Raw genomic sequence first — 144,179 nt, forward strand, 5'->3', positions numbered from 1 at the left:
CTGTCTTGCCCCACTAAGATCTGAAATAGGTTCTTAGGTCAGCAGGTTCAGGCTCTCTGCCCTATTCTATTTAAAGCTCTGTAGAGGCGTTGTCAATGAAGCTGATGACTTCCTTAATTGCTGGACTCTGTTATCCAGCAAAGCCTCCATCTTCACCCTACGTTTATATTGTATGAACTTACACAAGACACAAAGGTGCTTCTATTTATATCTATAACACTAGGCCTAGACTGGGGTAGGGTTGAAGTAAAGCACCCATTAGTCTGTAGTGGGCTGAGACCATAAGCTTTTAAGTGCTGTTTTTCTTGGAAGGCTCACGGCCAAGAATGTGAAAATAATAAATGTTTTGTACGCTTTGTTTATGCTCGGTTCACTCGCTTTAAAATGATATTATTTGCCCACAGAATCCCCCACCCACCTTAATTAAATTCCAGTCATGAGAATTTGATTGAGGTTTAACTGCACTGACTTTATTGCTTAGTCTAAGCATGATTTGTAGCAGTAAGGACAATGGGGTATAAGCCTAAAGGAGAAACAGACCAAAAGGATGCTTGGTGATTCTGGTCCCTACTCCCTACCACTGATGTGTATTGTTCAATCTGATTCATTGGGCTTCGCCTATATCTGCGTGTGTCAGGATAAGCAGGACAGGTTATCCAATTAAAGGAAACCTGGAGAGCACTTTGTAGCCCAGTAGTTAGTTAGGAAGCCTTACTGGTTCGTGGAGACTTGATTCTGCGGTAATATGAATTCACAGGAGGTAGCCTAGTCTCAAGAGTCAGTATTCTAGCTACTCCATGTCTGAACAGTCATACTGAAGTCTGGACAATAGCCTCTCTGTCTACGAGAGTCAGTTAGACTGCAACCTTTCCTGCTCTGGATCTGCCCTTGGGAAAGGTGGTGAGAGGAGCCTAAGGACAGTGGTTTAGCTGTGGGCTTGAGTGCAGAAATCCCCCCCCATGCCCACTTCTTATACACACTCAGACCCTCAGCATTCAACACATTGGTTTCAGTCCGACACCTTCAGTATACAGAAGGCAGCGTCTCTCTGATTTGATTGTTGGACCTCATGTTTTTGTAAGTTGAAAATGACATGTCTGTGCAAATTGTGTTTTTTGGGCTATAAGGTAACAGTTGTACTAAGAGACTTAGTTCAGGCATTGAGGGGTGTATTTCAGTTAGGGCTGGCACAATCACTGTGTAATCGTGTACCTGATGAATATGGATGAAGACCATCATGAAAATAATTTAACAGTTTTATTTATAACAGCTGACTGAAGACGGGACTTTCGGGCGGTTGAGTCCCTGCTGAATCAAGCGAGGTGTTGCAGCAAACAAGGTGTTGTAGCAAACGCCTCCCTTTCAGCAGGAGCACATGCAGCCAGGAGCGGAGGAGAGGATACTTATTTTTATATATTTTTTTGGCTATTCAAACTATTATAATGGTGACCAGTCTTTTGTCTAACCAATAAGTCATCCAAAATTCAATGACCATCACAGCCCTAATTCAGTTGCTGACATGTAGGGAGTCTTTCAGAGCTCACCTTTTACTTTACCTTACCTGAAGAAGGGTTTGTGACCTGTTTGGGTATAAGGTGACTAGGGCTGACCCCATTTAGTCGACTAGTCGATTGTTTGATCGTTAGGCTGTTGGTCGACCGAGATATATATATTTTTAGTAGAGCATGGCACACATGGCACACATAGACACCTGTATGATTCGCGCCTGTCTCAGTGGACTAATCCATTGCGGAGGCTGTGGGGATGGCACAGTCCATGAAGAAGGGGAGTGTGGCTAAAATGCACAAGGCACATCTCTCTGCAGAATGCGCTCTCTCCCGCCAATTCTTGCACATTCATTGTTTATTTACTTAATTGTGTGAATTGTTTGCCCTTCGATTGTTAGTCTATCAATTCCCCATTACATATATCACCAGTAGTACATTTACTGTTAATTCCCATAATTTCTAATCTACAGTATTTGTTTGGTTACCACATGCCAATGATTTTGAGATACGAAGATGTTGTTATAAATTAAATGAATCTTCCATGGAAATGTGCATATGAAAATCATAACTGGCACGCAGATTGGTAGAAATGGTAAGATAAAATTGGCGCTCCACATGAAAAAGGTTGCCGACCCGGTAAGATAAATTGGCGCTCCACATGAAAAAGGTTGCCGTCCCCTGGTGTAGCCTATTACCGGCAACTTCAGAAGAGTAACTGCAGAATCTGCAAATGACAGCACGAGCGGGAGAAGTAGGGTCTGGTCGGGAACTTGTTATCTTGATCTCTGGCTCCCTCTTGAGTTATTTGTATGTCTTAATTATTTCATCAAACAGTAAGCTTAAAGCATCCGACAAGCTCAGTGCATATAGTTGATTTTATTAAAACACATGGGGTGTGTGTATATATGGAAAAAATACAAGTTTAAAATGTTTTCCAATCGATTGGTCGAAAGAACATACCACTCTCTAAAGCTGACACCTACAATATTTGGATTTTGCTACATACAGTGTATTCGAAAGTATTCAGACCTTTTGACTTTTCCACATTTTATTACGTTACAGCCTTATTCTAAAATGGATTAAATAGTTTTTTCCCTCATCAATCTACACACAATACCCCATGCTACGTTCACCTAATTTCGATAGGTTACAATGTCTGCATTAATGATATATGTTTTAGGGGTTAAGAGGCGGGAATTAGCCTTTCTCTCAAAAGGAAAACTCAACACGAAAATGGCTCAGTTGACGCTGCTGCCACAGGGAGGCGCCTCTCCCCCACTCAAATCGGACAGGTTATGACCAACTTTGGCAGCTCCATCATTCAGATTTGGACAACAAGATCAAGGTAAGATAGTATATAATTTGTTTTTATGTTGGTAATGATATTTTTTCCAATTGATAAGATCAGTCTGTGAAATTAACTTTTGACACTAGGTGAGCTTACTAGCTACCAAGCCCAGTAGACTTGAAAAGTAGAATCAGCTTGAAAGTGAGTTGACAATTTGTATCTGAGGAAAAAGTGTGTATTATCTGATCATGAAAAGCTTTATGAAGTGAATCAGCTAGCCACCTAGCTAACTATGATTGCTAGCTAGCCTGTGTTGGTCAAGTCAGTCACCCAAAACGGAGCAAGGTAGCCTACTTGATTTAGCTCTTGTCTTGTCTTTTTGATGTTAATGTTTTCTTTGATAACTGTACAAAATAAAATGCATTTGTCATTAGGTATTAGAGCTAAAAACAAACTGGCTAGTGATTTCTATTTTGTCCCTAACTAGCCAGCCAAAAGAGCGAGGGGTGCTGTGAAGGAAAATTGGATGGCTATATTTTACTAGCTAGTCCCCTGATGACTACATGGCTATATCTCATTAGGTATCTGTTTATCTGTTATATGATTCTTATAAAATATTAAGCCTTCTGGCTGTTGATTGCAATAATTAATGTTATGTTATAGCCTAAATCTTATGATAATAGCTTATAAATAATGACTTTGGTGGTCAGCTTGGTAACTAAATGTTGCTGGTCTAGCTGATTTGTGACTTTGCTACTTTTGGGTATTTGATACACTGCCGATTTTTGCAGGTTTTCCTACTTACAAAGCATGTAAAGGTCTGTAATTTTTATCATAGGTACACTTCAACTGTGAGAGACTGAATGTAAAACAAAAATCCAGAAACTCACATTGTATGATTTTTAAGTAATTAATTTGCATTTTATTGCATGACATAAGTATTTGATCACCTACCAACCAGTAAGAATTCCGGCTCTCACAGAACTGTTAGTTTTTCTTTAAGAAGCCCTCCTGTTCTCCACTCATTACCTGTATTAACTGCACCTGTTTGAACTCATTACCTGTATAAAAGACACCTGTCCACACACTCAATCAAACAGACTCCAACCTCTCCACAATGGCCAAGACCAGAGAGCTGTGTAAGGACATCAGGGATAGAATTGTAGACCTGCACAAGGCTGGGATGGGCTACAGGACAATAGGCAAGCAGCTTGGTGAGAAGGCAACAACTGTTGGCACAATTATTAGAAAATGGAAGAAGTTCAAGATGATGGTCAATCACCCTCGGTCTGGGGCTCCATGCAAGATCTCAACTCATGGGGCATCAATGATCATGAGGAAGGTGAGGGATCACAGTCTCAAAGCTGGGACCACAGTCTCAAAGAAAACCATTAGTAACACACTACGCCATCATGGATTAAAATCCTGCAGCGCACGCAAGGTCCCCCTGCTCAAGCAAGCGCATGTCCATGCCCATCTGAAGTTTGCCAATGACCATCTGGATGATCCAGAGGAGGAATTGGAGAAGGTCATGTGGTCTGATGAGACAAAAATATAGCTTTTTGGTCTAAACTCCACTCGCTGTGTTTGGAGGAAGAAGAAGGATGAGTACAACCCCAAGAACACCATCCCAACCGTGAAGCATGGAGGTGGAAACATCATTCTTTGGGGATGCTTTACTGCAAAGGGGACAGGACGACTGCACCGTATTGAGGGGAGGATGGATGGGGCCATGTATCGCGAGATCTTGGCCAACAACCTCCTTCCCTCAGTAAGAGCATTGAAGATGGGTCGTGGCTGGGTCTTCCAGCATGACAACGACCCGAAACACACAGCCAGGGCAACTAAGAGGTGGCTCCGTAAGAAGCATCTCAAGGTCCTGGAGTGGCCTAGCCAGTCTCCAGACCTGAACCCAATAGAAAATCTTTGGAGGGAGCTGAAAGTCCGTATTGCCCAGCGACAGCCCCGAAACCTGAAGGATCTGGAGAAGGTCTGTATGGAGGAGTGGGCCAAAATCCCTGCTGCAGTGTGTGCAAACCTGGTCAAGACCTACAGGAAACGTATAATCTCTGTAATTGCAAACAAAGGTTTCTGTACCAAATATTAAGTTCTGCTTTTCTGACGTATCAAATACTTATGTCATGCAATAAAATGCAAATGAATTACTTAAAAATCATACAATGTGATTTTCTGGATTTTTGTTTTACGTTCCGTCTCTCACAGTTGAAGTGTACCTATGATAAAAATTACAGACCTCTACATGCTTTGTAAGTAGGAAAACCTGCAAAATCGGCAGTGTATCAAATACTTGTTCTCCCCACTGTATATGCCATTTTTCTCATGTTATAGTGAAAACCTTTTGGATAATAAAATGTAACTTTGTCACCTTGCAATTGCGAACTTGTAGATACACTTCACTTTCATTGATTCCCTTTTTTATGAACCTGCACAAGGCCTGCACAACTTTTTGTCAGTCTTAGGCTGTCCTTTGGAGGGGTTGTCAATGATTAACATTTGAAATGTTCATTTTCATTGTTTTGTTTTTATGTCAAAGTTTTAGAAATGGATGGAGGAGACCAGTACCAGTGGATAATGCAGTCCATGAGGAGGAGGACTCTGGCGACAGATGAACAGCGGGTGATTGCTGCGGAAGGCCTGCAGGATGAGGAGGACCATGAAGGCTTTCTTAGAGGAAGATGCCCTTGATGCTGATCTACTCTGATAAGATGAGGATGAAGAGAAGGAGATCAAGGAGCCAGAGGAAGTTGAGGAGCCTCTCAGCCAAGCTCTTCAACTGGAAGGTAACTATAAATGATGTGTTATTGTTATTTATTATTAGGACTTATACAGTTGAAGCCGGAAGTTTACAAATACCTTAGCCAAATAGATTTAAACTCAGTTTTTCACAATTCCTGACATTTAATCCTAGTAAAAGTGCCCTGTCTTAGGTCAGTATGAAAATGTATGCACTCACTAACTGTAAGTCGCTCTGGATAAGAGCGTCTGCTAAATGACTAAAATGTAAATGTAAAATGTCAGTTAGGATCACCACTTTATTTTAAGAATGTGAAATGTCAGAATAACAGTAGAGAGAATGATTTATTTCAGCTTTTATTTCTTTCATCACATTCCCAGTGGGTCAGAAGTTTACATACACTCAATTAGTATTTGGTAGCATTACCTTTAAATTGTTTAACTTGGGTCAAACGTTTCGGGTAGCCTTCCACAAGCTTCCCACAATAAGTTGGGTGAAATTTGGCCCATTCCTCCTGACAGAGCTGGTGTAACTGAGTCAGGTTTGTAGGCCTCCTTGCTCGCACACAATTCTTCAGTTTTGCCCACAAATGTTCAATAGGATTGAGGTCAGGGCTTTGTGATGGCCACTCCAATACCTTGACTTTGTTGTCATTAAGCCATTTTGCCACAACTTTGGAAGTATGCTTGGGGTCATTGTCCATTTGGAAGACCCATTTGCGACCAAGCTTTAACTTCCTGACTGATGTCTTGAGATGTTGCTTCAATATATCCACATCATTTTCCTTCCTCATGATGCCATCTATTTTGTGAAGTACACCAGTCCATCCTGCAGCAAAGCACCCCTACAGCATGATGCTGCCACCCCTGTGCTTCACGGTTGGGATGGTGTTCTTCGGCTTGCAAGCTACCCCCTTTTTCCTCCAAACATAACGATGGTCATTATGGCCCAACAGTTCTATTTTTGTTTCATCAGACCAGAGGACATTTCTCCAAAAAGTATGATCTTTGTCCCCATGTGCAGTTGCAAACCGTAGTCTGGCTTTTTTATGGCGGTTTTGGAGCAGTGGCTTCTTCCTTGCTGAGCGGCCTTTCAGGTTATGTCGATATAGGACTTGTTTTACTGTGGATGTAGATACTTTTGTACCTGTTTCCTCCAGCATCTTCACAAGGTCCTTTGCTGTTGTTCTGGGATTGATTTGCACTTTTCGCACCAAAGTATGTTCATCTCTAGGAGACAGAACGCGTCTCCTTCCTGAGCGGTATGATGGCTGCGTGGTCCCATGGTGTTTCTACTTGCGTACTATTGTTTGTACAGATGAACGTGGTACCTTCAAGAAGAATTGCTTGTTTCATGCACAAAGTAGATGTCCTAACCGACTTGCCAAAACTATAGTTTGTTAACAAGAAATTTGTGGAGTGGTTGAAAAACGAGTTTTAAAGACTCCAACCTAAGTGTATGTAAACTTCCGACTTGAACTGTATACACTGAACAAAAATATAAACGCAACATGCAACAATTTCAAAGATCTTTCATATAAGTAAATCAGTCAATTGAAATAAATTCATTGGGCCCTAATCTATGGATTTCACATGACTGGGAATACAGATATACATCTGTTGGTCACAGATACTGGACCTTAATAAAATTGAATGAATGAATTAGAAAACCAGTCAGTATCTGGTGTGACCACCATTTGCCTCATGCAGCGTGACACATCTCCTTCACATAGCGTTTATCAGGCTGTTGCTTGTGGAATGTTGTCCCACTCCTCTTCAATGGCTGTGCAAAGTTGCTGGATATTGGCGGGAACTGGAACACGCTGTCGTACACGTCGATCCAAAGCATCCCAAACTTGCTCAATGGGTGACATATCTAGTGAGTATGCAGGCCATGGAAGAACTGGGAAATGTTTTGCCTCCAGTAATTGTGTACAGATCCTTGCGACATGGGGCGGCTGTACATTATCATGCTGAAACATGAGGTGATGGCGGCGGATGAATGGCACGATAATGGGCCTCAGGATCTCGTCACAGTATATCTGTGCATTCAAATTGCCATCAATAAAATGCAATTGTGTTCGTTGTAAGTACCTTATGCCTGCCCATACCATAACCCCACCACCACCATGGGCCACTCTGTTCACAACGTTGACATCAGCAAACCGCTCCCCCACACAAAGCCATACACGCTGTCTGCCACCTGCCCGGAAGAGTTGAAACCGGGATTCATCCGTGAAGAGCACACTTCTCCAGCGTGGCAGTGGCCATCGAAGGTGAGCATTTGCCCACTGAAGTCGATCTGCAGTCAGGTCAAGACCCTGGTGAGGACGACGAGCACGCAGACAAGCTTCCCTGAGACAGTTTCTGACAAATTGTGCAGAAATTATTTGGTTGTTTAAACCCACAGTTTCATAAGCTGTAAGTCGCTCTGGATAAGAGCGTCTGCTAAATGACAAAAAAAAAAAAAAAAAAAAAAAAAAAAAAAAAAAAATAAGCTGTCCGGGTGACTGGTCTCAGACGATCCCGCAGGTTGGATGTGGAGGTCCTGGGCTGGCATGGTTACACGTGGTCTCCGGTTGTGAGGCCGGTTGGACTTACTGCCAGATTCTATAAAACAATGTTAGAGGCAGCTTATGGTAGATAAATTAACATTACATTTTCTGGCAAGAGCTCTGGTGGGCATTCCTGCAGTCAGCATGTCAATTGCTCGCTCCTTCAAGACTTGAGACATCTGTGGCATTGTGTGGTTTGACAAAACTGCACATTTTAGAATAGCCTTTTATTGTCTCCAGCACAAGGTGCACCTGTGTAATGATCATGCTGTTTAATCAGCTTCTTGATATGCCACACCTGTCAGGTGGATGGATTATCTTGGCAGTGGAGAAATGCTCACTAACAAGGATGTAAACAAATTTGTGCACAGAATTTGAGAGAAATTAGCTTGTTATATGTATGGAACATTTCTGGGATCTTTTTATTTCAGCTCATGAAACATGGGACCAACACTTTATATGTTGCGTTAAATTTTGTATATATACTGTGTATTCGGAAAGTATTCAGACCCCCTGACTTTTTCCACATTTTGTTACATTACAGCCTTATTCTAAAATTGATGAAATTGTTTTTTTCCCCTCATCAATCTACACACAATACCCCATAATGACAAAGCAAAAACAGGTTTTTAGAAATGTTTGCAAATGTATAAAAACAGACCCTTTACTCAGTACTTTGTTGAAGCACCTTTGGCAGTGATTACAGCCTGGAGTCTTCTTGGGGATGGCACTACAAGCTTGGCACACCTGTATTTGGAGTTTCTCCCATTCTTCTCTGCAGATCCTCTCAAGCTCTGTCAGGTTGGATGGGGAACGTCGCTGCACAGCTATTTTTAGGTCTCTCCAGGGATGTTCGATCGGGTTTAAGTCCGGGCTCTGGCTGGGCCACTCAAGGACATTCAGAGACTTGTCCCGAAGCCAGTCTTGCGTTGTCTTGGCTGTGTGCTTAGGGTCGTTGTCCTGTTGGAAGGTGAACCTTTGGCCCATTTTGAGGTCCTGAGCGCTCTGGAGCAGGTTGTCATCAAGAATCTCTCTGTACTTTGCTCCGTTCATCTTTCCCTCGATCCTGACTAGTCTCCGAGTCCCTGCCGCTGAAAAACATCCCCACAGCATGATTCTGCCACCACCATGGTGCCAGGTTTCCTCCAGACGTGACACTTGACATACAGGCCAAAGAGTTCAATCTTGGTTTCATCAGACCAGAGAATCTTGTTTCTCATGGTCAGAGTCCTTTAGGTGCCTTTTGGCAACCTTCAAATGAGCTGTCATGTGCCTTTTACTGAGGAGTGGCTTCCGTCTGGCCACTCTACCATAAAGGCCTGATTGGTGGAGTGCTGCCGAGATGGTTGTCCTTCTGGAAGGTTCTCCCATCTCCACAGAGGAACTCTGGAGCTCTGTCAGAGTGACCATCGGGTTCTTGGTCACCTCCCTGACCAAGGCCCTTCTCCCCCGATTGCTCAGTTTGGCCGTGCGGCCAACACTAAGAAGAGTCTAGGTGGTTCCAAACTTCTTCCATTTTAAGAATGATGGAGGCCACCGTGTTCTTGGGGACCTTCATTGCTGCAGAAATGTTTTGGTACCCTTCCCCACATCTGTGTCTCGACACAGTCCTGTCTTGGAGCTCTACGAACAATTCCTTCGACGTCATGACTTGGTTTTTGCTCTGACATGCACTGTCAACTGTGGGACCATATATAGACAGGTGTGTGCCTTTCCAAATCATGCCCAATCAAGTTGTAGAAACATCTCAAGGATGATCAATGGAAACAGGATGCATCTGAGCTCAATTTCAAGGGTCTGAATACTTATGTAAATAAGGTATTTTTTTAGTTTAATAAATATGCACACATTCCTAAAAACCTGTTTTCACTTTGTCATTATGGGTTATTGTGTGTAGATTAATGAGGATTTTTATTTATTTAATCAATTTTAGAATATCACTGTAACGTAACAAAATGTGGAAAAAGTAAAGGGATCTGAATACTTTCCGAATGCACTGTACTGTATATGCATTCGGAAAGTATTCAGACCCCTTGACTTTTTCCAATTATTTTTCAAATTCTACCGGTTTTCCCCCTTCTACATGTCCCCTCTCCCTTGCATGTTTTCCCTTTCTTATCCAAGACATCCTGCATGCCAGCCTCCCTTTATGTTTGATTCATGACTCTAATGGCCTTGAGGATATAATGACTGTAAAATAAAGTTGTGCTTTTGGAATTATACCCATTCTGTAATATATTAAATGCGAGTTGAATGTAGGAATTGATGTTGTAAAAGCTAATAATTGTTATATGCCTTATTTCTTTCATATTTTCTAATTCCAGTTCGATTTGAATGAAAGTAGCCCTGAAATGAATGTCGTATAATGTTATGATAGCGATTTTAAATGTCTTCATTTTCAGTTTTGAATGAGACGGTGTATTCCCCTAAGATAATTATTTCAGTAAAGTTCTTGTTTTATTAAAATTATATCACTTGTTTGTCTTTACTTATTATTTGTAAGACTAAATGCTATTTGTAATTTTTTGGGGTGCAGATACAGTATGTGTTTTAATTAGGGCTGTCAAATGATTAAAATTTTTAATCAAATTAATCAGAATTTTCAGTGGATTAATCATGATTAATCACTATTTGCAATTACACCTGAATCCTAACCATTTTTTTTCTGAAATGCATACCAAAAGATAAATAACAGGACACAGATACATAATTTTCATATTATGTCTGTTTATTAACACAGCCAAATAATGGTGTTTTAAATCAAGCTGAAACATACTACACACCATAATATTTGTCTTTGTAATGTTCCATCACTTCCTCTTTGGCATTCCTCTTAACCAGGATGTACAATTTACAGTATTCAATTGAACAGAAAGCAATAAATGTAGTCAAATCATAACAGTGACCTACCACATTTTTGCACAATTTGAGTCATCTGTGGAAAAAAACATTTTCAATAAAACTTTTAAATCAAACCAAAGAACAATCTTTTACCTTTTCCTCCATTCTTTAATCCAGTTGCTCAAAAATCCAGTTGCTAACTACTATAACATGTTGCACTGAAACTGGTCTTTTTGTTTGAACATCACCTTTCAAATCTACTGAGCTTCATCATCTTTCAGCCAGTTGCTGAGGCAAACTAACTTGTTCACATTTTCTGAAAGTAAAGCTGACCTTTTCTTGTTCACAATGTGACCTGCAACTGAGAAAAGTCGTTCACAGGGAACAGTGGTTGCAGGAGTGGCTAGATATCAAATTATCTGAGGTTGATTTTGTTAATTGCCTGCAAACATTCAGCGTGGTCTGGCGCAAACCACTTGCTGAATCTGACGGCCCAGCAAACGCATGTTTGGCGTTGACATGGTACTTCAAGCTTGAACAGCTCCGGTGAAATTGAAACTCCTTCTTACAAATCTTGCAAATAACCTTGTACTTGTTAACTGTACCATCATCATTCATTTTATATTTGAATCCGTCAATAGGCCCACTTTGCTCACCTTGCTCCATCTCGCCTCTAGCTCCCAACCACTTTCCTGACCTGAATAATTTGTCACACTGCGCATGCGTGAAATGCGTTAAAAAAATTGACGTAATTAACAGCAAACAACAAATTAACGTCGTTAACGCGCTATTTTTGACAGCCCTAGTTTTAATATACTATCCAGATAAGAAAGTGTCTGATCACAGAACATTCTATAGAATTTTTGAAAAATACAGTCTGTCACTAAAATATCTAACTCATTTACAGTAAAAGGTATTTCTATTCTGATTTCAGATGATCAATCCTTACAAAATAAGGAAGACTCAATATTCTCAACGTTTTTGGCAGAGAAGCATTGATTTTCGTATAAGATACACATTTTCACGTGTTTCTCAGCTTCAAAATATGTATCATGTTTTCATAGAAGGTTTGACACCATCAAATGATTCTCATTTATACACACGAGGTCATGGTCCACTAAAAAATTGACAGGAAAGGGTTAACGCTCAACATTCTTTAATTAACGCACACAGTAAGCAGTCAATACAACAATCTCAACCTTTTTATAAAACGTTTATTTCGGAGGCACAAAAAACGCTGATGGCGTGGGACTCAAGGTGTTAACTCCGCATGCTGACAAACGAACAAAGGGCATTGCATTTCTTCAAATATAAACAAACAAGGGGAGGGCATGGCCGGCAGGGATGTAGCTCAGTTGGTAGAGCATGGTGTTTGCAACGCCAGGGTAGTGGGTTCGATTCCCACGGGGGGCCAGTATGAAAAAAAAAAAAAATAATGTATGCACTCACTAACTGTAAGTCGCTCTGGATAAGAGTGTCTGCTAAATGACGTAAATGTAAATGAGTTTGAATAGGAAATATAGCAAAATGAATAGGAAATGTAGTCATTGACAAGGTTGGAAATAACAATTTTTAATATAAATAATAATTGTGTCCTTCAAACTTAGCTTTTGTCAAAGAATCCTCCATTTGCAGCAATTACAGCCTTGCAGACCTTTGGCATTCTAGTTGTAAATTTGTTGAGGTAATCTGAAGAGATTTCACCCCATGCTTCCTGAAGCACCTCTCACAAGTTGGATTGGCTTGATGGGCACTTCTGCTCCCACAACAGCTCAATAGGGTTGAGATCCAGTGACTGTGCTGGCCACTCCATTATAGACAGAATACAAGCTGACTGCTTCTTCCCTAAATAGTTATTGCATAGTTTGGAGCTGTGCTTTGGGTAATTGTCCTGTTGTAGGAGGAAATTGGCTCCAATCAAGCACCGTCCACAGGGTATGGCATTGCTTTGCAAAATGGAGTGATAGTCTTCCTTCTCAAGATCTCTTTTACCCTGTACAAATCTCCCACTTTACCACCACCAAAGCACCCCCAGACCATCACATTGCCTCCACCATGCTTGACAGATGGCAACAAGCACTCCTCCAGCATCTTTTAATTTGGTCTGCGTCTCACAAATGTTCTTCTTTGTGATCCGAACACCTCAAACTTCGATTAGTCTGTCCATAACACTTTTTTCTAATCTTCCTCTGTCCAGTGTCTGTGTTATTTTGCCCATCTTAATCTTTTCTTTTTATTGGCCAGTCTGAGATATGGCTTTTTCTTTGCAACTCTGCCTAGAAGGTCAGCATCCCGGAGTCGCCTCTTCACTGTTGACGTTGAGAATGGTGTTTTGCGGGTACTATTTAATGAAGCTGCCAGTTGAGGACCTGTGAAGCGTCTGTTTCTCAAACTAGTCACTAATGTATTTGTCCTCTTGCTCAGTTGTGCACCGGGGCCTCCCACTCCTCTTTCTATTCTGGTTAGAGCCAGTTTGCGCTGTTCTGTGAAGGGAGTAGTACACAGCGTTGTACGAGATCTTCAGTTTCTTGGCAATTTCTCGCATGGAATAGCCTTCATTTCTCAGAACAAGAATAGACTGACGAGTTTCAGAAGAAAGGTCTTTGTTTCTGGCCATTTTGATCCTGTAATCGAACCCACAATTGCTGATGCTCCAGGGACTCAACTAGTCTCAAGAAGGCCAGTTTTATTGCTTCTTTAATCAACACAACAGTTTTCAGCTCTGCTGACATAATTGCAAAATGGTTTTCTAATGATCAATTAGCCTTTTAAAATGATATACTTGAATTAGCAAACACAATGTGCCATTGGAACACAGGACTGATGGTTTCTGATAATGGGCCTATGTACGCCTATGTAGATATTCGATTAAAATCAGCCGTTTCCAGTTACAATAGCCATTTACAACATTAATAATGTCTACACTGTATTTCTGATCAATTTGATGTTATTTTAATGGACAACAAAATTGCTTTTCTTTCGTAAACAAGGACATTTCTAAGTGACCCCAAACTTTTGAACGGTAGTGTACATCCTCTTGTCGGACTCTGTAGAGGTCCGTAATTGCTGATTTTGAGCAGTATTTCATACTGGGGGTCTAATGTGTGGATCATGTCCTTGAAGGCCTTCTTTTCCACCACTTGGAACGACACCAGTTCTTTCGCTATGTATTTGCTAACGGCGTCGGTGCACTTCTTCCACTGTGTGCTGTGCTTTTTGTATTTTTGTTTTTGAAAAAGCCCCTATCGGCTGTGATGTAGATAGGGTTGGCGACGGCATTGAAGAGGGGCCCTGCCCCAACGCTCGTGGTCCCAAGCCTTGTATAGGTCAGAGGGTGGTGTACCTGAAGTGGGAGCGCAGATTTGATGTATTGCCTTTTGCTGATATTGCCTTCAGGCAAATCTAGCAAATTACCTCAGTTAAATCATTGGGTTCCCCTTTCCCGTTGGGTCTAAATCCAAAATGTATCCAAATGGGGGCAGTGGAGAATATTTTTTCACACCAGATCACTCCTTTTCTTCTCCGTCTCTCTTATCTAACTAAAAGGTGGAAGAGATCACGTGTTATCACCCCAAAAGTTAGTAAGCTATATGATCCTCATGCCAAGAGAAGTGTAATCTGATTTCCTCACTCACGTTGTTGTGATGTGATTTAGCAAAAATTGCCAATTTAAAAAAGTTTTAAAACAGTTTAGAACGCAAAAGAGTACAAACGGTTCTAAAAGGTATTGAAAAACCAGACCGGTACCGTCAAATATCTCGGTTTATAGTGTATACGGTGTCGTGACTTTCATTATTGTGATGACTTATTTATAGAATAATTACCTACTATGTTTAATTGTTACTAGATTAAATTAATCATGTAACAATTAACTCATTAGGAATTTGGGGCACCATTTCCCGAATTAACTCTAAAGATATCTAGATACAGTGAGGGAAAAAAGTTTTTGATCCCCTGCTGATTTTGTACGTTTGCCCACTGACAAAGACATGATCAGTCTATCATTTTAATGGTAGGTTTATATGAACAGTGAGAGACAGAATAACAACAAAAAAATCCAGAAAACCGCATGTCAAAAATGTTATACATTAATTTGCATTTTAATGAGGGAAATAAGTATTTGACCCCTCTGCAAAACATGACTTAGTACTTGGTGGCAAAACCCTTGTTGGCAATCACAGAGTTCAGACGTTTCTTGTAGTTGGCCACCAGGTTTGCACACATCTCAGGAGGGATTTTGTCCCACTCCTCTTTGCAGATCTTCTCCAAGTCATTAAGGTTTCGAGCGTGACGTTTGGCAACTCGAACCTTCAGCTCCCTCCACAGATTTTCTATGGGATTAAGGTCTGGAGACTGGCTAGGCCACTCCAGGACCTTAATGTGCTTCTTCTTGAGCCACTCCTTCGTTGCCTTGGCCGTGTGATTTGGGTCATTGTCATGCTGGAATACCCATCCACGACCCATTTTCAATGCCCTGGCTGAGGGAAGGAGGTTCTCACCCAAGATTTGACGGTACATGGCCCCGTCCATCGTCCCTTTGATGCGGTGAAGTTGTCCTGTCCCCTTAGCAGAAAAACACCCCCAAAGCATAATGTTTCCACCTCCATGTTTGACGGTGGAGATGGTGTTCTTTGGGTCATAGGCAGCATTCCTCCTCCTCCAAACACAGCGAGTTGAGTTGATGCCAAAGAGCTCGATTTTGGTCTCATCTGACCACAACACTTTCACCCAGTTCTCCTCTGAATCATTCAGATGTTCATTGGCAAACTTCAGACGGGCATGTATATGTGCTTTCTTGAGCAGGGGGACCTTGCGGGCGCTGCAGGATTTCAGTCCTTCACGGCGTAGTGTGTTACCAACTGTTTTCTTGGTGACTATGGTCCCAGCTGCCTTGAGATCATTGACAAGATCCTCCTGTGTAGTTCTGGGCTGATTCCTCACCGTTCTCATGATCATTGCAACTCCACGAGGTGAGATCTTGCATGGAGCCCCAGGCCGAGGGAGATTGACAGATCTTTTGTGTTTCTTCCATTTGCGAATAATCGCACCAACTGTTGTCACCTTCTCACCAAGCTGCTTGGCGATGGTCTTGTAGCCCATTCCAGCCTTGTGTAGTTCTACAATCTTATCCCTGACATCCTTGGAGAGCTCTTTGGTCTTGGCCATGGTGGAGAGTTTGGAATCTGATTGATTGCTTCTGTGGACAGGTGTCTTTCATACAGGTAACAAGCTGAGATTAGGAGCACTCCTAATCTCAGCTCGTTATCTGTATAAAAGACACCTGGGAGCCAGAAATCTTTCTGCTTGAGAGGGGGTCAAATACTTATTTCCCTCATTAAAATGCAAATCAATTTATAACATTTTTGACATGCGTTTTTCTGGATTTCTTTGGTGTTATTCTGTCTCTCACTGTTCAAATAAACCTACCATTAAAATTGTAGACTGATCATTTCTTTGTCAGTGGGCAAACGTACAAAATGAGCAGGGGATCAAAAACTTTTTTCCCTCACTGTATCTCTTATCATTTAACAGTAATTTATTACTCATTTACCTCATATCAGTCTCATTCTGAAAGTCGTAGACTCTAAGTCTGCACGAACCAGGGTCTTGCTGATCATTCCGTACCACACAAATTGATTTAATTATTTATTTACTAACTAATTAAAAATGATAACACAAGATACAAACAAGTACACGGTATAGGTAGGAATTAGAAACTTAATACAATGAAAACGGGTCCCTAGCGGACTAACACAATATGACACTTGTTACAAAAGATGGCGAGTTAAAGAGAGAGAGAGAGAGAAAAAACACTTGGATACACATGGACCTATGCTCACCGTAATCCTAATACTTTGCCCCGAACTGCCGCCCATTTGGGATGAAAAGCAGTGCATGTATTTACGTGTTGGAGGTCTTCGTCGTGTATCTCTGTTGGATCCAGGCCTTCGTGGGAAGGGGATGGTTGGGCCTTCTCTTTTAGATGTAAGGCTCAGATTCAGGTCACAATTTCCTTCTACTTAGATGTCTGTTTACTTTCACTCGTTCTGGAAGTGGTCTTCTGAGGACGGCTAATCAGCTGTGTCGATGATCCCCTGTGGGGTGATTAGAGCAGTGTAGTAGACGATGGCTTGAATAGAGTAACAGGATGGTCCCACTTAAATTCACCTTCTTAGATACAGTACTTAGAACAGCTACTCAGCCGTAAGGTAACTTTGTCGTCTTCACCTTGTGTTGATTTTCAGGGTCGGGACCAATATGGACAAAAGCTGCAGCTTTTTTTAATCTCAATCTTTTATGCACTCTGGTAAAGAGGGGCGTTTCCGTCATACTGACACACTCTCTGAGCTCCCTCGGGCGTGGCTAGTTACGAGGCAAAAGTATTATCATCAGTATGATTTTGTTAGAAAGCTAAAATCACATTCCTATCTTCACAAAAACATTGTCTTCCTCCTTGATATTTTCTACACAAAGTTAAAGGATGTAAACCTGATATACACAGTGTAAAAGCTCTTCAAGTCACAATGTTTTTGGTATAACGCCTTTGTACCATTTTTAATGACATCACAAAATAGACAGTAATTTTCCATATTCCATTTCTCATCATTCCCAACGTTTGGATATTGAAATATATTGTCATAATGTTCATTGTTGGATGTTGAAGTTTTTGGGCGGCAAAAAGTCTCTGAAACAAAGGCATCCCTTTCACCATACTAGAGTGCCAGAGATAGATTCTCCTCTCTAATTTATGGCAGTATTAAGGTGTCAAGACCGGCACAGCCCTCCTGTGTGTAAGAGGGTCTGGTTGTTGCCATTTGCCGAGCTGATGTGAGGCCTTTGAACCTCACCCAGGGAGAGTCATGACAACGGTATGCCACTCAAGCCTAGGTGGCATAGTGAAAACCTTCCTCTCTGTCTCACGCAAGGGGCATAGGCCTAATTGAATTGTTCAGTGAAATCAGCTTGGAGTAAAATGCTGCCCCAGGGGAGCACAGCACACCTCCAGCCCAGCCTTCTCACGGGTGACCCGGGGTTAATCTAGTTGATCATGGCTACAGGTAAATCCCACCTGTTTGCTTCAGGTCTCAGCTCTCCAGCCCTCTGTTCTGCTAATCTAATCTGGTTAATAATCTTCTCAGATTAAAAGACTGAGTAAATCTTTGCTGTGGGCCATGTGATCAGTCTCTCGCCATGGTGCTTACTAAGAAGAATAGACTGCCTGCTGCAGCCTATGTCCCAAATGGCACCCTATTCCCTATATACGGTACTGAACTACTTTTGACCAGGGCTCATACTGCACTGTCTTGCTGACAGTACACAATACAATAACATCATTGGGGAGCCTGACCTTCAAATCCTGTTTAAAATAAATTAGCAAGTTGGCCTTGCCTTGCTTTCTTATGAATTGTAGAAATGTACAATCCCCCATGTTTGTCTCAGTGTGTGTGTGTGTGTGTGTGTGTGTGTGTGTGTGTGTGTGTGTGTGTGTGTGTGTGTGTCTCAGCTGGCTTGCTTTGCCTCCGTGTGAGATTCAGAGTCGGCCATTAGGTGTCACCCTGCCCCTCAGTTTCCACGGAACTGTGTTTAATGCAAGGCATTGATCAGCTGTATGGCTTTGTCCTGTCTCTAGTCATTAATGACTTGTACCTTTCTGTGTTTGCGACTGAAATATTAAAATGGATTTGATTTAGGTGGTGTAGGTCTATTTGAAATACCCGTTTCCTCATGTTGTAGACCTAGTCTGAGTCCCAAGTGGCACCTGATTCCCTATATAGTGCACTACTTTTGACCAGGGCCCATGTAGGTAAAAGGGTGTCATTTGAGACACAGCCGCAGCTCTTGATTTACCCTTTTCTGTTTATTACCATTACTATTATTACCATTATTACCATTGTATAGTCTCCTGAGTGGCGCAGTGGTCTAAGGCACTGCATCACAGTGCTAACTGTGCCACTAGAGATCCTGGTTCGAATCCAGGCTCTGTCGCAGCCGGCCGTGACCGGGAGACTCATGGGCGGCGCACAATTGGCCCAGTGTCGTCCAGGGTAGGGGAGGGAATGGCCGGCAGGGATGTAGCTCAATTGATAGAGCATGGCGTTTGCAACACCAGGGTTGTGGGTTCGTTTCCCACGGGGGGGCAGTATAAAAAAAAAAATATATGTATTCACTAACTGTAAGTCGCTCTGGATAAGAGCGTCTGCTAAATGACTAAAATGTAAATGTAAAATAAGCATGATGTTACACTGACCACTTGAAAAAGAAAAGGAGAGCCGCACACTTTAGGAGCTCAGATGCAATAATTTAATAACCTAAAAACCAGCGTTTCGACAGACAATCTGTCTTCATCAGGGTATAATGACAAACACTGCGGGTCACTAGTTTATATAGTGTCAAAGGACACACACAGGTGTCTGTAATCATGGCCGGGTGTGGCCTGATATCATTGGTTAATTTACAGATAAACAGCTCATCCTCTCCATGACAGATGCAGGAGGGAGGCTGCTAACTTCTATCCACTCCCGTCTGACCAACGCTGTACAACCAGCGCCTCATCCGCTACCAGTGGCAGTTTTATATTCAACGAGAGACTGGGCCGACGGAAGCGTGGAGGTGGCTGCGGTCACGCGTACCGACGAGATGCCGTACACGAAGGTGTAAGAAGAAACGACTACCAGAGGCAGAGGGGACCTTTCACACGGTCCCAGAACCCACGGGACTGTGTCTTTAATTTATCAAGCAAGATATTGAGTCCTGCCCATGTCTCCTTGCTAAATAAAGGTTTATATTTTGTGCCTACAACTCAGTGCAACGATTTCGATGTTAAGGTAGACAAGTTTTTTAGAAACATCTGTTTAAGGGAATACTTTAGCTCCCCTAATCATGATATTTCAACTGAACATGTAGGTGGCTCACCTGCACATACTCCTAGTCCTTTCAGAAGTAAGTTATTTTGTACCTCCAGCCAATCACAATCACTCTATTGAGACATATTGCAGACTCGCTGAAAAAGATGTTGGTAATCTCCTTAAGAACAGGAGTACATATCTTTCCATAATTTACCTAAGGATGAAAAACAAGCTTTGCTTGATTTACAATCCGATACGTCAGTCCTTACCCACCCTGCTGATAAGGGTGGGTCGGTTGTACTCATGAGGACAGTTTATGTAAATGAGTGTCATAGACAACTGCTTGACAACTCCTTTTACAAGAAACTCATAAGTGACCCCACTTCCCAATTTCAGAACACTATCTTTACTGTCCTAGATGGGTATTTAAGTTCTGGTCATATCACCAAAAAAGAACACGACTTGTTGGCTATTCAACACCCTATAATTGCCACTTTCTATACTTTGCCGAAATTACACAAGAATGTTACAAAACCTCCAGGGCGCCCTAGCGGGCATTGATGCAGTAACAGCCCCTTTATCGACCTTTGTTTACTTTTTTATTAGACCTCTCGCAGAACATCTCCCCTCCTTTGTAAAGGACACCAGCAGTATGATCTCTATTGTTGAATCTCTTGATCCTCTCCCTGATATTACCTTGTTAGTTACTTTTGATGTTGAGTCGTTATACACAAACATTCCACACAAGGGCGGTATTGAGGCCATGGAACATTTTCTTCTGCAACGTGACCCAAATGAACTACCTTCCAGTGCATGCATTATAACATTGGCTGAAATAGTACTCACACACAACTACTTAATGTTTCTAAATGATTTCTTTATTCAGACGAAGGGTACTGCTATGGGATCCCCTATGGCTCCTAACTATGCTAATTTGTATGTGGGTTAAATGGAGAAACAGTCCATTTTCATTCCTCTCAAAAATGTTTTCTTGCCTAACATTATTATTTGGAAACGGTACATTGATGATATTTTTGTTCTATGGAGGGGTGATTCAATACAGCTCCAGGCATTCCATGCTTTTCTTAACTCTTGTTCTGAGCACCTGAGATTTACTATGCAATTTGACACACATCAAATCAGTTTCCTTGATCTTCTGATTTTGTGTGATGTTAAGTTGCGTCAATTCAAATCTGGTATTAGGAACAAAGGAGGTCAATACACGTCTTCTAAAATAGACTAGTAATTTAATTAATGCAAAACCTTCAATGGTAAATATGATGTCCATATATACGGGTCCACTGAAATACCACGCAGGGCACTCAGAGAACTGATCCATTGTTCTTCTTCAAATACTCTGACAGAGATAGTTCCCGCTCCTTGCTGGGCCTATCAGGGTAGAGACTGAGCGTGGTTTAGACTTACTCAGCCAATCGTTGGCGCACAGGCTGGTCCCAGACCCTTGGCGCTTCACTGTTGCACACTGTTGCCAGGCATAAGTTGTTATCGTCACAACTTGTAGAGTCAGCACCCATAGACACTGTTCCCCTGTACTCTTTGTACCTACGTCCTTGGACGGTTCACAGATCACAAAGAGGCAGTGTTCGTGTATGTGAGACACAAGTTCTTATCTCCCCCTACTCCCTAAAACAGCTCCTCACATTAATCACAGCTTGTTAGGTTAAACAATTTATATCAGTACAGAACAAACCTTTTATGTTTAATCATTAATGCATTCTTTCTAAGCTAGGCATCACATCTAGATCCCCACAGTGAGGAGAATGTTCTATACACTGATCTTTACAGGAAACCTACTGATGGTAACAGTTAGTTGAGGGCTGATAGTTGTCACCCACTTCCCTTGAAAAACAGTTTGCCCTACAGCCAATTCTGTCGAATCAAAAGAATTTGCAAAAACCTATTAGATTTTGGCAGAAATATGGCTGAGACGCAAAGAAAATTCAAGGAGAGGGGGTACAAAAATCGTCCGATTAATACTGCCGTTTAGAAAATTCTAAACAAATCGAGACCTGATCTCTTTCAAGGACAGTCTCACAAAAAGAAGCATTCTTGCGTTCTAACTACACGCGATTCAAAGTGCTCTGAACAAATTAAGGGAATCGTTCACAAACATTGGCACATTCTAAGATCCGATGACAGTATCGGTAATGTGTTTTCGGACCCTCCCTTGGTCGTATTCTCGCGGGCAGAAATCTCAGAGATCAATTGGTAAACTCTGATTTACCACCCCTAAACATCCCTGCACAACATCTATTTGCACCTCTACCGGATGGAAACTACAAGTGTAATGGCTGCGCTCAATGCAATGGCACTTACAAATGTAGATCCTTCAAACACCCCCAAACACAGGGAAACAGATCCCAATCAAAGGTGTTATTATGAGCTCCACTAAGGCATTTATTTATCTTATACAGTGAGGGAAAAAAGTATTTAGTCAGCCACCAATTGTGCAAGTTCTCCCACTTAAAAAGATGAGAGAGGCCTGTAATTTTCATCATAGGTACACGTCAACTATGACAGACAAATTGAGAATTTTTTTTCCAGAAAATCACATTGTAGGATTTTTAATGAATTTATTTGCAAATTATGGTGGAAAATAAGTATTTGGTCACCTAAAAACAAGCAAGATTTCTGGCTCTCACAGACCTGTAACTTCTTCTTTAAGAGGCTCCTCTGTCCTCCACTCGTTACCTGCATTTATGGCACCTGTTTGAACTTGTTATCAGTATAAAAGACACCTGTCCACAACCTCAAACAGTCACACTCCAAACTCCACTATGGCCAAGACCAAAGAGCTGTCAAAGGACACCAGAAACAAAATTGTAGACCTGCACCAGGCTGGGAAGACTGAATCTGCAATAGGTAAGCAGCTTGGTTTGAAGAAATCAACTGTGGGAGCAATTATTAGGAAATGGAAGACATACAAGACCACTGATAATCGCCCTCGATCTGGGGCTCCACGCAAGATCTCACCCCGTGGGGTCAAAATGATCACAAGAACGGTGAGCAAAAATCCCAGAACCACACGGGGGGACCTAGTGAATGACCTGCAGAGAGCTGGGACCAAAGTAACAAAGCCTACCATCAGTAACACACTACGCCGCCAGGGACTCAAATCCTGCAGTGCCAGACGTGTCCCCCTGCTTAAGCCAGTACATGTCCAGGCCCATCTGAAGTTTGCTAGAGTGCATTTGGATGATCCAGAAGAGGATTGGGAGAATGTCATATGGTCAGATGAAACCAAAATAGAACTTTTTGGTAAAAACTCAACTCGTCGTGTTTGGAGGACAAAGAATGCTGAGTTGCATCCAAAGAACACCATACCTACTGTGAAGCATGGGGGTGGAAACATCATGCTTTGGGGCTGTTTTTCTGCAAAGGGACCAGGACGACTGATCTGTGTAAAGGAAAGAATGAAATGGGGCCATGTATCGTGAGATTTTGAGTGAAAACCTCCTTCCATCAGCAAGGGCATTGAAGATGAAACGTGGCTGGGTCTTTCAGCATGACAATGATCCCAAACACACCGCCCGGGCAACGAAGGAGTGGCTTCGTAAGAAGCATTTCAAGGTCCTGGAGTGGCCTAGCCAGTCTCCAGATCTCAACCCCATAGAAAATCTTTGGAGGGAGTTGAAAGTCCGTGTTGCCCAGCGACAGCCCCAAAACATCACTGCTCTAGAGGAGATCTGCATGGAGGAATGGGCCAAAATACCAGCAACAGTGTGTGAAAACCTTGTGAAGACTTACAGAAAACGTTTGACCTGTGTCATTGCCAACAAAGGGTATATAACAAAGTATTGAGAAACTTTTGTTATTGACCAAATACTTATTTTCCACCATAATTTGCAAATAAATTCATTAAAAATCCTACAATGTGATTTTCTGGATTTTTTTTTCTCATTTTGTCTGTCATAGTTGACGTGTACCTATGATGAAAATTACAGGCCTCTCTCCCTTTTTCCCCACTCTAACTTGTCCTTGTGGTAAACATTATGTGGGTAAAACAAAGTGCGAATTAAAAGTATGAATCTCGGAGCGTCGTAGCACCATTAGGGTCAAAAACTCTGCATACCCAGTCGCGGCCCACTTTTTTGAAACGAACCACTCGATTTCGTCCCTACTTTATAATATCGGCATCGAACATGTCACCCTCCCTAGGAGAGGGGGTGACCTCGACAACTTATTATTAAAACGAGAGGCTGCCTGGATCTTTAATTTAAAGACCCTTGCTCCCTTCGGTCTCAACGTTGACTTTGATTTGAAGCCATTCTTGTGATTATTGTGATTTTCCTATTCATTGTAAATGTTTGTGGGCCTATGTAGCCAAGTTGTATCTATGATCGTATGCTATATATTCATGTTTTTTGTATGTTCTGTTTATCTGTGAATTAACCAATGATATCAGGCCACACCCGGCCATGATTACAGACACCTGTGTGTGTCCTTTGACACTATGTAAACTAGTGACCCGATGAAGACAGCTTGTCTGTCGAAACGTTGGTTATTAGGTTATTAAATGATTGCATCTGAGCTCCTAGATTGTGCGGCTCTCCTTTTCTTTTTAAGTGTTCTACTCCGTTAGCCAGCACTTCACCTAAATAGGTGTGCGTTTCTTTCGCCTTTATATTAATCTGTTACACTGACCACCCCATATCTTAGGCCTCACTCCCCCGTATCTGAGATACCTACTGCAGCCCTCCTCCTCCACATACAAGACCCGTTCTGCCAGTCACATTCTGTTAAAGGTCCCCAAAGCACACACATCCCTGGGTCGCTCCTCTTTCCAGTTCGCTGCAGCTAGCGACTGGAACGAGCTGCAAAAAACACTCAAACTGGACAGTTTTATCTCCATCTCTTCATTCAAAGACTCAATCATGGACACTTACTGACAGTTGTTGTCTCTACCTTCTTGCCCTTTGTGCTGTTGTCTGTGCCCAATAATGTTTGTACCATGTCTTGTGCTGCTACCATGTTGTGCTGCTGCCATGTTGTGTTGCTACCATGTTGTTTTCATGTTTGGTTGCTACCTTGCTGTGTTGTCGTGTGTTGCTGCCATGCTATGTTGTTGTCTTAGGTCTTTATGTAGTGTTGTGTTGTCTCTCTTGTTGTGATGTGTGTTTGATCATATATATATATATATATATATATATATATATATTAATTTTTTTATCCCAGCCCCCGTCCCCGCAGGAGGCCTTTTGCTTTTTGGTAGGCCGTCATTGTAAATAAGAATTTGTTCTTAACTGACTTGCCTAGTTAAATAAAGGTTAAATAAAAAGAAAAGTAATATGTCCTATGTTTTATGACCTTTATGTTTGTGGACGGGGTATTCTGAGCGCATGAGTCATGAGTCTCCATGGAATTAGAAGGTGCTGAAAGATGTGTACCTGACCTTGAGACTGTGATAAAGATCACAAATGTAGCAGAATCAAAGGAGGCGGAGAAACTTAATGAATACATCTCTGTCTGGCCTTTTCAATTCTCCACGCCCTCTGGGTAATGTCTGTGAGAAATGTTTGTGTGTGGGTGTGTGCCCTGAATGCCATTGTGGGTGTGTGTGTGTGTGTGGGGGGGGGGTGTATTTGTGTGTGTCCTCTGTGTGTGTCCTCTCTGTGTGTGCACGCCTGCGTGCGCTCTTGGCTGGGCAAATTAAATATTCATGGTGGCGGGGGATTGGCTGCTGAGAGAGGAGCGGGCTGTCGGAGAGGAGCAAGTCTGTTTTAAGGCAGGCAGTGCTCTGCTCTCTCACTCGGTATAAACACAGACGAGCAGGCAACAGTAGCCCAGTATTCCAGTGTCTCGGTCAGAGCTCAGACACACACAAGCCCACACTAACGCTCACAGAAACACACACACACACACACACACAGGGGAGATAACAGAGAGAAGAAACCGGCTAACGCCACAGCTGCCTCACCCAGATGGCGGGGAACCGTGAAGGGGAGCATGTGCTGACGGTAGGTCTACTCTGCTCTTATAACATGAGTGTGTTTGGTTTTGTGTGTGTGTGTCATCTCCATCTCTGACATTGTCTTGCTGTACCGTAGAATAGTGGTCGTGGTTGCAGAATAGAATAGAGGGTGTTCTATTGGATGTATCAGAGGGGAAGATAGAGGGCGATAATGTGGGAAGGGGAGAGTCCCTGCCTTCCTCTTAGAAAGGAAGTGATCCTTCCCGCTCTTCACTAGTACTAAGGAGCCGGAATGGAGAAAAGGAGACAGGAACAGATATGGCTGCTTTAAAGAGGAAGACCAGGAGAGAGAGAGGTGTAGAAGAGGAAAATGCAGACTAGAGAGAATTGAATCAAAACTAATCGGAGCATGCTCCTTTGATAAATATGTATCAATTTATGGATAAGATGTTTGTGTATCTATTGAATGGAAGTTGATGTCAGTCACATTGAGGGAAAGATCAAATGATAGGCTATTGAAATAGCCTAGATAAGGAGAGAATGACAGGGAAGGGGGAATATGTAGACACCTGTGGATACTAGGTTGTACATTCAAGGAGAGGAAAATGTGTTTTAGAGAGGAGTGGAAATGGTTTTCATTTCTGTGTAGCCTATGCTTTAGCCTATTTTCTGGGGGTGGGGGGCATGCAATTTGCTGCTGGCTCTGGTATTGCGTTTGGCCTGTGTGTGACAGTGGAGATACAACTCAGGGGACTGGCGTGTCTCTAGAGCTATGCAACTCCTCACTGACGTCACCCCCCTGCCTGGAACAAGGCCCAGTAACAACAGCCTGGGATAGAGGGAACCTGGCTGGCTCTGAAATCACTCCTACTATAAACCAGAATCACACACTGATTCATTTCACATTCACAGTGACAAGCACCAGGGTCCAATGCGCAGTGGATTTGATTTAAAATCGAAGTCCCCATGTTAACAGATAGGCTATACAGTAACTGACCCTTCACAAACACACACACACACAAATACTGTTCATTGGTCTGACATGATAAGCAAAATCAAAACCATATGGATGAAATTACGCCACACAAACTCAAATGTACACATAGCCTATAGACTACTATGCACGCACACACAGTCATGGATTTTTGGATTACGGTAATTGGCCAACCAAATGACCGTGGTCTCCTTAATATATTTTGGGGGGACGCAGATTTTCTCCTCTCTTTAGCTCCTGACTGCATGTGCTGCCACAGAAATAGAATGAATAGAACGGTCGTCCCCATTCAAGTCAATAATGGCATAATGGGTGGACTGGCGGCCATTGCGAGTGTACCCATAGGAGCAAAACAGGAAGTAAAAGCAGGAAGTGTACACATCAATATGTGCTGTGATTTGTTGATTAAACTCAACTGACATTACAAAAAATATGTTCCATTGCATGAGCCACATCAGTTAATATCATTTGAATGAACATTCTACATTACCATGGAAAGTATTGGGCAACACTTTACCTGACACCCCAGCGTCATAACATGTTATGACACGGTCATAACCATGTCATATATCATAACAGCTGACATAACAGGTCTAAATATATGTGTTATGACAGGTTGTGACATACACTACATGACCAAAAGTATGTGGACACCTGCTCGTCGAACACCTCATTCCAATATCATGGGCATGATATTGCAGCTATAACAGCCTCCACTCTTCTGGGAAGGCTTTCCACTAGATGTTGGAACATTGCTGCGGGGACTTGCTTACATTCAGCCACAAGAGCATTAGTGAAGTCGGGCACTGATGTTGGGCGATTAGGCCTGGCTCGCAGTCGGCGTTCCAATTCATCCCAAAGGTGTTCGATGGAGTTGAGGTCAGGGCTCTGTGCAGGCCAGTCAAGTTCTTCCACACCGATCTCGACAAACCATTTCTGTATGGACCTCACTTTGTGCAAGGGGGCATTATCATGCTGAAATAGGAAAGAGCCTTCCCCAAACTGTTGACACAAAGTTGGAAGCACAGAATCGTCTAGAATGTAATTGTATGCTGTAGCGTTAAGATTTCCCTTCACTGGAACTAAGAGGCCTAGCCCGAACTAGGGCTGGGTGATATGGCCAAAATATAATATCACGGTATAATTAAATAAAACGTCATTCTAAGTACATACATTCTAAGTAATCTTAAATGGGTCTTTCTCCATTCTGATTGTTTTATACTGTTCAATTCAACCAAAAATAATTTTCAGCATTTTCATCCATTTCTGCATTTCCTGCACTCATTTGAGATCATTTCCACATTGCCACATAGGGCTGCATGATATGGTCAATCAATCTAGGCCATATTTTTTACTAAATGTTGCAATTGCGATTTTACTTGTGATTTAGAGCAAAACACTTGGGTGAACTGTTGGAATCATGGCAATATAATTATTATTCAAATTCTATAGTTAGAATATAATAGTGGGCACTGTGAATACAGTGTTTGATATGACAACAAATGAAAATGCCAGGGAGGAGTTATTGTGACAGGGTAGGAACCAAAGTGTTGACAAGTGTTTCCTAATAATCTTTGGCTACATTGAATGTTTTCTCTTAGCTACTTAAAACAGCTAACATATTCTTGCTTTGAGTATTCCTCAATGTAGGTGTAGGTCTACACTATCACTGGTATTATCAGGCTGTATAGCTAGTTATGTTTGCTCTGACCCAGAACATTTATTAGGTAGCTAACAATTAGTATTAGCGGCAAACAAGATTTAGGCCCAACTTGCTAAGAAAAGACAAACTAGCTGTTTGCAGATGTAAGAAACACAAACTATTAGTGTAATTATAGAACGCTAGTGGATTTATATTAAGAAGCAAAGTGGAAACAGCATCATTGTCATCAACATTGTTGCATGTGCTGCATTGACCATGCAGACTGATCGCAAGTGTCTCATGGTCGAGCAACAACAAATGCGCTCCTTGAGTGACAGGGGGCGGGACTAGGTCGTGGGGTAAGCGGCATGGAAAGAGAGAGAGTGGAGAGATGACTCCAGTATCGAAGTAAACTATAAAAATTGACGTTACACACGGCGTATCACATTTAACAAACCAAACATTCAAATACCGTTATAGAAAGTAAAGTAAAAACGCAAACCGGTCCGTACCGCCCAGGCCTAGCCCGAACCATGAAAAACAGCCCCAGACCATTAGTCCTGCTCCACCAAACTTTACAGTTGGCACTATGCATTGGGGCCAGTAGAGTTCTCCTGACATCCGCCAAAACCAGATTCGTCCGTTGGACTGCCAGATTCATCACTCCAGAGAACGCGTTTTCACTGCTCCATAGTCCAACTGCAGCAAGCTTTACACCACTTCAGCCGACGCTTGGCATTGTGCATGGTAATCTTTGGCTTGTGTGAGGCTTTTCAGCCATGGAAACCCATTTCATGAAGTTCCCGACGAACAGTTATTGTGCTGACGTTGCTTCCAGAGATAGTTTGGAACTCGGTAGTGAGTGTTGCAACCGAGGACAGACGATTTTTACACACTTCGCGGCTGAGCCGGTGTTGCTCCTAGACATTTCCACTTCACAATAACAGCACTTACAGTTGACCGGGGCAGCTCTAGTAGGGCAGAAATTTGATAAGCTGACTTGTTGGAAAGGTGGCATCCTATGACGGTGCCACGGTTGAAAGTCACTGAGCTCTCCAGTAAGGCCATTCTACTGCCAATGTTTGTCAATGGCGATTGCATGGCTGTGTGCTCTATTTCATACACCTGTCAGCAACGGGTGTGGCTGAAATAGCCGAATCCAGTCATTTGAAGGGGTATCCATATACTTTTGTGTATATTGCGTTATTTTATGGCTGGTTATGACACCTACATAATAGTGTCGAAATCCACCACACAAGGCAAAACATTCCATTACACCAGTGGTTCCCAATCTTTTTTGGTTAATGTACCAACCTTTTTTGGTTAATGTACCAACCAGAACATTTTGCTCTGCCCGGAGTACCCCTGAAGTACCCCCTCATGAGCATTTGACCAGTAAGCCTATGGTCTCATGAGTATTCTCAAGTACCCCCTGTGGATAGGCCTAGTACCCCTGGTTGGGAAACACTGCATTACACCATAGGCTACGTGTCAACAGTATTTTTATGTTATACAGTGCATTCGGAAAGTATTCAGACCCCTTGACTTTTTCCACAGTTTGTTACGTTACAGTCTTATTCTAAAATTGATTAAATTGTTTTTCCCACTCATCAATCTACACCCAATACCCCATAATAACAAAATGAAAACAGGTTAAAAAAAAGCAGGTTTTTAGATTTTTTGCAAAAGTATTAAGAATAAAAAACTTAAATAACACATTTACATAAGTATTCAGACCCTTTACTCAGTACTTTGTTAAAGCACCTTTGGCAGCGATTACAGCCTCGAGTCTTCTTGGGTATGACGCTACAAGCTTGGCACATTCTTCTCTGCAGATCCTCTCAAGCTCTGTCAGGTTGGATGGGGAGCATTGCTGCACAGCTATTTTCAGGTCTCTCCAGAGATGTTCGATCCGGTTCAAGTCCGGGCTCTGGCTGGGCCACTCAAGGACATTCAGAGACTTGTCCCGAAGCCACTCCTGCATTGTCTTGGCTGTGTGCTTAGGGTCGTTGTCCTGTTGGAAGGTGAACCTTCGCCCCAGTCTGAGGTCCTGAGCGCTCTGGAGAAGGTTTTCATCAAGGATCTCTCTGTACTTTGCTCCGTTCATCTTTCCCTCGATCCTGACTAGTCTCCCAGTCCCTGCCGCTGAAGAACATCCCCACAGCATGATGCTTCCACCACCATCCTTCACCATATGGATGGTGCCTGGTTTCCTCCAGACATGACGCTTGGCATTCAGGCCAAAGAGTTCTTGGTTTCATTAGACCAGAGAATCTTGTTTCTCATGGTCTGAGAGTCCTTTAGGTGCCTTTTGGCAAACTCCAAGCGGGCTGTCATGTGCCTTTTAGTGAGGAGTGGCTTCCGTCTGGCCACTCTACCATTAAGGCCTGATTGGTGGAGTGCTGCAGAGATGGCTGTCCTTCTGGAAGGTTCTACCATCTCCACAGAGGAACTCTAGAGCTCTGTCAGAGTGACCATCAGGTTCTTGGTCACCTCCCTGACCAAGGCCCTTCTCCCACGATGGCTCAGTTTGGCTGGGCGGCCAGCTCTAGGAAGAGTCTTGGTGGTTCCAAACTTCTTCCATTTAAGAATGATGGAGGCCACTGTGTTCTTGGGGATCTTCAATGCTGCAGAACTGTTTTGGTACCCTTCCCCAGATCTGTGCCTCGACACAATTCTGTCTCCGAGCTCTAAGGACAATTCCTTCGACCTTCGGCTTGGTTTTTGCTCTGACATGCACTGTCAACCGTGGGATCTTATATAGACAGGTGTGTGCCTTTCCAAATCATGTCCAATCAATTGAATTTACCACAGGTGGACTCCAATCAAGTTGTAGAAACACCTCAATCAATGGAAACAGGATGCACCTGAGCTCAATTTCGAGTCTCATAGCAAAGGGTCTGAATACTTATGTAAATAAGGTATCAGTTTTTTATTTTGAATGAATTTGAAAACATTTAGAAAAACCTGTTTTCGCTTTGTCATTATGGGGTATTGTGTGTAGATTGCTGAGGAAAATGTTTTATTTAATCGATTTTAGAATAAGGCTGTAACGTAACAAAATGTGGAAAAAGTAAAGGGGTCTGAATACTTTCAGAAGTCACTGTAAAGTGTTACCAAGTATTGCATCACAATACCAGGCAGCCAATGCAAGTGTACCCATTGGTTTACCAGTCAAATTGCCAGGGTTAGAGGTTCCAAGCCCGTTCTATTCATTCTATTTAGTTGTGTGATGCTGCTGCATTGTGGGGGGCATTGCCTAGGTAACCGAAGTGTCCTTTGCTAGTTTCTTGTTTCAGCAAGGAGCAACAAAGCATCATCACGTTGTTAAGAGCATGTTACCGCAGAAACCGACTCAACTGCACGAATGGCCCCCATCCCGTCTTCAGTCAGCTGTTCGTTATTTTTTTTATTTTTTTTAATACGGTTATGATGGTTATTTAATTTTCATGGTGGTCTTCATCCGTAACCGTCAGTTACACTGATATATTGTAACACGCGCTGCTGTTGACAGTGACAGCTTTAGATCCCATGCTTCTTGTGTGTCATTGCCTTGAGAACAGACACATCATAGAGTATATGAATGATTTACATTTACATTTACATTTTAGTCATTTAGCAGACGCTCTTATCCAGAGCGACTTACAGGAGCAATTAGGGTTAAGTGCCTTGCTCAAGGGCACATTTACGTCATTTAGCAGACGCTCTTATCCAGAGCGACTTACAAATTGGTGCATTCACCCTATAGCCAGTGGGATAACCACTTTCCAATTTTATTTTATTTTATTTTATTATTTTTTTTGGGGGGGGGGGGGTAGAAGGATTACTTTATCCTATCCCAGGTATTCCTTAAAGAGGTGGGGTTTCAAATGTCTCCGGAAGGTGGTGAGTGACTCCGCTGTCCTGGCGTCGTGAGGGAGCTTGTTCCACCATTGGGGTGCCAGAGCAGCGAACAGTTTTGACTGGGCTGAGCGGGAACTATGCTTCCGCAGAGGAAGGGGAGCCAGCAGGCCAGAGGTGGATGAACGCAATGCCCTCGTTTGGGTGTAGGGACTGATCAGAGCCTGAAGGTATGGAGGTGCCGTTCCCCTCACTGCTCCATAGGCAAGCACCATGGTCTTGTAACGGATGCGAGCTTCAACTGGAAGCCAGTGGAGTGTGCGGAGGAGGGGGGTGACGTGAGAGAACTTGTGAAGGTTGAACACCAGACGGGCTGCGGCATTCTGGATGAGTTGTAGGGGTTTAATGGCACAGGCAGGGAGCCCAGCCAACAGCGAGTTGCAGTAATCCAGACGGGAGATGACAAGTGCCTGGATTAGGACCTGTGCCGCTTCCTGTGTAAGGCAGGGTCGTACTCTCCGAATGTTGTAGAGCATGAACCTGCAGGATCGGGTCACCGCCTTGATGTTAGCGGAGAACGACAGGGTGTTGTCCAGGGTCACGCCAAGGCTCTTCGCACTCTGGGAGGAGGACACAACGGAGTTGTCAACCGTGATGGCGAGATCATGGAACGGGCAGTCCTTCCCCGGGAGGAAGAGCAGCTCCGTCTTGCCAGGGTTCAGCTTGAGGTGGTGATCCGTCATCCATACTGATATGTCTGCCAGACATGCAGAGATGCGATTCGCCACCTGGTTATCAGAAGGGGGAAAGGAGAAGATTAGTTGTGTATCGTCAGCGTAGCAATGATAGGAGAGGCCATGTGAGGATATGACAGAGCCAAGTGACTTGGTGTATAGGGAGAAAAGGAGAGGGCCTAGAACTGAGCCCTGGGGGACACCAGTGGTGAGAGCACATGGTGCGGAGACAGCTTCTCGCCACGCCACTTGGTAGGAGCGACCGGTCAGGTAGGACGCAATCCAGGAGTGAGCCGCGCCGGAGATGCCCAGCTCGGAGAGGGTGGAGAGGAGGATCTGATGGTTCACAGTATCAAAGGCAGCAGACAGGTCTAGAAGGACAAGAGCAGAGGAGAGAGAGTTAGCTTTAGCAGTGCGGAGAGCCTCCGTGACACAGAGAAGAGCAGTCTCAGTTGAATGACCAGTCCTGAAACCTGACTGGTTTGGATCAAGAAGGTCATTCTGAGAGAGATAGCAAGAGAGTTGGCTAAAGACGGCACGCTCAATAGTTTTGTAAAGAAAAGAAAGAAGGGATACTGGTCTGTAGTTGTTGACATCAGTGGGGTCGAGTGTTGGTTTTTTGAGAAGGGGTGCAACTCTCGCTCTCTTTTTTTTTTTTACTCTAGTCTTCTCTGGGATGAGTGCACACAGAAACAAGCAGCGCCATGTTAAGTGATGCTGTTTTTAGACTGCAGGACCCTAGTCCCCCAAAAATCATATTAGTCTCTAGTTCTCTACGGGGATCCAGTATTTTGGGTTCAATAGATAGGTCTATCACCTTTTTATGTCTGGCTGGTGAACGTAGCATGTAGCTGCTCTAGTGTGATGACTGATGTCTGAGTGATTTTGCGTGATATTATGTAAACTATGGCGTGCTCTTGGAAGGTGGGTGCACTTAGGTCACATGGGCTAGCTATGGGGTAGAGGATGAGATTACCTTGCCTCTTTGTTATTGCCAGCTTTGCCCCCACCCCTTGGCACCCCTTGGCCTGGAATGAGCAGGGTTGGGAATGGTTTATCCCAAATGAGACTCCATGCATGCCCCCCATTCTGCTGCTCTCGCACTTCAGGTGACGTTATGGCCCCTGGGTCGTGAGCCCCCCCATTTAGAGCCCCCCTCCTCTCCCTCTCTGTTAGGGACAGTCAGGACCTTGCTGTCACCCCCGCCCCCCCTCCCCCATGAAGTCACTGGGCTGGTGTAGCTGTGTTCTGTGGGTAAGTGGGCATGACCAGCTGGCTCCTGGGGGGGGTTATTTTGGACCGCTGTAGCCGCAGCAGCAGGTTGCATATTGTATGTTGAAATTGTTATGAGCGGAACAAACCAGCTCTGGTTCTAAACACGTGTGCATGATTTATCCACCCCATGGACTCAACACATGAAATGCATACCAAACACACGCTGCCTGACACACATACAATAAACAGCTTCACATGCTCACAAACATCATGCTTCCAGATTTCCGTAGGCACTAGGCCTATTTTAAGAGGCTTTGAAGTGGTAATGAACCTGGGAATAATCAGCATTTCTCAGGTGTAAACATTTCCCCGGCCGGCGTGACAAACTCTTGAAATCGATTATGAATGCTCTCGTGTGAGGGGCGATATGGAAACCCAAAGGCCATACTAATGGATTATGTATGTGTGTACTGTCTGTTTACATGTAGGCTAGCTGTGTGTGGTAAACAAGTGTTTATCAAGACGCATGTCACCTATGCTGTGACAGATATGAAAAATAACATTTGTTCCATTTTAAATTTAGTTTACTCTTGTCAGACAGTTTGATGTTAGGCATTATTCATTTTGAGCTAGGCCTACTTTAGATTTAAAAAGCAGTTTCACGTTCACAGCTTTGTGTTGGCAGTCCACAGACACACCCGCACACTGATTATCAGAGCTGACTATTTTGACAATCTCGTTTGTCTTTCAGACAAGTGTGTGTCAAATCTAATCTAATTTTATTGGCCACATGCGCAGAATACAACAGGTGCAGACATTACAGTGAAATGCTTACTTACAGCCCTTAACCAACAGTGCATTTATTTTTAATAAAAAAAGTTAAATAAAACAACAAAAAAGTGTTGAGAAAAAAAAGAGCAGAAGTAAAATAAAATAACAGTAGGGAGGCTATATATACAGGGGGGTACCGGTGCAGAGTCAATGTGCGGGGGCACCGGCTAGTTGAGGTAGTTGAAGTAATATGTACATGTGGGTAGAGTTAGTGACTATGCATAAATAATTAACAGAGTAGCAGCAGCGTAAAAAGATGGGGTGGGGGGTGGGGGTGGGGGGCAGTGCAAATAGTCTGGGTAGCCATGATTAGCTGTTCAGGAGTCTTATGGCTTGTGGGTAGAAGCTGTTGAGAAGTCTTTAGGACCTAGACTTGGCACTCCGGTACCGCTTGCCGTGCGGTAGCAGAGAGAACAGTCTATGACTAGGGTGGTTGGAGTCTTTGACAATTTTGAGTGCCTTCCTCTGACACCGCCTGGTATAGAGGTCCTGGATGGCAGGAAGCTTGGCCCCAGTGATGTACTGGGCTGTACGCACTACCCTCTGTAGTGCCTTGCGGTCGGAGGCCAAGCAGTTGCCATACCAGGCGGTGATGCAACCAGTCAGGATGCTCTCGATGGTGCAGCTGTAGAAGTTTTTGAGGATCTGAGGACCCATGCCAAATCTTTTCAGTCTCCTGAGGGGGAATAGGCTTTGTCATGCCCCCTTCACGTGTGTGTGTGTGTGTGTGTGTGTGTGTGTGTGTGTGTGTGTGTATGTGTATGTATCTCTGTATATGTAGTAGCTCATGAGATTGGAGGCTCAGTTCAAGAGGGGCTTGTATGGTTCAGTGGAGAGAGGGGTCGGAGCAAATGAGACCCCAATGCCAGAGAGATGTGCTCTGTGCATATCATGTTCCTATCCTCCCACTGTATGTTTAACATCCTCACCTATTGAATCAGCTCTCTCTGCTGACTAGCAGCAGTGCTTCTCAGTGATTAGTGGGATATTTCAATGCCTCCTCCAATGGAGGAGCTGTTGCATTTAAAGCCCTCAAATGCACTATCCTTTTAATCACTTACCAACCAAGTACCATATAGGCCTTAGGGCTGGGCAATATGGCCAAAATGTCATATCACTATATTTTTCACATTTTTGATGATATTTGATATTTTTGAATTATAAAAGTTATACATTTTCTTTGAGTTGTGCATGACCCTAGGGTGGCAACACGTAAATTATAAGTGATTTCAATGGGCTTTCTCCATTCTGATTGTTTTATGCTGTTCAATCAAACTTCAACCAAAGGTGTATCTCATTTGAGATAATTTCCACACTGCCACGTAGGGCTGCATGATATGGGCAAAAAAATGGAGGCCTTATTTTTTTACCAAATATTGCAAATGCGATTTGACTTGCAATTTAGATAATAACTCTTGGGTGAACTGTTGGAATCATGGAAATAGAAGGATTATTCCAATTCTATAGTTAGAATGTAATAGTGGGAACTTTGAATACAGTTTGACATGACAATGAATGAAAAAGCCGGGGAGGCGTTCATAGAATTAAGAATTAGAATACTAATAGGATCTCTTTGGAGGCGTTATTGTTACATGGTAGGAACCAAAGTTTTGGTCAGTGTTTCCCAGGGGAGTGGGACCCTATATTCTTTGGCTATATTAAATGTTTTCTCTTACTTCATGTAGCTAACATATTAATGCTTTGCCTATTCCTCTCTGATTTAGAAGATATTGTTGCACAAACAACATGCTGATTTAGGCCTACATTAGCACTGGTATCAGGCTGTATTAGCTAGCTACGTTTGCTCTGACTCAGTAAAATTATTAGCTAGCTAGCTAGCCAGCTAACTAGCGATTAGCATAAGTGGCTAACACGCCTACTTTAGCCACCAGTTGCTAAGAAAAGATAAACTAGCTGTTGCTAGCTAATTTGTCCTGGGATATAAACATTTGGTTGTTATTTTACCTGAAATGCACAAGGTCCACAGATAAAAGGGTAAATTGAGTTTGTTTCTAGTAATCTCTCCTCCTTCAGGCTTCTTTTTCTTCTTTGGACTTTATATGGAGGTTGGCAACCAACTTTAAGGTGTATTACCACCACCGACTGGAGTGTGGACCTCAGTTCATCTTTCAATCACCCATGTGGGTATATGCTCCTAAACACCAATGAGGAGATGGGAGAGGCGGGACTTGCAGCGCGTCAAGCTTCACAAATAGAACCAAGTTCTATTTTAGCGCCTGGCTACACAGACGCTCGTTGATGCGCGCGAGCAGTGTGGTGTAATGATTGAGTAGCGTATGTGTACATTTATTTTGCGACGCGAGCGGTGTGGTCAGCATGTATGCCAACAGAGCGCTGGTTCATCCTGTGGTATTTTTGCATCGGTTATGGCGATAGTGTAACGTCCATTTTTATAATTTACTCCGCTACTTGAGTCATCTCTCTCCGCTCTCTCTCTCTCTCTCTCCATGCTGCTTACCACACAAGACCTAGCCCCGCCCCCTGTCACTCAAGGAGTGCATTTGTTGTTGCTCGTTACTTGCGTTCAGTATGCATGGTCAATGCAGCACATGCAACAATGTTGATGACAACGATGCTGTTTCCACTTTGCGTCTTAATATAAATCCACAAGCGTTCTACAATTACACTTAGTTTGTTTCTTACATCTGCAAACAGCTAGTTAGTCTTTTCTTAGCAAGTTGTCACTAAATCGTGTTAGCCACTAATGCTAATCGCTACTTAGCTGGCTTAGTGTACTGAGTCAGCTAAGTAGTTCCCTAGGTCCCCTAGAAAACACTGACCAACACTTTGGTTCCTACCCTGTAACAATAACTCCTCCCTGGCATTATAATAATTATAATATAATCATTCCATTTCCATTATTCCAACAGTTCACCCAAGTGTTTTGATCTAAATCGCAAGTCAAATCGCAATTGCACATAAAAGAAGGCCTAGATTTATTGCCAATATCGTGCAATAGGGTGGCAGTGTGGAAATCATCTCAAATGAGTGCAGGAAGTGCAGAAATGGATGAAAATGCAGAAAAAGGTTTTTAGTTGAAGTTTAATTGAACAGTATAAAACAATCAAAATGGAGAAAGACCCAAATCACTTACAATGTATGTGTTGCCACCTTAGGGTCTTGCCCTACTCATAAAGCAAATATATAATTTTTATTATTCCAAAACATAAAATACCGTCATACTGTCAGAAATTAGAAAAAGACTGTGATATGATATTTTGGCCATATCGCCCAGCCCTATATGGAGGTACAGGTAGGTCAAAAATAGCCTCCTCTCCCAGTCACAATACCTCATGTGGGGCTGAAATAGACACTGTGGTGGGGGCTGGCTGGGTGCTGGAGAGTTGAGAGACCTGTCTGTCCTCATCGGGGGGCCATAGGAAACAGTGGAGAATGGTGTGAAACATCACTAATAAGGGCTAAGAGGCTTTGTATTGGAGGAAGCAGAGTGATGAGCTCTTATTAAGTTTGGTTGGATTCTGGTCACATCGAGTGTAATTACAGTTGGGGAAAGTATTTAGTCAGCCACCAATTGTGCAAGTTCTCCCACTTAAAAAGATGAGAGAGGCCTGTAATTTTCATCATAGGTACACGTCAACTATGACAGACAAATTGAGAAAAAAAAATCCAAAAAATCACATTGTAGGATTTTTAATGAATTTATTTGCAAATTATGGTGGAAAATAAGTATTTGGTCACCTACAAACAAGCAAGATTTCTGGCTCTCACAGACCTGTAACTTCTTCTTTAAGAGGCTCCTCTGTCCTCCACTCGTTACCTGTATTAATGGCACCTGTTTGAACTTGTTATCAGTATAAAAGACACCTGTCCACAACTTCAAACAGTCACACTCCAAACTCCACTATGGCCAAGACCAAAGAGCTGTCAAAGGACACCAGAAACAAAATTGTAGACCTGCACCAGGCTGGGAAGACTGAATCTGCAATAGGTAAGCAGCTTGGTTTGAAGAAATCAACTGTGGGAGCAATTATTAGGAAATGGAAGACATACAAGACCACTGATAATCTCCCTCGATCTGGGGCTCCACGCAAGATCTCACCACGTGGGGTCAAAATGATCTCAAGAACGGTGAGCAAAAATCCCAGAACCACACGGGGGGACCTAGTGAATGACCTGCAGAGAGCTGGGACCAAAGTAACAAAGCCTACCATCAGTAACACACTACGCCGCCAGGGACTCAAATCCTGCAGTGCAAGACGTGTCCCCCTGCTTAAGCCAGTACATGTCCAGGCCCGTCTGAAGTTTGCTAGAGTGCATTTGGATGATCCAGAAGAGGATTTGGAGAATGTCATATGGTCAGATGAAACCAAAATAGAACATTTTGGTAAAAACTCAACTCGTCGTGTTTGGAGGACAAAGAATGCTGAGTTGCATCCAAAGAACACCATACCTACTGTTAAGCATGGGGGTGGAAACATCATGCTTTGGGGCTGTTTTTCTGCAAAGGGACCAGGACGACTGATCCGTGTAAAGGAAAGAATGAATGGGGCCATGTATCGTGAGATTTTGAGTGAAAACCTCCTTCCATCAGCAAGGGCATTGAAGATGAAATGTGGCTGGGTCTTTCAGCATGACAATGATCCCAAACACACCGCCCGGGCAACGAAGGAGTGGCTTCGTAAGAAGCATTTCAAGGTCCTGGAGTGGCCTAGCCAGTCTCCAGATCTCAACCCCATAGAAAATCTTTGGAGGGAGTTGAAAGTCCGTGTTGCCCAGCGACAGCCCCAAAACATCACTGCTCTAGAGGAGATCTGCATGGAGGAATGGGCCAAAATACCAGCAACAGTGTGTGAAAACCTTGTGAACACTTACAGAAAACGTTTGACCTGTGTCATTGCCAACAAAGGGTATATAACAAAGTATTGAGAAACTTTTGTTGTTGACCAAATACTTATTTTCCACCATAATTTGCAAATAAATTCATTAAAAATCCTACAATGTGATTTTCTGGAAAAAAAATTCTCATTTTGTCTGTCATTGTTGACATGTACCTATGATGAAAATTACAGGCCTCTCTCATCTTTTTAAGTGGGAGAACTTGCACAATTGGTGGCTGACTAAATAATTTTTTCCCCCACTGTATTAGACAAGGCCTATTATGTGTTGTGGTTCTGCCCTGCTTTTCAGGGCTGAGCGTCTAGCACTGATTAAAAAAAACACTGTTTTTAATTGGACTTTGGGATCAAAAGGTTGTCACTATGAAGTGTGAACATTTGTGTTAGACTGTTGCAACAAGGCGTGAATAATTAATACATGTTGAAAGGGTGTAAACGGTCCTCTAGTCTAGTGCTCTGATGTGTTGCCACAATCATGACTATTAGGCTATTTAATTTAATTGGGCTCATAGTATTGCTTTATTTATGGCGTTTCAGTGTAACCCTAGCATGTCACAGACATCTTGGTGATAAATGTATTTTCCAAAGCAACCTTAGTAAAACGTAAAGATGTTCCGCTGCATTATAGTTCAGGGCCCACAAACATTTTTGAGGAACAGAATCAGAACCGGGAACAAAAGTGATCTATACTGTTCCGTAACAGAACCTGTATTTTCTTAAAGCATGGGAACCGGTTAATAACTTTATTTTACGTTCCGGGCATTTTTTTCAGTCCCACAAAAAATGCAACAAAGCGCCTATGCAAAGCCTTAACTCTATCACTCAGAAACTTTTTCCAGTGTTTGCCTGCCAACTGAAAATCTTTGCCAGTGTGTGTGTGTGCGTGTGTAGGCTACCTGCCCCTCCCCCTCCGAAGCATAGGCTACTGTAGCCTACTAACGTTACAAGCGTGATTCAGAAATTAGGGAGAGTTTTTAATTACAGAAGAATGGATTAACTTTTTCAATGCTAGTTAAGGATACTATAGTTACCATGTTTCACATTGGATTTATTAACTACAAAAAGGTAAGACGTGTTTTTAATTCTGGTGCCACTCTGCACACACAAGCTTGTTAGCTAGCTAGCTAGCTACGTCTAGTCCAACGTTAAGCCAACTCTCTGAAGTTCAAAGACATTCAAAGTTCCTCCATAGAACCGATCCGCCGTAGGTACAATTCTGTGGGCCTAATTCAGATAATACATGTCATAACAAGATACCCAGCGCTTCAAGCCTCCCCACCCTCTCTTGCTTTCTCCCCACCCGCCAAAAACCAGATCATATCTCACGCCCTACTCTTGTCTGTCCATCTCGCATGTAAACAACTATAGCTTGCACACTCCTAAGCTGCTCTATCCGCATTGATTGGTGAAGTAATTAAATGTCGAGCTAAATGTAATAATGTTTTCTTTCAGAGGTTTAAAAAGGAACAGAAAGGAATTATATAAACCGGTACTTTTTGGGGGGTTCGAAACAGATCTGAACTTGGAATAGTGGAACGGAACGAAAGTTCAGAACGAAACAATTGGAATATAATTACCATTCCAACCCCTGCATAGACCTATATATTTCAGTTATATTAAAAATCAATTTCATGTTCATTCAATTGAGTTAAATTTAGCTATTTGTATGCTACTGAATAGGGAATAGTTACAGGGGAAAGGAGCTGGTATGAATGAGCCAATTGGAAGCTGGGAATGATTAGGTGGCCATTATGGTATGAGGGCCAGATTTAGCCAGGTCACAATTTGACTCAATATACTGTATTTAATGATGTGTAACGTGTGCAATCATGTGCCAAATCTTGATTTAGTGCATTATTATAGGGTAAGCATTACAATTAGCCGCCTCAACATTTGTAGCCATAGGTGGTAATATCTCTCTAGGAGCTGAATTGGTAAGGTAAGATTTGAAAGGGAGAACGCTGATCCGAGAGCAGCACTGCCTTTCTTTCGATCCTATCAGTGTTGACACATGCCTCAATGACACACTTAACAAACGTTCTCTCTGCGTGGTCATTGTAGGAAAGTTGCATCGTTAAAACACTCGTAAGCCTAAATTCAATCGCTATCTGGAAACCGGGCCCAGCTCGTTAATCAGAAGTAAAACAGGTAATCTGCGAGATAAGCCATATCTTGATTGCATCTCATCTCATACCATCTTCTTGATTTGTTTGTCAGAAGTAGCCTAGGCCTACTGTAGTAATTCCTTCTCCCTTTTATTATTCTAGGACTTAACTGTCCTACAACAGTTTTTCTATTAACTTTCATCTTCTGGCAGATGAAAGTGTAGGGTGCCTTCTTTCGGATGGGATGTTAAACAGGTGTGCTGACTCTCTGTGGTCACTAAAGAGCCCATGGCACTTATCGTAAGAGAAGGGGTGTTAACCCCGGTGTCCTGGGAAAATTCCCAATCTGGCCTTCATACCATCATGGCCACCTTATCATCCCCAGCTTCCAATTGGCTCATTCATCCCCCCTCCTTTCCCCTGTAGCTATATCCCAGGTCGTTGCTGTAAATGAGAATGTGTCTCAGTCAACTTACCTGGTAGAACCTCCTCTCTTCCACTGCATCAGAGATCTGTATATAATGACAAGAGGCTCATGTCTCCACCCTAACAATTAGGGCCGGGACGATACCAGTATCGTGATACTCATTAGTGTCGTGCCAAGGAAACAAAACACAAAGCAAATTTTACTTCTTTAGGAAAACAGCCCAAATGTTGGAAACAAACATCATTATGTTGTCATCCAGAGTCACATTTATTTATTTTACAAGCTATAGCACACAATCTTACATACAGCAGGTTTTTAAAGGACCAAAGAGTTTAGTCTGCTTCATGTTCAAATTTTTGCCATGGAAAAAATATTGTGATACTGGTATCATCACAGCCCTACTAATAATTTGAGTCGTTGTCCCAAAGGCGGGAAGGCAGGCGACAAGCTTTGGTCCAAAATAAGCCCATTGAAACGCATTGGGCTTGTTTTGGACAGATTTTTGGCGAGAGTGAAACCTCTCGCTTCACCTTTTCCTCTCTGACTGCACTGCCAGCCAGGCAGAAACTCCCCTGTTCCACTGCACTGCCAGCCAGCCAGAATCTTCCCTGTTCCACTGCACTGCCAGCCAGGCAGAACCTCCCTTGTTTAAAGCCGATTTATGGTCAATCCAAATGATGTATTGGCTGTACAGCATTTACTGCGATGCAGCCTCTGCAGAAGTGAGCGCATTCATACTTCTTGCACTTCGCAGAGCTGTTGTGAAGGAAGTTGTCAAGGAAGTGAGTTTGTGTTTATACAGGACATGCCGCCCCTACCTACCGTAAACCAATCATGTCAATGCAGAGCTATACAGAGCCCTCCGCATTGTTAAAACATTTGGGAGGCACACAGCGATGAGGTACGGATATTGATTTGGCCTCCGCAAGCCTCCGTAGGCTCCGCAATTGCGTCACACCCTCCGTACGGAGCCTCCGGACCGCATTGCCTGATCAAGCATAAATAGGCTTTTATCTGCACTGCCAGCCAGGCAGAACCTCCCCTGTTCCACTTCACTGCCAGCCAGCCAGCCAGGCAGAACCTCCCCGGTTCCACTGCACTGCCAGCCAGCCAGCCAGCCAGGCAGAACCTCCACTGGACTGCCAGCCAGCTAGGCCAGACAGAGTGCAGCTTGCATTATTGAAGCCCCAACATGATCGGTGTAACTCCCACAGTTCAAAGCCAGATGCTGAGCACTGCTGACTGTGCTGGTTAAAGGTAGACTTAGCAATGCATGAAGTAAGCTGAAATATCGGGTCGAATTCAGCAACAACTATGACCATTGGAGCATGAGGCTAACTCCACTGTTTTGGTCCTGTAGTTATCACGTTGTAGCAGCGTGAAGCGCACCCATGCACATGTGCAGATACTCTGTGTGCCTGTGTGAGATCAAAGTGTTGCATCGCGCTCATCTGAATATCTGCGTTGCTGCTCACACCAACATATCGCTGAGTCTCAGTTTAATATTATATTATTTTAAAGCCCATATTTGGACTGATGTCTGCAACTCCCAGTTCAAAGTCAGTTGCTGAGCATTGCTGACAGTGCTGGTTAATATTATATTATTTCAAAGTCCATCTAGGGACTGATGCTGCAAAATTGGGCAAGCTTAAAGGACCGTCTTTTGATGAAAACACGGACATGCTTGTGCACTAAAAAGTATTGCTCAAATCCAACAGAATATAACATTGCGTAAATGACACAATTTCATGTGTACAACATCTGCATCACTATACTGGGAGCTTTGCTGTTTTTAAAAGGACGTTATTGTGTGTTTTTGGAGCTTTGTTCATGTTTTCTGCATGCCCACATTCTGCCGAATGAGCCTGAGGAGGTCTGTCGCTGTCACGCCCTGGCTCTGGGACTCTGTTATGTTGAGCCAGGGTGTGTAGTTTCTATGTATTTGTGTTCTAGGTTCTTTATCTAGCTCATGTGTTTCTGTGTTGGCCGGGGTGGTTCTCAATCAGAGGCAACGAGTGTCAGCTGTTGCTTGTTGTCTCTGATTAGGAACCATACTTAGGCAGCCTGTTTTCCACAGTGTTTTGTGGGATCTTGTTCCGTGTTGGTTTTGTGTTGTAAACCAAGGACTTCACATATCGTTTTGTTGTTTTGTTCGTGTGTGGTACATCAAATTAAAGTATGTTCGCATATCACGCTGCGCCTTGGTCCACTGTGTTTGACGATCGTGACAGAAGATCCCACCAATACTGGACCAAGCAGCGTGTCCAGGAGTACACGCCGGAGGTAACTTTAGCGGATGTCCACCTCGACTGGGTCAAGCAGCGTGAGGAGGAGATAGGTTGGACTTGGGAGCAGAGGATGGAGAGTCTGGCGAGAGCCATGGAGGCCATATCCACGGGGGAGAGACAAGCCCAATAAATGTTTAGGGGGGGGCTCACACCGTGGACGACGGGGCTGCTGGAGGCAGATAAGGGGCGAGTTAGTGGACGAGGAGAGAAGGCCACCGGGTTACGGGAGCCATTGGCGAGTAGAGGGAAGGAAAATGTAGAGGCACGGCGAGAGGTACTGAGGTGTGTTGCCAGTCCGGTCCGGCCCGTTCCTGATCCCCGGGTAAGGCCAGTGGTGTGTGTTCCCAGTGCGGTCCGGCCTGTTCCTGTCCCTCGCACCAAGCCTGTGATGCGCGTCGCCAGCCCGGTCCGGCCTGTTCCTGCCTCTCGCACCAAGCCGACGGTGCGCGTCGCCAGCCCAGCCCGGCCTGTTCCTGCTCCCCGCACCAAGCCAATGGTGCACGTCGCCAGCCCGGCCCGGCCTGTTCCTGCTCCCCGCACCAAGCCAATGGTGCGCGTCGCCAGCCCGGCCCGGCCTGTTCCTGCTCCCCGCACCAAGCCAATGGTGCGCGTCGCCAGCCCGGTCCGGCCTGTTCCTGCTCCCCGCACCAAGCCAATGGTGCGCGTCGCCAGCCCGGCCTGTTCCTGCTCCCCGCACCAAGCCAGGGGTGCGCGTCGCCAGCCCGGCCCGGCCTGTTCCTGCTCCCCGCACCAAGCCTGTGGTGCGCATCGTCAGCCCGGTCCGGCCCGTGCCTGGGTCACCGGTGCCTGGTCAGGTACCGGTCAGCTGCTCCACATCGGAGCCTAAGCAATCCGCTCCACCGATGTCCAGCTCCAGCCAGCGGGGCCAGACCGGACCAGGGGCGCTACGGGGGGATTGTTGGAGGGTGGTGGTCAAGCCCGGAGCCGGAACCGCCTCCGAGGAGGAATGCCCACCCGGCCCTCCCCTGTTCGGTTTATGTTTGGCGTGGTCGCAGTCCGCGCCTTTGGGGGGGGGGGTACTGTCACGCCCTGGCTCTGGGACTCTGTTATGTTGAGCCAGGGTGTGTAGTTTCTATGTATTTGTGTTCTAGGTTCTTTATCTAGCTCATGTGTTTCTGTGTTGGCCGGGGTGGTTCTCAATCAGAGGCAACGAGTGTCAGCTGTTGCTTGTTGTCTCTGATTGGGAACCATACTTAGGCAGCCTGTTTTCCACAGTGTTTTGTGGGATCTTGTTCCGTGTTGGTTTTGTGTTGTAAACCAAGGACTTCACGTATCGTTTTGTTCGTGTGTGGTACATCAAATAAAAGTATGTTCGCATATCACGCTGCGCCTTGGTCCACTGTGTTTGACGATCGTGACAGTCGCTGGTAGGGTAAGTTTCTCAAAACCAAGTGAAATCACATAAAAAGTGTCTGTACACTTCTATAGCATGCCATTTACATCCCAAAATAGAGATTGTCCTTTAAGCATGGTGGTGCAATGCCCTGACTGTTGATAGGCCTAATCCAATGTGTCAATGTTTGAAACTGTCCCTTAACAAATAAACTTTATTATTAAATTGCCCCATTTCTGGGACACCATTTTGCGTCCTTGCATCAGTACATTTATTACAAAATAATACATCTACTTACTTACTGTAGCCAAACTGTGGTTTATGTTACCTTATGCTAGTACTGTACCAGTACAGGTCCATGAGGAATAATTAAAGCAGATATGTGACCCACCACCTGGATTCGGTCCTATGTAGCAAAATTAGAAATTGTGTTTTTTACATTGTATAAAAGTAGAGACTCAGAGCTAGAAAATGGTATCCCATACACTGCAGTTGAGGAACAATGGGAAAGTAATTCTGCTTTGAAAGTTGATAAACTTGTAACCCCACTTTTGAGAAAATGGCCCTTGAATGTTTTGGTACACCTACCGGAGAGCTCTTCTTTGTTTACACCCATTAAGCATCGTTCACATCCTCTTAAGCTTTAGCCCCATCCATCTCTTTAAGGATTCACATGTGAGGCCATGTGCTAAACAGAATGAGTAGTGTAGTAAACAACCAAAGATTTCAAGACTAAAAGTGGTAAAAGTAGTAGCCTACAATAAGGAAAACTCCAGGTAAAAATACACTTTATCTAGTCCTTGGCCTATATCCTAATCTGACTTTGGTGCAGGTCATGTTGTTCTTCATATTACCGTCTCTGGTAAACACACACTATATCAAATTAAAATCTAAGTTTATTTGTCACATGCACAGGATACAGAAAGTGTAAACAGTACAGTGAAATGGTTACTTGAATAGTAGCAATATCAAAAACGGAAAGTGTCCAGATAAAAATATTTTATAATTATTCGATGACACTTACCCAGACACACTTGTCCAAATTGTTGGGTCATGTGAAAGAAATGCTATAACCGGCCCCCAGTCACATCTAGCTAAGTGGATGGGTCACTATTGTCTAGACATGTACACATGTTCATGAAATACAATATATTGCCATAATCACCCCCAGACACACCTGGCTAACTTGATGGGTCATGTAATCATCTGGCGAAGTGGACTCTTTTGTTTAGACATGTAGCTAGATAGCTAGCTAGCTAAACAATGAACTGGCATAATCCCAACTCATGCTACTACCAATACAAACAGATTGTCATAGCTGTAGTATGAATCTGCAGGTAGCTAAAGCTAACCAACTAGGTTCAATGTTAGCTAGCTAGCTAACAGTAGGCTATAACTAGCAATGAAAACAACTTTCTGACAAAATTAGAAACGTATAATATCTGAAAATGTAGCTAGACTCTTACCCGTATACGTGGATGAATGCTTCATGGCAGACTGGAACCATTTAAATCCAGCATTGTGTCAAGTCACTCCGTGGCGTGTGCAAAAAGTAGCCCATCGCAACTTTTTCCAACTGATCTGTCGATAGTGCCTGTTAAATTCAGGGCATCAATGTTGTTGAGAAAAGTAGCAAAACTTTTGCAGTTCTCGATGGCTAACGTTATATCTTTCAAAAAAGATGTGGTAGAAAGGATTATCAACACATACTGAGCAGCTCACGTTATAGACAGAAGCATGCTACATGGCAGACCAATCCAAACTCATCTCCCAGCATGTCCAGCCCAACCATTATCTCAGCCAATCGTGGCTAGTGGGAAGGTACCAGTCTTTTTCCGTGGCTAAACCAACTAGGCTCGTAATTTAACCATTTTATTTGTATTTACAGATGGAATACAAGTTTGTTATTAAGGCACATGATAGTTCACATGTTCCAGAAGGCATTTCTGCCAAAAAATACATTTTGATTTAAAAAAAAATGTTTATGTTCAAATGCCTCTCCTGTGAAGTAGTGATGCACGACATACGCCTAGTTTCCTGAAACAAGTCACATATATGCCTAACCCCCTTGTGTATGGGTATTCAAATCTTACCCTACAAGTTCCGGAGCTTGCTGGGTTTCTGTTCTACCTGATAATTAATTAATTAATTACTCCCACCTGGTGTTTGGGCTCTAAATCAGTCCCTGATTAGAGGGGATTTTTTTAAATAAGCAGTAGAACTGGCTTCGAGGTCCAGATTTGAATTTGAGGGCCCAAGTGTATCTCACAACAAAGACTCGCTGGAACTTCCTTGTGATAAAGTACCATTACCTTTCCTCCAGAGGATGGAAAAATATGAATCTAGCCTCGTATGACCATCCTGATCTCACGAGCGTACAGTATTCTGTTTTGCTACACGGATTCTGTTAAATGAAGTGAAACGAGAGTGCAGTGTTCAGGATGGTAGATCAGGCTAACATTTCCTAGCTCAGGTGCAGGAATACTGTCAAATAGGCTTATTCCCGAAGACAATACATGATAATAGGCTGATATTCCTGAATCCTGAAACCAATTTAAACACACTGAAATGCTCTGTGTGTCAAAGCATCTTGTTCTCTGCAAAGGCACCAAAAGCTGTTGTTCCCCATGAATATCAGACAGACATCCATCTTGTTGGTGATTTCGGTGGTAAACCTAGACTAATGGCTGGATGTGCTGTGATGCCAGTCTGGCGGTCTTATAATGTCATCTTTATACGCCTCTGGCTCTGTCATGGTTTCAACTATCAGTTTATTGGTCCATTAAAGGCCTAACATCTCTTTCCATCTCTCTCTCTTAGGGTCTAGACGAGGAGGCCATCATCGACCTTGGGAAGACCAGCTCAACCACCCACACCAACTATGAGACGGAAGACCTGGAAAGTAAGTCTAGTCTAGGCTTCTTTCTTAGTCCATACAGCCCTACCAACTTACTGTACCTTTGTGTATGTCTATGCCTGTGTGTTCATTCCTGTGTGCAATGTGTTGGAGAAATGGTGTGCCAGTTGAATTGGCTCAATTCAGTCAATTGCATCGAATTTAAATGGAATTGAACCCAACCCTGGTTCCAGTCAGCCTGTGTGTATGTACCAGTTTGTGTACCTGCCTTTGTTACTGTTGTGTCTAGATGCCTGTTTTTCTGTCTCTGTGTGGATGATTCCTGTCCACATTATAGGCCTAGATACGTGCTGTGAATAGAAAGAACAGGTGTTGCTGGTTTTGTTTCTCAGGGGGCCTTGGCAGATTAAAGCCAGCCCCAGCCTGGCTCTCCTCACCTGCAGCTTTCCAGAAGGGTACGTTCATTAGCCAGGCAGAAATGAGCCCACAGACATATGGCAAATGTAATTGTCATGTACAGCTTTATTCAAGTCCAGCTGGATACTCTGTGGTGCTGGTTGGAATATCCGGCTATATAAAAAAAAAACACACAAAAACCCCCACGATTTTCCCAAATTAGTGTAGAGCTTTGGTTTCAATTTCAAAAGAAGGACTTCCAATGGCATGATATTGAAGCTTGCAGTAAAGTACACTGTATGGTTGACCAAGAGAGTACTAAATGGTCAGTCTATGGTCATACAAATCAGTATGATGAGTCACTTTTTATTAGAGGTCAATGTGTGTGTCATGAAAATGACTACTTTCAATTTATGTAGAAAAATCTAAATAAACAAAAACTGAGATACAAGGTTTTTCCAGGAAGCGGGCGATATTTGAGTTATATTTATTTTAGAAACAGAGCTGGCAGTGAGCCAGTTGTTATTGAAACCAATCCTCTGTGGTCCTTCTCCTGGGAACAAGGCAGAGAGAGGAGAGGGTTTTAAAGGAAGTGTCATTGCGGCTCACGTCTGGAGAACGCAGCTAGCAAATAACATCATTACCACATGTACTGTATTCCCCAGGCCTGTGCCTGTCCTCTCTCTCTCTGTAGTTTGTCATTCTCTCTCTCTCTCTCTCTCTCTCTCTCTCTCCATTATCCCTCTCCTTTCCCCTGTTTTGTTTCTTGTATTTTTGTCTCTCTTTATCCCTCTCAAACACTATATCCCTCTCACCTTCTACTCTATCTCTATCGCCTTCATCTCTTTTTCTTTGTATATCCATCTGTTAGACTCATGTCTTTCTCTTGTCTTTTCCTTTCCCTTCTCCCCTTCTCTTACGTCTTGTTTTAATTATTCCCAGAGTCTATTGGCACAGAAAACTAGGACATTTGCATTTCAGAGCAAGAAACCAACAAACAATGAAAATAAACACATTTGAAAAAAGTGATGGTATCTTTTCCTGTCTAAGTAGGTTATTCACAGGAAATGGAACCTGGTCATCTGTAAATCTCTCTCTGGTTTGGTGTGATGTGTCTCAGGCCACAGGGCGGTCTACGTCGGGGTCCATGTGCCGCTGGGCCGGGAGAACAAACGCAGGCACCACCGCAGAGGCCACAAACACCACCACAAGAGGCGGGAGCGGGAGGAGGACCACGAGGAGGAGGACCCCACTTATGGTAACTAACTTCTACCTTAAAGTCCAGTAAAAAGCACGAGCTGACTGTTAGAAATGTTAGTAGAGGTGCTGACTAAAGGAATAGTCAACTTTGTAAAAACAGAAAAAAATTGCTGACAACAATTTAATAGGTTAACAATTTTCACCCATTAAATTGTTGGGAGCATACAGTGCATTCGGAAAGTATTCAGACCCCTTGACTTTTTCCACAATTTGTTACGTTACAGCCTTATTCTAAAGTGGATTTTAAAAAATCATAATAATCAGCACTCTACACACAATACATGTTTTTAGAAAATGTTGCACATTTATTACAAATAAAAATCTGAAATACCTTATATACATAAGTATTCAGACCTTTTGCTATGATACATGAAATTGAGCTCAGGTGCATCCTGTTTCCATTGATCAACCTTGAGATGTTTCTACAACTTGATAGGAGTCCATCTCTCGTAAATTCAATTGATTGGACATGATTTGGAAAGGCACACATCTGTCTATATAAGGTCCCACAGTTGACAGTGCATGTCAGAGCAAAAACCAAGCCATGAGGTCGAAATAATTGTCTGTAGAGCTCCGAGACAGGATTGTGTCGAGGCACAGATCTGGGGAATGGTACCAAAAAAGTTCTGCAGCATTGAAGGTCCCCAAGAACACAGTGGCCTCCATTATTCTTAAATGGAAGAAGTTTGGAACCACCAAGACACTTCCTAGAGTTGGCCGCCCGGCCAAACTGAGCAATCGGGGGAGAAGGGCCATGGTCAGGGAGGTGACCAACAACCCGATGATCACTCTGACAGAGCTCTGGAGTTCCTCTGTTGAGATGGGAGAACCTTACAGAAGGACAACCATCTGTGCAGCACTCCACCAATCAGGCTTTTATGGTAGAGTGGCCAGCCGGAAGCCACTCCTCAGTAAAAGGCACATGACAGTCCGCTTGGAGTTTGCCAAAAGGCACCTAATGACTCTCAGACCATGAGAAAGAAAGATGAAGCTGAGCCGCTCCTAGATGTTTTCCACTTCACAATAACAGCATTACAGTTGACCGGGGCAGCTGTAGCAGGGCATGAATTTGACAAACTGACTTGCCATGTTGAAAGTCACTAAGCTCTTCAGTAAGGCCATTTACTGCCAATGTTTGTCTATGGTGATTGCATAGCTGTGTGCTCGATTTTATACACCTGTCAGCAACGGGTGTGACTGAAATAGCCGAATCCACTAATTTGAAGGGGTGTCCACATACTTTTGTATATATTGTGTATATGGACGCGATCCAGTTGTTCGTTCTATATGTTCCGTTGCCATGCTTGCTTGCAACGTTCTTATCCCTTGCTTGTTATCTAGCTATGGCTAACACAGTCACGACCTCTGCAGCCAGAATAACAGCAAAGTAGCTGCATTTGCGTTTTTTTAAGCTGTTTTCTATTGACATTCATTTGGATACATACCGATTTTTTTTTGCCTGGCATAGCTAGAAAAGTTTGTGTTCTCGTCAGGACACTCGACACTGTTAAATACGAGGAGATCACATTGCATATCAAACGCTAGGCTAGAAGCTAGCTAAATAGTTTGTTGCTAGCAAACCTGCCAATATGACAACCGAATTCAAAAATATCAGTTGCTGAAAACAGCTGGTCAAACCAGAAACGAGGGAGGATTTGACAGCATAGCGCAACAGTAGGGACCGGAGAAATTAATGTTAATCACTTGCCATGTTAGGTCATCAGATGCTCCAAAAAAGTACTTATTTGCAAAAACAAATCAAGCTAAGTTTTTCCTTGTTGGACCTGCGTTTACAATGTATCCAATTTCGGTTTGTGTGGTTGTTGGTTTATCTTCGTAGCAACACAACATGACAAATTGAATTGTCTGACTGTCGTTCACTCTCTCGCTCTTTTAATCTATCCAATGTCCATTCCTCTTCCAATGGTGAATTTAGCTCCAGGAATTCTGACGTTATTGTTTTGCTGATTCACTCAGACTTGAGTTCTAGCTCTGTTCTTTCACATTTACCTATTTCTACTCCCACCACACCACATTTAATTATTCCACTCTTTGTAATGCAGAGGGATTCACAGCACTCCATTCAGAAGCTAAGCTTTGGCTCCTGCTCTTCCCACACTCTCCTCATCTCTATATCTCCTGTTATCTCTCACCGCCTCCCCCATCTAGACACGCCCTCCCAGCGGGTGCAGTTCATCCTGGGTACCGAGGATGACGATGTGGAGCACGTCCCCCATGACCTGTTCACCGAGTTGGACGAGCTGTCCTTCAGGGACGGGAGCGCCACTGAGTGGAAGGAGACCGCCAGGTAGGTCACAGCCCAGCCCAGGTTCCAGCCTCCATACTCCAGGGTCCATGTGGCTTTAGAGAAGCCATGTTATCATGCCATTCTTTGTTCATTCAGGTCTTGATTCAACAGCACTTTATTGGCACTGTAGGTTTTCTCTGAAACGTTGATGAGTTTAACTTTGCATCTTTCGAATTTTGAAGTCGTCTCCTTGACTGTGGTAAAATATTCCGCTTTTTAATGGCCAAAACTGTAGGCTGGTAGACTGTCGTGGCCTTAAAATTGCCTGTGGGGGCTGGGGAATGGTGACGCATCTTGTATGTGAAGGTGTGATTAATGGGTAAGATTGACAGAGCTGCCTACAGGTCTGACTGTGAATCAGTCTATCTTAGTCATCCTTCATAGCCATGGCACCATCACCATCCCAGACAATGTAAGCCTACGCTCATGGGCTCAGACACAAATACACAGCAATCTACTGCTCTTAAAAAACTAGTTAAAAGCTTAAAAAACATAATCAAACGTTTTCCATTACCTCTCAAAAGTGAAAAGCTCAAGGCAAGGCAAAATGTCTGTTTCTTCTGCTCAAGTTGTTCTTAGTCAGCGTTTGGGAAATGGAAGTATGAGTATTGAAGCCATATAAAAAAAATTGTGTGTGGGTGTGTCTTGTGTCTGTGTGTGTGTGTGTGTGTGTGTGTGTGTGTGTGTGTGTTTGTAGGTGGTTGAAGTTTGAGGAGGACGTGGAGGATGGAGGGGAGCGTTGGAGTAAGCCCTACGTGGCCACCCTGTCTCTACACAGCCTGTTTGAGTTGAGGAGCTGCATCCTCAACGGCACCGTCATGCTGGACATGAGGGCCACCTGTATCGAGGAGATTGCAGGTACATTCATGTCAGAAGAAGTTTGTGTGTACACATGTGCATGCTATAGGATTAGCTAGATTTGTTTGTGCACCAGAGGTAAACAATGATAAACAAGGCAATAATAAAGTTGGTTGAATAGGGTGACATTTAATTGATCTCTCTGTGTGTGTGTGTGTGTGTGTGTGTGTGTGTGTGTGTGTGTGTGTGTGTGTGTGTGTGTGTGTGTGTGTGTGTGTGTGTGTGTGTGTGTGTTTATGCAAGCTCATTTGCAAGTGTGTGTGTACCAATGGTGCAACCTCCAAGTGAACAACAAATACAAGGCAATACAATTCGCCTGTGTGTGTGTGTGTCCAGACATGTTGATTGACAGCATGGTGGTGTCTGGCCAGCTGGAGGAGGAGCTTCGTCAGAAGGTGCGTGAGGCCATGTTGAAGAGACACCACCACCAGAACGAGAGGAAGCTCAGCAACCGCATACCGCTGGTGCGCTCAATCGCAGACATAGGCAAGAAACATTCAGACCCGTTCTTGCTTGAGAGAAACGGTGAGATCCCCTGCGCCGCGCACACTCCATTTCTTTTTCCTCATCCTCGAGGGGGTTGAAATAATCTTTATAATCCTTGGTATTCCAAAAAAGTAAAGGTGACAGCATCTGCCATTTAGCAGACACTTTTATTAAAAGTGACTTACAGGACAGTGAGCGCATACATTTTAGTATGTGTGGCCCCAGCGGGATTCGAACCCACGAACCTGGCGTTGCTAGCGCCATGGTCTTACCAACTGAGCCACACAAGACCAAATACATCATGGCTGTTCAGGAGGTGTCAAACTAATGATGTGAGTAGATGCCACAATGAGGATATAAGCCTCATAGAGACAGCTGCTACCCCCCACTGTGAAAGAGAAATCTGGGTGCGGATGGTGCGAGCATGTGTGGCTGGCCTGGCTCAGGGTTTTGCCTCTGAGAATTAACAATGGCTTCTACTCCATGTTGGAATGGTTGGGGTAATGCTCTTCTTGCAGTTCGACATGTTTTGTTTATTGAGCATGACCTCAGGTTGTGGTGTGTACTCAGAGTATGGTGTGTGACTGTTTATGTGAATGAAATAATTAGGTTGTGCTACAGTTGCAATGGTCTCTGGTCTCTGTCCTACTGTCACATTTTGTTTTATTGAATGCATTAAATGCAATATTGCCTTGGTATAAAATATGTGTGAAATGTCATATATTGCATAGCTTGCTTGCACCACTGTATGTATACCAAACAAGTGGACCGATATGAAATATGACTGGTTTATTTGTGGTTCTGTATTTGTAAGTACAATATACTGTACACTGACACTGTGCTAACCAACCCACAACTCTTCTCTTGCCTGCAAGCATCTCTCTACCCAAAATGCTCTCCCTTGGTATGTGTCACTGTGTGATTGGTGAGTGGACAAGCTTATTGTTCCCTGTGGACACCTCACCTCTCTCACCTTTCCCCTGCAAGAACCTCTCAACACCTCTGTTTCTCTCTAACCACACTCCTCAGAAGCTCCCACCACCTACCTTCTGCCCCCAGAGAATGTACCCCTAAAACCACCTCTCTGATTAAATCCTCCCTCATATGTTTCTCCTTTTTCCTCCCTCCTCCTTCCTCCCTTTCTTCTCTCCCTCCTCTCCCTTCTTTGTTGTTGTGTCTTCCCGCCACTCCAGGGGAGGGCCTCTCCGCCTCCCGCCACTCCCTGAAGCCGGGGGCCTCCGTCTCCAACCTGTCCCAGAGGCAAGAGTCCCGGGTCTCCGTCCTCCTCAACCTCCTCCTGCCCAACTCCTCCTCCACCTCCGCTGGGGGGCCCTCCCCCGGACCCTCGCCCCTCACCACCCCCCAGAACACGCCCCCTACTCCCCGCCGCTCCCCAAACCCTCCCCGTGCCCCTGGCCCCGCCCCGGGCGGCCAGGCCATCCCGGAGGTTGTGGTGTCACCGCCTGAGGACGACGAGTCGCCACCCACCGCCATTACGAAGGATGAGGAGGCAAATTCCGCTCGGCAACCGTCGCTGCAGACTAGAGGGCTCCAGCAGCTGCCCTTAGAAGGCAAATATCTGTGTAGCCTGCCAGTGTGAGTCACGGCTTGAACAGAGAACACTAGCACCAGCATGCTGGCTGTGCCCTCCTTCTCTACCCTACCACAAATCCATTATCAACCCCAGCATGTTAACTTTTTATACCCCTCCTCTATTGACTCAACAAGACCTCACACAGCTCTCTCTCTCCACCTCTGTTTTTCTCTACCTCGTTCCTTTCTTGCATACCTCTGTCTCTGTTTCTCTAGTCTAGTCTATCAAATCATCTTTCTGCACTCTCTCCCTTTCTCTCATATCTCGCTCCATTCCTAGACTATTTATTGTTCACATTCCTTTCTCTCTCTGTCTCCACCTTTCTTCATCCAGCCCTTCCACACTACCCTCACCTTGCTTGGCTTGGTCCCTCCACTTCTCTTTGCTCAGTGTGTGTGCATGGCTCTCCTCGAAAATGGAAAATGTATTTTATCATTTACCATACCATAGTTCTGCAGGGTCCGACATTAACGATGGCCCGCTGTCCCGGGTAAAAACATGTGTTGGGCCCGACCAGGCCAGTAACTTCTCAGTGCATTTTGTAATTCCAGTTCGACAGTTACCTGCTGTGTAATCACTCATGGACAGATCTACGTAAACATAACTGGTACCGTAGAATCTCTTGGGAAGGAATGGGATGCCTGGGATAGCGAGTAGCAGTAGTTCTGGTGTTTTGGGTTTTTTGTAACTGGTTATTTGGGCAAATCACGATTTCGCAGGTGTAAGCATCTTTCGAATTTCAGAATGGGAGAGGATATTCGGCCCGTATCTTGCAAAGAGAGAGGGTGGAGCTGCTCGTTCCGGTTGGGCTCCTCGTTCTAGCATCTCTTCATCTCTTCTCTCCACACGTATGGACCCAGAACTTAATTGAGCAGCTGACTAATTACATGAAACTTTAGTTTGGGGTTAACCGAGATTATCTGCTGTGTCGCAGTCTTGAAAACCATTGAAGACTACACGTGGAAAAGTCATGATGGGGCGGCGCACAATTGGCCCAGCGTCGTCCAGGGTAGGGGAGGGAATGGCCGGCAGGGGATGTAGCTCAGTTGGTAGAGCATGGCGTTTGCAACGCCAGGGTTGTGGGTTCGATAAAATAATGTATGTGCTAACTGTAAGTCGCTCTGGATAAGAGCGTCTGCTAAATGACTAAAATGTAAATGTAAATGTAATGTATTTGAGCAATATGATTGGCCATTCATTCAACCACGCTCCTCGCGAGTCACAACTTCTCAAGCAGTACATACTGTAAATTGATGCGTTCACACATCACACGTGAGCTGTCCAGAATAAAAAGAAGCACTCACCAATCCATTTCCTTTAAGGAAATTGATTTATAAAAGTAAACCTTCAATAGTGAGCATACAGTACTAGCAATGTGCTGGCTACTGTTGATAATCTGCACAAAGAATGCTACAAAAAGACATATAGCATTCATCTTGGCTAATCTACTTTAGCCAGATTAATATATTCTCTTTTGAAAGGCAGTTGTCATAATGGCGCAGCGTCCTATTTTTAGATCTTCTCAAAATAACATGCAATTAATACAATGCAATTCTAAATAATTATATTGCTAGATTCTATTATACAGCTTTTTAATACATACCATAATAAACAAATGTAGCCTATTATTAGCTGAATATAGAGAGAAAGCATGCCAACATATAGGCCCTGCATGACCCCAATGCATTTTAACTACACCATGTCCGGGCCAGTAGAAATTATGTTTGGGCCAGTCGATTTTTGGCCAACTGGCCCAACCGGGCCAGTGAGAAAAAACGTTAATGTTTCACCCTGGTTCTGTGATATTTCTTTGTCCACTTTTTCATTGCAAATCTTTTTTTTTCATTCAGTCTTAAAATGAAAACCTGAAGGCGTTTAATCGACTGGATATTTTCCATCCCTTGAAGCCTGTTTAGTCCAGTCAGTGTAAGAGATGAGTCGCCAGGTCTCATATCATGGCATATCTTCCCAGTTACTGTCACTGCTCTCCATGACTGTCCCATTGTGAATATACTGTACAGCCAGGACAGACTTAAACAACTTCAAATATCTTGTCTTTTTCCAGAGCAGAGTCGTTTGGCGTCTCTCCTCCATAATTCCTGAGTATAAACAGACAGACGTCTCAGACGTTTTCCCCGTAAAGAGTCTAGTGAGGGACTGCTACATGTGCAAACAGCATGCTAAATATAAAGCCATAGAGAGGGGTTGGGGTGGGAGGGTTTTAACGTTGGCACGTAACTCTCTCAGTCCCAGTGACATCCACAGTGACTTTTTGTTCTTTCCGGAACTGGATAGTATTTAGCCCCTGTATTTATAGCAGTGTGTGTAGAAGAGAGCTGAACTGGAAGGTTGGGTCATGAGAACTAGAGACTTCTAGTTTGGAGGGAAACATGATTTAAGGTGGGCAGCTGGTTGTCTTATTATAGGTACTAGTGTGGTTCTGTAATCTTCCATTACTTCTGTCTAGGATGACAACGTTTGCCAATAAACTATATACTGTCCTTGACCACGTTGTGAGTATCGCTCGAGTGAAGTCCATGCTTGACAACATTTGCCAAGAAACTATATACTACATACTTACTTCACCTCGTTCTGAGTATCGTTCATTTGAGTTTGAATCTCATGCTTGCATAGACAGGCAGTTTAGGATGATTTGAAGGAGCTGTTAGGCTAGACCTTATAACACCCAAAGCAGCTATCTCACCAACAAAAGTGCTTGGTAAACCACCTCTCCCTAATGGCAGGCTATAGAGAGTTATTGTAGATTCAATAGAGCGTAAAATGCCCTCAGTGCATCCCATATCCCACACACGATGAATGCAGCTGCTCATTCCAAATCAGGCCCTGGGGTCACTTTAGGCTATTCTTCACCGTTAGTGTCAGCTAGCTACATAATCGACCCTGAGAGTTATAACTGCAATCAACACTATATCAGCATCAGGGGAGTCAGAGCATCATCAATCTTCCTACCAAGGCTTATATACAGTTGCGGCCTAAATATATTGGCAACCTTGCACTTTTCTTAAATAATTCCCTATTTCATCTAAAATAAGTTGAAATTGAAAATAACATTTGGTCTCCACACCTTTATTATTGGATTTTCAACATTGCAGAACAAATTGTATTTTTGTAAACTTAAATTGGCATGGACAAAATGATTGGCACCCGGAGCTAGTACTTGGTTGCACAGCCTTTGGCCGAGATAACTGCCAACAAATGCTTCTTGTAGCCATCAATGAGCTGCACCTTTCTACTGGCAATTTGGCCCACTGTTCAGCAGCAAACTGCTGTAATTCTCCAATGTTTGAGGATTGCCCTCGACCAACTGCTGTTTTCAGCTCACCATAGGTTATGGATGTGATTCAGATTTGAATTCTTTGCTGGCTACTGCAGAACAGTCCATCATTTCTTCTTGAACCATTCCAGTGTGCTTTTGATGTGTGTTTGGGGTTGTTGTCCTGCTGGAAGGCCCACAACCTTCAACAGAGACACAGTTTTTGGACATTGCAATCCAAAACACCTTGATAATCTGCTGATTTCATGATGTCTTGCACACATTCAAGGCCCCCAGTGCCAGAGGCTGCATGGCAATGCCATAGCATTAACAAACCTCCCCCATGTTTGATTATGGGGAGGGTGTTCTATTCTTTATTGAATGATTAAGTTGGTCGTTGGTAAACATAGGAAGACCCCACTGCTGAAGGAGACACAAGAAAGCCTGATTGAACTTCTCATACACCCACCTAAACAAGCATAAATCATGTGGAAAATGTTCTGTGGACCAATAAAACAAAATTAGAGCTCTTTGACAATACAAATTAGCGCTGTATTTACTGACAAATTAAGCACACCCTCCCTACAATAAAAAATGGGGGAGGTTTAAAAATGCTGTGAGGTTGCTTTGCTGCCTCTGGTACTGGGGGCCATGAATGTGCGCAAAGCATCATGAAATCAGCAGTTTATCAGGTGTTTTGGAGTGCAATGTTCAACCCAATGTCCAAGAATTGGGTCTCCATTGAAGGTTGTGGGTCTTCCAGCAGGACAACGACCCCAGCCACACATCCAAAAGCACCCAGGAATGGTTCAAGAAGTGAGGATGGACTGTAATGAAGTGGCCAGAGACAAATCCAGATCTGAATCACATCCTAAACCTATGGCAAGATCTGAAAACTGCATTGGTGGAGGGCATCCCTCAAACAATGAAGAATTAGAGCAGTTTGCTGCTAAAAAGTGGGTCAAATTGCCAGTATAAAGGTGCAGCAAGCTCATTGATGGCTACAAAAAGTGTTTGTCTGCAGTTATCTTGGCAAAAGGCTGTGCAACCAAGTACAAGCTCCGGGGTGTAGTGATGCGCGGGTTGACTCATAACCTGCAGTCCCCGCGGTTATATCCATGGAGCGGACTGGTTTAGGGTAATTCAATATTGTGTGACTGAAGGGCGGGTGTGTGGCGGGCGGGTTGAATAAAGAGAAACAATACCTTGAAAAATCCATGCAATTTTTATAGGCTACATTGAGGTTTTTCTTTCATTATTTTAGGCTATCTGGTATTAGTGCATAAGCCTACACTTTAGGGCTTAACTGTATGCACGCCAAATAGCCTATACAGTCAATCTCCAAATAATGCTTTTGGGAACGGGCAGAAAAGTTACCGTCAATCCACGGAGGCAAAAGGGACATTGTCGAAGTTGAATTCAATAAGACAAAAGCTGCGAAAGGAGAGTTGAAAATATAGAGAAGGGAGGGCCAGAAAAGTAATGTTTGGAAAATATTTGGTGAAGTGGTAAAAGAGGATGATAGCAGTGCCTGCTATGTTATGTGTGATGATTGTGAAGCGCTATATAAATTCGACAGTCACAAGACGGGACTTCAAATAGGCCTATGGCATGTCAAGGGAACTGTAGCCTACTGTTTAGATGGGTTAAATGGAAACTGAAATCTGGACATTGACTGACTAACCAGAATAACCTACTGTTTTTTGGCAAACTCCAAAGTACTCTAATAATACTAGTCCCGTGCTAATCGACATCCCCGTGTTTTGAGAGAAATGTATGAGTTTGACAGGTATTGCTCGCGGTTTGAGTATGAAAACAATAACTGATTCGATAAATTGAACGAAGTGCTGCGCATAGCCTATATATGAAGGGCCTACATGTATCAACTTTCACAGTGAATGCTTTTGTTTATACGTTTTTTGCGAATGAATTGGACATCGCCAAATGCATCATAAAAAAATATTGTGCCTATTTAATGCAACCCTTGCCGTTAATAGATCGCAAAGCAGCATGTAACAGAGCTAAACGTTTGGAACAAGTTCACTTTCTCACCCATAGCCTAAAAACACATATCAAGTGCAAGTTAGCTATTTAGCTCACATCTGAAGGCTGTGGGGCATTTAGGATGTCTTCTACTGCGGTTCGCTAAAATATCCTGATTATGATCACACTTCCTCCATTCAAATATAATGGAGACACTTTACCAAAGATGGTTTGGTATGGTTTAGAAACTTGGGAACCAAGCTCAAGTTATCAGTGTAGCCTGTTATTGCCTGGACTTGTTGAAATATCTTCACGCCTAGAAATATATATATATATATATATATATATATATATATATATATATATATATATATATATATATATATATATATACAGTACCAGTCGAACTGCAGAGTGAAGGAAAAGCAGCCAACAAGTGCTCAGCATATGTGGGAACTCCTTCAAGACTGTTGGAAAAGCATTCCAGGTGAAGCTGGTTGAGAGAATGCCAAGAGTGTGCAAAGCTGTCATCAAGGCAAAGGGTGGCTATTTGAAGAATCTCAAATATAAAATATATTTTGATTTGTGTAACACTTTTTGGGTTACTACATGATTTCAAATGTGTTATTTCATAGTTTTGTTGTCTTCACTATTATTCTACAATTTAGAAATTAGTACAAATAAGAAAAGCTCTTGAATGAGTAGGTGTGTCCAAAAGTTTGACTGGTTTTGTAGAAACCAAGAGAAAGAACGTTCTCTAGTAATACTAGTCCCGTACGAATAGGGCTAAAGCCGTAATAATAACTCCTGCAGAATTAAGCGTTTCTTGCAGTAAAATGATACACCAAATGTAGGTAAAAATGTGGACTTGGGAACAGGAGTGGAGAAATATGATTTATTTCTTTTTGCATCTTGAGAGAATATAATGCTCAGTTAGATACCATCTGTAGAGGTGCTGTCTTTATCATAAAAGCATCATAAAAGCTGATAGTATTTAAACCACAAAAAATATGCACCGAAGCCAAACTGAAATATTTTCAGAAACAAGTTGGGTTGTTTTCACAGCTTTCTTTTTCCTTACAACCGGTCAAACTGATGTCATTTGGACATTTTGCACAGAAAATCTTTCCTGTCGTTTTTTGTTGTTGCGTTATTGTATTTTCTTCCCAGTCCCTAAACTTCTTTGCTACGCGAAAGATGACAGAGAAAACTTTACCGATGTCAACTAGATTTAATAATTAATTCTGTCGATCTATTACATTATTCTGTTGAGCAAGGGTTTATTTAGTATTCTAGGACAACATATAATGACACAAGAGAAGCTACATGTATCTAATCATAGACATGTTGACTAACAAATTATAAGCAGAAACATATCTAAATCAGGCAACAACAAAAAATCCTCCACCCCTGTCATAAAATCATTCTACAGTCTTTGACTGTAGCCTATAGCACATTATCTATATTTGCGGGTTAGGGTAGGGTGCGGGGCTCAGATTTTCACTTGATCACATATAGTCGGGATGGGTTATTAGCAATTGCGGGCGGGGGCAAGTGAACAAACAGCTGACCCACGCACCACTAACGGGGTGCCAATAATTTTGTCCATGCCTTTTTGTCTTTATTTTCTGAATTAAAATTGTAAACTAAAGTTTAGAAAAATAAAATTGGTTCTGCAATGTTGAAAATCTAATAACAATAACATATATTTTTTAACTTATTTTTTAAACTTATTTTAGAAGAAATAGGGAATTATTTAAGAAAAGTACAAGGGTGCCAATATATTTGGCCGCAACTATATATACAGTACACCTACTCATCTTTTGACTGCCGGATTCTTTAGTAAGAACTGTCTAATGAGCTGTCTAATGCCACGGCAGCACTCATGCCACAGTGCCACACATAACATGTCAGCTCTTGGTATGCAGATGAAGACAAATTACCATAGAGTCAGTAGTGTTCGTCCTCAGTGTGCCCCTGGTTTTGGAATGATATGATTTGATTAGTCGGACTCATTTACTGTACATATGAGTGTGGCCGGAGGTCCAGCATGGAGCGCGCATTCCGGGTTTAAGCTTCCGGATGCATCTCCACTAATCCCTGTCACTCCCAGGGGCTTTGTAGGGAATGTGAGCGATAGCACTTCTGTTCGTCCCAACATGGCTGCCTCATAGCCCGCAGGGCCGGGTTACAACAGGTCACAGGTCAAGGATGACCACAAGGAGGAAACTGTCACCCATTCATATTCATTTGTACATTCATCTACGTTCTAGGTGATTGAGACAGAGGGAGTGGAGTGTGTGTTGTTGCTATGTTACAGTTAATTCATTTCTGTGGTTATTTCCTCAATGCACGTCTCCCTTGCTGAAGTGCTGGCGTTTCCTGTGTACGGCTCACCTCACATGGCTATAGGGCGCATTGAAGTGGGGCGGCGGAGGCGCAATTGCTTGAACCCTTATCACTGCAGGCCATAATGAATTTTCATTATGTTATCAATTTATTAAGGTCTTTTGAGATTGTATAAATGTAACTCTGTATCAAATACTATTTAGCAGTATGCATCTGTAGTCCGGGCCTATACAAGATAACCTATTGAAAAATAATTGCAATTAATTGATCAGAGTATAGCTACATGATTTCTGTATAGATTAAGGTTTCTCAAAATTTAAATTGGAGAACCGGTATTGTGTTTTGGTGCTTTGCAAACTGTCTGCATATGAGTGGTATATGAAAAACACAATATTATCAAAAGTAGGCATTCTAATCTCAGTATCCACGAGCATGTGCCTCGGTCCTCCAGAGCTGACATTGCTAACACTCTTCTGCCGCTATCCCCTGTCTGTTTGTTGTTTCAGGGCCACTGATGTCCACACACTCTGTCCCCAGTAACCTGGATAGCAGCAGCAAGGCCGGAGACAGGAGGCCCTCCAAAGCTGGGGTCAGTAAAGAGAATAGCAGTGTGGACTTAAGCAAGGTAACCCCTGCTACTGGGCAAAGAAAGCCCCTCATCAGCCACATTCATCCATAGGTCCAAGACAACCATCATCACCCACTCCCTTCCTTCTAGAACCAAGAGGCAGTCTCAAAGTAAACTGTACAGTGTTTTAATTCAATAACTGGGTTTGGTTCAGTGAGCTCTCCCTCATTATATGACTTTACGACTCTTTCAACCATGAAATAAATAGCCTGGCGGCCGTGAGGAGTTATCAGCTTCAAACCAGCTTTCATGTGTATGCCAAGAAACAACCTCATACTTGCTGGGGGAGTCTAATCAAAAGAGGGAGAGGGAGACAGAGAGTGTGTGTGTTTGTGGAAAAGAGAGAGATGCAGATATTACCCATCTCAGTGGGCAAGGTTTCCCAGCTCTCTTACATAGTTCAAACAAACAACCTTGTGATGAAAGGGACTCCATTGCTCAGTACTGCCCTTATAGCTTCCCTCTACGCCAGTGGTTCCCAAACTGTTGGGTAGGAACTCAGTCCGGTGTTCAAGTTACTCTTGAAAGTTGTAATAGTAGAATGCACAAGTTGAAATTTCAAAATTAGGTAGTGATAATCAGTATTTCTCTTGTCATGTCAGTCATTGCATACCTTAGAGAGCGATTTATAACTTGTCAGAAATGTCCAGATCAACTAGCCCATGTAAGCTAACGTTTTCAGCTAGCCCATGTTGGAGTCGCTCAAATATCACATGAATACACATTAGACATGGTAAAATGTATAGAATTGCAAGAAAATAAGCTTTAAACACACAAAATGTTATCTCCGCCAGTTTGTGTCATGAACAGTGCTTGTACCAATAGAAATAGACATGGCGCTGGATGTTCCCCAATGCTAGAAGGGGGGCCTGAGTGAAAAAGTTTGGGTACCCCTGCTCTACACCACTAACACCGTAGCTTCCCCCAACCATAGCATCTATCCATAGCTGCCATCTGCCACTCAGCATGATCCCTCCATCCCCAGTCATTCCTTCCTTTCATTTGAAGTCTCTCCCTACTTTGTTGTGCCCATTGGGCTCCAGGTAGATACTGTACAATGATATAACATACACTGCTCAAAAAAATTAAGGGAACACTAAAATAACACATCCTAGATCTGAATGAATGAAATAATCTTATTAAATACTTTTTTCTTTACATAGTTGAATGTGCTGACAACAAAATCACACAAAAATTATCAATGGAAATCAAATGTATCAACCCATGGAGGTCTGGATTTGGAGTCACCCTCAAAATTAAAGTGGAAAACCACACTACAGGCTGATCCAACTTTGATGTAATGTCCTTAAAACAAGTCAAAATGAGGCTCAGTAGTGTGTGTGGCCTCCACGTGCCTGTATGACCTCCCTACAACGCCTGGGCATGCTCCTGATGAGGTGGCGGATGGTCTCCTGAGGGATCTCCTCCCAGACCTGGACTAAAGCATCCGCCAACTCCTGGACAGTCTGTGGTGCGACGGGGCGTTGGTGGATGGAGCGAGACATGATGTCCCAGATGTGCTCAATTGGATTCAGGTCTGGGGAACGGGCGGGCCAGTCCATAGCATCAATGCCTTCCTCTTGCAGGAACTGCTGACACACTCCAGCCACATGAGGTCTAGCATTGTCTTGCATTAGGAGGAACCCAGGGCCAACCGCACCAGCATATGGTCTCACAAGGGGTCTGAGGATCTCATCTCGGTACCTAATGGCAGTCAGGCTACCTCTGGCGAGCACATGGAGGGCTGTGCGGCCCCCCAAAGAAATGCCACCCCACACCATGACTGACCCACCGCCAAACCGGTCATGCTGGAGGATGTTGCAGGCAGCAGAACGTTCTCCACGGCGTCTCCAGACTCTGTCACGTCTGTCACATGTGCTCAGTGTGAACCTGCTTTCATCTGTGAAGAGCACAGGGCGCCAGTGGTGAATTTGCCAATCTTGGTGTTCTCTGGCAAATGCCAAACGTCCTGCACGGTGTTGGGCTGTAAGCACAACCCCCACCTGTGGATGTCGGGCCCTCATACCACCCTCATGGAGTCTGTTTCTGACCGTTTGAGCAGACACATGCACATTTGTGGCCTGCTGGAGGTCATTTTGCAGGGCTCAGGCAGTGCTCCTCCTGCTCCTCCTTGCACAAAGGCAGAGGTAGCAGTCCTGCTGCTGGGTTGTTGCCCTTCTACGGCCTCCTCCACGTCTCCTGATGTACTGGCCTGTCTCCTGGTAGCGCCTCCATGCTCTGGACACTACGCTGACAGACACAGCAAACCTTCTTGCCACAGCTCGCATTGATGTGCCATCCTGGATGAGCTGCACTACCTGAGCCACTTGTGTGGGTTGTAGACTCCGTCTCATGCTACCACTAGAGTGAAAGCACCGCCAGCATTCAAAAGTGACCAAAACATCAGCCAGGAAGCATAGGAACTGAGAAGTGGTCTGTGGTCACCACCTGCAAAACCAGTCCTTTATTGGGGGTGTCTTGCTAATTGCCTATAATTTCCACCTGTTGTCTATTCCATTCGCACAACAGCATGTGACATTTATTGTCAATCAGTGTTGCTTCCTAAGTGGACAGTTTGATTTCACAGAAGTGTGATTGACTTGGAGTTACATTGTGTTGTTTAAGTGTTCCCTTTATTTTTTTGAGCAGTGTATATATTTTTCTCAGCATGATTTCTTATACCAGTGTTTTCCAATATAAAGCTGCGTTCCCGTGGGCATCACGTGGGACCTGCAGGCCACGCAGAGATCATTGTGGTGCGGGTGGCATTTTTCACGCTAGGGGCGGGAGCGGGTGGTCAGATAGACAACTTATTTAGAACGGTTGTCTTTCTGTTTTGTATGTGTTATCTATTGCATTACAAAACCCTAGAGTCGACGTACACGCCCCCATGGAAATCTAGTTAGCATAATACAAAAAATCCCTATAAAAATCTGTCAGTTTAAGCTAGAGATCTGTTTAGCATTGGATGCGTCTCAATCCACCACATCTGCTGATGTCTCACTTCCGCATCTGCGGTGAAAGGTGGCAGGGCTAGAGCGGTGTTTGCTTTACAACCCCCACAAGCGTCTTGGGACTCATCTGAAGTCGGTACAGCCGATCTGCCAACTTCTGTCTGTAGCGTCCAAACATTTTGGGCTAAACGCTAATATGACCCCTCTGTGGAAAGGTGAGACTCTCACGAACACATACATGTTGTTTTGCTCTAGGATGCCCATAGGCCACACAAGACTCGTCTGAAGGTCCCCCGGTACCAGTTGAAAAAATTAATGGAAGTATACAGTGGGGAAAAAAAGTATTTAGTCAGCCACCAATTGTGCAAGTTCTCCCACTTAAAAAGATGAGAGAGGCCTGTAATTTTCATCATAGGTACACGTCAACTATGACAGACAAATTGAGATTTTTTTTCCAGAAAATCACATTGTAGGATTTTTTATGAATTTATTTGCAAATTATGGTGGAAAATAAGTATTTGGTCACCTACAAACAAGCAAGACTGGCTCTCACAGACCTGTAACTCCTCTGTAGAGGCTCCTCTGTAGACCTGCACCAGGCTGGGAAGACTGAATCTGCAATGGGTAAGCAGCTTGGTTTGAAGAAATCAACTGTGGGAGCAATTATTAGGAAATGGAAGACATACAAGACCACTGATAATCTCCCTCGATCTGGGGCTCCACGCAAGATCTCACCCCGTGGGGTCAAAATGATCACAAGAACGGTGAGCAAAAATCCCAGAACCACACGGGGGGACCTAGTGAATGACCTGCAGAGAGCTGGGACCAAAGTAACAAAGCCTACCATCAGTAACACACTACGCCGCCAGGGACTCAAATCCTGCAGTGCCAGATGTGAACTTTTTGGTAAAAACTCAACTCGTCGTGTTTGGAGGACAAAGAATGCTGAGTTGCATCCAAAGAACACCATACCTACTGTGAAGCATGGGGGTGGAAACATCATGCTTTGGGGCTGTTTTTCTGCAAAGGGACCAGGACGACTGATCCGTGTAAAGGAAAGAATGAATGGGGCCATGTATCGTGAGATTTTGAGTGAAAACCTCCTTCCATCAGCAAGAGCATTGAAGATGAAACGTGGCTGGGTCTTTCAGCATGACAATGATCCCAAACACACTGCCCGGGCAACGAAGGAGTGGCTTCGTAAGAAGCATTTCAAGGTCCTGGAGTGGCCTAGCCAGTCTCCAGATCTCAACCCCATAGAAAATCTTTGGAGGGAGTTGAAAGTCCGTGTTGCCCAGCGACAGCCCCAAAACATCACTGCTCTAGAGGAGATCTGCATGGAGGAATGGGCCAAAATACCAGCAACAGTGTGTGAAAACCTTGTGAAGACTTACAGAAAACGTTTGACCTGTGTCATTGCCAACAAAGGGTATATAACAAAGTATTGAGAAACTTTTGTTATTGACAAATACTTGTTTTCCACCATAATTTGCAAATAAATTCATTAAAAATCCTACAATGTGATTTTCTGGAAAACATTTTCTCATTTTGTCTGTCATAGTTGACGTGTACCTATGATGAAAATTACAGGCCTCTCTCATCTTTTTAAGTGGGAGAACTTGCACAATTGGTGGCTGACTAAATACTTTTTTCCCCCACTGTATCTCTTAGATATAGGACAGCCACTTCAGAACAATAATACGATAGCCTAATATAATGGGCCACGTGAGAATCTCTGGTATTTCCTTAGGCTATTTTGATCTTGCCTAGGGTGGCAAAATGGCTGGAACCGGGGCTGCAAAGCGAGCTGCGTCACATACACCTCAAATAACATTGCAGGACTGTGGTCGGGTTCGGGACCATTTCTTGCGGGAGCGGGTGGGAGTCGGACAAGAAGTCAGCAGGAGCGGGCGCGGTATGAAAAGCAGTGGGCGGGAGCGGGATGAAGAATTCTGTCCTGCGCAGACCTCTATTTCACTAACACTAACACTCTTGATTCAACTAATCAACTCATCATCAAGCCTTTGATTATTTGAATCAGGTGTGCTAGTGCTAGGGCAAAAAAACTCAAATGTGCTTTGGGTCCCCAGGACAAGGATTGGGAGACACTGTCTTATATAGTTGTTACTCCCTAAAGTCTCTCTCTCTGTCCCATTCGGCTCCTTTAGGTGGACATGAACTTCATGAAGAAGATTCCTCCGGGCGCTGAAGCGTCCAACGTGCTGGTAGGGGAGGTGGACTTCCTGGAGAGGCCCATCATCGCCTTCGTACGCCTGGCCCCCGCCGTCCTCATCACAGGGCTCACCGAGGTGCCCGTGCCCACCAGGTAGGTACACTACACCTCAACACCCACTCTTTCACTTCTCTTTCTCTGTCTAACCTGCTGGTTCTAGGTTTTATTCTTGCACCTACTCCCCTACAGGAACCTAAACCATTTGTATTTGGAGTCATAAGTCCTATCACCAAATATACTCACTTATGTTGGGTTTTGAATAAATCAATATCTGCCTATATCTGACCATTTACATATATTTGTGTTCAGTCTAATGAAAATGGTTTGTGCTCCCTACAGGTTTCTGTTTCTGCTGCTGGGTCCAAATGGTAAAGGCCCTCAGTACCATGAGATTGGCAGATCCATGGCCACACTGATGACAGATGAGGTAACATTAATTAATAAACATTCATTAGCTCCCCCCACATGCATAGAATAGAATAACTCATTTGTGAAACTTTTTCCCTTTAGGGGGACCTTTAGGTGTGGCATTCAGATTAGATTCATTTTAAGATCATTAGATCAAAATGTAAAAGCTATACTGTTTCCTGCATGTCTCTGTAGATATTCCATGATGTGGCGTACAAAGCCAAAGACCGGACGGACCTGCTGTCTGGGATAGATGAATTTCTGGACCAGGTGACAGTCCTGCCCCCAGGAGAATGGGACCCCACGATACGAATCGAACCCCCCAAGAACGTCCCATCGCAGGTGTGGGTCTAAGAAAATCTACATGTCTAAAGTTAAGCCTGATTTGAGATGATTGGTCACATATTTAGTGCTCTTCAATCATGATCCTGGAGACCCACAAGGGGAGCAGGCTTTTGTTTCAGCCTAGCACTAACACACTTGATTAAACTAGTCAAGGGCTTGATGATTAGTTAAATGAGATGTGTTAGTACTAGGTTGTAAATATAGCCTGCACTGCACCACCTGTGGGTCCCAGGACCAGGATTGAAGGACACTGGCTTGCATAGCAGTTTTCCATGATGTGTATGACTGCCTCCTGGTATCAGTAGAGGATACGACAGCCCTGTAATAACTTACAGTCATGCGTGCATGCATTTTCATATGGGGTGGCCCCAGCGGAATTCAAACCAACGACCCTGGCGTGGCCAACTCCATGCTCTACAAACTGAGCCACACCTGTAATGACTCTCTCACCTTTAGATGAAGAGGAAGATACCCTCCCAGCCCAACGGGTCGGCCTCACCGTCTGGGGAGATGTTGAAGGAGGAGGATGAAGGCCACGGAGCTGGGCCCGAGCTGCAGAGAACCGGACGGTGAGTTAGACATATGAATTCATAGGGGAGGTTTCCGTATTTAAGCCTAATTCTGGACCTTAAAGCATTTTCAATGGAGATTCAATTTTGAGCTTGATTACATTTTAAGCTTGCTTTTTAGTCCAGGACTAGACTTAATCTGTGTCTGCGAAACTGCCCCATAGAGAAGAGTTGATAAGGGTAAATCTCAAATGACACCCTATTTCTTACATAGAATTCTGATCAATAGGGTAACATTTGAAACACTACTTAAGACTCTAGTATCATAGAAAATAATATGGCATGGCATATGCAATATGTTGTAAAACTCTCTTTTTAATAATTTGATGTCATAGTAATACAAATAAATGTTATTCATGATGAAATTCATTGCACATTGATAAGGTAATACATTATTGAAACTGTTTATGAAGGCAAAATTAACAACATACAATTCCCACATACTGTGACAAGTCATAAACATAACTACACACAGCACATAACCACCCATATTGAAAGGTAGATTTTAATGTTGTATAGATCATTATCACTGCACACTTTACAATTACGATGCTGACATAAATAGATACTCCGGTTCTAGGTGTAAAAGCTTCTGCGATCACGTGGCTGCCCTGTTTGTAGTGTGTTTATTTGCGACCTCACTCCCCCAGGACACACCCACCCACACCTCGCAGACTGGCCACTGAATTATTTACCATTCCGCAGATCCACTCTCAACTCTGCATGCTGCTATAAAAAGCCACAAGCTGAGAGAGAGTCACTCTCTCTTTCGGCGGTGTTAGTCAGTTCCTGACCACAAAGTGGTTGGTGACTTAGAGCTGAGAGTGTTGGGTTGAGCGTGTTTGTGTAAGTTAGCTGAGTGTGTGAGGTAGAAACATGGGTTGACTGGTATCTGGGTCAGAGAGCAGGAGTTTGTCCAACTCCAGTGGGAAACTAATAGGGTTCCCCTCAGCAAGGAACGTACAGTGAGGGAAAAAATTATTTGATCCCCTGCTGATTTTGTACGTTTTCTCACTGACAAAGACATGATCAGTCTATAATTTTAATGGTAGGTTTATTTGAACAGTGAGAGACAGAATAACAACAAAAAAATCCAGAAAAACGCATGTCAAAAATGTTATAAATTTATTTGCATTTTAATGAAGGAAATAAGTATTTGACCCCTCTGCAAAACATGACTTAGTACTTGGACTGCCATTCACATACTGTGATGGGCCAAAAATGTTATCTGGGGGTTCCAAAAAGTAATCTGGCAGAACCTATTGATGATGGTTATCTGTGGGTCCTAAAGAAATATCTGGGAGCCCTATTGAAGGTCCAAAAACTTATCTCGGAGTCAAAGAATGTGTTGTATGGTCCCCTGTATGGTCCAAAAACCTAATCCAGAAGTACAAGATGTAATCTGGGAGTCCAAGGGAGTGATCTGGGGTACTTTACCACATTAGTATAATGCTGCTACTTTAGTTAGTCTGCTGTAAAGTGTTGTGGTTTTTCCCTTCCTCCAGGATCTTTGGAGGCCTTGTGATGGATATAAAGCGGAAGGCCCCGTTCTACTGGAGCGACATCCGGGACTCGTTGAACCTGCAGTGTCTGGCCTCCATCCTGTTCCTCTACTGCGCCTGCATGTCCCCTGTCATCACCTTCGGCGGGCTGCTGGGCGAGGCCACGAAGGGCAACATAGTGAGTGGGTCCTTGTCCATGAGTGTCAATGAATGCCACTCCGATTACATCTTTTTGTCTTCTGTCTGTGCTGTATCATCTAATATATGCAAGTCACTTAGCTGCCTGGTAAAACTAGTTTACTGCAAGTTCTTACCCTATTTTTTTATCACTAAAAGCATATAGGATGCATATCACTAAGCAAATAGGTGGTTAGATAGTGTCCCTCTTCCTCACTGCGAGCTACTCTATATACTGTCTCCATGCTTTGATCCTGACAATGAGTTACACACACACCCTACAGTGACCCTAGATGTCTTTATTAGGAGGGAGACTGTTGGCATAGCGAGCGTCAGCGCGCTGGGGTGTGTGATGTGTCTGAGTAAACTCACCAGATGACGAGGGGCGGAGGGATATGAGAAATGACAGGCCGACGGGGTGGGAAAAGTTTATCTAGGCAGTCTGAGCTGGAATGTCGGTTTAAACGTATGTATTATGTTATGTGGGGTGTTCTGTCCGCTTTGCCTCTTTTCCCTTAGTCTCCCCCTCTCTCTGGCTTCCTCAATGTATTTACCTCCTCGTCATCCTCCCCTTTCCCTCCTTCTTTCCCTTCTCCTGCTACAGAGTGCCATAGAGTCTCTGTTTGGGGCTTCCCTCACAGGAGTGGCCTTCTCTCTGTTTGCGGGGCAGCCCCTCACTATCCTGGGCAGCACGGGGCCTGTCCTGGTTTTCGAGAAGATCCTCTTTAAGTTCTGCAAGTGAGTGCTACACCGATCCTGGTTACACTCATTCGCACAGGGGCCCTCTGGCGGTAGCAACCTGCAAGAACAAGCTCACTACTGCCATTTGGGGATTTCTAATTAGTTTCTAAGTAACTCCCTGAGTTTTATATACTGTACATGTACATAAGTTACAGGGCCTGGAGTTTTTTCTGTCAAGTCACATGGTCAGGAAAAACTCGGGGCCCTAACTAGTTATGAGAGAAGTTGGGACAGGCTCAAGGTCATTATTAATGAATCCTCAATCATTTCATAAGGCATAGTCCGAGTGATTGCTCCTCCCCTACAATTGTCATAACCTCTATGCTTTGAGCTCACTGCTTCCAGTACCTAATAAGATATGGATGTGAAAATACACTGAAAACATCCAAAATACATAATCTATACAGCTAAAATCTACAGTACAATGCCATGTAAAAACAAGTTGACATTGAGGTTAAATAAAGTGTGCTTTCTCAATTTACCTAATTTTGCTAACCATTACTTTAGACAAAATCAAGATGTTTGTAATGTTTTTTTGTATCTTAAATTAGAGCTCACTTTTAGCAAATTCTAAATTTGCCATTAATCGCAAAATCCTGCTATTGAGTCTTGACCTTCTATACCGTCCTACCCACCCAGGGACTACGGCCTGTCCTACCTGTCGTTGAGGACCAGCATCGGCCTGTGGACTGCCTTCCTCTGCCTGGTCCTGGTGGCCACAGATGCTAGCTCCCTGGTCTGCTACATCACACGCTTCACAGAGGAGGCCTTCGCCGCGCTCATCTGCATCATCTTCATCTACGAGGCCCTGGAGAAGCTCTTCCACCTGGGGGAACACTACCCCGTCAATATGCACAACGAGCTGGACAACCTCACCCTCTACTCGTGAGTCAGGATCGGAGAGCCTAGGTTGAGGGCAAAAGCCGCGAGAAGTGGGCAGTGCCATTTTTCTGCTACCTTAAAAAAAACAAATGTTGACACCCATTTTCTTCAGGAAATGTACCTGTTCTATTTGGATTACTGTGTTTTAGATGTTACCACTGACTTAAAAGAGGAGCTTATGGTTTTGTGCTTGTGCTATTTAGGATGGGGAGTATAAGATTTATTCTCTTGACTCAGGTGTCAGTGTTCTCCACCGGCCAACGCCTCCTCTCAGATCTTGCAGACGTGGAACCAGACAGGACACACACCAGACTCTATCTCCTGGAACAGCCTCAACGTATCGGTCAGTCAGAGGACATACACACACACACACACACTGCAAAAACATCTGTTGAGCCTGTGTATTTCTCTGACCCTTTACTCTCTTTGTCAGATGTGTAACCTGCTCCATGGAGAGTTTGCTGGTCCTGCCTGTGGTCACCACGGCCCCTACATCCCAGACGTCCTCTTCTGGTCCATCATCCTCTTCTTCACCACCTTCTTCCTCTCATCTTTCCTCAAGGAGATCAAGACCGAGCGATACTTCCCTACAAAGGTGTGTTATTCACTTGCGAGCAGGGCGTAGAGCGCGTGCGTGTTTGTGAGTGTTCCTCTGAAATGTAAATGTGTGGTTAGTTTATTGTGCTGCATCAACATTCACAGTTAACTTCAAGGTCTTCACATTCTTCCCACACAATATGTCCCACACTTTGCTATTACCGTTAGCTACTGTGTAGGTGTTCCCACTGAGTGAATTATAATGACTGTGTTTTTTACACATTAACATGATTATGTATTGTCGTTAATATGGATTATGTAGGTGCGCTCCACCATCAGTGACTTTGCCGTGTTTCTGACCATTATGATCATGGTGCTGGTGGACTATCTAATGGGCATCCCCTCTCCTAAACTCAACGTACCCGACCGCTTTGAGGTAGGACCCTTTTGATATTGTACAGTGCCTTCATACCCCTTGACTTATTCCACATTTTGTTGTTACAGCCTGAACAAATCTCACCCACCTACAGTGAGGGGAAAAAAGTATTTGATCCCCTGCTGATTTTGTACGTTTGCCCACTGACAAAGAAATGGTAGGTTTATTTGAACAGTGAGAGACAGAATAACAACAAAAAAATCCAGAAAAACACATGTCAAAAATGTTATAAATGTATTTGCATTTTAATGAGGGAAATAAGTATTTGACCCCTCTGCAAAACATGACTTAGTACTTGGTGGCAAAACCCTTGTTGGCAATCACAGAGGTCAGACGTTTCTTGTAGTTGGCCACCAGGTTTGCACACATCTCAAAATTATTGAAAATGAAATGCAGAAATATTGCATTTACATAAGTATTCACACCCCTTAGTCAATACATATTAGAATCCCCTTTGGCAGCGATTACAGCTGTGAGTCTTTCTGGTTAAGTCTGTAAGAGCTTTGCACACCTGGATTGTACAATATATGGCCATTATTATTTTCACAATTCTTCAAGCTCCTACAAATTGGTTGTTGATCATTGCTAGACAACCATTTTCAAGTCTTCCCATAGATTTTGAAGCGGATTTAAGTCAAAACTGTAACTTGCCCACACAGGAACATTCACTGTCTTCTTGGTAAGCAACTCCAGTGTAGATGTGGCCTTGTGGTTTAGGTTATTGTCCTGCTGAAAGGTGAATTAATCTCTCAGTGTCTGGTGGAATGTAGACATATCCAGGTTTTCCTGTAGGATTTTGCCTGTGCTTAGCTCTATTCCATTTCTTTTTTATTCTGAAAAACTCCCCAGTCCTTAACAATTATGAGCATATCCATAACATGATGCAGCCACCACTATTCTTGAAAGTGGTGAGAGTGGTACTCAGTAATGTGTTGTATTGGATTTGCCCCAAACATAACACTTTGTGTTCAGGACAAAAAGTTAATAGCTTTGCCGTATTTTTTGCAGTACTACTTTAGTGCCTTGTTGCAAACAGGATGCATGTTTTGAAATATTTTAGTATTGTGGAGTAACTACAATGTTGTTGATCCAGCCTCAGTTTTCTCTTATCACAGCCATTAAACTTATGTAGCTGTTTTAAAGTCACCATTAGCTTCATGGTGAAATCCCTGAGTGGTTTCCTTCCTCTCCAGCAACTGAGTTAGGAAGAATGCCTGTATCTTTGTAGTGACTGGGTGTATTGATACACCATCCAAAGTGGAATTAATAAATTCACCATGCTCAAAGGGATATTCTGTGTCTTTTTTTTTTTACCCATCTACAAATAGGTGCCCTTCTTTGCGAAGCATTGGAAAACCTCCCTGGTTTTTGTGGTTTAATCTGTGTTTGAAATTCACTGCTCAACTGAGGGATCTTACAGATAATTTTGTGCGGGGTACAGAGATGAGGTAGTCATTCAAAAATCATGGTAAACACTTATTGCACACAGAGTGAGCACATGCAACTTATTATGTGACTTGTTAACCCCCTGAGGTCGATGTCCACACCCCCATGGAAATCGAATTAGCTTAATAAAAAAATCCCAATACAAATCCATCAGTTTAAGAGATATCTGTTTTTTTTCATTGGGGTGGGGGGTGGGGGTACTACTAAGCGAAATGGAATTGTTTTAAGAAGTTCATGCCAAGGATCATTTTGCTATTTGAGTTTGAATTTTAAGACCCCTTGAAGTATAAAAAATAAATATTTTGGGCCTTACTGCCATTACCCCATACAAACGCATTGAATAACATATTCACTACATAGAACAACAGATAGTCCCCCCCCCCAAAATCAAAAGGAAGTTTGTTCTGAAGTGTCTGTCCTATATCTGAGAGATATAAGAAATGTATTTAACCCCTTATTTTTGGCACTAAACAGTCTAAGGGGGGGGGGGGGGGGGTATACAGAAGATAGCCCTATTTGGTAAAAGACCAAGTCCATATTATGGCAAGAACAGCTCAAATAATCAAAGAGAAACGACAGTCCATCATTACTTTAAGACATGAAGGTCAGTCAATAGGGAACATTTCAAGAACTTTGAACGCTTCTTCAAGTGCAGTCACAAAAACCATCAAGCGCTATGATGAAACTGGCTCTCATGAGGAACGCCACAGGAAAGGAAGACCTGCTGCAGAGGATAAGTTAATTAGAGTTACCATCCTCAGAAATTACAGCCCAAATAACTGCTTCACAGAATTCAAGTAACAGACACATCTCAACATCAACTGTTCAGAGGATACTGTGTGAATCAGGCGTTCATTGTCTAATTGCTGCAAAGAAACCACTACTAAAGGACACCAATAAGAAGAAGAGACTTGCTTGGGCCAAGACACACGAGCAATGGACTTTAGACCGGTGGAAATCTGTCCTGTAGTCTCATCACGCAGCCCATATATGTTTTCATTTCTAAGACATTCTAAGGTTTGTATCATTCACAACTAAAGTTGCCAAATAACTCTGAATCTAGTATATAGGACCTGTTTCAATTGATCACATTTACGCTCAACACCAGTGTTCCATGTCTATGGCAGCAGCCTCTAAGGTGCAGGGATGAGTAACCAGGTGGTAGGCGGCTAGTGACAGTGACTAAGTTCAGGGCAGGGTACTGGGTGGAGGCCAGCTAGTGATGGCTATTTAACAGTCTGAAGGCCTTGAGATAGAAACTGTTTTTCAGTCTCTCGGTCACAGCATTGATGCACCTGTACTGACCTCGCCTTCTGAATGATAGCGGGGTGAACAGGCCGTGGCTCGGGTGGTTGATGTCCTTGATGTTCTTTTTGGCCTTCCTGTGAGATCGGGTGTTGTAGATGTCCTGGAGGGCAGGCAGTGTGCCCCCGGTGATACGTTGGGCAGACCGCAACACCCTCTGGAGAGCCCTGCGGTTTTGGGAGGTGCAGTTGCCGTACCAGGCGGTGATACAGCCCGACAGGATGCTCTCAATGGTGCATCTGTAAAAGTTTGTGAGGGTCTTAGGGGCCAAGACACATTTCTTCAGCCTCCTGAAGTTGAAGAGGTGCTGTTGCGCCTTCTTCACCACACTGCCAGTGTGGGTGGACCATTTCAGATTGTCAGTGATGTGTATGCCGAGGAACTTGAAGCTTTTCACCTTCTCCACTGCGGTCCCGTCGATGTGGATAGGGGCGTGCTCCCTCTGCTGCCTCCTGAAGTCCACGATCAGCTCCTTCGTTTTGTTGACATTGAGGGAGAGGTTATTTTCCTGGCACCACTACGCCAAGGTCCTCTCCCCCTCCCTGTAGGCTGTCTCGCTGCTGTTGGTAATCAGGCCTACCACTGTTGTGTCGTCTGCAAACTTGATGATTGAGTTGGAGGCGTGCGTGGCCACGCAGTCATGGGTAAACAGGGAGTACAGGAGGGGGCTGAGCACGCACCCTTGTGGGGCCCCTGTGTTGAGAATCAGCATAGTGGAGGTGTTGTTGCCTACCTTCACCACCTGGGGGCAGCAAATCAGGAAGTCCAGGACCTAGTTGCACAGGGCGGGGTTCAGACCCAGGGCCCGAGCTTAAGGATGAGCTTGGAGAGCACTATGGTGTTGAAGGCTGAGCTGTAGTCAATGAACAGCATTCTTACATAGGTATTCCTCTTGTCTGAACCTCACAGGCGCGACAAGGATGACGGCCTCGCAACTAGCTCTTAGGAAACTTTGCGGTATTTTGTTTTTTAATGTAGAATTTTTTTACATTATTAGCACAGAAAGTGTTTTGTATCATTACATACAGCCAGGGAAAACTATTGGATATCAGAGCGGCGGTAACTCACCAGCATTACGACCAGGAATATGACTTTCCCAAAGCAGATCCTTTGTTTGCTCTCCCCAGGGCAATTTAACTGATTCCAGCGGCTGACCCAAAACATCGCCGGCGGAGGAGAGGCATTCGGAGCGGCCTGCTGGTTCGACTTAGGAGGCGCGTACACCACCCACCGCTTCCAAGTATACTACTCGCTAATGTTCAGTCTCTGGTTAACAAACTCGATGAGCTCCGGGCAAGTATTTCTTTCCAGAGAGACATCAAGGCCTGTAACATACTTTGTTTCACGGAAACATGGCTCTCTGGGGATATTCTGTCGAAATCCGTCCAGCCAGATGGGTTCTCAGTTCATCGCGCAGACAGGAATAAATATCTATCCGGGAAGCAGAAGGTCAGAGGTGTGTGTTTCATGATTAACGACTCATGGTGTAATTGTAGTAACATACAGGAACTCAAGTCCTTCTGTTCACCTGACCTAGAATACCTCACAATCAAATGCCGACCGTATGATCTCCCCAGAGAATTTTCTTCGGTTATAGTCACGGCCGTGTATATCCCCCCTCAAGCCGATACCACGACGGCCCTCAAAGAACTTCACTGGACTTTATGCAAACTGGAAACCACATATCCTGAGGCTGCATTTATTGTAGCCGGGGATTTTAACGAAGCAAATTTGAGGACTAGGCTTCTGAAGTTCTATCAACATATCGACTGCTAAAATCCTCGACCATTGCTATTCGAACTTCCGGGATGATTATAAGGCCCTCCCCCGCCCTCCTTTTGGCAAATCTGACCACGACTCCATTTTGCTCCTCCCTTCCTATAGACAGAAACTCAAACAGGAAGTACCCGTGCTAAGGACTATTCAACGCTGGTCTGACAAATCGGAATCCACACTTCAAGATTGTTTTGATCACGCGGACTGGGATATGTTCCGGGTAGATGAATACACTGAAACGGTGACTGAGTTTATCAGGAAGTGTATAGGTGATGTTGTGCCAACTGTGACTATTAAAACCTACCCTAACCAGAAACCGTGGATAGATGGCAGCATTTGCGCAAAACTGAAAGTGCGAACCACCGCATTTAACCATGGCAAGGTGACTGGGAATATGGCAGAATACAAACAGTGTAGCTACTCACTCCGCAAGGCAATTAAACTGGCAAAACATCAGTATAGAGACAAAGTGGCGTCGCAATTCAACGGCTCAGACACAAGATGTATGTGGCAGGGTCTACAGACAATCACCGACTACAAAAGGAAAACCAGCCACGTCGCCGACACCGACGTCTCGCTTCCAGACAAGCTAAACACCTTCTTCGCCCGCTTTGAGGATAACACAGTGCCACCGACGAGGCCCACTACCAAGGACTGGGGCTCTCCTTCTCCGTGGCCGACATGAGTAAGACATTTAAACACGTTAACCCCCGCAAGGCTGCCGGCCCAGACGGCATCCCTAGCCGCGTCCTCAGAGCATGCGCAGACCAGCTGGCTGGTGTGTTTACGGACATATTCAATCTCTCCCTTTCCCAGTCTGCTGTTCCCACATGCTTCAAGATGGCCACCATTGTTCCTGTACCCAAGAAAGCAAAGGTAACTGAACTAAATTACTATCGCCCGTAGCACTCAACTGTGCTTTGAGAGACTAGTCAAGGATCATATCACCTCTACCTTACCTGTCACCCTAGACCCACTTCAATTTGCTTACTGCCCCAATAGATCCACAGACGATGCAATCGCCATCACACCGCCCTATCCCATCTGGACAAGAGGAATATCTATGTAAGAATGCTTGTCATTGGCTATAGCTCAGCATTCAACACCATAGTACCCTCCAAGCTCATCATTAAGCTCGAGGCTCTGGGTCTGAACCCCGCCCTGTGCAACTGGGTCCTGGACTTCCTGACGGGCCACCCCCAGGTGGTGAAGGTAGGAAACAATATCTCCACTTCGCTGATCCTCAACACTGAGGCCCCACAAGGGTGCGTGCTCAGCCCCCTCCTGTACTCCCTGTTCACCCATGACTGCGTGGCCAAGCACGCCTCCAACTCAATCATCAAGTTTGCAGACGACACAACAGTAGTAGGCTTGATTACCAACAATGACGAGACCGCCTACATGGAGGAGGTGAGGGCTCTGGGAGTGTGGTGCCAGGAAAATAACCTCTCACTCAACGTCAACAAAACAAAGGAGATGATCGTGGACTTCAGGAAACAGCAGAGGGTGCACCCCCCTATCCACATCGACGGGACCGCAGTGGAGAAGGTGGAAAGCTTCAAGTTCCCTGGCGTACACATCACTGACAAACTGAAATGATCCACCCACGCAGACAGTGTGGTGAAGTAGGCGCAACAGAGCCTCTGCAACCTCAGGAGGCTGAAGAAATTTGGCCTGGCACCTAAAACCCTCACAAACTTTTACAGATGCACAATTGAGAGCATCCTGTCGGGCTGTATCACCGCCTGGTACAGCAACTGCACCGCCCGCAACCACAGGGCTCTCCAGAGGGTGGTGCGGTCTGCCGAACGCATTACCGGGGGAAAACTACTCGCCCTCCAAGACACCTACAGCACCCAATGTCACAGGAAGGCCAAAAAGATAATCAAGGACATCAACCACCCGAGCCACTGCCTGTTCACCCCGCTATCATCCAGAAAGCGAGGTCAGTACAAGTGCATCAAAGCTGGGACCGAGAGAATGAAAAACAGCTTCTATCTCAAGGCCATCAGACTGTTAAATAGCCATTTTACATTTACATTTACATTTTAGTCATTTAGCAGACGCTCTTATCCAGAGCGACTTACAGTTAGTGAATACATATATTTCTTTTATACTGGCCCCCCGTGGGAATCGAACCCACAACCCTGGCGTTGCAAACGCCATGCTCTATCAACTGAGCTACATCCCTGCCGGCCATTCCCTCCCCTACCCTGGACGACGCTGGGCCAATTGTGCGCCGCCCATGAGTCTCCCGGTCGCGGCCGGCAGCGACAGAGCCTGGATTCGAACCAGGATCTCTAGTGGCACAGTTAACACTGCGATGCAGTGCCTTAGACCACTGCGCCACTCAGGAGCCACCATTTTACATTTACATTTTATTCATTTAGCAGACGCTCTTATCCAGAGCAAATTACAGTGCATACATTTTCATACTGGCCCCCCGTGGGAATCAAACCCACAACCCTGGCGTTGCAAACACCATGCTCTACCAACTGAGCTACAGAGGGCTTCACTAGCACATTAGAGGCTGCTGCTGCCTATTGAAATCACTGGCCACTTTAAGAAATGGAACCCTCATTAAAATGCAAATCAATTCATAACATTTTTGACATGCGTTTTTCTGGATTTTGTTGTTGTTATTCTGTCTCTCACTGTTCAAATAAACCTACCATTAAAATTATAGACTGATCATGTCTTTGTCAGTGGGCAAACGTACAAAATCAGCAGGGGATCAAATACTTTTTTCCCTCACTGTATGTTGTGAAATTGGTGGCCATCTAGATATTACTTGTTAGATATTACTGCACTGTCGGAGCTAGAAGCACAAGCATTTCGCTACACCCGCAATAACATCTACTAAACACGTGTATGTGACAAATACAATTAGATTTGATTTGATTTGTCCAGATGGGATAGAGCAGTGTGCAGTGCCAATAGCGATTGCATTATCTGTGGATCTATTGGGGCGGTATGCGAATTGCAGTGGGTCTAGGGTGTCTGGTAAGCTTAAGGTGAATTGATCCTTAACTAGCCTCTCAAAGCACTTCATGATGACAGAATTGAGTGCTACGGGATAATAGTCATTTCGTTCAGTTACCTTCGCTTTCTTGGGTACAGGAACAATCTTGAATCAAGTGGGGACAGCAGACTGGGATAGGGAGAGATTGAATATGTCCGTAAACACTCCAGCCAGCTGGTCTGCGCATGCTCTGAGGACGCGGCTAGGGATGCGGTCTGGGCCGGCAGCCTTGCGAGGGTTAACCCGCTTAAATGTTTTACTCACATCGGCCACAGAGAACGAGAGCTCACAGTGCTCGGGAGCGGCCCGTGTCGGCAGCACTGTGTTATCCTCAAAGCGGGCAAAGAAGGTGTTTAGCTTGTCCAGGAGCAAGACGTCGGTGTCCGCAACGTGGCTGGTTTTTCCTTTATAATCCGTGGTTGTCTGGAGTCCCTAATACATACTTCTCGTGTCTGAGCCATTGAATTGTGACTCCACTTTGTCTCTGTACTGACGGTTTGCCTGTTCGATTGCCTTACGGAGGATATAACTGGACTATTTGTATTTGTCACGGTTTCGGCCGAGGCTGCTCCTCTTCCTTGTTCGGGCAGGCTTCGGCGGTCGTCGTCCCCGGAGTACTAGCTGCCACCGTTGTATGTTATCGATGTTGGTTTGGTTTTGTCTTAGTTGTACACCTGTTTCCGTTTAGTTAATTATGTGTCCTATAAGTTCTCGTTTTGTTAGTCGTGTGTTGTGTGTAATTGTCCGCCTGTCAGCAGGTGCTGTATTGTTTTGCTCCATTGTTTTGGAGAGTTTTCGCACTTGTGTGCGCACTTATTTGTATTTTGGTGTTTATGCGCGGTGTGCGTAATCGCTCGCCTCCGGGCTCTTTTGATGCCCGTTTGTTATTTCTTGGTCGTCTACTAAAGTGTGTTGGACGAAGCTTCTGTGTCCTGCGCCTGATTCCTGCACCACATCCACATTCAGCTATTCCTGACAGAATTACACACCAACGATGGAATCAGCAGGTGCAGCAGTTCTTGGGTTTTGCGAATTACTACCGGAGGTTTATCCGGGGTTTTGGACAGGTGGCAGCTCCCATAACATCTCTTCTGAAGGGGGGTCCGGTGCGCTTGCAGTGGTCAGCTGAGACGGACAGGACGTTTGGGAGACTGAAGGGCCTGTTTACTTCGGCTCCGGTGCTGGCGCATCCGGATCCCGCTTTACCAACATGTTTCTAGCCCGGTTTGTATTTAAAATCACGTACATCCCTGGGTCCCAGAACGGTAAGGCAGACACCCTGTCCCGGCGGTATGACACAGAGGAGAGGTCCGTTGAGCCCACTCCCATACTACCGGAGTCTTGTCTGGTGGCACCGGTAGTGTGGGAGGTTGATGCTGAAATCGAGCGGGCGTTGTGTACCGACCCTAGCCCTCCACAGTGTCCTGTGGGTCGGACGTACGTTCCGCTCGAGGTTCGGGTTCGACTTATATATTTGGCTCACACGTCACCCTCCTCTGGACATCCAGGTATTGGCCGGACAGTGCACTGCCTTAGCGCTAAGTACTGGTGGCCAACGTTAGCCAGGGATGTGAGGGTTTATGTCTCCTCCTGCTCGGTGTGCGCCCAGTGTAAGGCACCCAGACACCTGCCCAGGGGGAAGTTACAACCCCTGCCCGTTCCACAACGACCCTGGTCTCACCTCTCGGTGGATTTTGTTACAGACCTTCCCCCCTCTCAGGGGAATACCACCATACTGGTCGTTGTGGATCGGTTCTCTAAGGCCTGTCGTCTCCTCCCAATGCCGGGTCTTCCTACTGCCCTACAGACCGCTGAGGCACTATTCACCCACGTCTTCCGGCATTACGGGGTACCCGAGGAAATAGTGTCTGATCGAGGTCCCCAGTTCACCTCCCGAGTCTGGAGAGCGTTCATGGTGCACTTGGGGGTCTCGGTGAGCCTTACCTCGGGGTACCACCCGGAGAGCAATGGGCAGGTAGAACGAGTGAACCAGGATGTGGGTAGGTTTCTGAGGTCGTATTGCCAGGGCCGGCCGGAGGAGTGGGCGAGGTATATTCCCTGGGCAGAGATGGCTCAGAACTCTCTCCGCCACTCCTCCACCAACCTAACCCCTTTCCAATGTGTGTTAGGGTACCAGCCGGTTCTGGCACCATGGCATCAGAGCCAGATCGAGGCCCCTGCGGTGGATGAGTGGGTGCGGCGCTCGGAGGAGACGTGGAACGCTGCACACGTCCATCTGCAGCGGGCCATCCGTCGACAAAAGGCGAGCGCCGATTTCCACCGCAGTGAGGGGCCGGTGTACGCACCTGGAGATCGAGTCTGGCTCTCGACCAGAAACCTACCCCTCCGCCTGCCCTGCCGGAAGCTGGGTCGGCGGTTTGTGGGGCCTTTTAAAGTCCTGAGGAGATTGAACGAGGTGTGTTACAGGTTACAACTGCCTATTGATTATCATGTTAACCCCTCGTTCCATGTGTCTCTTCTCAGGCCGGTGGTAGCTGGTCCACTCCAGGTCTGTGAGATAGGAGAGACTCCTCAGCCCCCATTGGACATCGAGGGGGCTCCGGCGTACACAGTTCGGTCCATCTTGGATTCGAGACGTCGGATGGGGGGTCTCCAATATCTCGTGGAGTGGGAGGGGTACGGCCCGGAGGAACGGTGCTGGGTGCCGAGGAGGGACATCTTGGACCCGTCTCTCCTGACTGAGTTCCACCGTGGTCATTCCACGCGCCCTGCTCCGCGTCCTCCTGGTCGTCCCCGAGGCCTCTTCCTTGTTCGGGCAGGCTTCGGCGGTCGTCGTCCCCGGAGTACTAGCTGCCACCGTTGTATGTTATCGATGTTTGTTTGGTTTTGTCTTAGTTGTACACCTGTTTCCGTTTAGTTAATTATGTGTCCTATAAGTTCTCGTTTTGTTAGTCGTGTGTTGTGTGTAATTGTCCGCCTGTCAGCAGGTGCTGTATTGTTTTGCTCCATTGTTTTGGAGAGTTTTCGCACTTGTGTGCGCACTTATTTGTATTTTGGTGTTTATGCGCGGTGTGCGTAATCGCTCGCCTCCGGGCTCTTTTGATGCCCGTTTGTTATTTCTTGGTCGTCTACTAAAGTGTGTTGGACGAAGCTTCTGTGTCCTGCGCCTGATTCCTGCACCACATCCACATTCAGCTATTCCTGACAGAATTACACACCAACGATGGAATCAGCAGGTGCAGCAGTTCTTGGGTTTTGCGAATTACTACCGGAGGTTTATCCGGGGTTTTGGACAGGTGGCAGCTCCCATAACATCTCTTCTGAAGGGGGGTCCGGTGCGCTTGCAGTGGTCAGCTGAGACGGACAGGACGTTTGGGAGACTGAAGGGCCTGTTTACTTCGGCTCCGGTGCTGGCGCATCCGGATCCCGCTTTACCAACATGTTTCTAGCCCGGTTTGTATTTAAAATCACGTACATCCCTGGGTCCCAGAACGGTAAGGCAGACACCCTGTCCCGGCGGTATGACACAGAGGAGAGGTCCGTTGAGCCCACTCCCATACTACCGGAGTCTTGTCTGGTGGCACCGGTAGTGTGGGAGGTTGATGCTGAAATCGAGCGGGCGTTGTGTACCGACCCTAGCCCTCCACAGTGTCCTGTGGGTCGGACGTACGTTCCGCTCGAGGTTCGGGTTCGACTTATATATTTGGCTCACACGTCACCCTCCTCTGGACATCCAGGTATTGGCCGGACAGTGCACTGCCTTAGCGCTAAGTACTGGTGGCCAACGTTAGCCAGGGATGTGAGGGTTTATGTCTCCTCCTGCTCGGTGTGCGCCCAGTGTAAGGCACCCAGACACCTGCCCAGGGGGAAGTTACAACCCCTGCCCGTTCCACAACGACCCTGGTCTCACCTCTCGGTGGATTTTGTTACAGACCTTCCCCCCTCTCAGGGGAATACCACCATACTGGTCGTTGTGGATCGGTTCTCTAAGGCCTGTCGTCTCCTCCCAATGCCGGGTCTTCCTACTGCCCTACAGACCGCTGAGGCACTATTCACCCACGTCTTCCGGCATTACGGGGTACCCGAGGAAATAGTGTCTGATCGAGGTCCCCAGTTCACCTCCCGAGTCTGGAGAGCGTTCATGGTGCACTTGGGGGTCTCGGTGAGCCTTACCTCGGGGTACCACCCGGAGAGCAATGGGCAGGTAGAACGAGTGAACCAGGATGTGGGTAGGTTTCTGAGGTCGTATTGCCAGGGCCGGCCGGAGGAGTGGGCGAGGTATATTCCCTGGGCAGAGATGGCTCAGAACTCTCTCCGCCACTCCTCCACCAACCTAACCCCTTTCCAATGTGTGTTAGGGTACCAGCCGGTTCTGGCACCATGGCATCAGAGCCAGATCGAGGCCCCTGCGGTGGATGAGTGGGTGCGGCGCTCGGAGGAGACGTGGAACGCTGCACACGTCCATCTGCAGCGGGCCATCCGTCGACAAAAGGCGAGCGCCGATTTCCACCGCAGTGAGGGGCCGGTGTACGCACCTGGAGATCGAGTCTGGCTCTCGACCAGAAACCTACCCCTCCGCCTGCCCTGCCGGAAGCTGGGTCGGCGGTTTGTGGGGCCTTTTAAAGTCCTGAGGAGATTGAACGAGGTGTGTTACAGGTTACAACTGCCTATTGATTATCATGTTAACCCCTCGTTCCATGTGTCTCTTCTCAGGCCGGTGGTAGCTGGTCCACTCCAGGTCTGTGAGATAGGAGAGACTCCTCAGCCCCCATTGGACATCGAGGGGGCTCCGGCGTACACAGTTCGGTCCATCTTGGATTCGAGACGTCGGATGGGGGGTCTCCAATATCTCGTGGAGTGGGAGGGGTACGGCCCGGAGGAACGGTGCTGGGTGCCGAGGAGGGACATCTTGGACCCGTCTCTCCTGACTGAGTTCCACCGTGGTCATTCCACGCGCCCTGCTCCGCGTCCTCCTGGTCGTCCCCGAGGCCTCTTCCTTGTTCGGGCAGGCTTCGGCGGTCGTCGTCCCCGGAGTACTAGCTGCCACCGTTGTATGTTATCGATGTTTGTTTGGTTTTGTCTTAGTTGTACACCTGTTTCCGTTTAGTGTTAATTATGTGTCCTATAAGTTCTCGTTTTGTTAGTCGTGTGTTGTGTGTAATTGTCCGCCTGTCAGCAGGTGCTGTATTGTTTTGCTCCATTGTTTTGGAGAGTTTTCGCACTTGTGTGCGCACTTATTTGTATTTTGGTGTTTACGCGCGGTGTGCGTAATCGCTCGCCTCCGGGCTCTTTTGAGGCCCGTTTGTTATTTCTTGGTCGTCTACTAAAGTGTGTTGGACGAAGCTTCTGTGTCCTGCGCCTGATTCCTGCACCACATCCACATTCAGCTATTCCTGACAGTATTCGATCATATTACCAGTCACCTTGCGGTTTTTAAATGCGGTGGTTTCGCTTTCAGTTTTGTGTGAATGCTGCCATCTATCCACGGTTTTTGGTTTGGATAGGTTTTAATCGTCACAGTGGGAACAACATCCCCTATACACTTCCTGATGAACTCCGTCATCGTGTCAGTGTATACGTCAATGTTATTCTCATATGCATATACAAAAACACACACACACTCCCACAAACACACTCAAAGCCACACACACCACGACTGCTGTTGGACTTCTATTTAATATTGCACAAAACACTTTGCTCTCCATATCCCCATTCCCTGTAAATATTGTAATGCCAATCCGTTTGAGTGCTTTCCTTGTATTTATACTTCTGCTAAAATGTTATCCGTTGAGCTTCTATTCTATTAATTCATGTTTATTACTTTATTTTTCTATCGTTATTGTTGTTGCATTGTTGAGACGTGAACCTTCAAGCATTTCATTGTACTGTGTACACCATGTGTTCCTGTGCAAATGACAAATAAACTTGAACTTACAAGCTCTTGCTAGCGAACACTGTACCCTGACTGCAAGCTATTAGCATTAGTTTAAAAGCTAACTCTGTGGTCTGGTCTACAGCCTACCTCCAAGCATCGCGGCTGGCTGATCTCCCCGCTGGGCACCAACCCCTGGTGGACCCTGCTGGTGGCGGCGCTGCCTGCTCTGCTCTGTACCATCCTCATCTTCATGGACCAGCAGATCACCGCCGTCATCATCAACCGCAAGGAGCACAAGCTCAAGGTGAGCAAATGCTGGTTTATGGCATAGATTTATGAATTCTACAGGCTCCATTTCCACTGTCAAGGTGGAACAGACACATTTTTACAAAGATTCTGTCACCCTGTTCTGTCCATTATATTATCATTCACTGTGTTGAATATAGCTAGTGTTTTCATGAAATGTATTCACTGTGTACAATTTGGTGGTCCAACTATAGTATAATGGCTTTTTATCCTCTTCTTTTACCCCCTTGTTTTCCCCCTCTTCTCTGTCATGTAGAAAGGCTGTGGCTACCATCTGGACCTGCTGGTGGTGGCGGTAATGCTGGGTGTGTGCTCCATCATGGGCCTGCCCTGGTTCGTAGCTGCCACCGTGCTCTCCATCTCCCACGTCAACAGCCTCAAGGTTGGCAGCCTGCTGTGGTCTTTGTTTAGTCTTTGTTTATGTCACCTGTGTCAAACTCAATTCCTGGAGGGTGTTTTTTTGCTCCTCCCTTGTACTTGATTGATCAATTAAGGTCGTCGATTAGTTAGGAACTGCCCTCACCTGGTTGTCTAGGTTTTAACCAGACACAAATGGAAATAACAAAAACCAGCAGACACTCTGCCCTCCAGGAATTAAGTTTGACAATTCTGGTCTAAGTGATGAGTTATGGGTTTGTTTTTTATGTTAATGTACAAGTCTGAAAAAATTATGTATTTCTCTGAGTATAATAAATATTAATCTAATGTAATCTAATCAAATTTAAAGGTGGAGTCGGGCTGCTCGGCCCCAGGAGAACAGCCCAAGTTCCTGGGCATCAGAGAGCAGAGGGTCACCGGCTTCATGATCTTTGTCCTCATGGGCTGCTCTGTCTTCATGACCTCCGCACTCAAGGTGACAGCTCTTTGGGTTTTAGGAAAGTGTTATATTAATAAGCCATCTTATTTTTATAAGACAATGGGTGCTGGAACCAATGCCATGACAGGCAATGTGAATGATAAGCAGTTTGACTGTTTTACTGTATATTCACCTTACAGTTGAAATGTTGACATGGAATATTTAAAGGCAGTTTAAATCCCATATAATTTATGATGATGATGATGATGATGATGATTATTATTATGATATACTGTATGTTCAACTTCTCCCCCACCCTCCAGTTCATTCCTATGCCAGTGCTATACGGGGTCTTCCTCTACATGGGAGCCTCTTCACTCAAAGGCATTCAGGTGAGATTATATTCAATGATTTGTTCAAGATATGATTGATTGATTGAAGATATGATCATAGTTTTTAATCTTTAACAGTAAAGCAATGCAATGCCTTGTCTGTAATGATGAGCTTACTCCTTTGTAATTAAACTCTCTTTTATCAAGAAAACGTCATCACATTTAAACTATTTAATCTCATGTGTTTCCTGACTAAAATATGAAATGAACAATGAACGGGGCTCTCTCTCTCTTAGTTCTTTGACCGTATCAAGTTGTTTGGTATGCCAGCCAAGCACCAGCCTGACCTGATCTACCTGCGCTACGTTCCCCTGTGGAAGGTCCATGTGTTCACCCTGGTGCAGCTCACCTGCCTCATACTGCTGTGGGTCATCAAGGCCTCCGCAGCCGCCGTCGTATTCCCAATTATGGTAATACCCATAGAGATAAATGTTCTATAGTAATACTAACATCATTCCATCTCTCTATGGTATTATCACTCTCCACATCTACAAACTGGAGAAACGTGATATCTTGTCTAACAACAAGGGGGTTTGTGAACATGAAAATATCTAAAACCTTCTGTATGAGTTTCTGTGGTCCTTTTACTCCCTTTCTCTCCCTTAAAATATCCTATTTTCTCTTAAAGGTGCTGGCCCTCGTCTTCATTCGGAAGCTTCTGGACTTTTTCTTTACCAAGAGGGAGCTCAGCTATCTGGACGACTTGATGCCAGAGAGCAAGAAGAAGAAAGAGGATGACAAGAAGAAGAAGGAGAGGGAGAAACGGGTAACACACAGTAGCACTTTAAAGCCTTTAGTTCCCAGACAACATTCACTGTCTAGCACGCTAACATGACTTGTCCCCACAGAAATCAAATTACTAGAACAGGCAAAGGTGCTCAGACCATGGAAATTTGACTACACTCAATTGTAATTCTTTGCTTGTCCCCTTGGTTCCAGGAGGCTCAGGCTTTGTTGCTCATAGAAGAGCAGGTGGGCGTGAATGCTGTGAAAGTCCATTATGACGGTGGGAACCTGCTCAAGATCCCAGTCAAAACTCTGTCAGGGAGGTGAGTGCTGCCCACCATACAACCAGAGTACAATACAATCCATTACACTGGATAGCTAAATGAAGGACACGCTTTGTCTTTATCTTTCTATGATTTTATGATATGATTTTGTTTTGGTATTAGAATTTTTCTCCATCTCTACATTCTTGGTATTGCATGTAAAGGTAACAGTGATGATGTTAGTTCTGTAATGTGTTTATCTTGAACAGATCATACAGAATAATCGCTCATACCCTCCCAATGGATGAAGAGGCGGTAGGGGTGGGTGTCTGATATATCCAGCCCACGTGCTGAGTTTTAACCCTACTCAGTAATATACAGTAACATCAATGAGCGCATGGCCAAAATCGTAACTTGGCTATTTACTATACCTGTAGATCATGCCTTTTTATTGAAAACACACTCCCTGCTTGTTATGTTTGTGTTTTGGGGGGGATTGCTATGATGATACAGAATGCTCCACAGTATCATGGAAAGGTAAAAAGGCTCTAAAACCATGTGAATACTAATGACTAATGTACACATTGATTACATAGAGAACTCAGCCCAGACAATCATTGTCCCAAGAGTAACTATTGCCTCCAGAGCAATTGTTACACATAAGCCAGCACATCATTTTTGTGCAAGATACAATGACAGAGAACTGCTGCCAAGTGGCCCTGTGTGCTTCAATCTTTTGTTTGTTTACCTTATCCATATGCATGTATCTCTGTCTCCTGTCCCCTGTTCTGACTGTCCTGTTCCTCGCTGCATGTAGCTCATGTGACCTCAGCAATGTTAATATCTCTGAGGAAATGGCCAAAAGCGGGGCTTGCAAAGCAGTGGCGATGAGCGCCGACTTCGGCCCATCTATGAAGCGTAGCCAAAGGTAGCTATGCCGACAATGACTCGCCTTTAGCTGTCCCCCCTCTTTCTCCTAAAAATGGAGGAGCTTTTTTCCAGGCACACCTCAGGTCTACTGAAATCTCACTAAGACAAGATCATATCGATAACTCACCCCTTATAGATCATATAATTATATTATATTCAGTGACTATTCTAATCCAATATAACAAACTAGTCTACTTAATTATGTTACTAGCCCATTAATTAATAGGTATGACAAGGACAATGCATCCATTCTTATGTAATGCAAATATTAAGTTATTGCTTTTGCTGTGTCATAACTTGCGTAATGTTCAGTTGAATGTATGTTGTGAAATCTGAATTTTGTGTGGATGTTTGCAGAAAACATAATATTGAATATTGTATTTGCCTACAGATACATTCATATATTACAATATATATGAATGCATGTTGTAATATATTACATTACAGCATATAAAAGCAAAGCGTTCAAGAGGCTTTGCCCTGAGGTTCTAACGTCCTGAGGATCTAACACGATGCTGACACATTTTGTCCTTTTACCCCAATTATAATGGTTAAGAACAACATACTTTAACACATGAGCTCACCATCTTCAAGTTTAGGGTGTTAACAACTGCATATTCTTAGAGCATGGTATGAGCTTTGAGTTAAATTTTAGCATCTCCGTCTGGCATTCTTCTAGACAGCAATGCACTTAAATCAGCAACACATTTCCTGCTCATCCTTTACACATTGATATCCTGGCCCAGCACAGCACAACCAGCCCACTGATGCTTCTCTTCCCATCTATCTCCCTCCCTTGTCTCTGTCTCTGGCAGCCAGGAGAAGGTGGCCTGTGTTAGAGTCAATATAGACACCACCGAGGCAAGAGGGCAGAATTCAGCCTTGGAGACAGCCTTGTGATGGAGGAGACCTTGTCCTAACCCCCCCCCAACCCCAACCCCACAGAGGGCCACCCTGGCTAGGCCTGGAGCAGAGAAGTCAGACTGGTCTCTGGAGAAGCCCCTTTTGTGGGTCTGCTGGGTCAACAGTTGAGCTCCAGTGACCTCCAGTGGTCCAGTGTAGCTCTGGGGATCCTGAGGCCCCCCAGTGCACAGAGGACTGACTGCCCTGCAGTGGCGAGCACATTGCTGGGATATGAATGAACCAGACTGACACTGCCCACAGACCCCCACCATTTTGGGTCCAAACCCCATGTCAACCAATCATTTCCCACCCACTGCCACAGATGCCAAAGGATGGGGCCACCACCGCCACACTGATGCGGAATCTTTCTTCGTTTGTCATGTATGCGTGAATTTACTTAATTTTAAAAGGTATATTTTCTCATTACAATTTTAAGCAATATTTTGTAACATTTTTTAAGAGATTCACATGTACATCCTGTTTTTTAGCACACGTCATGTGTGAGCTATTCTGGTCTCTGTCAAAAAGAATTCTTACAAATAATATATATTTACTTTACAAAAGGTAATATACACAAACCAGCTACAAAAGCACATGTCACTCAAGCCATGATTCAGGTTGTTATTTCTGTGATTTCATCAGTGCAAACTGGTTACATATCACTGGTAATCTAAATCTAAACTGTTGCAAACCAAAAGAAGAATGTATACATTTAGGCGACTATACCCCATAATCTTTCTTGGTTGTGAAACATTGACAGAAAGGTTGGAGTGGCAACATCTTTTCACTGCCCCTGTACTGAATCCGTACTGTATACTCTGCAAGTTGTATTCTCAGTATTGATATCGCTGCTCAGATCAAGTTGTTCAGCTTATAATTTTTTAAAAAGTGAATGTCACTGTTGTGCTGTTTTAGTGGAATTGTGTGCTTTTGATGTTTTAATGGACAATAATAATAAAAATAATAATTTAAGGTTAAGGAAGTGAAATGAATATTACAATAAGCACTTTAGATTTCTTTGCCAGTAGGAATTAGTGCACAGGCCTGAATTGAGTTAAAAACATTGAATCTGAAGATCCACAGAACTGCTGCTCAAATGTCTAGAAAAAGTAACGACTCAGGAATCAACATGATTTCTGATTGTGGGAAGTTCTTTACCCTCATAATTTGTCTCACTACTCATACCGTATTTCAATGGCATAACTATTTGTCTGTTGTTGGGACAATTATTTTTGATAAACAGGAAGGTTAAAAAAAATTACTGTGCCGTCAGATTTCTTCTAATAGCAATGCACAACGTTATTCTGTGCAGTAAAGTTCTATTCACACAGTATTGTACAACTTATGCTGCACATGTTTTAATACTTGTGTCACATGTAAAACGTATCATCAGTATGTTCAGTATTACAGATATTTCAAATATATATATATATATTTTAAAAAAGATCTGTAAAATGTATTGCATTGCTTAGCACACATGCTCCTGTTTTAGCAATAATAGACTTGTGTTGAGTACAATGCAATGTCTGGAGTGATGGTTCTATTGAGCTGTCTAAGGGGAGTTTGTCAAACCCCATCCACTTTGTGTGTCTGCTCTATTGACTATATTAGTGTGTAGTTGATTATACAGACAATAGCTTATGTGCCTTGTGAATGCTCTTTGTGTAATTTAGTCATACTGTAGACATAGTATAGTAAATATGTTCAGGTAGTACACACACACACACACACAGCAGTAGTGATCTGAATGTTTTAGTGAAAATCATATCCTCTTCAACCAAACCGGCAACTGAACTGATTAATAACGTTACAAATATCATTAATACTTCATCGTACCCATTTTCGGTCAAGATATGTACTGTATGTTTCTATGTCACAGATGTAGTGTTTGTTCACAAATAGTAAGAACTGTAATGTACTGTAATCAATGGATGTTATTTTTTATGCAAAATCAGTGAATTTACACCGAATTATTGCAGCTTTAATATCACTGGTGAAAGTTACAAAAATCTGGTACATTTCTCCAAACATTGTTTTTGAAACAAATATAAATGGATTAATTTGAATAATTTTAGTTTGAACAGAATTCAGATAAAATGTTGGCTATTTCGAGTCATTACAAATATTGTTTTGGTATTTGTGATCCTATACGTGCGCAGTAGGTACCACAACTCAATGTAGAACACAAATGGTATTGCAGTGCAATGGATTCCATGTGTATTATATGATCTGTACCATAGATAATATACATATGGCTGTTCTGCACCATAGAAACAGGGTGTTCTTTAGGATAATATGCCATTTAGCGGACGCTTTTATCCAAAGCGACTTAGTCATGCGGGCATACATTTTATGTATGCGTGGTCCAGGGAATTGAACCCACTACCCTGGCGTTACAAGCACCATGCTCTACCAGGGACCACTTTAGGACCATGTATTACACTGACCTTACTACTGCTGCACAGAAAATCATCCTGTAATGTTGTTGAATACAATAACATAGGATGGAAACTATTTTTTTTTAACTTTGTTGATGGAAAGCAATAAAAAGTGTGTAAATGTCTTATTTCAATCTGCATATTTAACCCAGGCACATAGCACCCCATCAGCATGTGAAAGTACACAGTGCACAATACACAGAGGTGTTCAAGAGATATAAAGGCGTTATCCTGTAGAGATTTTTTTTTTAAGACAGACTAAGGAAATTGAAGTTGAACATGTTTAATCAAAATGATATCCCTATATTAAAGGTTTTATTTGGCATCTTTGGGGATTTTCAGCACTTTGTAGACTTTATTCTGGAACATTGTGGTGAAGTGAGGCCGGGAGTCGATGGACAGTAGGGTACATAGCGGCAACTTTCCTCTGTTCTCCTGATCCTCCACGTCCCAGATCTCAGGCATGCTGCAGCCTGGCCTGTGAAGTATAGCACAGTTAGATGGGAATCAGAGATTGAGAGAACATAGTACTACAGGGCTTTGTTCATTAGGCACCAAAAGGAAGTAAATGGACTGAAATGGGGAGGGAAAGTGGCCAATAAGAAACGTGTTTTAATTTTCTATGGCAAAACGTTTTGCTATGGTATGCTTAATAATACCACCCTGTTTACCTGGAGCGTCGGTTACACCAAGAGTCCTCCAGGATGAAGTAGTCTGCCTGCAGCTGCATCAGATTCCTCTTCACCTCCTTGGCCGGTTTCCGACTGTACATGGTGTACACCAACTTGGTCCTTTCCCTGTGGGAATATATTATACGTTACTTACTGACAAACACAATGGGTTGTGCCTCATCAGATATTACTGCAATGCATAACCCATAGGGGAATTGTAGCAGTCTTACCTCTGCCAAGTGTCCTCGTAGTGGGGATGATTCACGATGACTCTACCAGTGGACAGTTTCACACTCGCCATGGTTGGCATGGAGCCAGCAAACACAGCATCTTGGATCACACACAAATACAATTTTATTTTATTGCGTTACAATAATTACACTAATTCAGATCTATCCTAGATAGTAATGCATCTACAGAGCTTAGCAGCAACTGAACTAGCTCAGCCTTCTACTGTATACCCACTAATCTCTGGCCCCTGAAAAGCACACGCTAGGAATATGTCGTAACATTACATGACTCACTGGGCATGGTGTTGGCATTGATCCACTCCAGGAGCTGCTCCTGAGGCAGGTTACTGAAGTCTCCCACGATTCCTCGCTGGCTCTGGTAGTTGGCCACGCCCTGGATGGCCATGATGGACAGGATGCCAAACACAGTGATGTGGCGCTTGAAGTGCTCCCCTATCCAGCCAAACAACTGCGGAGCATTGGAGAACATATAATATGCCATTTAGCAGACGCTTTTATCCAAAGCGACATACAGTCATGCGTGCATAATTTTTTTTGTGTATGGGTGGTCCCAGGGATTGAACCCACTACCTTGGCATTACAAGCGCCGTGCTCTACTAGCTGAGCTACAGAGGACCACGGTAGATCAATGAAGAACCAACGTAGATCAATTATCAGACAGTCTTTATTATAGACATTATTATAAATCCATTCACAAGGACATTTGATTTGGGGGATGTTTTCACTATGATGTGCTCTGACTGCCTGGACCAAAGTCCAGTTACTAACCCTAATGCTGACTATGGTGGAGTACTAATAAGATATTCATTTGTTTCAGCATAGCTTCTATAGCTGGTATGAGGGAGGTCAATTAAAGAAAATGGAAAGTGACCCATGTGATTTCTATTGTCTCTCCATGTCTGTCTGTCTGTTTGTCTCGGTCAGTGTCTGTCTACAGACGTCTCACCTGTCTAGAGCAGATCAGGGAGGCCATGAGGCACATGAGCGGGGCCAGGAAGAGTTTGATTATCATGACCAAGATCGCCAGCACGGCAAAGGCCACCAGCTGCAGACTATGGTACACCATCTGACACACGCACGCGCACACACACACACACACACACACAGGCAGGGAAACACAGTGGAAGTTATGAGCGCTGTAATGATTCACGAGTCATTGTGCCTTCAAGGAAAATAGCTGCAAAAAACTGCTGCTAATATGGGCTGTGATGTTGGTTTGAAAGTGAAAATAAGTAGCTAAGTTGGCTTACCTCCCCATTAGCAAACTGTGCCGGCCTAAAATATGATAGAAGATGTTTGCATGAGTCACAAACAACACAACAATGTTGCAGGAAGCTATCAGCAGTCTGTCTGTATACCATAAAGACAGTAGGTGGAGCTAGTGTCCAGTGAATATAATACAATGCGACTTGTTGGATTGGAAATTACTTACTGCTCAGTGTCAATATCGATGTCTTCTTTAGAGTAAATTATTTCGCGCCTAAGAGATCTCCAGACTTCTTTAATTGCCTTCAAAGGAATTATTTATAATACTACATTAGACACTCAAATTGACTTAAATGAGCAGCAATGCCAAAATCGAGAATAATGTGTCTCACCTTTCCAGAAATGATGCCCACAATAACTATGTTTACCGGGAGTATCAATGTCTTAACGTATCCCAACAAAGTCTGGAAACAGAATACAGTATAAAAAAATAACACTTAGCCATAAAAAATTAATAAAATCAACAACCAAATAGTACCGTCAAAAGTAAGCTCAGAGGCAGCACTCATGAAATTAAACCTACCTCCAGCTCCATAAAGTCGAACTCTGCAGCACAGGTGCACATCAACGTGTGGAAATCCTTGTAGTTGGTCAACTTGGATCTGATCAAGTTGCCAATGTGAGCCTGTGGGAAAAATAGAGAAACACACGATGATGTTAAAGTCATGCAGACATTCACACCTTCATATGGAAACATTGAAACAGGAAGTGTGAGAATGACATTAAATGAGTAGACTCCATCAGTGAAAGAGAAAGGGAGGAGGAATACATTGTGGGGAACAAATAACATTGTATTTTTATTTCATGGGTCACTCATAGCCCACGTTGAGATCATGCTGAACAGACTTTCATCTAAGAACTTACATCATTGGATACTCCGAGGATGAACGACATGAAGAATTTGAGAAGCACAGTAGAGGTAAACCAGGCAATACCTTGGACAAGCTGAGGATTTAGAGGAAAAAGTTAACACTCAAAACCTGTAATATGTCGCACTCTGCCACTAAATAATGCTGTGTAATTGCATGTTACGATTGGGGGTATAGAGTGGAGACCCTTGGGATGGTATAATACCATGGGAATTCAATATATTTATCTTATAAAAGGTCATGGGAAAATGGCCAATTCTGAGGAACGTAGTTTCACCAATTAACCCCTGCATGTAACTAAATAACTAACATTATTATAAACAACAATTATTCAAACAGGATTTCATACAATTGTGACGATTCCAGGTTTGCAGACTCTTGTGATATCATCTCGCAGTGCGATGATGGCCTGGAAAACACCACCATACAGGAATGAGGTGTGACAGAATGACACTTGTGTATTCAGGCATTGCAGTCTATTTCCCAGTCTACTCACCCAGCCAGCAACGAGGGAAGAAATGTAAAAAGATGTAAAAAGTGCCAAATTCCCAAACAGCAAGACAAAGCAGATGGCAAATGAAGTCTGAAAGGAGAAATAACTTTTGTTCAGCAAATAAAAATAATTGATGAACATTGTTCATGTTGGAACTGTTCTATGATCATTTCACAAAAATAGCAGATACTAGTATGTTTCTAAGTCTTAAACCTGTGATGATTATGCCTAAATATCAATTCAGTAGTAATACTTACCAGATGCACAACAAGTAGTGATTTCATCTTGGCAGTGGAGAGATAGCCCATAAAATAACAGGCAAACAGGCATGCAACCTGAAGACACAGACAACATAGGCATTTCAATTCATTGTCACGATTATTGTACAGCTGAGGATCTTCAGTACATAAACATAATCTTGTAAATTGACTGGTATATCCACAGGAATGTTACCAGGCTATTTTCCAGGCATGTGTTTTTACCTCAGTGTGGATTTATTTACCTGAGTTAGCAAAACAAACTGGGCAAATGGCCAAGGAAGAAGGAACAAAACATTGCAAGCACCAATAGCTACTAAGGATCTTCTTTCAGGGTTGGAATGCCTACAAAATCGTACAAAGACAACAGTATTATTTGAATTAATTAATAATCAGTGACATACACTGAGTGTACAAAAACATTTAGGAACACCTCTTTCCATGACATGACTGACCAGGTGAACCTAGGTGAAAGTTATGATCCCATATTGATGTCACTTGTTAAATCCACTTCAATCAGTGTAGATGAAGGGGAGGAGACAAGTTAAATAAGTATTTTTAAGCCTTGAGACAATCTAGACATGGATTGTGTATGTGTGCCATTCAGAGGGTGAATGGGCAAGACGAAAGATTGAAGTGCCTTTGAACAGGGTATGGTAGTAGGTGCCAGGCACACCGGTTTGAGTGTGTCAAGAACTGCAACGCTGCTGGGTTTTTCACGCTCAACTGTTTCCCGTGTTTATCAAGAATGGTCCACCACCCAAAGGACATCCAGCCAACTTGACACAACTGTGGGAAGCATTGGAGTCAACATGGGCCAGTATCCCTGTGGGAAGCTTTCAACACCTTCTAGTCCATGCCCTGACGAATTGAGGCTGTTCTGATGGCAAAAAGGGGTGCAACTCAATATTAGGAAGGTGTTCCTAATGTTTTGTACACCAGTGTATATTCATTTATCTAAGTCATAAAACACAGATAGGGCTTTGAAAAGAGTGGTGAAGCCCAAGATGGTTGTAAATAGTTTAGATCAATGGCATGTGAACTGAATATACCTGAGAATATATGTTAACAGCAGCATCTGCAGGACAAAGAAGGGATAGGAGAAGCTCTCCCTCAGCGGTGGAGTCCACATGACCCGAGTGCTCTGGAATATATAGCATGAGTTAAGATAGCACTCACCACCAGCCAACCCCCATAATGATCTATGATACAGTTTACATACACTGTATGCAACAATCAAAAGACATTCATCTCAACAAAACCAGGTAAGCCAGTTGAGAACAAGTTCTCATTTACAACTGCGCCCTGGCCAAGATAAAGCAAAGCAGTGCGATAAAAACAACAACACAGAGTTACATATGGGGTAAAAAAAAACATAAGGTCATAAAATACAACAGAAAATATATATACAGTGTGTGCAAATGTAGCAAGTTATGGAGGTAAGGCAATAAATAGGCTATAGTGCAAAATAATTACAAATCAAATCAAATTTTATTGGTCACATGCGCCGAATACAACAGGTGCAGACATTACAGTGAAATGCTTACTTACAGCCCTTAACCAACAGTGCATTTATTTTAAACAAAAAAAGTAAGAATAAAACAACAACAAAAAAAGTGTTGAGAAAAAAAGAGCAGAAGTAAAATAAAGTGACAGTGGGGAGGCTATATATACAGTAAAATAAAGTGACAGTAGGGAGGCTATATATACAGGGGGGTACCGTTGCAGAGTCAATGTGCGGGGGCACCGGCTAGTTGAGGTAGTTGAGGTAATATGTACATGTGGGTAGAGTTAAAGTGACTATGCATAAATACTTACTTAACAGAGTAGCAGCAGCGTAAAAAGGATGGGGTGGGGGGGCAGTGCAAATAGTCCAGGTAGCCATGATTAGCTGTTCAGGAGTCTTATGGCTTGGGGGTAGAAGCTGTTGAGAAGTCTTTTGGACCTAGACTTGGCACTCCGGTACCGCTTGCCGTGCGGTAGCAGAGAGAACAGTCTATGACTAGGGTGGCTGGAGTCTTTGACAATTTTGAGGGCCTTCCTCTGACACCGCCTGGTATAGAGGTCCTGGATGGCAGGGAGCTTTGCCCCAGTGATGTACTGGGCCGTACGCACTACCCTCTGTAGTGCCTTGCGGTCAGAGGCCAAGCAGTTGCCATACCAGGCGGTGATGCAACCAGTCAGGATGCTCTCGATGGTGCAGCTGTATAATTTTTTGAGGATCTGAGGACCCATGCCAAATCTTTTTAGTCTCCTGAGGGGGAATAGGCTTTGTCGTGCCCTCTTCACGACTGTCTTGGTGTGTTTGGACCATGATAGTTCGTTGGTGATGTGGACACCAAGGAACTTGAAGCTCTCAACCTGTTCCACTACAGCCCCGTCGATGAGAATGGGGGCGTGCTCAGTCCTCTTTTTTTTCCTGTAGTCCACAATCATCTCCTTTGTCTTGGTCACGTTGAGGGAGAGGTTGTTGTCCTGGCACCACACGGCCAGATCTCTGACCTCCTCCCTATAGGCTGTCTCATCGTTGTCGGTGATCAGGCCTACCACTGTTGTGTCGTCGGCAAACTTAATGATGGTGTTGGAGTCGTGCCTGGCCATGCAGTCATGGGTGAACAGAGAGTACAGGAGGGGACTGAGCACGCACCCCTGAGGGGCCCCTGTGTTGAGGATCAGTGTGGCAGATGTGTTGTTACCTACCCTTACCACCTGGGGGCGGCCCGTCAGGAAGTCCAATTAGTCCAGTACAATTAGTATTAACACTGGAATGCTAGATGTGCAAAAGATTATGTGCAAATAGAGATACTGGGGTGCAAAAGAGCAAAATAAATAACAATATAGGGATGAGGTAGTTGGGTGGGCTAATTTCAGATGGGCTGTGTACATGTGCAGTGATCGGTAAGGTGCTCTGACAACTGATGCTTAAAGTTAGTGAGGGAGATAAGAGTTGCAAAACATGAATTGCACAGTGAGGAAACTTTCATATGGATTGCACTATGAGTACACAGCTCCAAAGTGCGAAACTCTCACCTCTCCATGGTTGAAGAAGAGACACAGGACGGTGACGACACCTCCAAGACGACTGCCACTGGAAAGAAACCCCCCCAAAAAACATCAGATTGTCTCCTAGAGTGGCAAGGGGCACCAAAACAGCATGGATACCCAAGACGATTGTTTTATGGAACACCATAGTGATAAACTAGCCTGGGTACCAGTCTGTTTGTGCCATCATGCCACTCCTTGTCATGGCTTACATGACAGCATGGAGTATGCAACAAAACAAACAGATCTGGGACCAGGCTAGTGAGAAACCAACAACAGTTTAAGAACTCTTTACCTTAGGTAAGTCCCGTAGAGGAAGAACAGGCTCATCATTACCCCATTAAGCAGGAAGACACAGGAGACATAGAAGTAGGCTGCATCCCCCATGCCTAGAAGTGGGAGAAAATTATATTCACGGTGTCAATTTACTGTGCCTCCCAGTCCTGACAGTGTGACACACTATGTTACTACAGGATGTTATTTACAATGCATAGTAGGATTGGGCAGTATCCAGCTTTTCAAACCGTTATACCGTTTCTGTACCATACCAGGGTATACAGTATTATCAGAAGTGCACACAAGGGGCGCTATAAAAAAAATTTCAATAACAATTTAGGCAACAGGGATCTTGATCCAGGAGGGGATTGAATGTCTATAGTCTGCGTACCAGTCTTTTCAGCTAACATTCTACTCCTTGCTAGTGGTGGGGAGTCGAATCCAAAATAATCGATTCCTCGACTCCTTGCCCGTCGATTCCCGGTGTCGACTCCCATTTCTGGATGTCAAGCTTCGATTCCGCTAGGAATCGACTCCTAAGATTCAGTATTTTTGTAACGGAGGAACTACTTGCCGTCGTCTACTTGGAGAACAAACTCTTGCAACTTTCACTCAAAGAAAGAGTGAGCTAGCAATGGAGAGAGAGAGGGGGGAGGGACACAGCCAGGCATAGGCATTTCGGCCACCAGGCAGAAAGTCAGAACCGTGCATTGGTAATCAAATTATATAGGCTATCGCAATGCTGTATTTAGAAATGTCTTGGCTTGCAATGTCTCGCGCAAGTTCACTAAAGTATGGGCTATCAATGAGTCGTCTGAGCTACTCTACAAGCAACAGACCAAACACACACTAGCATTTTCATAGCGAAGAGAAAGAGCAGGCGAGCCAGCGAGGGAGAGAGAGGATCCGGCCAGGCAGACAGACTGTCGGAACCATGCGCATAGGCTATATTTTGGTAATCTGTATCTCGTTATGTCTTGTCTAGTAATGCCTCGTAAATTCACCAAAAGTATATTAAAAGTATATATTAGGCTATCAATGAGTATGGCAAAGCTATTCTTCATAGTGCCAGTGAACATCTCCAAATGCATCCGTTTAATTAGGTGCAATAAAAAGTATTGTGCCTATTGCCTATTTAATGAAACCCTGACTGGCTGTTGATGTCCTGGGTCAGGGCTTCAACCTTGTTCCTGGAGAGCTACCGTCCTGTAGTTTTTCGCTCCAACCCCAGTTGTAACTAACCAGATTCAGTTTATCAACTAATTATTGAATCAGATGGGCTAGATTAAGGTTGGAGTGAACCTAGAGGATGGTAGCTCTCCACGAACAGGGTTGGAGAGCTCTGTCCTAGGCAATAGATCGCAAAGCAGGGCATCCCCGCTAAACTTTTTGAAATGGCAAGTCCACTTTCTCATCCATAAACGCATCTCAAGTGCAAATATTGGTTCAGCAGCTCAAATCAGCAAGAAGAGGGGCATTGTTATTAGGAAGGACGTCTACCGTGGATCGCTAAAATAATGATAATGATCACACTTCATCCATTTAAATATTATGGGGACATCTATACATTTGGCAGCCAAGCACGAGTCATCAGTGTAGCCTATGTCGTTGAAATATCTTCAAATATCTTCACGCCTACAATAAAAACATCCAGGCTTCCGTCATAAGAGTAAATTATATATCTTTTTTAATTTAATTACAGGGGGGGAAATGTATCGTGTGAATCGTCCTCTGGAATAACGCACATTCTTGCATAATAATTACAAAACCAACGTCTCTAGTAATACCCGTCCGAATAGGGCTATAACATTGCAAATAATAGATTTATCAGCGTAGTGCCCCGCATCATCCCATGTCATGTGATCACCTATATTCAAACAAAATAGGCCTTTTATAGGCTAAATTGATGACCAAATGGTCAGCATCATACTCATGTCAGTCCTCAAGAACGCAAATGTAGCCTTCCTTCTGGACTCTGCAATAGTGAGGTGGTGTGTACGCATCCGTTTCTGCGTGTTTTCGGAGTCGAGCAAGAGTCGACTCCAACTACAGGACTCGGAGTCGACTCCAAAAATCCTGGAGTCGTGCACGAGTACTCCTTGCCACTCCATGTCATTGACAAAGAGAAAATCTCAACGTTCAATATGCAGCTGGATTTATGGTGGAGTTGCTCATTGGTTGTTGGAAATAATATTAATATTTTCCATGACAACATGTTGAGCCTTGAAAATAGAATTAGAATGATTACAAAGTCAAAAACAAACATTTAGCTGTTAGCTAGGCAAGTTGTTGTATTTTGAGGCTTGGTAACGAGGTTTTGTGGTTGGAATTGCATTATGTATTTAGCTTGAGAATTTAGAGGTGAGCTAGCAATTTTTTGACAGACTGGTTTAATCTGGACAAACAAAAAATGGTTGCTTAGCAACCGGATACCAACATGTTCTGTGGAGAAAAAAAGTGTGACTTCCAATATTTGGATTATCGTTGTGATTGGAGGATAGCTGTGAGGGTTATCGAATCAGGATCAACTCCTGTTCTCCTCGAGCTCATTAATGATAGAATGTTCATATTTGAAGATGGCAGAAAGGCCAGTCTTTGCAAATGACAAGGAGTGGCAAGGAGTGGAATGTTAGCTAAAGAGACTGTACTCAGCAAGGCACTCAGGCTAGAATGTCTCTGCTGTAACCAAGAAGCTTGTTATTAACATCTAGCCAATTAGCTAGCAAGTTAGCAAACCAAATGCAAAGCTGGAGCCCTGAGCTGGATATAATTTAATTGACACATCTTAGATTTGTTATAGTTAGGCGGGGTAGCCCCCAACCCCAAAATCATACGTCGGTATTTCGAAATATACCGTTTATACCGTATACCGTTTATACCGGGGTATCGCCCAAGCCTAACGCAGTTATGTTCTAGGAGTAGTTGTACCTTCACAGCTCTCTACTGGATTCAGTCCATCTGCTCTGGTGACATTCCAACATGCCTTGGTGGGGATTCCAAAGAAGTCCATGGTGCCAGTGTAAATCCTAAACAGGCTGCCAAGGAAAACCTATCAACAGAGAGGGGATCACTGGAATACACACTGTAACGAAATAAACATTACAAGAGCAATACAATGTTCACTGCACTGCCAAATTAAATGATAGCCATTGTTTCTCATTTGTCTTTGTTTGGTGACATAAAGAATTGTCATAATTTGCATATTTACAAAATTCAAAAATCTTGCTTGCAAAATAATGACATAGTTCCAACTCCTACTGTACCTCTGGGTACAGATTGAACCTCTTCAGAGCATTGATCACAAGAGGGTACTCAGAGAACCTGTCGTTCATGATCAGGCGGAGCCCATGCAAAAAGGATGGCGCATTGATGAAGACCTTGAAATAGGAATAATACAGACCCTGCAAAATAAAACCAACATGTGAGTGAACTGGATGCTGAAATTGCAGATAAGCCTATTTTTGTAACAATGTGTCAATTTCTTCAATAACACAGGATGTCAAATCTAAAGCCCCCTTGGGATGGCAGAAGTGTGAAGCAGTGAGGGACAGGAGGGAAATTTGTTAAATGTAAGTTACAATTGGCCCATCTCAACATTCCTCTTACCATTTCAGTGCGGAAAGCCATTTCTTTTTCAATTGAAGATAGGTGTGAAAAGTGTTTGTCATTTTCAAAGAGGTTTGTTAGATGAGCCCTAAACAAAGATTTAGACATCACATCAGCAAGGGGAAGTGTCTGTCTGTCAGACTGAATGACTTGACTGAATGAAGTATAGGCCTAATCCTTTAGACTAATTACATCCACATTTCTGCATCTGGCCAGCATTGGCTGCTGAGGCTTACTAGATAGGTTATAACAACATACAGTACCTGGATAATGAACTTACCAATGTAGAAGTCCAGCCAAGACAGCTGTCAAAAAGACGCACACAGGTTTGTCATCAAAATAATAAATGCTCAGTCATAGGCTGATAATTAGTTAATATGTACATTTATAGTTGAGGCAAATATTGAAACTTACCAAGAATGACTGTGATTCCAATGTTCATAAAATATCGCACAGTTATGCCTACTTTATCTCGGATAAAAGCAGAGTCAGACCCGTCATCTTTGGTTTGCAAAACGCAGTTATGAGAAACACATTTTCGTGCCTGTCGTTTGTTGACATGACGGGCAAATAAAACGCGTGTATCCTTTGCATCATTCGGGATGCCTTTGGTTGAGTTTAACAATTCCCCATCGTCACTTTCAGGGCAAAATTGGGTCTGGTCGCCTGACCGGCGAGTCTTCATAGCCATGTTTTCAGACTCTGAGTCCGAGAATGCCTCAAAAGATGACATAAGAGGTAGATACACCAGGTAGGCAACTCGTCTCAGTATTTTCAATGGTTATTTTCTTTGTCAAAGTTAAATAAAATTAGCTAACGTTAGTTTGCTAAATAGCATTTTCTGGCCACACAACTTCAAAGGACGCACCGCAATTTAGCTAGTAACCATGGAAACCCAGGATCAGCATTCTTCAAAGACGGTTTTGCTGCACCGTCATTATATTAATGAATATTAAAAACAATAGCTAATATTCATGTCTTTTAAAAAAAATACTGGATCAAATATTTTCTTTCAAAAATAAAGTGTCTGTTTTCAATCATGATTCGAACAAACGAACGTGAGGTTCCATCTGAACTGAAGTTCACATTACGCGCCAAATATAACACAATGAATAGGATTTAGGGTAGGGTCTTTAAAACTGATTGATTGAATCAAGCCAGTCCTACAAGTTTATATTAAATACAATATTACACAGATTTACAATTGAACAAATATTGCATTTATACCGACATTACATACTTGATTCATTATTTCACTCGGAAATAGGTTTATGGGTATTAAACATAATATCACAGGGATCAATGCTCTCTGTCTTCTTATAACAACTTTCAAGTCATACTTTCATATTCTACAATGACAGAAGATTGTTCTGAAGAATATTTAGATCTCATGATTTTGAAGGTTTCAAATGATGTCCTTTTTTCCCCAAAGCGTCATTCAGTTGTTCACTTCAAAACCTGTTCAAAGCCTTTTTGTCTGTGTGGCTGAGTGACCATTCAGTTCTTCTGTAGTGCCCTGTGATCCGGTAGAGAGGGGTGAACTCGCTGGGCATACTAAAATAGTCCAGTCAGTAGTGCCATTCAATCCAGTCAGTAGTGCCATTTTCCCATGGCTCAGTTGGCAGCATTGGGTGGCCCCTCCGGTATGAGAGACATGAAGAACGTGACAATAAAAGACCAAGTCGTAGAGAAAAAGCCAGCATGAGGAATACCATTGGGATCCTGCAGTCCTTCCTCTCCACTGTCCCCATCGTCGTCCCCCAAGCCTTCATCCATCACCCGCTCCTGTGTAGGCCAAAAATGGCAACACGTAAATTAGCCATTGCACAGATAAACTGGAATACTGGATACATTCTTTCCTCTAACATTTCCAACAAACTCTTTCCATCGAAAGACACATTTGCTACATGCATCAGTGCAATTGTAATCATTCACCATAGCAATACCATATTAAGTTACCAGACAAGAATTACATACATCATTCATCAGTGCTATTACAAATTAAATTACTGCATCATTCAAGGAGTTATCTGTCCTGATATTCAGAAGCACTTAAACTAGAGGTTAATGGTCAGAGGTTAAAGATGACCTACCATCTCTTGGAGGTCATGATGAAGGTCGGCCTCCATCTCATCCTGGTGGGGCCCATCCCCATGGTTCTGAAATTCATTCTCCAGGGTAAAGGGGAACCACCCTGCTTGGTGCCTAATGTAAACACAGAGAAACAGCCATTGACAAAACCTGTGATACATAATGGGTGACCGTTCACAACACATTTGTTGGGTCAAAGACCCAAGAAGACCCAGATAGAAAGGTATAGGGTTAATTTAAAGGATTCAGAACAATCTCATTTTCCATTTACACAATTTCTACAAATATATTGAATGTCTCTAGCCTGATCCCAGAGCTGTATAGCTATCACTATGGATATTGGCAAGACAGCACATACAGATCTGGGATCAGTCTACTATGTCACCGTTAGCAGGGACACATAGTTTTAAGTTGAGAGGGTGCAGGGGAATACTCACAGGTATAGCAACAACATTGCGCCCATCACCATGACAAAGCGGCTAAAGGAGGAGTAGAAGTAGACAATGCTGAGCAAGATGGCAACGCGTGACACCGTGTACACCCAGTCCAGCCAATCATGGTTCTGCTCCTCCTCGTTCAAATGCGCCTCCCCTCCTTGGGCATTCATCTGGATGTCGGGCTCGCCACGGCGCTCCTCAGCGGGAGGCAGGTTCTGAGGATCTGATTGGCCGGGCTGGGCCGAGAGCAGGTCAGGCCTGAGGTGGTGAGACGAGGCAGCCAACATCAGACTGAAGGGCGAGACAGAGAAAGGAGAATAATTGCATGACACAGCAAGGGTAATTGAGCATATTGTCACACAGTTGTGAGACAGCAGACTTACTAGTGCATGTAGTATTGCCGGGCGTACACCTGCTGCCACCACAGCAGCGTCATGGGATTGTACTGTATGCCAGGGTAGGCTGGCATGTTGTTGGGAGGGTGTTGCTGTGGAGGGAACTGGTTCCACATGTAGCTGCAATAGAAGTACACAGCTATGGGTAAACGGTTTGGCATTACCAGTAGAACAATTAACACATACAAACACTAATCTATTACTCCCCAAGACGGCATAGCAGTGCGGTCGTGTTTTCTGAGTGTCCTTATGTAAATAGCCAGTTTTTTTTTTTTTTTGTCTTTTTCGTATATATTTCTCAATCTCACTTTCCATCCTTTAACTAAATATACCTTCCTGCAACCCGCCTCACCCAATGTGGAACGGATTCTGTTGTTTCTTCATAAATTTTTTATCCAGAACCTCTGGCTGAAATTAGCCAGCTAACTAGCTACTTGCTATTAGCCACCGTTAGCGGTCTTCACCATTGTCCGTAGCCGTGGCCTGCACTACCTACCAGCCAGCCAGCTCTAGCCTGGACTATTATTTCGGCCAGTCTGCACAGCGCGTAATCGACCCTGAACATATCGGTTTTTCTGCCGGAATCACTGAATCACTGGACCTTTAACACCGGATTCATCGCTACCAGCTAGCTGCAACCAAATGGACGTTTGTGGTTGGCTAATCAGCCCTGAGTTAGCCTTGAGCCAGGCCCATCTCCCGGCTATCTACCGCTCTGTCAACCGGACGGGACCTCCTAGTGTTGACACGGAGCCCCGCCGATCCAACACGACTGGTCTGCCGACGAAATCGTCTGATGTGGTTACAACAGGCTTCCCGTTACGACATCGACCACGAAGATCCATCTGCTAGCCCCGGCCCGCTAGCACACGCTAGCCGTGGCCTCTTGCTCGCTAGTGCTATAGCAGCCCCCGAACTACCTCCGAACTATCCTATTGCTGTTCACCAGACCTTATGATAACTCAGCTATACAGCTGATGCCTGCTGGACTGTTCCTTTTTACGGTACCGCATCCTGTTTATGTTTAGCCTCAGCCCAAACTTTGTCGCCATTACCAGCTGCTGTCTTAGCTCTCTCGAATTACACCTGTGATTGCTTTATGCCTCTCTCCCATGTCAATATGCCTTGCTTATTGCTGTTTCGGTTATTTCTTATTGTACTATTTCACTGTAGATCCCCCAGCCCTGCCTTAGATCGCTCCTTTGTCCCACCCCCAATACACGCGGAGACCGACTCAATCGGTGCCTCCAGTGATGCCATCTCTTTCATCGTTACCCAACGGTTAGGTTTACCTCCACTGTACTCATATCCTTCCATATCCTTTTCTGTACATAATGCCCTGAATCTATTCTACAACGCCCGGAAACCTGCCCCTTTTTTTCTCTGTACCCAACATACTAGAAGACCAGTACTTAAAGCCTTTAGCCATATCCTTATTCTACTCCTCCTCTGTTCCTCTGGTGATGTAGAGGTTAACCCAGGGCCTGTAGCCCCCAGTATCACTCCTACTCCCCAGGCGTTATCATTTGTTGTCTTCTGTAATCGTAAAAGCCTTGGTTTCTTGCACGTTAACATCCAAAGCCTCCTCCCTAAGTTTGAGTTATTCACTGCGTTAGTACACTCCGCCAACCCTGATGTTCTAGCAGTGTCTAAATCCTGGCTTAGGAAGGCCACCAAAAATTCTGAAATTTCCATCCCCAACTACAACATTTTCCGTCTCGATAGAACTGCCAAAGGGGGTGGGGTTGCAATCTACTGTAGAGATAGCCTGCAGAGCTCTATTATACTATCCAGGTCTGTGCCCAAACAGTTTGAGCTTCTACTTCTAAAAATCCACCATTCCAGAAATAAGTCTCTCACTGTTGCTGCTTGCTACAGACCCCCCTCAGCCCCGAGCTGTGCCCTGGACACCATATGTGAACTGATTGCCCCCCATCTATCCTCAGAGTTCGTACTGCTTGGTGACCTAAACTGGGATATGCTTAACACCCCGGCCAACCTACAATCTAAACTAGATGCCCTCAATCTCACACAAATGATCAACGAACCTACCAGGTACAACCCTAAATCTGTAAACATGGGCACCCTCATAGATATCATCCTGACAAATTAACCCTCTAAATACACCTCTGCTGTCTTCAACCAGGATCTCAGCGATCACTGCCTTATTGCCTGCGTCCGTAATGGGTCCGCGATCAAACGACCACCCCTCATCACTGTCAAACGCTCCCTAAAACACTTTAGCGAGCAGGCCTTTCTAATTGACCTGGCCCGGGTATCCTGGATGGATATTGACCTCATTCCGTCAGTAGAGGATGCCTGGTTGTTCTTTAAAAATGCTTTCCTCTCAATCTTAAATAAGCATGCCCCATTCAAAAAATTCAGAACTAAGAACAGATATAGCCCCTGGTTCTCCTCAGACTTGACTGCCCTTGACCAGCACAAAAACATCCTGTGGCGTACTGCATTAGCATCGAACAGCCCCCGCGATATGCAACTTTTTAGGGAAGTCAGGAACCAATATACACAATCAGTTAGGAAAGCAAAGGCTAACTTTTTCAAACAGAAATTTGCATCCTGTAGCACTAACTCCAAAAAGTTTTGGGACACTGTAAAGTCCATGGAAAATAAGAGCACCTCCTCTCAACTGCCCACTGCACTGAGGCTAGGAAACACTGTCACCACCGATAAATCTACAATAATCGAGAATTTCAACAAGCATTTTGCTACGGCTGGCCATGCTTTCCACCTGGCTACCACTACCCCGGCCACCAGCTCTGCACCCTCCGCTGCAACTTGCCCATGCCCCCCCCGCTTCTCCTTCACACAAATTCAGACAGCTGATGTTCTGAAAGAGCTGAAAAATCTGGACCCCTACAAATCAGCTGGGCTAGACAATCTGGACCCTTTCTTTCTAAAATTAGCCGCCGAAATTGTCGCAACCCCTATTACTAGCCTGTTCAACCTCTCTTTCGTAACGTCTGAGATCCCCAGAGATTGGGGGTGACACTCTAGATCCAAACTGTTATGGACCTATATCCATCCTGCCCTGCCTTTCGAAAGTATTTGAAAGCCAAGTTAACAAACAGATCACCGACCATTTCGAATCCCACCGTACCTTCTCCGCTATGCAATCCGGTTTCCGAGCTGGTCATGGGTGCACCTCAGCCACGCTCAAGGTCCTAAACAATATTATAAACGCGATCGATAAAAGACAGTACTGCGCAGCCGTCTTCATCGACCTGGCCAAGGCTTTCGACTCTGTCAACCACCGCATTCTTATTGGCAGACTAAATAGCCTTGGTTTCTCTAATGACTGCCTCGCCTGGTTCACCAACTACTTCTCAGATAGAGTTGAATGTGTCAAATCGGAGGGCCTGTTGTCTGGACCTCTGGCCGTCTCTATGGGGGTGCCACAGGGTTCAATTCTCGGGCCGACTCTATTCTCTGTGTATATCAATGATGTCGCTCTTGCTGCTGGTGCTCGGATCCACCTCTATGCGGACGACACCATTTTGTATACATCTGGCCCTTCATTGGACACTGTTAATAAACCTCCAAACAAGCTTCAACGCCATACAACACTCCTTCCGTTGCCTCCAACTGCTCTTAAACACTAGTAAAACTAAATGCATGCTCTTCAACCGAACGCTGCTTGCACCCGCGCACCCGACTAGAATCACTACTCTCGGCGGGTCTGACATAGAGTATGTGGACAACTACAAATACCTAGGTGCCTGGTTAGACTGTAAACTCTCCTTCCAGACTCACATTAAGCATCTCCAATCAAAAGTTAGATCTAGAATCGACTTCCTATTTCGCAACAAAGCCTCCTTCACTCATGCTGCCAAACATGCCCTCGTAAAACTGACTATCCTACCGATCCTTGACTTCGGCGATGTCATTTACCAAATAGCCTCCAACACTCTACTCAGCAAATTGGATGTAGTCTATCACAGTGCCATCCGTTTTGTCACCAAAGCCCCATATACTACCCACCATTGTGACCTGTACGCTCGTTGGCTGGCCCTCACTACATATTCGTCGCCAAACCCACTGGCTCCAGGTCATCTATAAATCACTGCTAGGCAAATCCCCGTCTTATCTTAGCTCGCTGGTCACCATAGCAACACCCACCCGTAGTCTGCGCTCCAGCAGGTATATCTCATTGGTCATCCCCAAAGCCAACACCTCCTTTGGCCGCCATTCCTTCCAGTTCTCTGCTGCCAATGACTGGAACGAACTGCAAAAATCTCTGAAGCTGGAGACACTTATCTCCCTCACTAACTTTAAGCGTCAGTTGTCAAAGCAGCTTACCGATCACTGCACCTGTACACAGCCTTTCTGATATTAGCCCACCCAACTACCTCATCCCCATATTATTTAATTTTGCTAATTTGCACCCCTGTATCTCTATTTGCACATCATATTTTGCACATCTATCATTCCAGTGTTAATACTAAATTGTAACTATTTTGCACTATGGCCTATTTATTGCCTTACCTCCATAACTTACTATAGTCGCACACACTGTATATATATTTTCTGTTGTATTTTTGACTTTATGTTTTGTTTACCCCATATGTAACTCTGTGTTGTTGTTTTTATCGCACTGCTTTGCTTTATCTTGGCCAGGTCGCAGTTGTAAATGAGAACTTGTTCTCAACTGGCTTACCTGGTTAAATAAAGGTGAAATAAAAAAAATAAAAAAAGGAAGTGAGAACTCTAAACAGTAGTACACCTCTTGGCCAATCATAACATGTGGCCAGAACTAACCCTGTTATAATTGAGAGGTTGGTGTATAAGGACTTACTCTATCATAAAGGCAGGGTGTGCTGCATGGTTAGGGGCGGGGCCTGTGCGATGTCTCAGCCCATCAGAGCTCTCTACTGTGGAGGTTGATTGGCCATCTTGGCTATGGGAGGGGAGACTGGGGCTCTGACCCGTCTGAGAAAACAAACAAATAAGTTGATTATTTTACTTCTCTAACTCTACTTAACAAACTTTTCATTCATCAGGAGCTGTATGGATTACAATAGAGAGTAGGCCTAGGTTAGCCTGGTCCCAGATCTGTTTGTGCTCTTGCCAACTCCATAGCTCATTGTCAAGCCATTTTTGGCATGACAATGAGTGACAAGGTGTTGGCATGATAGCACAAACAGACTCAGGCTAGCCCTAGGTGTGCTGGGATGTTGAAATGAGTGGCAATGAACAGAGCAGTATGATGGGTGATGCATGCATAAGGGTAACTCACTGTGAAGCTTGTAGAGGGGACTCCAGGGGCCTTGTTACTGTGGCTGCTATGGAGCTTGGGGGAACCAGGAGGCGTGCGTGATGCACACACCAGGTGGACCATGTGGTACTCATCCTGCTGTAAGAGTCATCCGTGGCCATTAGCAAGGACAGCCACACTATTGCGTTGACAAAGTACAATCAGAGGAATCAGCTTGACTTTAAGAATGAGATCTAGGATGAATGCATACATTGCCGTAATCTCTGAACAGAATATCTATGTGAAGATGAAAGATAAGAAAATGAATGCAGCATACAGACCTTTCTGAGCACATCTTTCAGTATTAAGTGATCCAAGAGGAGCTTCCCAGAATACACCAGCCTCTGGTCTTTGAAGCTCTGCAATAAAAATCAGACAGTTGAGGACATAGAACAGCTGATTTATTATCTGACCCTGCTGGTCATCTATGACAGTCTTGAAAACGATCTGGCCTTAATGGCCACATCTACTCTTAAATCTCTACTCAGCACAGCCAGAAGAGGACTGGCCAACCTTCGGAGCCTGGTTCCTTTCTAGGTTTCTTCCTAGGTTCCTGCCTTCTATCAAGTTTTTCCTAGCCACTGTGCTTCGGTCTCTGCATTACTTGCTCTTTGGGGTTTTAGGCTGGGCATCTGTAAAGCACTTTTTGACAACTGCTGTTGTAAAAAGGGCTTTATAAAGTACATTTAATTAATTGATTTGATAACCCCTGAAAACAGGGGTTTTCCTTTCGCTTTCCTTCACTTTGGGTCCGGTGAAGATTGCCATTCACTTTCTTACATTTCATAAGAACATATAAGTAGTAGTGATTTAAATAAATAGAATAGCTTAGACTAGCCTCAGCTCCCAGACTGTGACGGATGAGACTTGGAAGGATGGCAACGCGAGACTAGCCTTACATGCTGACCACACCGCTCGCGTTATGTGCGCTGCAAAATAAATGTATACATCCATGTTATTCAATCATTTCATCCAAACTGCTCACAAGTCTGCGTAGCCAGGTGCTAAAATAGAACTTGGTTCTATTTTTTACGCTTGATGCGCTGCAAGTCCCGCCTCTCCCATCTCCTCATTGGTTTTTATGAGCATATACCCACATGGGTGATTGAAAGATGAACTGAGGTGCACACTCCAGTCCAGTTGGTGGTGGTAATACACCTTAAAGTTGGTTGCCAACCGCCATATAAAGTCCACAGAAGACTGAAGGAGAGATTACTAGAAACCAACTAGGTTTCCCCTTTTATCTGTGGATTAATTGTCAGAGTAGAGAACACACGATTTTGTGTGACTCATAATGGGTCAAAATTCTACAAAGAAAAAAAGGACCTTGTTCATTTCAGGTAAAATAACAACCCAATGTTTATATCCCAGGACAAATTAGCTAGCAACAGCAAGCTAGCTAAATGGCCATGAATGTTGCATGTGTTTAGACCTGTCCCCAAATTAATATAGTTGGTTCAGAGTTCGTTTCAATAGTTCAACCTGCGTGTCCTGATCGCGTCTGGTGTGGATGGACAAAATTAACATTCACCGGTCTAGTCAGCATGTTAGACAAAGGGCAGTTGGAGATCACAAGATCAAACGGTTGATCCTAAGGTAACTGGAAAGGCCCACACCACTAGCTACAGTGCCTTCAGAAAGTATGCATATCCCTTGACTTATTCCACATTTTGTTGTGTTACAGCCTGAATTCATAATGACAAAGTGAAAACATGTTTTTAGACATTTTTGCAAATGTATTGAAAATAAAACACAGAAATCATCATTTACATAAGCATTCACACCTTTGGCAGTGAAATTCTTCAAGCTCCGTCAAATTGGATGTTGGTCATTGCTAGACACAATTTTCAGGTCTTGCCATAGATCTTCAAGTAGATTTAAGTCAAAACTGTAACTCGGCCACTCAGGAACATTCACTGTCTTCTCTGTAAGCAACTCCAGCGTAGATTTGCCCTTGTGTTTTAGGTTATTGTTCTGCTGAAAGGTGAATTCATCTCCCAATGCCTGGTGGAATGCAGACAACCAGGTTTTCCACTAGGATTTTGCCTATGCTTAGCTCCATTTAGTTTATTTTTTTATCCTGGAAAAACCTTACAGATAATTGTAAGATGAGGTAGTCATTCAAAAATCATGTTAAACACTATTATTGCACACAGAGTGAGTCCATGCAACTTATTATGTGACTTGTTAAGCACATTTGTACTCCTGTACTTATTTAAGCTTTTCATTTTTTATTCATTTGTAAAAAATTCCCTAAACATAATTCCACTTTGACATTGTGGGGTATTGTGTGCAGGCTAGTGACAAAATCTCAATTTAATCCATTTAAAAATCAAGCAGTAACACAACAAAATGTGGGAAAATAACAGGTGTGAATACTTTCTGAAGGCACTGTACATAGGGCAGTTTAGTTAATCGGATTGACAGGAGTTAGGAAACCAAGGATTAGGCTAGACATAGTAGCTGTAGTAGGGTAATGACAGCGCCAGTGGTAGCTTGCCATTTTTGAGTATACATTGCAATTCTTGTGATGTCAGTCCTACAGTAATGCTGAAATCTAAACCAAAATCGTATGTTTTCAACAGACTGTTTTTGTTAAGGCTCCGTCACCTGGTTAAAACTATTATGGTAAACAGTAATGAGATCGATGACACTAACCAGAGAAGTTGGAGAACAGACAACAGACTGATTACTAGACAAGAGTGCTGTTAAGTGTTCAGTGTTTACAATGATTACTGAGCAGGAACCGTAATTAAATCAGATTATAGGGGAGAACAAAGTAATCTCACTGCCCTCCTTCCAGCCTGACATCAAATCTACACACTTTCAAGCCAATACTATTTTCAAATATATGCTTAGCACAACCTTTCTTCATTGCTTTCTCCTCCTCCCACCTCTCTTTTTCCCCTAGAGTAGTTTGCCAAGGTGTGTTTTGACATTCCTTTGGATGCTGTGATGGGTTTAAAAATCTCATTCCCACTGGTAATAGTACATGTATTAACGTCTACATTTGTTTTTGCCACGTTTATTTTGTTAGACACCTTGATGCATACTTTTAAATTATATTATGTGAGCTAAACATAAAAATACATAATTTCTATAAAGTACTAATGTTACTGTCCCCACTACAATTATTATATATATATATATATATATATTTAAATACATGTAATTCTGTCCTTGAAACATTTAATTGAAACATGAGGACTGCTTCTTCTGGGGAGTGCCAATATGGCCGACCGGTGGCTTCGAAGCTTCTCATTGGCCAATACATAGCATCAGCAATCCAGGGTTTATATACATAATTGATCTTAACAGACCTCAAGGGAAATGAAAACTGAGACTAATCTCACTGTATGTAAACCAGAGCCTACTCACCGGTTTACTGGGATATACATGTGAGATATGGGTTTTTAGTTTCTCCACTGTCCAGTTCAGGAAGCAGTTAATGGTCTGGTCATCATACTTCTGGTTGGGTGCCTTGATGACAAGGATAACAGGACTGTCGGCAACACCCTGGTCCATGTTTTAAACCACCTGTTAGTGTCTTCTTGGGAGTCTTATGGTGCCTTGCACATAGCCCAGATTTGTTGGGCTGGAACAACAGAAAGGTCTCTTCCAATGCGGAGGACTACAAAATGTTATCCATCTCCAGCTGCAAGATGTAATGTTAGCTTGTTAGCTAATACTTAGTCACAACATTGAAACGTGGAAAAAAAGATGAAAGACATTGTTTGGACACGTTTACACTGTGTTATGCAAGCGAAGTAGAATTGATTTACACAGACTAAATACCTAGTTAGCTATCTACGGTTTGTCAGATCAGAAAGTGGCAGGTATAATGAGGATCACCACTCTGAAAGTGCCTACTTAGGTAACTAACTACGGCTAATGAGCTTGTCATTTTATCTGGCAAGCTGAGCATTAGCATAGATAGTTAGCTACCAGCCTATGGTACAGCAGAGGTTTCAGCGCTAACGTTAGCTGGCTAGCTAACAACAGTTATCATTCTTGGTTATCCTCAACTGTCTGGCAACGCAGATGAGGTGAGGATGATCAGTCTCTCGCAATGTCAGGCCGATAAAATATCTTTACCCACCTTAGCTTCCAGCGACTGAACTTTAACTTGATCACCTTTAAAGATCAGTTACAAGTCCTTGAATATAATCTGAATATCCGACCAGTTTTTTCTGGCCTGCTAGCTAGCCGCTAGCTAAAGGAAAGTGGAAATACGTATTCGTGTCTTAAACAGCTGTTCCGCCCACATCCGGAACTAGTATAGTTGAATCGAGAATCGCGTGAAACGAGTCTGAAAAACGGTAGCACATTTACATTATTTAGCAGACGCTCTTATCCAGAGCGACTTACAGTTAGTGCATACATTATTCTTTTGTATTTGTTTTTTGTATTTTTCTATTATTATTATTCTTTTCATACTGGCCCCCCGTGGGAATCGAACCCACAACCCTGGCGTTGCAAACGCCATGCTCTACCAACTGAGCTACCTCCCTGCCGGCCATTCCCTCCCCTACCCTGGACTACGCTGGGCCAATTGTGCGCCGCCCCATTGTCTCCCGGTTGCGGCCAGCTACAGCAGAGCCTGGATTCGAACCAGGCTCTCTAGTGGCACAGCTAGCACTGCGATGTAGTGCCTTAGACCACTGCGCCACTCGGGAGCATTTCGTTATGTGCTTGTATTTGTTGCTCGCTATATCATTTATACTGAACAAAAATATAAAAGCAACATGCAACAATTTCAAAGATTTTACTGAGTTACAAAAAAAATAATACATATATATATATAATAATAATAATAAAGAACTGCCTTTGTATGGAAAGCCATCTTGTGTCCTTGAGGAGTACAAAAAAACAAACATGTATGCATTCACTAACTGTAAGTCGCTCTGTATAAGAGCGTCTGCTAAATGACTAAAATGTAATGTAAATGTTACAGTTCATATAAGGAAGTCAATCAATTGAAATAATTTCATTAGGCCCTAATCCAGGGGTGCCACTTTGGTTTTTAGAAGCTAGGTAAAAGATCATTATTAAATATGTTTAAGTGATTAATAAGAATGAACTAGGTAATTCAATAATACATATTGTGTTGCACCTTTAACCAATAGCCTAACAAATGAACAACTCTTGAAAAAATATAAAGACTTTTGATTGTCATTATTAAGACATCCTCTATATCAAATTTCAGCCAGACCGACCAGCCAGCCCAAGCCGCCTGCACTCCTGACCCCCACCAGTCTAGTCAATAACTAAACTCTCTCCCAACACAAGTTCCTTCCCAGTTCACACCTTGAATTTGTTAAGTTCCCAAGGGAAAGGTTTAAAAAAACGAAACAAAAACACATATACCTCAAATATACATTAACACACAGAAAGAGCAAATCCTCCATATAATTAATCTATTTTTACTTGCACACAATATAGTTGGGTCGCCCCGTCTTGTATAGACAGGTGTGTACCTTTCCAAATCATGTCCAATCAATTGAATTTATCACAGGTGGACTCCAATCAAGTTGCAGAAACATCTCAAGGATGATCAATGGAAACAGGATGCACCTGAGCTCAATTTCGAGTCTCATAGCAAAGGGTCTGAATACTTATGTAAAAAAGGTATTTCTGTTTTTAATTTTATTACATTTGCTAAACTTTCTAAAAACCTTTTTTTCGCTTTGTCATTATGTGGTATTGTGTGTTGATTTTTAGTGAATCCATTTTAGAACAAGGCTGTAACATAACAAAATGTGGAAAAAGTCAAGGGGTCTGAATACTTTCCAAAGGCACTGTATCTCCCCTGACATGGGCATGTTTTCAATACAGACTCCTTTAGTCGTACTGTATTCCATATAAGGCATCCAGAACTTATGAATGTTGCCCCGTATACACTTAATCTGATAATAAATCAAAACTAGTGATACATAACTTGACATTGTGGGAGGATAACCAACCTTCCAATTAATGGCAATACATTTCTTAGCAGCTGTAAATGCTTGGTTACACAGTTTCTTCTGATAACAGTCTCCAGTATCAACATTTCCAAGCAAACAAAAATAGGGAGAAGGGAGGATCTGAAGACATGCTGAGATAAAATAACATACTCTTTGCCAGAATTCAGCCGGCCTTCACAAGACCATAACATATGCAAATATGTCCCTTTTTGTGTTTTACACCTCCAGCAAAGGAATTTCATTTCTGAGTGCATGTAATTCAGTTTCACTGGCATATAGTACATTCTATGGATGGTCTTAAACTGCAGTAATTTATGTCTGAGATGATATGAACATGACTGGGCATTCAAACATATCTGTATCCGTTCATCATCATCAATAGCTTCTACCAGGTTTTCCTCACATTTTTGTTTTACATGTTTTGTGTAATTGGGAAAAGACTCTATCAACCTTTGATACAGTTTGTATCAGACTGCCATAAAATACCATCTGGCTTGTCCAGTGTTTGCTGCACAGAGAGAATAAAGTGTTGTATCTGCAAAAATTCACCTCAGCTCCGTCACAGACTAGTCTTCCCTGGCTGCTTGACCCTGCCGAGACCCCTGTCACCATCTGATCCTCCTAAAATGAGGCATGACAAAGAATTACCTTGGTTTACATTTATACATTATTTTATCCAAGAATAGAATCAATGGTTCAATAATTGAAATTACCATTATTCCCAGATCCCAGACTGTAGCTTTAAGTTTAAGCTGATGTCCAGTAGCTACTGTAGGTCTACCCATCAATTCAAGATGGAACTTTGTATCATTCACTGATATTGTTAATATACTGCAAACTTCACCTGAGCTCCGTAGACTGGTCTTCCCTGGCTGTGTGGCCCTGTCACCATCTGATCCGGCTAAGACATGTTGAGCATAGTGTTGTGTACTGACTGTGCACTAGAGGGCTGCATTCCCAAGGGACCTGCGAGTCCAGACAGAGATCATTGCGGCATGTTCTGCGGGCAGGAGCGGGTGGTCAGACAGATGACTTTGTAATGAAACTCTTTAATTTTTGTTGTCCCACAGATTACTTGGAAACGGTCCTCTTTCTGCTTTGTATGCGTTAGCCTACCTATTGTAAAAGCACATATTTCTCGCATTATTCACACACTCAGAATTCGCTGCTTCAACTTCAGTAGCCTACCTCTCCTAGTTGGGCCTAGTATGTGTGGTCTCATTTAAATAGAGTAGGCTGCCTACATGGGCGAAGAATCACGTGGCAGTTAACTTACATATGAAATTAACTTAAATATGATTAGACTGTAGTTTACTACATTGTCTGTAAATAAATATTGATAATGGAAAGAAGTGGAGGGTGCTCAAACAACGTGAGTCGAAGTGCAATCAAAAAATGTAATCATCATTGAAAAGGAAAAGGCACAACGCACACATAGGTTAGGCTACTATATTGAGCGAACAGTGAAGTCCAAGAATGGAACAAAAAGTGCTAAAATTGTTGTGGAAAATGAGTGATGAATAGGTGCTTGTTGAAGTACGTTTTTTGGGTGCTCGTTGGAGCTTTGATTTTCGGAGCAGGGCACCGGTAAAAGCTGTTATCTCTAGTGTCCCGTTGGACATTGATCATCAATATCTTAGGATAAAAATTCCAGGAGTAGTTCATACACGTCACTTGACCCGTATGGAGAATGGGAAAAAGGAGAAAAGTTTATCTTTATTATTTATGTTTTTATTTTTAACCCCTTTTTCGCAGTATCCAATTGGTAGTTACAGTCTTGTCCCATCGCTGCAACTCCTGTACGGACACGGGAGAGGCGAAGTTCGAAACACAACCCAACCGAGCTGCACTGCTTCTTGACACAATGCCTGCTTAACCAGCCGTTCCAATGTGTCGGAGGAAATGCCATACTCCTGGCGACCGTGTCAGTGTGCACTGCACCCGGCCCACCACAGGAGTCGCTAGTGCGCAATGGGACAAGAACATCACTGCCGGCCAAACCCTCCCCTAACCTGGACCAATTGTGCGCCGCCCCATGGGTTTCCCGGTCACGGCCGGCTGCGACAGAGCCTGGACTCGAACCAGGCCCTCTAGTGGCATGGCTAGCACTGCCTTAGACCACTGCGCCACTCGGGAGGGTGACGCTGGGCCAATTGTGCACCGCCCCATGGGTTTCCCGGTCGCGGCCGGCTGCAACAGAGCCTGGACTCAAACCCGGATCTCTAGTGGCGTGGCACAGCTAGCACAGCTGCCTTAGACCACTGCGCCACTTGGGAGGGCTATTGTTGATGTTTGATGAGTATTTACCACCCTATGTAAAGTTGGGATATATAACATACACCGTAAGAGTGTTCGTGCAAAAGTGTAAAAAGTTTGGCCATGTGTCAAGTGTTTGCAGATGGAAGGAATATGTTATTGAAGAGTCTGTGAATGTAAAATGTTGCAACTGTGGTGGGGATCATATTTCCACATTCCCTGAGTGCCCTGTTAGGGTGAAAGAGCTTGAGGTGTCAAGGATCAGGGCTGTACAGCAAATCTCCTATGTGGAGGTGGTGAAGAGAGTTGAAGGGGCAAGAGGCCACAGTTCTGAAGAAGATATGGCGGTGGATGCATCACAAGCAGTTGCAAATGTTATACGTCAATCAAGTGATCTGGATACACTTATTGTGAATAAGGTGGATTTTGTAGCATTTATAGCCACAGTTATTAATTGTACTGCACAAGTGTCCAAGAAGTCCAAGAAGCTGGACATCATTATATCTGCAGCCGAGAAGTTGTTGCGCCTCCAAGAGTTATCGGCAGTTTAGCTCAGAAAATGCCGCCCTCGTCAATCTGCTGCCGTAGGCGGCCGCCTGATCCTGCCTATTGAGCGAGCCGGCCGTGGCTTCTCAACAGCTTCTACCCCCAAGCCATAAGACTCCTGAACAGCTAATCATGGCTACCCAGACTTTTTACACTGCCCACCCCACCCCATCTTTTTACGCTGCTGCTACTCTGTTAATTATTTATGCATAGTCACTTTAACTCTACCCACAAGTACATATTACCTCAACTACCTCAACTAGCCGGTGCCCCCGCACATTGACTCTGTACCGGTACCCCACTGTATATAGCTTCCCTACTGTTATTTTATTTTACTTCTGCTCTTTTTTTCTCAACACTTTTTTGTTGTTGTTTTATTTTACTTTTTTATAAAAAAATTAATGCATTGTTGGTTAAGGGCTGTAAGTAAGTATTTCACGGTAATGTCTACACCTGTTGTATTCGGCGCATGTGGCAAATACAATTTGATTTGATTTGATCAGGCTGTTGATTGTGGCCTGTGGAATGTTGTCCCACTCCTCTTCAATGGCTGTGCGAAGTTGCTGGATATTAGAGGGAACTGGAACACGCTGTCGTTCTCGTCCATCCAGAGCATCCCAAACATGCTCAATGTGTGACATGTCTGGTGAGTATGCAGGCCATGGAAGAACTGGAACATTCAGCTTCCAGGAATTGTGTACAGATCTTTGCGACATGGGGCCGTGCATCATGCTGAAACATGAGGTGAAGGCGGCAGATGAAGGGCCTCAGGATATCATCACGGTATCTCTGTGCATTCAAATTGCCATCGATAAAATGCAATTGTGTTCGTTGTCCGTAGCTTATGCTTGCTCATACCATAACCCAACCGCCACCATGGGGCACTCTGTGCACAACGTTGACATCAGCAAACCGCTCGCCCACACAACGCCATACATGTGGTCTGCGATTGTGAGGCCGGTTGTACGCACTGCCAAATTCTCTAAAACGACGTTGGACGCGGCTTATGGTAGAAAAATAAACATTCAATTCTCTAGCAACAGCTCTGGTGGACATTCCTGCAGTCTGCATGCCAATTGCACACTCCCTCAAAAATTGAGACATCTGTAGCATTGTGTTGTGTGTGACAAAACTGCACATTTTAGAGTGGCCTTTTATTGTCCCCAGCACAAGGTGCACCTGTGTAATGATCATGCTGTTTAATCAGCTTCTTGATATGCCACACCTGTCAAGTGGATGGATTATCTTGGCAAAGGAGAAATACTCACTAACAGGGATGTTAACAAATTTGTGCACAAAATTTGAGAGAAATAAGCTTGGAAAATATCTGGGGTCTTTTATTTCAGCTCATGAAACATGGGACCAACACTTTACATGCTGCGTTTATATTTTTGTTCAGTGTACAAACTTGTTGGATGCATTTACAATTTGTTTTGGTTGTTTCGGATTTTGTTGTGCCCAAAAGAAAATGTATGGTCAATAATATATTGTGCCATTTTGGAGTCACTTTTATTGTAAATAAGAATATGTTTCTGAACACTTCTACAAAAATGTGGATGCTACCATGACTACGGATAATCATGAATTAATAATGATGAGTGATAAAGTTACAGATGCTTTGCTGCAGGAGGGACTGGTGCACTTCACAAAATAGATGGCATCATGAGGAAGGAAAATTATGTGGATATATTGAAGCAACATCTCTAGACATCAGTCAGGAAGTTAAAGCTTGGTCGCAAATGGGTCTTCCAAATGGACAATGACCCCAAGCATACTTCCAAAGTTGTGGCAAAATGGCTTAAGGACAACAAAGTCAAGGTATTGGAGTGGCCATCACAAAGCCCTGACCTCAATCCTATAGAACATTTGTGGGCAGAACTGAAAAGGCGTTTGCGAGCAAGGAGGCCTATAAACCTGACTGAGTTACACCAGATCTGTCAGGAGGAATGGGCCAAAATTCACCCAACTTATTGTGGGATCTTGTGGAAGGCTAACTGAAACATTTGACCCAAGTTAAACAATTTAAAGGCAATGCTACCAAATACTAATTGAGTGTATGTAAACTTCTGACCCACTGGGAATGTGATGAAATAAATAAAAGCTGAAATAAATTATTCTCTCTACTATTATTCTGACATTTGACATTCTTAAAATAAAGTGGTGATCCTAACTGACCTAAGACAGGGAATTTTTACTAGGATTAAATGTCCGGAATTGTGAAAAACTGAGTTTAAATGTATTTGGCTAAGGTGTATGTAAACTTCAGACTTCAACTGTATGTATATCTTTCAATATACAGTACATTCGGAAAATATTCAGACCCCTTGACTCTTTCCACATTTTGTTACGTTACAGCCTTGTTCTAAAATTGATTAAATAAAACAATTGCCTCATCAATCTACACACAATACCCCATAATAACAAAATGAAAAGAGGTTAAAAAAAAACAGAAATACCTTATTTACATGGGTATTTAGACCCTTTGCTATGAGACTCGAAATTGAGCTCAGGTGCATCCTGTTTCCATTGATCATCCTTGAGATGTTTCTACAACTTGATTGGAGTCCACCTGTGGTAATTTCAATTGATTGGGCAATATTTGGAAAGGCACACACCTGTCTATATAAGGTTCCACAGTTGACAGTGCATGTCAGAGCAAAAACCAAGCCATGAGGTCGAAGTAATTGTCCGTAGAGCTCCGAGACAAGATTGTGGCGAGGCACAGATCTGGTAAAGGGTACCAAAAAATGTCTGCAGCATTGAAGGTCCCCAAGAACACAGTGGCCTTAAGTGGAAAAGGTTTGGAACCACCAAGACTCTTCCTAGAGCTGGCCGCCCGCCAAACTGAGCAATCGGGGGAGAAGGGCCTTGGTCAGAGAGGCGACCAATAACCCGATGGTCACTCTGACAGAGCTCTAGAGTTCCTCTGTGGAGATGGGAGAACCTTCCAGAAGAACAACCATGTCTGCAGCACTCCACCAATCAGGCCTTTATGGTAGAGTGACCAGACAGAAGCCACTCCTCAGTAAAAGGCACATGACAGCCCACTTGAAGTTTGCGAAAAGGCACCTAAAGGACTCTCAGACCATGAGAAACAAGATTCTCTGGTCTGATGAAACCAAGATTGAACTCTTTGGCCTGAATGCCAAGTGTCATGTCTGGAGGAAACCTGGCACCATCCCTACAGTGAAGCAGCATCATACTGTGGGGATGTTTTTCAGCGGCAGGGACTGGGAGACTAGTCAGGATTGAAGGAAAGATGAACTGAGAAAAGTACAGAGTGATCCTTGATAAAAACCTGCTCCAGAGCTCTCAGGACCTCAGACTGGGGTGAAGGTTCACCTTCCAACAGGACAACAACCCTAAGCACACAGCCATTACAATGCAGGAATGGCTTCAGGACAAGTCTCTGAATGTCCTTGAGTGGCCCAGCCAGAGCCTGGACTTGAACCCGATAGAACATCTCTGGAGAGACCTGAAAATAGCTGTGCAGAAATGCTCCCCATTCAACCTGACAGAGCTTGAGAGGATCTGCAGAGAAGAATTGGACAAACTCCCCAAATCAGGTGTGCCAAGCTTGTAGCGTCATACCCAAGAAGACTCGAGGCTGTAATCACTGCCAAAGGTGCTTCAACAAAGTATTGAGGAAAGGGTCTGAATACTTATGCACTGTATTTCTTTCGGGATATGAATACTAAGTATGTCCACTTCACCCTCAGACTATTATATTGGTAAAGTGCACGGTATTGTAAAAGTAGCATTTTTTAGCGATCCAATTTGTAATATGGTACACTTATCAACGTTCAATCCGGAAAGGTTAGATACATTATCTAGATCCTCTATGAGGCATTGCGGGGATCCAGATTGCGGATTTAAAAGAAAACATGAGTTGTTGGCATACAATGACACATTTGTTTTTAAGCCCTGGTTTTCTATCGCCTTGATATTAATGTTTGATCTGTTTTTAATAGCTAACATTTCAATGGCCATAATAAATAGATATGCTGATAGTGGACAACCTTGTTTTATTCCTCTTGACAGTTTAATACTTCCTGGAAAGTAGCCATTATTTACTATTTTACACCTGGGGTTGCTATACATAGCTTTAAATGTATGCACTCACTAACTGTAAATTGCTCTGGATAAGAGCGTCTGCTAAATGACTAAAATGCACCAAAAAAATTTAACCTATTTGTATAAAAGATTCTCCAAAATTAAAATAGTCCAGGCATTTATATATAAATTATAGTCGTACTTGTCCAAATACTGTAATTATGACACCTTCAAATTGGGGGACTAGATGCATAAAGGGCTTTCATTTCTAAACAGTAAAACAGATATGTATGAAAATACCCTCAAATAGAAGGTGACATGCTGTACTGTATTTCAACTCAAACCCAAAATGAGTATAGAGAGCTAAATTCAAGGATTTAGCTTCACTGTCCAGAATAAAAAGGGGATTTAGCCAAATTGAATTTGTAAGTTCTATTACCCAACCACCTGTGTATCCCAAGTTCTTTGTCCGATCTTAAAACCTGGTCCTTGTTCGAAACATGTTTTTGTCTGTAGTGACCGAATTAAGCTCAAAAGTTTGGATACCTCTGCCATACTCTGTGACAGTGATATAAAACAGCAGTGTAATTTGACTTGTCGCCACTAGATGACAGAGTAGATCTTTAAATAGTTGATTGGTAGGTAATAGTAAAACTAGTTAACTAGTTGGTGAGTGCCCTGTACAATGGGTTAATTATGTGACAAAACGATATCTTCAGATAAAGATGGGAAGTACATGGCTGTATTCCAAATAGCATCTGTTCCCAATATAGTGCCCCACTGTTGATCAAGGCCCATAGGTAAAAAAAAAAAAAAAAAGTAAGAAATAGGGTGCCATTTGGGATGCAAACCATGTATTTTCTGTTTCTTTGTAATATTATATTTGACTTTTTTTTTTTAATTCAGTGGTGCTCTCAAAAAGTATTTCATGAATAGATCTGGAACCACCTTATTACTGCTGAGCACTATGACTGTGGGATTGAAAATAACCCATTTGGAGAGTTTTAATGGCTTTTACCCCAAAAGTACTTACAGTGAAGGGACTTTTCATTTTGGAAAAAATACTGCAAATCTCTACAAGTGGGTAAGTTCCGCGGATGACATGAAACCCTAATACCTTGCTGAGTCTATTCATTCTACAATGGTGCAGGAAGATGGTTCTCTTGAGAATTTCTTTTATATAATCTGACTATTCTTCATATTCCATTTCCTAACATGATTTAGTATTTTTGTATTCGTTTAGCAGTAGGATAGTCTACACCCACTGTAGGCTGTAGGTTCCACACACTGTAACTGTCTGGGGACACATCATTGATGGTCACCCCTTGATAATGTTGTTAGGGAAAGTCAAGTGGAAGTTTTGAAAAACAAAGACTTATACTAGACCCAAGGTAAACTAACCCTTCTGAGACAATAGGACACAGTGTCTAGTGAAAGTCTACACCCCCCTTTGCACAGTTTACGCATTTTGCTACCATAAAGTTAAATCTAAAAACGCAAATTAAAGTGAGAAGACTTCATCTGGGGGAAAAAGACTGCAAAACTCTCAGAATGGATTAGTTCCGTTTCTTACATGAAACCCTGATAGACCTTGCTGAGTCAATTCATTCTACAATGGCGCAGGAAGATGGTTTAATAATCTGACTGTTCTTCGTATTCCATTTCTGCTTTTTCTGTGAATGACCTTGGGCAAACGGCAACGTCAGGATCACCACTTTTGAACATTCAATCGTTTTTTGGGAATTCCAGGTGCAAACGGTATAGGCTACTTTCTTAGAATACTGTGTAAGATACTCTTTGAGAGTGCATGAAAGTAGCCTACAGTGGTCATCTTCCTGTCTACTGTCTTTCTGCCACATACTGTATGCCTGGGGAAGACACTGACGGTTCCAAGAAGCGCCACATGTTACCAAGGAGACATGCTGCCAGCCTGGGCATACTAGTCCCTCTAATGGTCCACACTGCATTAGTGGCTAAGAGATGTCTAATTTATTTCATTTCCTTCTCCCTGTGTGAATACGTCCATTTATTTCCTTTACACAAATAAAAGAAAATCGCACTGCAGCTCCAAAACATTCTCCTTTCCTTTATGTGGCTCATTTTCAGCACACCACCCACCTTATCCATGTTCCCATCGCTCTGGGTATTCATCGTCACCTTGTGTAAATGACACATCAGCAAGGATACACAGGCACTTGCGTCATCTCACAGCAGTTGTGAACTTGAGGCAAACAATGGCAAATTCTGTTGTGAGGTTGCTATTACCGGAGGTTCCCCTATGCCTCTTGCCACTGTAATAGATTGTAATCGTAAGTACCCTGCATGAGCTTTGGCTTGTGCGAGCTGGGGCGGCATATAGGAGCAGGAGATCTCCTGTTTCTGTAGCGTGAGGCAGCTTGATGTACAAGTACACCCCTTGGACAGAGACGCGTCAGGTCCCATTTTTACAGTCTTTGGTATGACTCGGCCAGTGATCAAACTCCCAACCTTCCAATCTCAGGCAGACACTAACCACAAGGCCACTGAGTTGGTATCAGATGTTAATCATAGCCTCCAAAGATCTCTGCTTTTCTGAAGTGCCTGATTGCTGAGACACTGGTTTTCTCTTTTATTATTATTTTCAGGAAAGGCTTGATTAATGAATCGCAAATACAAGTTTCTTATTCCTGAACATGTAGCCTATGTGCACTGTGCAGAGAGCACAATATCTGTGTCACCTTTTTACATTTAAGTCTTGCACAAACTTTTCCCCCTGGCACATTTTCTGGCTGGTGCTCGTATTGCCTTCATTGTTGTTTCCTTTACAAATAATAACTGTGGACATGTGTGCGTTCCTATCAAAGTAAGTTCCTTATTTTCTGTATATCGTGTTGTCGTTTCTACAGTAGCAAACAGTATGTACACTACCGGTCAAAAGTTTTAGAATACCTACTCATTCAAGGGTTTTTCTTTATTTAAATGTTTTTCTACATTGTAGAATAATAGTGATGACATTAAAAATATGAAATAACACATATGGAATCATGTAGTAACCAAAAAAGTGTTAAACAAATGAAAATATATTTTATATTTGAGATTCTTCAAATAGCCACCCTTTGCCTTGATGAAAGCTTTGCACACTCTTGGCATTCTCTCAACCAGCTTCACCTGGAATGCTTTTCCAACAGTCTTGAAGGAGTTCCCACATATGCTGAGCACTTGTTGGCTGCTTTTCCTTCACTCTGCCGTCCGACTCATCCCAAACCATCTCAATTTGGTTGAGGTCAGGGGATTGTGGAGGCCAGGTCATCTGATGCAGCACTCCATGTCTCCTCTTCTTATCTTTGGTTGATGCAAAAAAAACAACACTGTGGCGCGCACAAACTACCCATCGTCGGATTACTTTCAATTTCTAGAAGGTGTTTTAGTCAATTATTTCGATCAATGGTGAGCTCACCCGTGATGTGATGAATTGTAAATAGTCATTCCTATTAGCTAATTCATATTGTGGTTTTTGTCAGCAGAGAGTTAGCTAAATATGACCGCTTGTGTTATGTCAATCTTTCCTCAGTTAGCGCTAGGATTAATGTAGCCTACATTTTCTGGTTTGGATGATTGTGTTATGCTGTCGCTACTTCTGTGAATGTCTGAACATGAACTGGTCACATTCAGGGCATAACTTTGTAAGGACTATGTTTGTGCAAAATGTTTCTATAAAAAAACAGTGTGGCCAGCTCAATCGATGACTGTTGCGTCAATCGAAACTGGACGTTCTAAATAAGCGTTCTAATCACACCGGTTTGAGCATACGCTGCAGGGACACACCCGTTTGTTGGTACATGTCAAAGGGTTAAGTTTGCAGACTACACAACGGTGGTAGGCCTGATTACCGACGACGATGAGACAGCCTATACAGAGGAGGTCAGAGACCTGGCAGTGTGGTGCCAGGACAACAACTTCTCCCTCAACGTCAGTAAGGTAAAAGGGCTAATCGTGGACTACAGGAAACTGAGGGCATTCACATCGACGGGGCTGTAGTGGAGCGGGTCAAGATCACACCAAACACACCAACACAGTCGTGAAGAGGGCACGACAACACCTCTTCACCCCCAGGAGGCTGAAAAGATTTGGCATGGGCCCTCAGATCCTCAAAAGGTTCTACAGCTGCACCATTGAGAGTATCTAGACTGGCTGCATCACCGCTTGGTATGGCAACTGCTTGGCATTCGACCGCAAGGTTCTACAGAAGGTAATGCTTACAACCCAGTATATCACTGGGGCCGAGCTCCCTGCCATCCACGATCTTTATAACAGGCAGCATCAGAGGAAGGCCCAAAAAATTGTCAAAGATTCCAGCCACCCAAGCCACAGACTGTTCTCTCTGCTACTGCATGGCAAGCGGTACCAATGCACCAAGTCTGGAATCAACACACATACATAACAAGTACACACATGCATACTGACGCCACACACACACACACACACACACACACACACACACACACACACACACACGCTGCTGCTACTGTCTATTTCTATCCTGCTGCCTAATCACTTTACCCCTACCTATATATGCAGTACATAGCTACCTCAATTAACTCGTAGCCCTGCACATGGTACTCTCTGTATATAGCCATGTTATTTTCTACTTCCTGTATAAAGCCATGTTATTTTTACTCGTTATTTTGATTAATTACTCACTGTATTTATTCCTCGTGTCACAATTTCTATTTTTTATCTTATCTTTAACTCTGCATTGTTGGAAAAGGACCCGTAAGTAAACATTTAATTTTTTGTCTACGCCTGTTGTCTACGAAGCATGTGACAAATACAATTTGATTTGATTTTGATTTGAGGTGTAAATGCAGTCAAAGTTGACATTTTTGGTAACACCTTTGGTCATAACCATGTCATATGTCATAACAGCTGACATAACTTGTAATAAACCTGTCATAATATTGTCAGAATACTGTCATGAACCATATATTTACACATGTTATGACATATATTGCGTTATTTTATGGCTGGTTATGATGCCTACATAAGAGTGTCAAAACCCACATTTATTCAAATTAGTTTTTTCCCTGCCAAGAAGTTTCCTTTCGTTTGAAAGTTTGTTTCTTAAATCCTTTGTTGTCGTAATGAATTCTTTACAGTCATGTTTTTTTCTTCATATTTTAAATAACTTGTAGAAAATACATTAGCATTATGACCATCCTGTGTCACTTTATTTGGACTAAGAAAATACACTTTATGATGGTCATAATGCTTCTTGAGTGTCATAATCATATAAGCCAGATAGGCCTATCACATACATGCCCTTATATCAGTCATCAGTCACAAAGAGGGTGTCTTGTCCTGCTCCTGAAATCTGCTCCTGTATTCATCCCAATCATCAGCAACAGAGCATTGGAATAGTTGCATGTTTGACATCAATGTGTGCGCAATTACAATGATAATTGAATATGGTCAATAAAAACAAATATCTATATATATAACATAAACATACTGTTGACACATAGGCTGTGGCGTAATGGAATGTTTTGCATTGTGTGGTAGGTTTTGTGGGTTTTCTACACTCTTATGTAGGTGTCATAACAAGCCATAAAATAACACAGTATGTCACAACATGTCTAAATATATGTGTCATGACAGTGTTATGACCATATTATTACAGGTTATGCCAAGTTATGTCAGCTGTTATGACAGATTATGACGTGGTTATAAGCGTGTTACCAAATGTTTTAGGTAATGATAGTTTTTGGCCATTTTCACTGAATATAAAGACAAAATAAATGTATACACCATATACATATACTCGGAATCCATGATGACAGATTATTGGCTGGACGTACTTTGGGTGGTGGACCATTCTTAATACACACGGGAAACTGTTGACCATGAAAACCCAGCAGTATTGCAGTTCTTGACACAAACCGGTGCGCCCGGCACCTACTACCATACCCCTTTATATTTTGTATTGCCCATTCACCCTCTGAATGGAACACATACACAATCCATGTCTCAAGGCTTTAAAATCCTCCTTTAACCTGTCTCCTCCCCTTCATCTACACTGATTTTCAAGTGAAATTAACAAGTGATATCAATAAGGGATCATAGCTTTCACCTGGATTCACCTGGTCAGTCTATGTCATGGAAAGAGCAGGTGTTCTTAATGTTTTGTAATCTGTCTATAGTCTGTACTGTTGCTCACATACACTAAAAGCTTGATTGCATTAATTTCACAATATGATTGCAATGGAATATATTTTCCATCCCATGACTTTGGTCATATTCATGATCATACCTTGATGAATGTTAGAGAGAATTTTCCACATACCCACACAATCTTCGTCAAACTGTTATTCAGATTTTAGCACAGGCATTTGATTTTGTAACTATTACAATACCTACAAATCTGTTAAATTGATGATATTTGTTGATATTCAGAGAAAAACTTTGAAATCTGACTAAATTGTTAAAATATCTGCAGCCTTATAATGTACATCACATTGTCAGTGAGTAAAGTGTGTCATGTTCAACAGAATCCTCTAGAATCGGAGGTCGTTTAAAATATCCAGCTTTTGTCAGTAGGCCTAATTTGTCATTTTACTGTATTTATGGACTATTTGAATATGACATTAAAACATACATTATTTTATATGTTATGGAATAACAGATGTTTTACAGATTTGTCTTGGATTAAGTGTTTATACAAACTTTAAAAGGTGGCTCAATTTCCCTTGGAAGGCCACTGGAGTACCTCAGCCCAGATGGCATCCAATGCTTTAGAGGGTCTATGTATTTGTATGTCATTATCATCAGCAAATCTCCTATAAATTGTCATGATGGACATTGCCATTTTCCAAGTATGTACTGTATATTTAATTATACATTCGGATGTTAGTCATATGGCCGTGAATATTAATATGGACGAAACCTATCAATACCTCAACAATGTAAACTTTGACTGCATTAGTTCCAATATCTCTGCCTTAGTTCCAATAGCTCTCCATTAGCTCTGCCTCAGAATGTCCGATCCTCACAAGGTCAAGTGCATATTGTTCAGAAGTGTTTCTCTGAGTAGATAAAGGGGATCTACACTGCCCGAGTTTGACCGAAATGATGGAACATATGCCTTTCTTGTGTACAGTGGGGAAAAAAAGTATTTAGTCAGCCACCAATTGTGCAAGTTCTACCACTTAAAAAGATGAGAGAGGCCTGTAATTTTCATCATATGTACACGTCAACTATGACAGACAAAATGAGAAAAAAAAATCCAGAAAATCACATTGTAGGATTTGTTATGAATTTATTTGCAAATTATGGTGGAAAATAAGTATTTGGTCAATCACAAAAGTTTCTCAATACTTTGTTATATACCCTTTGTTGGCAATGACACAGGTCAAACGTTTTCTGTAAGTGTTCACAAGGTTTTCACACACTGTTGCTGGTATTTTGGCCCATTCCTCCATGCAGATCTCCTCTAGAGCAGTGATGTTTTGGGGCTGTCGCTGGGCAACACGGACTTTCAACTCCCTCCAAAGATTTTTGATGGGGTTGAGATGTGGAGACTGGCTAGGCCACTCCAGGACCTTGAAATGCTTATTACGAAGCCACTCCTTCGTTGCCCGGGCGGTGTGTTTGGGATCATTGTCATGCTGAAAGACCCAGCCACGTTTCATCTTCAATGCCCTTGCTGATGGAAGGAGGTTTTCACTCAAAATCTCATGATACATGGCCCCATTCATTCTTTCCTTTACACGGATCAGTCGTCCTGGTCCCTTTGCAGAAAAACAGTGATGATGTTTCCACCCCCATGCTTCACAGTAGGTATGGTGTTCTTTGGATGCAACTCAGCCTTCTTTGTCCTCCAAACACGACGAGTTGAGTTTTTACCAAAAAGTTATATTTTGGTTTAATCTGACCATATGACATTCTCCCAATCCTCTTCTGGATCATCCAAATGCACTCCAGCAAACTTCAGACGGGCCTGGACATGTACTGGCTTAAGCAGGGGGACACATCTTGCACTGCATGATTTGAGTCCCTGGCGGCATAGTGTGTTACTGATGGTAGGCTTTGTTACTTTGGTCCCAGCTCTCTGCAGGTCATTCACTAGGTCCCCCCGTGTGGTTCTGGGATTTTTTCTCACTGTTCTTGTGATCATTTTGACCCCACGGGGTGAGAACTTGCGTGGAGCCCCAGATCGAGGGAGATTATCAATGGTCTTGTATGTCTTCCATTTCCTAATAATTGCTCCCACAGTTGATTTCTTCAAACCAAGCTGCTTACCTATTGCAGATTCAGTCTTCCCAGCCTGGTGCAGGTCTACAATTTAGTTTCTGGTGTCCTTTGACAGCTCTTTGGTCTTGGCCATAGTGGAGTTTGGAGTGTGACTGCTTGAGGTTGTGGACAGGTGTATTTTATACTGATAACAAGTTCAAACAGGTGCCATTAATACAGGTAGCGAGTGGAGGACAGAGGAGCCTCTTAAAGAAGAAGTTACAGGTCTGTGAGAGCCAGAAATCTTGCTTGTTTGTAGGTGACCAAATACTTATTTTCCACCATCATTTGCAAATAAATTCATAAAAAATCCTACAATGTGATTTTCTGGATTTTTTTTCCTCAATTTGTCTGTCATAGTTGACGTGTACCTATGATGAAAATTACAGGCCTCTCTCGTCTTTTTAAGTGGGAGAACTTGCACAATTGGTGGCTGACTAAATACTTTTTTTCCCCACTGTATATGCATGGCTTAAACGATAATAGCATTATGCCAAAAGTAACTATACATGTTTATTCCATAGTCTAAGTTAAATGGTCCGTTTGTATTGATATGCTCAGTAAATATGGTCAAAATATGTGACTATCCTATTTGGCTACTTGTACATTTACCCCTTAGAAATGGTATTACAGTTTCAATATCTCTGGCCCAGAAAGTCTGATTCTTACGAGGTAAAGTTGCCCTGGTTCAGTGGGGTCTTCCACCGTTTTCTGAGAGGTCCTTACTGACGCTACATTCCACAACTGTAGCTGAACCCATCTGAATGTTAGTCTTTTCTGTATATTTGCATGTGGGTCATTCCACCTCAAAAAGCACAAGAAAGAGGATTTCAACACCCACCATCTCAGATTGTTCTGAAATTGTGTCTGTTGTTAGAAACAAATAAGATTAGCATTCCTGCAACATCATTTAGTTGAAATATAATTTGCTCTTTGAAAAATTAAGTTCATTGATTGCACCCAAATTGGCCATTTTAATGTATAGGATTCATATAATATCCAATAAATATAGTACCTAACATCTGATTTGGACCAAACTTTTTTCCTAACAAAGAGTTAGACATGAGCAATCCAAAGAAATTGTCAAATGCCACCCACCTAATGGTGCTACAAGAAGTTAGTCATTATTAGTGAATGTGCATTATGCATGGTTCTGGTTAAATTTGTAACAAAAAATTGCATTTTTATAGACAGACTTGAAAGCCAGATCAGTGATTATTGCAAAAAAAGCAATTTTTATAAAATAATTAAATTATTAGTGGGTCTTATGCAGGGCCTAAAATTAGCACCTGCCACCTGCCAAACGCATGTAGATTTTGGCATTGGCGGGTAAGAATGTCTAATTCACCAGCCACATTGGCGCGTGGTAACACTCCGGGCTCTACAGTGTGAGCATTTAAAAATACTCAAGTATGGGCACAAGTGCAAGTTGTGATTTATAGCAAAATAAAAGCTGCAGTAGCTGTTTTCTAAGTATTTCTGCCATTTTGTTTCATATCTGGTAATGCACAAAGAAATCTGAATCCTAACGTTATAGCTATCCCACCTCGCACAGCAACACTGCCTGTCAGGGGGGCTGTGAGCACTGTGAGTGCTGAAAGATTTGTTTTTATAAGCATGTTGTGTTTATTGGTCAATGTTGTTTTAGGTACTGGTCTGGAAAATATTGCTTTGAGAGACCTTTGTCCATAGATGCCACATATCGCAAAATGGCGAAAAATCCATCATGGCGGACCTTATGGGACCTGAGGCAAATTTGCTCCTTGTGAGGAGAGGGACCTATAAACCATATTCATGACTTTTGGTCAAATGGGGTGAGGGGCGTGACGTTTCAAAGTTAGCATTTTCAATCTCTTGTATAGCGCCCCCATCTGGCCAATCAGTGTAATTTTGTAAATGCCGGCTCTCTTATGCAAGACGCATCATTCACCCAAGTTTCACCCAAATCGGGCCAGTGCTGTGTGAGATATTGCGTGTGACTAACGTATAGAGACAGATCCCGATTTCATCATGGGGGACAACTAGTAAATCAGGTGTGAAAACTAACTGAAATTAGGGCTGTGATGGTCATGGAATTTTAAATGATGGTAATTGGCCTGCCAAATGACTGTGGTCTCCGTAATAACCGTGAGGATACATTTTTTGGGACACATTTTCTATTTTCCTCCACCCCTGGCCGCATGTGCTGCCATAGAAATAGAATGAATAGAACGGGTGTCCCTATTCAAGGCAATAATGGCATAATGGGTGGACTAGTAGCCATTGCAAGTGTACCCATGCGTCTTTCTTTTTCCCAATGCAGTTAAGCCAAAACCACGCCCTGTTATTCAGAGGGGTGTTCTACAACGCTTTGAGCGCTCTCCAAGTCTCCATGTCCGGAAGTGAATATCACGTAGCGTGAAATTTCAGTCACTGATTAATAACATTTGCCCTTGTATTTCAAGATTGAAAACAATTTCAGTCACTGATTAATAACATTTGCCTAAATCCTTAATACATACATATTTTTTCTATGCCAGTGGCTAACCACTCCCCTTGAGCATTTTGTATTTTATTGAGACAGCAGGAACTTCAAGGGGATTATCATTTTACTTCACATGGGCTTTATTCACTTTGGGTGAGAACTATTTGCATACACTGAGTCAGACAACTTGTGATGTCTAATTTCTGATGGCCTTTTCCTTTTAGCATGTGAACAGTATGGGTGATCAGAGCCACTGTTCTGGCCTTTTGGTCGTCCAGTCGTGAGACGCTGTTTTGTACCAGCCTTGGTGGAACGACGGGCAACAGCTGTAGGCTGACAGGGAATCATAGGGCCTTGTCGTCTGGCAGCTCTTCGGAGTGCTGCTGCGCTGTTGGCCGCTGGGCTGATGTGAGACTTCCCAAAGCAATGGATGGCTGACACAAGCCTTGATGGATTGCCTTTAATTGCATTAAATTGCTTCGCCATTGCCACCAGTGCCTCACTAAAGTTGTCATCGATACTCAGCCTGTTGAGGTCATCCCGCATTCCAGCAACCAGGTCAGTTGGTGATAATTCAGAGGATATGTCTGTAAAATAAACAAACATATTTTAATGTGCCATGTAAAAGTCTAGTAATTCATCCCGTTGTTAGGTGACAGACAACTGAAATTACAGAAAAAATGTGTCACTGTCAAAATAATGTCAGTGCTGAATGTAAACTGCTTAGAAGTACAATTCACTTACCCTCATCATTGTCACTGGGCACAGGCTGTTGGTCAGGAGCATACTCTGTTTGTTCCTCTAAGCAGGTGGCCATGCAAGTGAACATAGAAACTACTAAGATATGACTACTAATGTACAATGCACAATGAAGGTTGTATATTTGGATGGTTCAACTGCACTCAATATACCATTATTTGAAAACAACAGTGGAAAACGATAACCCAACCAGAATACAAGAGCCAGTCTAAATACTTTTCCTGTATTCATTCATGAAGTGCAGATGTACTGAACATTGATGTTTTAAGCTTCATACCTTTTACTGGTGAGCTTGGATCCCCAAGTTGTTGATTGGAATGAGCTGTAGGTAATAGTTAGAATCATGCTGGTAAATTATATGACAATCTATTAATTAATTAAGGTCTTGATCTTGTTATTCTACACTGAACACTGACATAACTTTATACTGACCTGACTGCAACTGGGTTGACAAGGGCCAGGTGATGGAGTTGTTTCACCTTGTCCATATCCCTAGCATAAAGCATGTCCTTGACAATGCCTGTCCTTCATTTCAATGCCATGTTCTTTGCTCCATAGCCACCTCCAGACTGCTTGTAGCAGGTGAAAAACACAGAGGAGGAGGGTTGACTCCGGGAAGGCCTAATGCTCCTCTCTCTGCCATGCAGTCGTCGCATGGAAAAAGACAAGGCCCTGCCTGACCTCTGACCTCTCCCAGCAAATGCATCCTCCGCCAATATCTCCTTCAGGAGCTGAAGGCCCTCAAAAATGGTGGCCTCATCTTCTGACTGGGCGAAGATGATCCCAAGAGGAAGACCACCTGCGCATGTATGTGTCAATAGTAAAAACACTGCAGTTCTCTCTGTCCATGTTTCCGGATGAATCAATGAAACATTACTTCCCACTGTGTTTGAGCTGATGGACCAGCTTCATAAGGGGGGAGCATATGGCCACGAGAGGAGTTCCTCCTGAAGATGTTGCTATCTTAGCACAGGTGTTGCTGCATTTTAGATTGTACTCCTTTATCTGCCTCTCTAGTGCTGACATCATGGAAGGCCCACTCTGCTCTCCGTACTCTTTCCTAAAGAGTTTCTGATACAATCTGTGCCAAATACATGGTGAAAATGTCAAATAAACCTTGTCTCTGAAAATATATTCTACAGAAGCGTATTTTAAATTTGATTTTGGCTCTGTAGTCTCCCAAGATTTGTAATCTTACACTGTATATGATATGAAAATACACTGTTATAGCCACTTTCCTAAACACAGATAATATATGAGATGTATGTGGGCGAGACCGATGTATCTGAAACATGTGTATCTTGTATGTCTTTAATAATTTCTATAGGGAGCAGCATTTCTTACACACTGGATCATCCCCTGTGAGTCCACAGCAAAAACACTTACATTGGTCTCACTCACATATCATTTTAGTCATTTAGCAGACGCTCTTATCCAGAGCGACTTACAGTTAGTAAGTGCATACATTTTTCATACTGGCCCCCGTGGGAACCGAACCCACAACCCTGGCGTTGCAAGCACCATGCTCTACCAACTGAGCTACAAGAGGGCCTACATATGCCTCATATAGTCCTGTATCTGTGTAAAAAAAGTTACCACTGTCATAGTGTACACACAGGTCAATCTGAATTATCTTAAATATGTTTAAGAAAGAGAGAAGATGATGTTGGTGCTGGGAATAAGACATACGTACCGGTAACAGAACTTCAGGTCTGGACAGAGAGCTCTATTTGCAGAGGCAAATATGTAATTCTCCCCATGTTACATCTGCAGATCACTTTTTAGCAAAGCGGATGAAGGGGAGTGCCCAATCTCAAATAGTGCCCAATCTCAAATAGCCTTGACAAGGTCTCTGTGGCTTTGGCCCCAACATCCCGGTGTTTAAGTGCATCAGCCACAAAGAGATTTTGGTTGTGGACATTGGATACACGCACCATGGCTGGATACATAGGAAGATGGGATGGACCACAGGAATTATTTGCTAGGATAATAATTGCTTGTCAATGAATTAAATGTAATACAATGGCAATCCGGGTTATATGTTAAAATCCTACGCGTGAACTGCCGACATTATTACGCATATTAATTGATAATGATGGAAAATAGGATATGCATAATAAAAAAAAAAATAGTTATATAGATATATATATAGAGGTGAAAGCATTGGAAATGCTTTTGGCGGTTAATCTGCTTCTGTTTTGTGGGTGGCACTGTGTGCTGTTTTCGATGGATGGGTCCTGGCCTCTCGGGGCCTTAGGGATCCGGAGGGACGTGGGTGGGATGCTGATCACTGGGATGACGGCTCAACTTGGGATGGGGAGGAGCTTTAGCGGGGGAATTAGTGGAGAAGAATTGAAGGGTTACTCCGTAGCAATGCAAATATCACGGTACAGCTATATGGACACTCAATCATTACGGTATTTTTTATTGGTAAATTTACAAACATATATAATGATAAATAGACTTGAAACTTGTATCTCATTGTAGTGTATTGTGAAATAAGTATAGCCAGTTATAATTGTAATGGCTTAGCTGATAATAACAAAAGAAGAACAATATTTACATGGCTCAAAGAGAAGGAATATAATATCTATTGTATACAGGAAACTCATTCAACAATTCGAGATGAAGTAGCGTGGAAAAAAGAATGGGGGGGGGGGGGGGGGGAATATAGTTCTCCCATGGGCAAAGAAATTCAAAAGGGGTGGTGATATTAATTAATAGTAATTTCGATCCGAATGTGCAAATTGTCCAAATAGATACGCAAGGTAGATGGATTTTTTAAAATATGATATTGGACCATAAACAGATATGGCTCATTAACCTTTACGGACCAAATAATGATGATCCACAATTCGTTGACAATATATATAATAAATTATCAACCCTGCAAGCAATTCAAGACAATATTATTATTTACATTTACGTCATTTAGCAGACGCTCTTATCCAGAGCGACTTACAGTTAGTGAGTGCATACCTTTTTTTTTATTTTTTTTTATTTTTTTCATACTGGACCCCCATTGGAATCAAACCCACAACCCTGGCGTTGCAAACGCCATGCTCTACCAACTGAGCTACATCCCTGCCGGCCATTCCCTCCCCTACCCTAGACGACGCTGGGCCAATTGTGCGCCGCCCCATGGGTCTCCCGGTCGCGGCCAGCTACGACAGAGCCTGGATTCGAACCAGGATCTCTAGTGGCACAGCTAGCACTGCGATGCAGTGCCTTAGACCACTGCGCCACACGGGAGATCATTATGGTGGCGGATTATAATACTGTTTTAAATAGCTCAATGGACCGTAAAGGAAATCACACCACAAACAATCACCCACATGCTCTTAAGGAAATTGTGAATGTCATGGATACATTAGAACTAGTAGATATATGGAGGCTTAAATATACTGATCTAGTGAGATATACAGAGGGGAAAAAAAGTATTTAGTCAGCCACCAATTGTGCAAGTTCTCCCACTTAAAAAGATGAGAGAGGCCTGTAATTTTCATCATAGGTACACGTCAACTATGACAGACAAATTGAGAATTTTTTCCCCAGAAAATCACATGGTAGGATTTTTAATGAATTTATTTGCAAATTATGGTGGAAAATAAGTATTTTGTCACCTACAAACAAGCAAGATTTCTGGCTCTCACAGACCTGTAACTTCTTCTTTAAGAGGCTCCTCTGTCCTCCACTCGTTACCTGTATTAATGGCACCTGTTTGAACTTGTTATCAGTATAAAAGACACCTGTCCACAACCTCAAACAGTCACACTCCAAACTCCACTATGGCCAAGACCAAAGAGCTGTCAAAGGACACCAGAAACAAAATTGTAGACCTGCACCAGGCTGGGAAGACTGAATCTGCAATAGGTAAGCAGCTTGGTTTGAAGAAATCAACTGTGGGAGCAATTATTAGGAAATGGAAGACATACAAGACCACTGATAATCTCCCTCGATCTGGGGCTCCACGCAAGATCTCACCCCGTGGGGTCAAAATGATCACAAGAACGGTGATCCCAGAACCACACAGGGGGACCTAGTGAATGACCTGCAGAGAGCTGGGACCAAAGTAACAAAGCCTACCATCAGTAACACACTACGCCGCCAGGGACTCAAATCCTGCAGTGCCAGACGTGTCCCCCTGCTTAAGCCAGTACATGTCCAGGCCCGTCTGAAGTTTGCTAGAGTGCATTTGGATGATCCAGAAGAGGATTGGGAGAATGTCATATGGTCAAATGAAACCAAAATATAACTTTTTGGTAAAAACTCAACTCGTCGTGTTTGGAGGACAAAGAATGCTGAGTTGCATCCAAAGAACACCATACCTACTGTGAAGCATGGGGGTGGAAACATCATGCTTTGGGGCTGTTTTTCTGCAAAGGGACCAGGACGACTGATCCGTGTAAAGGAAAGAATGAATGGGGCCATGTATCGTGAGATTTTGAGTGAAAACCTCCTTCCATCAGCAAGGGCATTGAAGATGAAACGTGGCTGGGTCTTTCAGCATGACAATGATCCCAAACACACCGCCCGGGCAACGAAGGAGTGGCTTCGTAAGAAGCATTTCAAGGTCCTGGAGTGGCCTAGCCAGTCTCCAGATCTCAACCCCATAGAAAATCTTTGGAGGGAGTTGAAAGTCTGTGTTGCCCAGCGACAGCCCCAAAACATCACTGTTCTAGAGGAGATCTGCATGGAGGAATGGGCCAAAATACTAGCAACAGTGTGTGAAAACCTTGTGAAGACTTACAGAAAACGTTTGACCTGTGTCATTGCCAACAAAGGGTATATAACAAAGTATTGAAAAACGTTTGTTATTGACCAAATACTTATTTTCCACCATCATTTGCAAAGAAATTCATAAGAAATTCTACAATGTGATTTTCTGGATTTATTTTTCTCATTTTGTCTGTCATAGTTGACGTGTACCTATGATGAAAATTACAGGCCTCTCTGATTTTTTTAAGTGGGAGAACTTGCACAATTGGTGGCTGACTAAATACTTTTTCCCCCCACTGTACATGGCGGAGACTGAATCAAGCTAGTCGTCTTGACTTCTTTCTTATCTCATTCTCGTTGGCACCAAAAGTAAAAAAAAGTGTTGATAGGGGACAGAATGCGGTCGGACCATCATATAATAGGCATATACATTACTCTTACTGAATTTCCACGTGGGCGAGGATATTGGAAATTTAATCAAATCCTATTGGATGATAATTTATTTATAATTAGAACAAAGGAGTTTATAACTTACTTTTTCCAACATAACATAGGTACAGCGAATCCCCTTATTGTATGGGACACCTTTAAATGTGCCTTTAGAGGCTATGCAATTCAGTACTTATCTCGAAAACAAAAGCAATTTAGGTCAAAAGAGTTTATACTAAGAAAGGAAATAGAAAGTCTAACAGAACAGATAGATGGCAATAAAAACTTGTAACATAGAGGCTCAGAATTATTTAGAGGAAAAACAAAAAGAAATGGAGAAACTTATTCAAGAAAGATCAAGTGTAATATATTATAAAAATAAAGCAAAAATATTTTTAATCTTCAACATAGGAATGCTACCAAGAAGAACTTAATGAAACTGGTTAAATTGACGGAGTCACCCATAATTCACCAAATGATATTTTGAAGGAAGAAACAAAGTACTTTACTGTTTTCTTTTCAGTTGCCTCCATCTCCTCTAACTGAAGCTAATTGTAGAGATTTTTTTTTCTATTGATAATGTCAAATTAACAGCCACACAGAAAGACTCATGTGAAGGTGAAATTACAGAGGAGGAACTTCTGGATGCAATTAAAGACTTTAAGTCTGGGAAAACTCCAGGGTTGGATGGCATACCAGTCGAGGTAAAGCAAACCTCTTTTGATATACTAAGAGGACCGTTATTAGCATGTTTTAACCACTCCTATGTAAATGGTAGATTATCTGACACTCAAGAAGAAGGTCATCTCATTATTACTGAAACAGGATACAAGTGGAAAATATAAAGATCCA

The 144,179-nt window shown here is 43.4% G+C and overlaps 3 protein-coding genes across 3 annotated transcripts; 1 reads left to right on the top strand and 2 right to left on the bottom strand.

Moving 5' to 3' along the window:
• Positions 1-25,734: 25,734 nt before the first annotated feature.
• Positions 25,735-92,787, top strand: LOC311110822 (sodium bicarbonate cotransporter 3-like; the record flags this gene model as incomplete). The annotated part of the gene is made up of 27 exons (XM_084153400.1): positions 25,735-25,770; positions 48,852-48,933; positions 50,405-50,542; positions 52,714-52,852; positions 53,550-53,710; positions 54,047-54,235; positions 55,390-55,779; positions 63,903-63,985; positions 69,147-69,304; positions 69,551-69,638; positions 69,815-69,961; positions 70,421-70,533; positions 72,039-72,213; positions 72,817-72,950; positions 73,593-73,838; positions 74,073-74,178; positions 74,269-74,430; positions 74,695-74,808; positions 88,336-88,497; positions 88,756-88,881; positions 89,227-89,352; positions 89,619-89,687; positions 89,924-90,097; positions 90,316-90,453; positions 90,627-90,736; positions 91,494-91,604; positions 92,422-92,787. The coding sequence occupies 27 exons, from the start codon at positions 25,735-25,737 to the stop codon at positions 92,504-92,506; spliced, it is 3,762 nt and encodes a 1,253-aa protein (XP_084009526.1). The 3' UTR covers positions 92,507-92,787.
• Positions 92,788-95,262: 2,475 nt separating this feature from the next.
• On the bottom strand, positions 95,263-106,411 carry LOC311112346 (protein C-mannosyl-transferase DPY19L1-like; the record flags this gene model as incomplete). Its single annotated transcript, XM_084155425.1, has 22 exons — positions 95,263-95,425; positions 95,619-95,744; positions 95,849-95,948; positions 96,143-96,317; positions 96,816-96,935; positions 97,120-97,144; positions 97,302-97,378; positions 97,468-97,539; positions 97,659-97,760; positions 98,000-98,080; positions 98,354-98,413; positions 98,501-98,587; positions 98,755-98,832; positions 99,000-99,099; positions 99,807-99,898; positions 101,785-101,842; positions 102,092-102,185; positions 105,001-105,121; positions 105,336-105,473; positions 105,679-105,766; positions 105,959-105,983; positions 106,093-106,411. The coding sequence occupies 22 exons, from the start codon at positions 106,409-106,411 to the stop codon at positions 95,263-95,265; spliced, it is 2,301 nt and encodes a 766-aa protein (XP_084011551.1).
• A 388-nt stretch (positions 106,412-106,799) lies between these two features.
• LOC311121492 (homocysteine-responsive endoplasmic reticulum-resident ubiquitin-like domain member 2 protein) lies at positions 106,800-118,093 on the bottom strand. The gene is made up of 9 exons (XM_084157968.1): positions 117,973-118,093; positions 117,252-117,528; positions 114,155-114,232; positions 113,856-113,972; positions 113,415-113,548; positions 108,590-108,721; positions 108,207-108,497; positions 107,772-107,883; positions 106,800-107,463 (listed from the first exon to the last, which is right to left on the bottom strand). The coding sequence occupies exons 2-9, from the start codon at positions 117,396-117,398 to the stop codon at positions 107,293-107,295; spliced, it is 1,182 nt and encodes a 393-aa protein (XP_084014094.1). The 5' UTR covers positions 117,399-117,528; positions 117,973-118,093; the 3' UTR covers positions 106,800-107,292.
• Positions 118,094-144,179: the final 26,086 nt, after the last annotated feature.

The sequence above is a fragment of the Coregonus lavaretus genome (assembly GCF_964263955.1).
Source record: "Coregonus lavaretus genome assembly, chromosome: 3".
In the NCBI taxonomy this organism is placed as follows: domain Eukaryota; kingdom Metazoa; phylum Chordata; class Actinopteri; order Salmoniformes; family Salmonidae; genus Coregonus; species Coregonus lavaretus.

Bases quoted from the DNA above. Each gene is read 5' to 3' on its own strand.
- LOC311121492 (XM_084157968.1), bottom strand. From the start codon at position 117,398: ATGGACCAGGGTGTTGCCGACAGTCCTGTTATCCTTGTCATCAAGGCA. The intron at 108,498-108,589 runs GTAAGTCTGCTG...CTCGCCCTTCAG, and splicing joins CGGCAATACTACATGCACTA to TCTGATGTTGGCTGCCTCGT. The intron at 107,464-107,771 runs GTAGGTCATCTT...TGGCCTACACAG, and splicing joins ATCATGACCTCCAAGAGATG to GAGCGGGTGATGGATGAAGG.